At 38.2% G+C, this 144,179-nt stretch overlaps 2 protein-coding genes and 1 pseudogene across 2 annotated transcripts in view; 1 reads left to right on the top strand and 2 right to left on the bottom strand.

Moving 5' to 3' along the window:
- LOC139721733 (protein zer-1 homolog) overlaps positions 1-11,293 on the bottom strand; it is a 23,499-nt gene extending 12,206 nt beyond the window's left edge. The window contains exons 1-7 of the mRNA XM_071633054.1: positions 11,231-11,293; positions 8,827-9,558; positions 7,631-7,780; positions 6,051-6,507; positions 4,455-4,598; positions 2,973-3,031; positions 1,082-1,144 (exon numbers count right to left, since the gene is read on the bottom strand). Of these exons, the coding sequence (XP_071489155.1) occupies positions 1,082-1,144; positions 2,973-3,031; positions 4,455-4,598; positions 6,051-6,507; positions 7,631-7,780; positions 8,827-9,515 (1,562 nt within the window). The 5' untranslated portion in view covers positions 9,516-9,558; positions 11,231-11,293. The remainder of the gene's footprint in view (positions 1-1,081; positions 1,145-2,972; positions 3,032-4,454; positions 4,599-6,050; positions 6,508-7,630; positions 7,781-8,826; positions 9,559-11,230) is intronic.
- Positions 11,294-75,101: 63,808 nt separating this feature from the next.
- Positions 75,102-109,197, top strand: LOC139721732 (long-chain fatty acid transport protein 4-like). Its single transcript, XM_071633053.1, is given in 13 exon segments — positions 75,102-75,400; positions 82,177-82,285; positions 85,029-85,308; positions 87,247-87,402; positions 89,996-90,065; positions 92,572-92,773; positions 95,456-95,605; positions 97,083-97,244; positions 97,246-97,270; positions 98,897-99,034; positions 101,882-102,046; positions 106,601-106,747; positions 108,471-109,197. Coding segments are annotated over 13 exon segments (1,986 nt in total). The 5' UTR covers positions 75,102-75,176; the 3' UTR covers positions 108,629-109,197.
- A 7,529-nt stretch (positions 109,198-116,726) lies between these two features.
- LOC139721712 (sodium- and chloride-dependent neutral and basic amino acid transporter B(0+)-like) lies at positions 116,727-132,824 on the bottom strand (annotated as a pseudogene).
- Positions 132,825-144,179: the final 11,355 nt, after the last annotated feature.

Raw genomic sequence — 144,179 nt, 5'->3', positions numbered from 1 at the left:
AAACTTGAAACTACAGTCATCAATGTATTAACTTCGCTCTATCACTTCTGGTTCTAGAGAAGAAGATTTTTAAAGATTCCTTAATTTTGGGGGGTTTGGGCCCCTTTGGGGGCCCCCCAGGAGGGGCATGGTGCCCATTTGAAGAAATTGAGATCCTATCCCCCTAGGGATGCTACCTGCACAGTTTGGTGAAAATCGGTCATGGGGTTCTCAAGAAGATGAAAATGTAAAAAGTTTACGCACGACGAACGACGCATGATGGACGACACACAACGGACGCCGGACGAAGAGCTATCGCAATAGCTCACTTGAGCCTTCGGCTCAGGTGAGCTAAAAAAGGCCATTCTGTTCTAGAGCTTATAGTATAGTTGTGAAATATATTATAGCCCTAAACTCTAGCAATGACAGAACACATCAAGCAAATCAGTGCAGTTATCGTCACTCAGGAGTTTCCCTACTCAGACATACTCATTTTTACTTTACCCAGATCACCTAACACCGCAACAAATGAGTCCCAATGCAGAGTGTAGTATAGAGCTAACAACATTTTTGTTTTTATTCTACGTATCATATGCTGAATTGCCAAATAAATAAATAAATGAATAATAATAATAACAACAACAAATCGTAATTACAAGGATATTATGCTTTGCTATTGTGGGAGAGACGCCACTGAAAAAGCCTACATACACTTCAATTTGATTACTTATCTCCCTCCAAAACATAACCTGTATCATTTTTCTTTTTTGCAACATCTCACAACAGCATACCACATAAAGCCAACATAACATACCTATTACGTGAGCAGGCGACGATTTCCCATACACACAAACACGTACACACACACACACACACACACACACAAGCACACACACACACATCCAACCGCATATAGTTGTATATAAGATTGAAATGGGGCAATCTGTTGCACACATTTCAAAATTATCAGTATTACAGACTTCATCTGAAACTCAGATAATGTACCAATACTCTTCTACAGGACCTTCATTCCTTTTTCTCAATGTCTGAACAAAAACAAAACAAAGATGACCCATGGCAAATAATCATTAAAAAAACTCACTGTCTTCCTTGCTTGGTAAGCTGCTTCTTATACTGCCCTCTTGTGAGGTGGAACAAAGAGGCACTGGAAGAATCAAAAGAAGAAACATATCATTGTTAATTCAATTAGACATTGATAATGATAATCAGATCTTTAACTCTTTATGTGCCATGTTCGCACGCCCGACTGAGTCGACGGCGTGCCAACTTCGCATATTCCGCTCAAACGTACAAACACGCCCAAACCGATAGTTAAATAGCCAAATGCCACAGTATACAATGAAAGCGTTTCTGGCGATTCCGTTCCTCTCATGTTTAGTTTGCATTTTATGTGGTGATTGATTAGCAAACGGTGTTCCCTACTGGATTTATGTGTAAATTCTAAGTTTCTTTCACTCTTTTGCGGGAAAAAATCATTCCTTCGCAGTACTGTAGCTACTGGTCATTTGAAAGAATCAAACAATCATAGATTTGACATACAATTTACATCAAAGTAAATCTTGGCAGTTTTCCACAATTTTGCTCACTACATGTCCAGCTTGACAGTAATCTATATAAAAGTTACAGTACATAGCTTTGAAAAACAGAATGTTTTCTCAAAGTACGACTACATTGTTGTCTCAGAATAATGTGGCACACAGGGGGTTTCCAGCGTGGCACATAAAGAGTTAACACTGACCACTGAGGCAAAGCATGAGGACTTGGTGAGTGTAACCCTGTGATGAGTGCGGTTTAATGTCATGCCGACGACAGAGATACCAAGGACAGAGGGTGTGTGAGATTTTGTGACAAGTGCTGCCTGAGAGAGTGAAGCAACCTAGCAGGGAAGGGTGCGTCCCACCTCTCCGGGTAAGGAACTTAAGCATTTTAAGGCTGCAAATTGAGCAAACTGGAACATACTACATACTTGTCAGTTTATTCCGATATAAAGGAAAACTATATATCGTCTCTAAATGTGACTCTTCTGATTTAGGGAAATCTATGTTTTTGTGCTTTTTGTGTATTTTTGTGAGGCTCCTGAGGCATGGCCTTGAGGCACTCATATCTAATGTGTTAGACTTGATAGGTTTGCAATAAACTCCATTTTATAATGCAGTTTGAGTTGAAACAACAGCTAAATTACACAATTGCCTAAATATACCCTCATCTGCACTAGAATGTGGCGTTGATTAAAAAACATGGTGTACTTGGTTACACCAAGCGCCATGAGCGCCTGACTTGGCGGATACCGGCGCTATACAAGACTTCATCATCATCATCATCTTTCATGGTTGTGATATGACAGGAGTTTGAATTATAGTTTCGAGTTTAACCATGGTATAAAGTAATTGGCATCCTAAATGTAAGAATAATTTGAAGTCAAAACACTTGTAAGAATACTGGCCAGCATTCAGCCATTCTCTCCAGTATGAAAACTATGTGACATTCCACTGGAGACATGTGCCCACCAAGTGTGCTCATTAAACAGTGATTACTTCACTACAGATTAAAGGATGGCATGAAAGATACCAAAGTCATGCAACAAGAACATTTCCAAGATGCAAGACAACATTGGGTAATACGGAGGAGTGAAGAAATAGACAATCCAAGCATTGGAAGAAAAAAAGAAAAATTCTTATGGTTCATCTATAAGATGGACTTAGGAATCTCAGCAGTAAGTTCTCAAATCAGAATGCTGTAAATTAATTCAAACTAACTTAATTAATTCAAAATAAATTCAACACCTGCTTTTGTTTGAAGATGACTTTCAATTCAGAAATCATCGAGTTTACAGGTGTTAACTGAAAGCAATCCTGTAGACAAAAGAATAGTATAGTGAGAGACCATGTCCAAGGTTCTCCATCCTATATATTTACACTTTTTAATACATACTCCTGATTAAAACTTAAATGAAAGCAAGAGATAATCATTACCTTCCGGATATTTGAATTTGGTTGTCATGGGGATACCTCTTCATCGCTGCGATAATGCCCTGCAGAAAACAAGAAATACTTGTATTGTAACTGATTGACAAATTACCCTTTATTGATATTAATAAACAGCGATTATACAACACATACCAACCACCACTGGCCATCGCACAGAAGCTTGGTAGTCCAGTGGATATGACATCTGTCTAGCAATCAGGAGGTTCTTGGTTCAAGTCCAAACCAAGTACATACACATATGCCCATGAGTTGTTGTTTTTTTTTTCATTGCTACTACTAAAACACTGAATAATGTGTCTTAATTTACATCAATGAAGGAGATTTGTCAATCAGTTGCAATAAGGACAACTTGACTAAAGTACCTGTAGTGAATTTGCAGAAATGTTTGGTTACTGCCACTCAGTGCCAGTGTTAGGCAGATGTGTAGCCAGAAATCTCTCATTCACCCGTCTCTGGTTCTCCTACCCTTAGCGTCACTTCCTCCTAATATTGCTGAGGATTTCATGCGGCCACTGTACATGTAAGGTGGTGAGTCTTCTCGCAGTAGTTTGTTTGCATTGACAGAAAGATGGCACATGGATGAACACTACCCAGCTGTCGTTTTGGTATGATATTTTATGCAAGTCTGAAGTTGAAGTTTGGACTAAGTAGCTAAACATCATAATGGTGCCATGGTGACAATCAATACCTTCCCTATTTCTAGTATTCTCTCCAGAACTACTGTACAATGTATCTTTGCTCTCATTCACAGCAGAGAATCAAAACACGCCATCATTTTTGAAGTTGAAAAATATTGAGGGGCATTACGAATTAATGTTGCATAAGCTCCACGAATCTGAGCTACCACCACAAAGAAAGGGAGCAGAGGAGATTAACAAATAATTTGGACAAAGGCAGTTTAGTGACAAAACATACATCACTTGTATCCCATTGAGGATAGGCTGATTTTGCTACAACAAACATTTCCCATAGACACCTGCCCGAGTATACCAGGGACTCGTCTTCAACGGGTTAATGGTGAGTCTGCTTCACAATGTAATATTGTATTTTATATTTTAACTATGCCCATTGTATTTGATACAAAATATGAGTCCTGTTCAGCCATGAAGTACAACTGTTATGGCGTGTAAAAGATGGAAGAAAAGAGTAATGTAGTCTATGTAGAAGTCATTACATTTACAATGCAATACTCAGAGCAACATAAAAGGTTACATTTATCACTGGTACAATTATAGGCCTAGTAAAGTGTAATCGTATATTCCACAGTAGCAGATGAGAATACATCGTGAAGCACACTAGAAGATGTTTCTACTTCGAACAAAAAGAAAATGTTTCCAGCTTTATTACTTTGAGGAAAGGTCTGAATTATCTCCCTCTACAATATACTCAGCTTCTAAAACGAATCTACTTTTCAGGGTTGCAAAAGGGACACATGAATTTTCAGGAAGGACACTGGTCTGTACTTACGTCCACTGCTCTGACGGGTACTTGACAGTTGATGACCCGCTGGATGTCAAAGTAGGCATTAAGGCCTTTCAGTAGGAAACCCCTCCGCTCTAAGTACAGCTCTATCGTAGTCAGGATCTGGTCCTCGTTGGCAAGACCCGCCACCTAGTCCAAAGAGATCAGATCCAAAATTTGAAACACACTGGAAACACAGCGACACTAGGATTAATTTCCTGCGTATTTTCTTCTAGAATGCTGAGGATTTTTTTTTTCTTGTCATGTTCTTGCACTTCACCACATTGTATTGCCAGAACGACAATGGTTCATCCACCTATATACAGCATGTGGCTTTTCCGACCCCTAACCTGCACTAGAGAAGAATTTGCTATATAACTGTATATTTGTACTTTTTTATTTTGTTTTTCTCTTACATTCCGGTCATTGTTGTACCCGTGCTCCCCTTCTCAATCTTAAACTCGTTTTTAACCGGGACCTACGCTCAACAAGCTCGCTTTTAAGTAGGTTCCTTCATATTTCTTTAGCATTCATTCACAGATTCCAAACTTAACAGATCGACCACTATTATGTTTTACATATTTGCAATATTCTATGTATGTCATGTATTTCATTTAATTTTGTTATATTTGATGTAATTTTTCATCGAGAAATATGAAAATAAATTGAAATTGAAATTGAAATTGAAATGTTTTGATGAGAAAGACCCAGTTGAAAGTATACAAGAGTTGTATCAGCTGATTCTGACTTGAAATAAAGGTTGACGATATCAAGCATCATTTGACTAAAGGCAAAGTAAAGAATTTCTTGGCTGTGTGAATTCATCACTATTTTGAGCACTTGCACTATTAAATTCATTCCACTTTTTAACCCAATTGCCTCCACATGGGCAAAACCTTTTTTTTCCTTTATGTACTCACTTTTTCTTGATAATTTGTGTTACACTTCATTTTGCATATCTTTCAGTAGATTAATAAACAAAATTATCTATGTTTATATTTTTTTTAGGGGGAGGGGGGTATCAGAATTCTCTAAAGTAGAGTGCTGTCACTGTAGGGCCTAATTGTTGTTGTTGGTTTTTTTTTCCCCCAGAATTTGTAAGCTTTCTAAACACTTGAAATCTTTGAATCTTTGTTTCTCTCTGATATCTGCAAGTTCTTGTTAATTTCTTTTCTGGTTTTGTGTAGACACAATGGCCCGAATTCACAAAGGTGGTATAGATTTAAACCATGGTTTATGCAAATTTCTTCTGCATACAATTGACAGAATGCAAAAGACAATAACATCTAGTAACAAGCATGCATGTCAAAGATATGCCTATTTCATGCATATTTTAGACCATGGCCTAAATTTGTACCATGATCTACATATGTTTAAACCAGGTTTAAACCACCTTTGTTAATTTGTGCCAATGTTTTCAACCCAGCAAATCTCACTGGTAATGCAATCAAAATGTGCTAAGCTTTTTGATGTCAAGATGATAAATTCTGCACAGAAACTAATCCTAGGATTTGGTAGTTTAATCTGATCTGTAGAATCTATTGGAAGAAGAAAGACAAAGTTTCATGTAGGCATGAAAGAGAAACAAAGGATCCTCGTCACCTGGACAGCTGGTATGTGCTCCGCCTCGCACTCATCCATCCCAACCAGACCAAGGAAGTTCAGTTTATGCCTCAGTCCCTTGAGACCAGTGATGCTACTGGCAACGCACCCCCTGTCGTCCTCTTCTTCCGTCTCCTCCACCCCTTTTTTCCTTCTCTCTTCCATGCCCTGCTTCCCCTCTACTCCCTCTTGCCCACCAGCACCAGCACCACCCTCCGCCCCATCCCCATTGATGTCCATGGGTCGCTCTGGAGGCACCGATGCACTGTCTGTTTCATCCCCCTCCCTATTATCATCATCGCCCTCCTGTTCCTCCACCCCGTCAGAGTCCTCCGCCACATCCGAGACTAAACTGTCTGAAGATGCATCGCTATGATCGTCATCGCCGCCTTCGACTACATCCTGCTCTTCCATTGCATCCTCTGATTCTCTCTTGATGCCATGTCCAGGATTTTCACTGGTGGAAAAATGAAGTTTGCATTAGATACATATCATTTGTCTCAGGGAAGAAGAGATACATGTATATCCATGGTTGAAAGACCTGGGGGGCATTTCACGAAGGAGCTTGTCGGATGAAATATCTGGGGGGTGTTTCATGAAACTTTTTGTCAGTGATTTACACCGACAACTGTTAAAAGCTACTGAAATCCTTGCATCTGATTGGCTGATAGCAAATTTGTCGGTGAAAACCTCCGACGAACTCGTTGATGAAATGCCCCCCTGACAAATCTCTTTTATCCGACAAGTTTTGAGAAATTCTTTAGTCTGATTGGCCGATTCCTCTGAACTTGTCGGATATAATTGACTTGTCGGACATTTTATCCGACAAGTTCCTTCATGAAATGCCCCCTGGTATAGTGGGGATACCATAGAGTGGGAAGGCCGGCCCAGATTGCATAGTTTGAGAGTCCCTGAGCTGTGTACAGCTTCATCACTGATCTCTGGGTTAGTACACACACAGCCAAAAAATCTTGACTAGGGTAAACCCATATCGATGAGCGTACGCTTTGATGCATGTATCATATTTGCTGACAGCGCTATTTATGATTTTTGAATGTACCAGATGGACAGTGAATGAAGATTGATTCAATTGGACCATCCACTTTTCCCCACAGGCTACCAGGTTCTTTTACAAATTTTGCCTAGTCACGGGAAAAATCATTTATAATTGAAATGCCAGGATTTGCAGATTTCATGACAAAGTTTAAATCTGACCCACATCTAATATTCAAAATCCCTTGCACGGGTGTGTACTCAATCTCCAACTCTGCCTTATTTGTGATGGCTTTCGTATGGTGTCACACTTAAGAGGCACTATTTTTTTCCACACAATAGCAAGTTTTAGATATGCAACTCGAATGCTAACAGCCTCCTAGGTTGGGCAATGGACATTTTTTGCCTAATAGCATCATCTTTAGCACTCATGTTGGAGATCTAGATTTGCTATCATTACATCATAGAGGAAATATCTACTTGTGATATCATTTTTAGAACTACTTATCTGTGTGATTCATGACATAATTTGAAACAGTTTGAACCTTTTCAACATCCCATGTTTTGAGTCACCAACTCCGCCTTACTTTTGATCATTATCACTGGTATGATCTTTAATGTCGTTCCCAGAGAGATCCAGCGACAAGAGACTCGGCAGGCATCTTATCAGACGTCGTAGCATGGGCGTGGTCAGTTTAAGCATGTACCCTTCATTGTTCACTGAAATATCAAGATGCCTGTCAACAAACCAAAGAAGCAAACAAATAAATATAATATCAAAAAAGTTACGATATCAAAAAGATTTTCCTTTGTATTGCCATGGTTTCAAGCCAGTATTAAATAACATCAATATACACGCAAGGCACATACAAATTGTACTGTAGTGACTTACACCAAACTTGCATATTGTGTCATGTACCATGGCACCTAAAAATGTATGCTTTCAACAAAGCAAAAGAAATAATCTCACTTTTACTTGTACAAATTTTATTGTTTCCAAGCATTAATGCCAACCGAAGAAGCTTTCTGCAAACATGGCCCACATAAATTATTCCAATTTGGTTTGCTGTCAGTGAGCTTCCCAATCATATTGCAGTACAATTGTATCTAATCAGCCAAATAACGGAGCACCTATTACTTTGGAGAAATTTTTAAAGGTACTTTAGCTGCACTCATTCCTGTTACGCTCTTTCCATGGACCATAGATTTGATGTTGCAACAAGTTCATCACTGAATTACACATTTCTTCTACATGACACTACATGTATGCCAACAGTCAAACTTATTTCAGAAATATATGAATATCGACAATGAACATATATAGTGTTTGTATTGTACAGTGTATTAATATGAATTAGTTTTGGCAAACCTATGTGTACACATGTCATGCATAAAATCAAGGAGGTATGCATACCTCCTTGATAAAATACAGTAAATAAAATTGTACATGTGTATGCATACTTATGTATACAAACATATGTCATACAGGCACAGTGCACTTGCGCACATACATTGTAGTGAAAGCATCATATACTACTGTATGTAAGCTGTTAGTTTCCGGAGGGTTTAATTTTCGCGAATTTTGCAAATCACTGTTGGACCGCAAATCTAAGAACACATGAAAATGTTGCCATTATGCACTAGGCTAATTCAGTGCTTACATTCAGCCTCAGTGTCAAAATTGCACAAACAACATCTTTTCAAAAATGGCCGTGGCCTCTCCAATCGCAAAAATATCTGTACGCGAAAATAACAGCTTAAATACAGTATATATTCACACTACCTCAGAGCTGGCACAAGACAGAGATAGTCTAAACTGCTTGCAACGAGAACACAGTCATGAAGAACCAGAGACCTCAGTTGATGTTTGACTGGCTCAAGAAACGACAAGTCCCCATTTTTGACAACCTTAGACACATCCAGAGAAGTCAGATTTGGCAGTTGTTTGATGAGGCAGTGCAACTGCACCCCACTCAAGTCGGTGAAACCAATGTTCAGACTGCGAAGGTGCGTCAGTGGGAAGTCGAAGAGGGGTAGGCCATACTTCTCCAAGATGTGCCGGCATCTGTGCAGGTTAAGAACTTGGAGGGAAGTCAGTTTTAGAAGGTGTGGCAAGCACTCTTGGGAGAGCTGGTCACACTCAGAGACGTCCAGCTCAATGAGTTTGTGGTAAGAGAGCTGATGCAGACCATCGTCTGATATCGAACTCCTGCTAAGGTTTACTTTCTTGAGTTGGACTTTCCCCCTCTCACACAGCGCTTGCAGCTTTGAGTTGTCCAGCGTTCCCCTCCTAGCAAGAGTGTTTAAGATTCTGTCGCTGATGATGCTTGGAAGGTATGCGTCTTCCCTCAGCCGAACCACACATCCATCTGTATCCATCACACACACTGTCCGAAGGTCGGTCAGGGTGTATTCAATCATAAGCTCCAGTAGGGTTGGAGGACCAGTGTCTGCTTGGACACCCAGTGCCATACTGGATCCAGACTATGTGTTTCTGTATCCAGTTCTTGTTTGACTAGAAAGACACAACATATTTCAAAACAAAAAGGCTAATAAATATATTATCACATCATACTGGAACCAACTGAATATAGCCAAGGCTAGACTAAACATAAAAATCTAGATTGATGCACATTGTACTCACACTGATCTTGATGTTCACACATACCAGGTAGGAGGTAGGCCTACTGGAACTTCAGCCTACAAATGTAACTTATTAAACAAAAAGAAGTTAAAAATATCTTTGCTATGCTGATAGTGAATTTAAACACTTCATTCAAAGGAGCTGGCAGAAGCACTTTCTTGCTATTCATTCATAATTAGACTGTCCGTGTTATAAAGTTGAGAAATGTGATATATTCACACTTATGGGGGTCCATTTCTTATAAACTCAGTCATTTAAAGGACAAGTTCACCTTCATAGACATCATGTGGGTTGAGTGAATGCAGCAATATTAAAAGAACACATCACTTAAAGTTTGGGGAAAATCGGTCATTCCGTTCAAAAGTTATGAAATTTTAAAGTATCTGCGTAGTCACTGCTGGATGAGAAGACTACTACAGTGTATGATGTCATATCATGCATACCCATATAAAGAAAATAAAAATAGAATTTCACAAAACTTTACTTTTTGAATAAAGTGCATATATTTCTTTGACTTGTTACTGACATACATTGTATGTTAATATTAAGGGTAATATTATTCCCCCTGCCTTCTGAAAGAGAGAAGTCAAGTGTTCTTTTGTTATGCGAGAAAAGTGAAAATATGTTGAATTTTCTTTATTCTTTGTTTGTATATCGTTGTACTCATGTGACATCACAAGCTATAGTAGTCTTCTCATCCAGCCTTGACTGAGCAGAAAATTCAAAAACATCACTTTTGAACGGATTGTCTGATTTTCCTCAAACTCTCAATGATGTGATCTACTAATATTGCTGCATTCACTCAACCCACATGTCTATGAAGGTGAACTTGTCCTTTAAGTTGGATTTTTTTTTCAAACCCTGGTTGCAAACTGTTACTTTTTAGTCTCATTCCTCACTTTCTCATTTTCATGAACTGTTCTGTTCTGTTTCTTCTTCTTCGTGTGTACAGTTGTACTGTCCAACATCTCTTAGTAGGGGCCAACCGGACAGAATATTTGATGTAGATTCTATTGAGTTAAATATCACTTGTTGTGCATGATTGTTATATTGTACAGTATACTAATTAACCGTAGTTACGAGGTTCCATTCGTTACACTGTACTTGATTACTGTCGGGGCCACCCTGAATAGATTAATGACATGAGACCCAAGGTTAGACCCCTAACGTTAGATAATATTAGTATAATAAATGTATCGTCAATGAAGTGGATCCCACTTCTTTTTTTCCCCATGGCCATGATGATCAGATGATCATTTATCAAAATATTCTGTCAAGAGTCATAAAACCAATGGCAATATACCAGTATATTACTGAAGTACACAACAGAAATAGTCAAATTTACAGTGACAGATTGAAATGGGAATGAGACTGCCATACTCTTTATAAATTTACAAACAGAAACAATTAAATTAACATATCAGTGTCAATAATAATCGAAGAGAATTTTAGACTTTAGAGTGTAATAAAAAAGTCTCTAGACTCAACTTCATTGACATTAGAGTCTATAGGCCCTACATACAATGTAGTTAGCCAGGCTTACCTAACGATCACGTCAACAGGCTAGAAATCTAGCTACGTCAGAAGTCAGATCATCAGAATCAGACACTAAAAAGGTACAGCTATGTGAGATGATGCATCTTACGCCACTCCACAATCAGCTGACGAGGCAAAGACACAGTACAAAATACTGTAGAATTTTATGGTATAGGCAGTCTGCAGTCCAATGAGAGTCGGTGCCGTCAGTTCCAACGTTAGGCAGTAGGGAGGAAACACTGCTCTCTAGCTCCTAGGTTGACATCTTAAACTTTTCATTACTGTCGTTTGTTGTAGAGGACGTCTAAACGGCCGTACTGTGTTACTTGAAAGCACACAACACTTCACCACCATTCACATTGAAATCGTCTCGTACCTTCTAATTATATCTCCGAGCTCGCGATGTGTTTTTCTACGTAACAACTACATATCGATGGGTCTACCACCATCGCATCCGGGAATACCCATGCACAAAGTCTGTACAATATATTGACTGTGCACCCAAAGTGGTGGGCGCTTGATGTACGTATACACCATAGCAAACACCGGCTGAGTCACTTGGATATTAGACGACATTTCTGTACATGATTTGCGCCTGTTGCCAATTTGAATACGACAAAACGAAAGCAAGGACTTCCTAGAACATCACTGCATACTGTATTACTAGTATGCGTGCGCCGTGCTTGACGGGCACACGAAATGGCTATCTACGAAGCTAAGATCTCCTTATTTCGGCCAAAATCGCCAATGCGCCCTGATAGCTGATTTAGTCTGGGTGCCAAAGCCACTTTTTGGGCCTAACCTTGTTTTACCGTCCACCCAATGTTTTTTAATGGTTTCACCCTATTTCGAGGGTGCTGAATCCGAATCCGGATGATGCAACTCTTGCATCCTTGAGGGTTTTGAGATATTCAAGATGGCCGCCAAAATGGCCGCCCAAACCGGAAATTCCCATGTATTTCCTTCTAAATGGTGAGAAATTGAAAACAATTCATGGTTTTACCCTATTTCAATGGTGCTGAATCCGAATCTAGATGATGCAACTCTTGCATCCTTGAGGGTTTTGAGATATTCAAGATGGCCGGCAAAATGGCCGCCAAAACCGGAAATTCTCACGTATTTCATTCTCAATGGTGAGAAATTGAAAACACTTGATGGTTTTACCCTAATTCGAGGGTCCTGAATCCAAATCTGGATGATGCAACTCTTGCATCCTTGAGGATTTTGAGATATTCAAGATGGCCGCCAAAGCGACCGCCGAAATAACCGCCTATTAAAACCAGAAATTCCGATGTATTTCCTTCTAAATGGTGAGAAATTGAAAACACTTGATGGTTTTACCCTGTTTGGAGGGTGCTGAATCCGAATCTGAATGATGCAACTCCTGCATCCTTGAGGATATGGAGATATTCAAGATGGCAGCCAAAATGGACGCCATAACCGGAAATTCTCACGTATTTCATTCTCAATGGTTCAAAATTGAGAACAATTGATGGTTCTTTCCTATTCCGATTTCAAAATGGCCGCCAAAACCGGAAATTTCCACGTATTTCACTTTTTAATGTTTTTCAATATTGAGAACAAGTTTATTGATGATTCTCCCCTATTTCAATCACTGTGGTGAATGCGAATCTGGACGAAACCACCTTGCATCATTGAGAGTTTGGAGATATTCAAGTTATAGGCGCCAGTGCTCGCCAGAATGGTGAGAAATTGATAACAATTGATGGTTTTACCCTAGTTCAGGTTTTCGTCAATGGCAAAATCTAAACCCAACCATACTCTGCTGATAAACGAACGCATATTGTACATCCCAGTTTGAACTTGCTGTACAGTGAATCCAGCTTTACCGGATATCTTGGAGTTTGTAAGATACAGCTGTGCCAGGAATGAATCCTGCAAGACTACAGATGCGGTTAAATATTTGAAAGATTACACTGTTTCATCTACATATTATCATGGATATGCCTTGGACACTAACAATCAGAGGACAAGACATACCCATCTCGATCATATTGTGATAGTGATGTAGAGAAGTTTACTGAGATTCCCAATATTACCTGTTTTAATCCATGAACAGTTTTAATCATTTCATCCATGAACACTCACATTGCTTAATTGGTTTATACTGGTGGTCTTGATGACATTGTGAAGACAAGAGTTGGACATTTTTATAGTTCTGCCTCAAAATTTTCTTCAATATGATGTAATATGATATATATATATATATACATATATATATGGGGCGACAAACCTCGTATCTACAAAATGTTACGTCATGTTCAGGAGAGAAAAACAAAAACAAATGTAAAAACAAAAAGCAAACAAACATGGCAGCCAAAGCACTATAACAAATGAGAGAACCTTTCCTTTGACATGCCATGGTAGCTTCATTTTGGGGGTAAGACAGCTGGGGTTTGGACAGGACATCATTAACTGATTATCCGTTTAGCAAAAAAAAAAAAAAAATCATTTTCACTAAAATTTCAGATACAGGGTCTTGTCGCCCAAGCGACGATATCATACACACGAGGGGATGGAAAAATTACAGGTAACGCGCAGTAAAAAAAATAAATAAAGATAAAAAGAAAACAAACAAACAAACAAACGACAACATGTAAGGTAATAGTTGATAGTCCAGTACTTACGAATATCATAATCACGCAGAGAGCTTTTGAAATTACCCTTATATTGATATCTACTATAGTCATGATAGTGGTCATGGATGCAACCATTTCTAGTGACGTAATCAGAATATGCCACAAGTTTCATAAGAGTACGCAGCGAGACTCATAAGAATACAAGACAAATTTCAACACCAAATACCAGCAGGCCATAATTTAAAATTACTCTTATAGCCAAAAAGGATTAACTTCACATCAGCCCTTATTGGCTACCACAGGCATTACTTTATAACAATTGTGCATAAAGAAATTTTCAGTCTTATCTTTGTGTTTGAACGTTTCAGTATGATGTCAATATCATTTTTCTTTCCATTACGTGTTGAAGTTCCGTTGAGACATATCGGAATATGTCAGTATACAATACCATTGTGACAGTCATTTTGGATGCCATTAATAATTGTTGGCTGATTTGACAAATTTGCTCAACCGAGTTGAATTAAAGAATACGGATTATTGCTTTTAATCACTCGCTTCACGTTATAGCACAATATTTCACAATTTATAAGAAAATGTCAAGGAATTTCCGTTTATACAGGACATTTTGTAAATATCTCAAAACCTTCAGCACCCTCGAAATGGGGTGAGACCATCAATTTATTTACAAATCTTCACCATTTAGAAAAAAATATTAACATTGGAATTTCAATTTCTGCCAATTATTTTGGCGGTCATCTTGGACATCTCAAAACCCTAAGGAACTCGCAAATGGCAACAACAAAATGTCGAGGGTGCTGAATAGGGTCTCAAAAATTTCAATATTGACAGTTATTTTGGCGGTCATCTTGGAATTCTAAAAAAAAAAACCCAAACACAAGAGTTGCATCAACCAGGTTCGGATTCAGCTCCCTCAAAATAGGGTAAAACCATCAATTGTTTTCAGTTTTACACCATTTAGAACGAATTAGGGGGCCTACATGGGAATTTTCGTTTTTGACGGCCATTTGGGGGCCATTTTGGCGGCCATCTTTATCATCTCAAAACCATTAAGGATGCAAGATCTGTATCCTGCAGCTTCAAATTCAGCAAACTCAAAATAGGGTAAAACCATCAATTTGTTTTCAATTTTACAACATTTAGAAGGAAAAAGGGGGTCTACATGTGAGTTTCCATTTTTGGCGGTCATTTTGGTGGCCATCTTTATTATCTCAAAACCCATAAGGATACAAGAGTTTAGTCAAGATTCTTATTCGGCACCCTCGAACTAGGGTAAAACCATTAATAGTTTTTCAATTTCTCATCATTTAGAAGGAAATACAGGGGAATTTCCGGTTTTGGCGGCCATTTTGGCGGCCATCTTGAATATCTCAGAACCCTTAACGATGCAAGAGTTGCATCATCCTGATTCGGATTCAGCACCGTCGAAAAAGCTTCGAATTATCAATTGTTTTCAATTTCACACCACTAAGAAGGAAATACATAGGAATTTCCGGTTTGGGCGGCCATCTTGAATATCTCAAAATCCTCCGATGCAAGAGTTGCATCATGCAGATTCGGATTCAGCACCACCGAAATAGGGAAAAACCATCAAAAAACATTGGGTGGACGGTAAAACAAGGTTCAGCCTTTGGCACCCAGACTAATTTTAGACGATAAGACGAACCACGGGACTTACAAAGTCGCCAAGTCATTTAGATGAAAACGAGAAGACGTTAACCCTATAAAGCCCAAGGGGGGGGGGGGCACATTGTGCCCCTACCAGATTTTCATTTGCCATTCCTTCGCCCTTTATCCGATTTCAACCAAATTTGGTGACTTTTCCTAAAATCTTATTGCAAACATTTTGATACATAATTCAGCTATATTTGATGTTGCTGGTTGCCATGGTAACCATAAACTGACAACCATGTCAGTCAGATTTTGCATCTTTTTTCTGTCCCATTTTATTTAACAGCATTACAGTGGATGAAATGGGTGTTTCTTGGCTGAAATTTGTTGAAGGAGCGAAATTTGAAGTAATTATGGTCCTGGACAGTTTTTCTTATCATTTCCTTTGGTTTTATGAGACAAAGGCATAAAACAACAGATATAATAGAGATAATTGAAAAAAAAATTTTTCTAAAGATTGCCCTTCTATTTTATGTTATTTTGATTCCCTCACCCAAGTTATGCCTCTAATATCATTAGTTTATCATATTATCAATTTGCAATCTTGAAATTCCACTATTATGCAAATATGAAGTGTCATAACTATACATGATACCCATCCAAAACATTTCATCTCAGGTCTCATAATGTATTATTATGTTGACATGAATAGCGCCCCCATGTGTTGACCTTGAGAAATATCAACCGTAACAAATAATAAGATTCCACTTGCTTATCATTTGTGACAAATATGAAAATGATTGGTCTATAATAAGACATATATAATGGAGATAAAGAAATTATACAGAAAAATCATGTTTTTAGTATATTTCCTATGTATTTCTTTATATTTTGAAAAATAGCGCCCTCCATTAGTGACCTTGAGAAAATTCAAATGTACGATCATGTAGAGTATGAGTTACTCTACCCATGTGCCAAATATTACGATGATACATCAAATAATAAAAAAGTTATATAGGGGGCACAATGTGCCCCCCTTGGGCCTGCGAGAGGTCAAAATAGCTTGGGCTTAATAGGGTTAAAAGGATGATACAGTATTGGTAGAGATGAGAGTGGGCTTTTAACTTTTTGCGAGATACCGAGAAAACACTTATGATGCACCATTTTAAGAGAAATTCAAAATTATTTGATGAAAATCGGGTTTGGAATGACTGTATTATCCCTTTAAAACTCGAACAAAGAAAAAAAAAACCCTGATAATCAAGGAAGGGAAGAGACAAAGAAGAACTAGTAGAATTAAGGAAGAGAATATAGAAAAAGAAATAGGAATTATAAAGACGAAAGTTAGTTAAGCCAACCTATCAAAATACTGTTTTCATTAATTTGATTAGTGTTGTTCGCAAATTGTTTGTTGTACCGCCCCCCCCCCCCCCCCTCCGCACTGTTCCCCAGTGCGTCCTTCGTAGCTGATTGTGCGTGTGTATAATGTATGCATGCAACATAGTCGGGGGTAAACCAAATTGATATCCCCCTCCCGCGTCTACAAATTCTGTACACGTCAGTGGCACATACAGTGTACTTCAATTTTAGCCTGGTCCATACAGTGCAAGTTAAGATTAAAAAAAGTAAACCGAAATTCCATCTCAAATTATTCCTAACCGAACAAAGGCATTACATTAGCAGGATTGGTTTGGTAATCATGAGGCGTTTTCACATCAGCCCGATAAAAATCCAAGCTCGAGATATTTTTTTAATTTCCCAAGTCAGAAATTAGCGCGCTATTTCGAAACATCGGACTGATGTGAAAACGCCTATTTATATTCGGTTACGCATGACCAATTAGCAAAAAACAAAAACAAAAACAAAAACAAAAACAGAAAGTGTTGAATTTGCTCTTGCCCGAGTTTTTGGCTTCAGTTAAGAAAAAAGTGAACTCCAGACTTAATCCGAAATCCTAACATACGATAATATAGAACTCATATCCTGATATGAAAGCCTCATCACCAACTTTCATTTGGTACATGAATCATTTACATCTAATGGATGACTGCACAACAACGAATTTTCAATTACAAAAGTTTTCTTGTCCAGTTTGCGGTCGAATGGGCTGCATGATGGACCAGGTGCCTTTTGCACAAAACTTTGCATAGGTATCATGCAAGCTCCCCTTATCCAAAACTTGGACAAAAGTAAAATTGAAAGCTATTATGAAATCAAATTACTATATTCTTGAAATTGAAAGCTATTATGAAATCGTGGTATTCTTGTTTGATATCTCTAAGATTTATAATGCCTGTTTCAAGGCCGGCGCAGCCGTGGGGGCCGTGGGGGTTCGGGCCCCCACACTTTTTGTGCACCATACAAAGGAATATAAGGTGTCATCACTTTGGGCCCCCACACTTTTTTCAACCCGGAAACTATACTTGTACGTATAAGTGGCACTAGAATAGAAATACATGTAGATATATTGAAGTATGGCGGCGGTAAGGTTATGAGTTTTCTCTGAAGACGGAAATGGGAGGGGAGAGAGTGAGCTGAGGACCTTTTTTCTTTTTTTTTTTGCTTGTCAGCTGAAGAAACCCGGAAGTGGACAGGGAGAGATGAGGTGAGGACCTTTTTTTTTTGTTTTTGTTTTTGTTTTTGCTTGTTAGCTCATGAAACCCGGAAGTGGGCCCCCACACTTTTGAAAACACTGCGCCGGCCCTGTGTTTTATATTAGTAGGGCCTATTGTCTGGGGCAAATTATTTGTACCTTTCATGCAAATGTACGAAAAATGTATCAAAATCTCCTTTCTCGCTTTAAAAAAGGCGCCTTGGCGTGTTTGTAAAAGTCGCCTTCTCACCTTCTCGTCTTAAGCAAGGCATCTTGGCGAGTTTGTATAAAGTCGCCGTCTTGCCTTCGTGTGTCTTAACCCTATAAAGCCGAAGGTGGGGGGGGGGGGCACATTGTGGCCCCTACCAGATTTTCACTCGCCACTCCTTCGCCCTTAATCCAATTACCTAAAATCTTATTCCAAACATTTTGATATATAATTTAGCTATATTTGATATTGCTGGTTGCCATAGCAACCACAAACTGACAACCATGTCAGTCAGATTTTGCGTATTTTTTCTGTAGAGTCCAATTCCAGTTAACAATAATTATTATAATGTATAATATGGGCGTTTCTTAGCTGAAATTTGCTGAAGGAGCAAAATGTGAAGTAATTATGGCCCTGAAATGTTTTTCCTATTATTTCCTTTGTTTTTCTGTCACAACAGCATAAAACAATAGATATGATAGAGATACTTGAAAATAACAGTATTTTCCAAAGATTGCCGTTCTATTTTGTGTCATTTTGATTCCTTCACCCAAGTTATACCTCTAATATCATTTGTTTATCACATTAGGCCTATCAATCTGCAAAATTAAAATTCCGATATCATGGGAATATCAATGAAATATGATAACTATGCATGTACCTATCCCAAACAATACATCACAGGTCTCATAATGTATTTCTTTATTTTGTTTTGAATAGCGCCCCCATGTGGTGACCTTGAGAAATTTCAACCATAACAAATAATGAACATTGACTTGCACATCATTTGTGGCAAATATGAAAAATATTTGTCTATGATAAGACATAATATACTGGGGATAAAGAAGTTATACAGAAAAATCATGATTTTAGCATATTATTTCCTATGTATTTCTTTATATTTTGGTAAATGGCGCCCTCTATAGGTGAATTTGAAAAAATTCAAGTATGCGGTCACGTAGAGTATGCGTTGCTCTACCCATGTGGCAAATATGACGATGAAACATCAAACAATAACAAAGTTATATATAGGGGGGGCACAATGTGACCCTCCCCCCCCCCCCCCCCTGAGCCTGGGAAGGGTCAAAATAGCTTGGGCTTTATAGGGTTAAACAAGGCGCTCTGGCGAGTTTATACGCATGGGCGTAACCGGGGGGGGGGGGGGGGGGGGGTGCGCTGGGTGCGAACGCACCCCCCTTCAGAACCTTAAAAAAACAACAACAAAAAAGAAAAAAAAGACACGCTTCAGTCTGCGAGCGACCTCAACCCCGGACGCTAAATAATTGTTCTTTTTTTATTGTTCTTATTTTTTTTCATTTTGCACCACGAGGAAAAAAAAACAGAAAAACAAAAACAAAAACAAAAACAAAAACAAAAGCAAAAAACAAAAACAATCGCACCCCGGCTCTGGCAACACTGATGCTATACATACAGTGTTTATTATCTATCGAACGTATACCTAAGGTATATTTCATTCATTGTGCAACGGATTATCAATTCAGAAAATGCAAAAGCTCCGTCGCATGGCAGGGAGATACCCCGCCCACACCCTCCCCCGTTATAGGTCTCCAATCAGTGGCGTAACCGGGGGGGGGGGGGGGGGGGGCCGGGGGGGGGGGCAATCCGCTGGTTTAAAAAAAATATCAAAATGGCAATTTAAGGGTTAGTATACTGCTTTTGAAATTGACATGAAAGGGTGAGCAAGAATTTTTTTTTCTCTAAGATTTCTTTTAACCGTAATTAAAGAGGCATCAATAGTGTGAAACATAAGATTGTTCAAAAAGCCCGGAGCCGACAAAAGATTATGATTCAGCGTGATTTCTGGTTGGCATTCTGAATGATAAGCAGGATGGAGCAGTGTACTCAGAACATCCGAACGGCAAAGAGTCGCTGCAGTGTTGCGCAATGTGATGTAGAATGTACACCTCTGTACCTTATGTACTTCGTTATATCAAAGCTAAATCACCGAGTGTTGCTTTACATACTATGGTCTATAAAATGCCTTGCATTATTAAAGCAATAATAAGACTTGACCTGGGCTATTTCCCAACTTTTCCATGTATAAAACACACTCACACACACACACACACACACACACAAACAATTGACATCCTTCCCCCGCTTGGTCACTTCGAAGCCCCCTCGTTGGTCATACCTCCCCCAATCATGAACATAAACCGACATCCTTGACTCCCAGTGGCGCACCGCCCCCCCCTTTATTTCCAAAGCGAAAAAACATAGCTACAAACGGCAGTTTTTGGACTGTAAAATGTCAAAATTTTCACGCTCGCTCGCTCCGCTCGCATTTAATCGCTATGCCATTCCCCTGATGTTGCTGCCAGTATTAAATTGCCAGCAGTTGCACCCAGTGCGCCCCCTCCTTAATTTCCAAAGCGAAAAGGAATAGCTACAAACGGCAGTTTTTAGACTGTAAAATGTCAAAATTTTGAAGCTCGCTCGCATTTTAATCAATTCAATTCAATTTCAACTTTATTTCATTTTTCGAAAAGAACATAAACATTTCACTTTCTTTGGTAACATAGAATATTTAAGGTTGCATAATCAAAACAAAGTAAACTGAGAAAACATAATTGTGGAACCTTGGGGTAACAAAAACGTTGTTAGGAAATATGATTGACTGAAGTGATACAGACGATATAAACGTTATGCCATTCTCCTGATTTTGCTGCCAGTAATTGCCAGCAGTTGCGCCCGGTGCGCCTCCCTTAATTTCGAAAACGAAAAAATCTAGCTACTAACGGCAGTTTTTTAACTGTGTCAAAATTTTCAAGCTCACTCGTTCCGCTCGCTCGCATTTAATTGTTATGCCATTTCTCCTGGTGTTACTGCCAGTAATTGTCAGCAGTTGCGCCCTGCGCGCCCCCTTAATTTCCGAAGCGAGGAAATAATAGCTACAAACGGAATTTTTGACTGTAAAATGTCAAGATTTTCAAGGTCGCTCGCTCCGCTCGCTCACATGTAATCGTTATCCCATTCTCCTGATGTTGTTGCCAGTAATTGCCAACAGTTGCTCCCGGTGCGCACTGCTTAATTTCCAAAGCGAAAAAATATAGCTAAATACGGTAATTTATTTACTGTAAAATGTCAAAATGTTCAAGCTCGCTCGAATTTAATCGCTTTGCCATTTTCCTGATGTTACTGCCAGTAATTGCCTGCAGTTGCGCCTGGTGCGCCCCCCCCCCCCCTTAATTTTCAAAGCGAAAAGATGTAGCTAAAAACGACATTTTGTTTTTACTGTAAAAAATGCCAAAATTTTCGAGCTCGCTCGCTTCGCTCGCTCGCATTTTATCGTTGTGCCATTCTCCTGACGTTGCTGCCAGTATAATTGCCAGCAGTTGCGCCCGGTAGACCCCCCCCCCCCCCCGCCTTAATTTTCAAAGCGAAAAAATGTAGCTAAAAACGGCATTTTTAAACTGTGAAATGCCAAAATTTTCAAACTCGCTCGCTTCGCTCGCTCGCATTTAATCGTCGTGCCATTCTCCTGACGTTGCTGCCAGTAATTGCCAGCAGTTGCGCCCGGTGCGCCACTCCCATTTAATCTCCGAAGCGAAAAGATACGGCTGAAAACGGCAATTTCGGACTGTAAAATGTCAACATTTTCAAACTCGCCCCCTCCGCTCGCTCGCATTTAATCGTTATGCCATTATCCTCATGTTGCTGCCAGTAATTGCCAGCAGTTGCGCCCGGTGCGCCCCCTTCATTTCCAAAGCGAAAAAAATATAGCTACAAACCGCAGTTTGGGATTGTAAAATATCAAAATGTTCAAGCTCGCTCGCTCCGCTCGCTCGCATTTAATTGTTATGAAATTCTCTTTTTTTTTCTTTTTACAAAAAGTCCCTTTTTACAAAAAGTGCAAATAAAAAACATTTTATAGGAATTTTCATGGATTTATCAAAGGCTTTTGATACCATAGATCATGATATATTAATTTACAAATTAAAAAGATATGGTATTCGTGGTTTAGCACTTTCTTGGATTATTGATTATTTATCCAACAGAAAGCAATATGTACTATTTAAGTCATCTAAATCTCCGAATTCTAATATTGTATGTGGTGTTCCCCAGGGATCAATTCTTGGCCCCCTACTGTTCCTTGTATATATTAATGATATAATAAATACATCAAAAACTCTTAAATTTATACTTTTTGCGGATGATACTAATATTTTTTACTCCCATGAGAACCTTGAAACACTGTTTAATACTCTGAACACGGAAATAGACAAAGTCTCCCGATGGTTTATATGTAATAAATTATCTCTTAATGTCTCTAAAACAAATTTTATACGTTTCAAACCTACTGCTTCACAGAACATTAACAGCAGTTATAATATCAATATTGATGGATTATCTTTAACTGAAGTAAGATTTACTAAATTCTTAGGAATCACAATTGACTCGAGTTTAACTTGGAACGATCACATTCATAATATCCACACGTCTGTTTCAAGAACTGTAGGAATTTTATATCGACTGAAAAACTTCATTTCTCAAAATTCCCTGACTATTCTATACAATGCATTGATCTTACCACATATCACAATACTGCAATATCGCTTGGGGAAACTGTGGCTCAACTAAAATTAATCCAATTTTTACTCTCCAAAAACGTGCTGTACGTTTGATTACCAATTCCCGTTACTTATCCCCATCCAATCCCCTATTTCGTCAACTAAAAACATTGAAAATTGAGGATCTTCACACCTTTCAAACTGCTGTTTTATGTATAAATATACATTTAATTGTCTTCCAAAAATTTTTGATGGCTTCTTCACTCCAAATTTCACCGTTCATTCATATCCAACACGTCAGTCGTCCGATTACCATCTCGAAAACCCCAGAATCATTTTAGCTCAAAAATCATTAAAGCACAATGGACCAGATATTTGGAATTCTTTACCCCCTAATTCAAAACAATGTACGTCGTTGAACATTTTCAAACGAGAACTAAAAAACACCCTCATAATCCAGTATACTTCTGACACATAAATATTCATACCACCTGGTCAACAAACACCCTAAACAATGAGTTCACGGCCATAACTGAAGTAACATTCACCTCATCACACTGATACACAAAATAACACTCAACGTACAAACCAAGATTCATCCCAACACAATGTACACCGCACTGCACCGCACGCCCTTCGCACAATTACTTCCCACTCAGTGAGTGGCAAGATTTTCTTTATGTATCTCTTCGTTGAGCCCATTGCACAATTACCCCCCCACTCAGTGAGTGGCAAGATTTTCTTTATGTATCTCTTTACCTGGGGCCATCATCCTCGTCAAGCTTAGCTTATGATGATGGTCCCCTGCATTTCATTTTTATCATTTCCTATTGCTTCCTTTCATATATGATATTCGTTCTTGAAAAAAAGAAAAGAAAATGTATGTAAGATCCAAACGTTACGAATATTAGCTGTGTAAATGACTATGTAAGTATTTTGTTGATTTGTTGATTTGTATTGATTTTGAAATGCAGAAATAAAAAAACTGAACTGAACTGAACTGAACTCCGTGGGAGGGGTATCCCCCTCCTACACCCTCTCCCGCTCGGTTGCTTCGCTCCCTCGCCGAGGATTTCACACCGTCACATAATGTACCCCCGTAATAGTCCTTCATAGTATTTTTTTTTTTGCTATGCTCTATAAACGCGACTTTTACACTCTTGTTTTTACAAAAAGTTCCTACCGTGGGAGGGGGTATACCCCTCCCACACCCTCCGCACTGAAGGAGCGGAATGGATCATCGCCGAGGATCTCACACCGTCACATAATGTACCCCAGTAAGTCCTTCATAGCGAAAGATTCGTGTATGTATACAATCACATGTATATTATGCACAATATAAAGAGTATGACGATTATTGTGTGAATGTACATGATGACACAGGAGCCAATAAATCAACAAAAAATATCTCACAGTTTACATTTACTGTCAAAACGCACCCCCCTTGAAAAAAAAAGCTGGTGACGCCCTTGATATACGAGTCGCCTTCACGCCTTGTCGTCTTAAACAAAGCGCCTGGGCTACTTTTGTACGTCGTCTGTCGCCTTCTCGTTTTAAATAAGGCGTCTTTAAAATCAGTGAGTTTGTAAATTTCGCCTTGTCGCCTTTTTGGTCGAAACAAGGCGCCTTAGCGAGTAAAACAACTCGCATTGGCGCTGCACATATCATAAAATATAAGAGTTCACGAGACCCACACTTGGCAAAGAAGGCCCACGAGACATACACAGAGCCAGCGAGGGCTTTGGAACGACACAGAGCCTTCTAAGGCTCTGGACCGACAGGGTGAACAGCCCACCTATTTGTATAGGGTGTCCAGGGCCCCGTTGCAAGAAAGTTGCAATCAATTGCAAATAATTGCTAATTTTGAAACAACCATTCTGATTGGCTCAGGGCCTGCCCTATTAAGAAGACATGCATGCAACAATGATTTTGATTGGCCAGTGACAATCAGTTGCAAGTTGCGTTTAAACGCAAAGTTTCTAGCAACGGGGCCCAGATAATGGCATTTATAAGGAAGATAAGATGAGAGTTGGAAAAGGAGAGTTGCTAAGGCATTACCCCGTCAGTTGCCCTCCCTCACCCCCTTAATTGTTCAAAATTTTTAATTGTGTTTGAGTGTGTGAGTGTTTGTGAAAAAATAAACGAAATTCTGTAAAAGTGTGCCTGAGATGTTTCCACATTTATTTCAAAAACACCCTCGTTGCCCTTTCCGCAAAACACACCACTTATACCGGTATCCACCTACGTAGAAAAAAAAAAATGATGTGGACATTCAGATCGACCAACTAGAAAGATACCCAGCCGTGAAATGAAGTTTACAAGAAAATATTTTACAAAAATAAATGGTAAATGTTGCAGTGCACAGCTGCTACTTTACATGATATGGAGGGGGAGTAGCAATCTGCAAAGATGTTGATCAAGCATAAATTCACAGAAAATAATGTAATCGTCTATTGAGGTAGCGTTAAAGATTCGGAAAAAGAAGATGCATCCATGAGAACAGCTATACTATTTCATTAAAGAAAATATGAACCGTTGTGAGGAGAATAATTTTACAAACACACGCCACAAATCGAGGTGAATCGCTGCGATATGAAACGTTTTCAGCCTTTGCTTTGAATGTCAAGTTACAGAGAAAATTACAAATTGAAATCTAAGCAAGCATGTAAAGCAGGCGGATATCTAATAAGGCTTACGCTGTAAGTGAAGCAAGAAAGAAAAGGGCGAAAAAAAAGCATCTTACATCCTGTCCACCGTCTAGCTATTATAGAAAATGGGAAAGCCTAAAAAGTAGTACGATGGTAGATCGTTTTTGTTCACTACTTAATTTTTTCATACATTTTTCTTTTTTGAGGGGGTCCCATGAAGAGGACAATTTATTGAGAAAAAAAAAAATTGGTAACATGTCGCTACCCGAAGCGTGACAGAACTGCCTCCTACAGGCCACACGTGTAGAAATATTGACTTGATGTCGTGATGGTGGGGTGCTCAATTCGTTAATCTCTCCTTCGGTATGAAGCGTGACGAATTTGCACCTGCCAGTATGTAATTTTCCCTTTCGTGGAACACCCTGTACAGGTGTACATATTTTATAATTGATATGTAGATGGCGCCGTTCATTCTGTCGGTCTCGTGGGCCTTCTTTGCCTAGTGTCGGTCTCGTGGGCTTTCTTTGCCTGGCCCTATATTGTCGGTCTGGTGAGCCTCTTTGCGTATACACTGTTGGTCTCGTGAGCCTTCGTAGGATCAGTAAGTATAGGAGGCCTAGTGTCGGTCTCGTGGGTATTCTTGGCGTAGAGTCGGTCTCGCGAGCCTTTTGCGCATGTTTATAGTGTCGAACCGATGGGCTGTATGACTCGTGAGCCGTATATCAAACTCGTGGTTTTATATGATTCATGGACCTACTGTACTTGATGCCGGTCTCGTGGACCGTATGACTCGTGGGTGTCGGTCTCGTTGGATATCCTTGGAAAACCATCAAATTACGGATAACTACCACCCGGATTACCCCCAAGACAGTTTCCCATAGGGCAATTACCCCAAGACAACTATACCCTCCTATAGGGCAGTTACCTAACACCCTCTTCACTGTAGGGCAAATACCCCTAGGCAATTCCCCCTATAGGACAACTACCCCCGATAACTACCCCGGATTACTCCCCCCCCCCCCCCCCCTCCTTACATAACTATAGGGCATATACCCCCTCCCGCTGTTACCCCGGGCTACTACCCCCGGATAGCTAGCCCCGGATAACTAACCCCAGATATAATATACAACCCGAATCACCCCTCGAAAATCATACCTCCCTCCCCAATAATTCACACCCAATGCCTACCCCTGGATAATTACCCCCGTACAACTACTCTCCAGGGCAATCCCCCTGGATACCCCACCCCCCCCCATAACTTACCCCCAGTCTTAGATAACTTGTCAAGTAACCATGGGATATCGCCCATGATTGTGTCTCTATAGGCTACATCTTTTATTCATTCCATAAAATTTATTGAATAAATACTTCATCTGATTTCCACATTACCTGTCACTGCCAGCAGTTGTCTTATAAAGGCGTTATTTTGATGTGATTTTCTGTTTACATTGTTAACACTCATTCAGAATTCGCATCTGCATCATGCCTGGGGCACAACTCGTATAGTTATCACAGAGCATTACCTCGCTTGACAATCACCCCTTGAAATTCGGCCCGAAAAGTGCGACACAAAATGGAGAAGCGCTAATAAATTCAAATTTCCACTTAGATTTAGCAGATGATGTTTACCACAAGATTTTATCACGTAAATTGTTCGAAATGCTCGTGTTCGACCTATTACCGTATAAATGCGAAATTTGAGCCTCGTCGCTCATGGGGTGCGTGGACAAGATGTAAAAGACATTGATTATTCCATTACGAAAATGGTGTCCTGAATTATAATGCGATTTATACACCGCGCTATAAAAGATTAAAGGGAGAGTCTTTTAATTCGGACATTGGGGCTATATGGAAGGTATTTGAGCTCACTAACACGATTCTGGCGTTTTTATCCACCAAAAATTGCTCAGTAACAAGAAATCGCTCAAATGTTCACTGATTTGGGAACGCCCCCCAAAATTGGCAGCTGATTGGCTTATGCGATTTGACGTATCAGAGGGTAGACCCCGCGAAGCCACCGAGTTCGTCTAATGCGTTGGCAATGTAAAATGAGTGAAACTTTATCTATTTTGAAATCAAGATTTATCCAGTTCTGACAATCTTTGTGTCCCAAAAGTGATTTGAATATGTTGTTTAGACATTTTAGTAGAGGCCCAGTGACGCCACTGACATAAGTGAAGAGTCTGTGGACACGGTTTCTAAAGAAATGAGAAGAGGGTTCTATTTGTGAGAAACACTCGCTCACACTAATCCACCAAAAAGTGTTCGAAAAAAACTGCTGAAAACACAAGCTTCTGTCTTTTTTATGATCCCAAACATTAGTGATATAAAAAAAGACTTGCTCTTTCAGAAAATATGAAAAACTCAAGATTAGTTAGGTTGACCCATTTCACCTATTTTCAGTCCTCACACAAAATCACTACATGCGACTGTTTGTTTGTTTTGTGATGCACGTTTATAATCAGTGATACAGTGAACGAGGAGTCTCCTATTTCTTTCTCACCATCTTCCATTATCACTATCATCCTTTTCCTCTGTGTACCCGTGTAGGTGGCCATTGTAAGTTTTGTTGTGTGAAATAGTTTATTTTTGCTATAGTGAGTATAAGTCGATAGTTTGTTAAAAACTGTTTATTTCTTTGTTTGTGCATTCAGGAAGGCCCCAACATTAAGCTCGGTTTACGGGGATCCTCCTGAGACCAGTGGCGTATCTCATAGGGAAACGGCGCCCCTAATTTTTGAAAAGTGTTCAACCCTGAACCCATCCCGAGTAGGGACTTAAAAAAACGGTCCACATGATATGTTTTTTCAGGCACTTAAAAAAGGGGTCTTTGAGGGTGATTTAAATGTAATAGATTTAGATAAATATTAGTAAGTATATTTCCGCGTCATCAGGTTTTGTTCTATTCTTCTTCTTTTCTTTGATAAATTTTGGCGAGCGAGCGCAGCGAGCGAGCCAAAAATTTTTGTATTCAGCTCACAATACATGGAGTTCTTGCCATTTTTTGCTTATTAAATTTTACAATTCTAATCAAGATATAGTGACGGCCTTATAGATAACGATTATACCAACAAACTGAGGACTTGAAAAAATACTCCACATTAGTAGCATGAGTGAGCCGAAATTAGTATACTTCCGCGCCATCATCACGTTTTGTTTTTATCTTTCTTTTTTTTAATAATTTTGGCGAGCGAGTGCAGCGAGCGAGCCGAAAATTTCTGTCTCTCAGTTTACAAAACATGGAATTCTTGTCATTTTTTGCTTATTAAATCTTACAATCTAATCAAGATATATAGTGACGGCCTTATAGATAACGATTTATACCAACAAACTGAGGACTTGAGAAAATAATCTAAATTAGTATGCGCAAGTGATCCAGAATTTGTATATTTCCGCGTCGTCATTACGTTTTGTTCTTATCTTGTTTGATTAATTGGTTTTTTGCGGCCCACCCCCCGTATGTTCGACACCTTTGGCGCCCTCGTTTGATCCAATGGGCGATCGCTTCAGAACGAAAGAAATAAAATTGCAGCCGCTGCTCCGTGTAACATTTTGCCTTCTAACGATGGCATGTGTGAACACAATATACATTGTCATTTTTGTCCGCGTCATCATCACGTTTTCTTCTTATCTTATTTTTATAATTACATATAAATTTTGGCGAGCGAGCGCAGCGAGCGAGCCGAAATTTCAGCCTACAAAACATGAAAATCTTGTGTGAACACAATAAACATTGTCACTTTTTGTTTTTATCTTGTTTGATTTGCTCCCCCCCCCCCCCCCCCCCCCCTTTCCCGGTCCGGGCATCAAGGTTTTTTTGTTTTTTGTTTTTGTTGTTGTTGTTCTTCTTCTTTTTTTTTTTCTTTTCCCTTTTTTTCTTCTTTTTTTTTCTTTTTCTTCTTCGTTTTTTTTTTTTCGTTTTTTTTTTCGTTTTTTGGCGCCCCCAAGGAGTGGCGCCCGGGGCACTTGCCCCCCTTGCCCCCCCCCCCCCCCCCATACGCCACTTCCTGTATGGTACTTTTTTCTCCCTTTTATTATATCTCTGTTCTCTGTCACAATGATTTGCTTACCTTTCATTTGTAACGATCAACCATGCATAATTATGATGAACCATGTGTACATCCGAAAGTGATCATACTTGTATCATGCAGAAACATTAGCCTAAATGAAATGAAATGAAATAAAATGAAATTTTGCAAAATTCGTAATTATTTTCAGGATTTTGTGAATAACGCAGCCTCTGGATATGTAGGGCCTATTGTAACCCAGCAAAACGAATGATAACGAATAACTCAGCATTTATACGTAAGCGGATTTCTCATAAAAACACTTACTCTATACGTACCACTTTTTTTTTTCTTTCTTTCTGGCAGGCGTGACACTTTGTATAGGTATTAAATACGTCTGAATGCGGGTCTAGGAAACTTCAACTTCATCCAAAACCAAATGTGGGTCTAAATAAAATATAAAAACCTACATGAATCAGACATACAAAAATGTATCACAAAAAGGTGTTATCATACATAATACATTTCTTAGTTTTGATCTTTACAGGCATAATGCAGTCAGTAGTACTATTTGCCGACTGAAACAAAACCCCATCAGCATTAGTGCTTCAAAATGGTTCTAAAACATAATGAAATGTGAGTAGGGATAGAAACAACCAATGTAAAAAATTGAACCAGTATAGGCCTATAAATACAGAAAATGTGAACAATGATAGTTGAAATTAAATGTTTTCAGACTAAACCGTCTGCAGTTATGGTTTGATGAGAAAATGATATCTCCTCATATTTAATTTTAGGTTTTATTTCAACAATTTTACAAGGTATGTTTGTGATACAATTGACCTACACACACATGCATCAATGTGATATCTTGAACACTTTTTTTATACCTGCTCCCCAAGGTAAACAGGGTAGGACCTTAATGGTTTAAAAAAAATAATAAAAACCACCAGATACATGGGCAATACCTGAATAGTGTACAATTTCTTTGGAGGTAACTTGAAAATGAAAACATAAATCAGTTTCATGAAATTCAAGATTTATTTTTCAGTTAAACAGGTTTCAGATTTGCTCTATATTCAACCCTCTGTATCACATACAAAACTGTCATCTTGCACAGTGGTCAATTGCATACTTGCCAACTCTACCGCTTTTGGCGGTAGACTACCGCTTTTTAGAGGTTTTGACCGGCTACCGATTTTCTCTTCTGATCTACCGAATTTGTAGCAAACCTACCATAAAATGAAATGGAAGTCATATTTTCCCTTCATTGTGCGTTGATTCCCTAAAATAAGCTAGTAATTAGAATACTAATAATAATTTTAAGGAACTCGTTCCTCAAAAACGCCGTATTCAGCTTTCTAATATGCACACATGTATGCACACTGCAGTGGCGCACTAGTCTCTATCATATCTACGTGCGTGCAAGACTTACTGTACACGTGTACGTGTAACTCGAACCACGCATAATAGTAATGTTTTGGTAGCTCACGTTCTGCAAGAGTGAATGCTAGAAATGGAAACCCTCCCAATAGTAGAGCAGTTAAGCCCTCAAAATCATGACAATTGTGCAAAATTTGACTAAAGCATGAAACTTTCTCCAGTGTTAGTACATACCATAAGATTCATCTTACGATCGGGAGGTAAGTCTGATTTGACCTCTGATGACCTCCAGAGGTCAATGAACTTTAAATATCAGAATATTGATGTTTGGAGGCATTTGTGAATGATAAGCCTAGATCTTGGTTACGCTGCACTAAATAATGCATTTGTACTACAAATCTTCCGTTTCCACAGGGCATTGACAGGTTTCTACCTTTGACCTCTGATGACCTTTAGAGGTCAATGACCTCAAAATACCATAATATTGATCTGTTATGTTATTAGTTAATGATAAACATGGTTAAGATGTGCAAAACATGCATATCTGTTTTACAATGAAATTGTCTTCATATTCCAAAGAGCACAGACAGGGCTCTACCTTTGACCTCTGGTGATCTTTAGAGGATGTACAACACAAACGTCTGTTTTACAACGTAGCCCAGATGGCTACTAGCACATAAAATAAAGAATATAATAGAACAGAATAGAATAGAATATAATAGGATAGAGAGTAAAAGAAAACAGAACACTGCATTCGTTTTCCTAGTCACCCTGTGACGTCAATATGCTCAGTATTTTCTCCTTCTTGGAGTTTATGAAACCGTTTATCTTCCTTCCAGCTATTTTTTGTCGAAACCCCCTCTCCCAAGAAAAGTTTATGGTTATAGGAATTTATAAGTTAGACATTGGCTACTTTCCCCGCTAGTGGTCAGTTCCAATGGCTCTTCATCCCCAAAGTCCAATTACGGGGAATGACATGATGGCGTGTTCTTACCCTCTGATCCCCAAACATAAATGATCTTCTGAGCTGGAAGGTCGCCCTCCTGCCAGAATTTATCCCTCAATAAAGGGCTTTTTACACTTGCAAATTTTTGCTTGGTCCCGCACCGACGGTGGGGCTAAGGGGAGGTGCGGGGGGGGGGGGGGTCTTAGCCCCACCAATAAAGAATTCATTTTTAGTGAACACCACACACTAATATAAGATTGAGCCAATGAAATGCTTTAGGGAAAGGAAGTTTGTTAGCAGATTACTTATAAAAAAAACCAAACAAACATGTTTGAGTCGAGAAATCAGTTAGAGTGGCAAGCTGTAAATGTGATGACAAATCCAGTATCTATGTATCTGTACAATAATATGGTCGCCGGCTCACATTTCTGAAACCTTTTACCATGAACCAGTACTCTGTGGAATATGCATACATGCTTTGATTATAACGTCAAGGCGTGATTTGTAAATGATTAAACTTTTAGGATTAAACCAAAGAAGCCAAACACAAATACTTGTAATCCTACACAAATTTTGATATTCTAAAAGTCTGACCTCACATTGTCCTTAGATGTCAAAGTTGGATATACACAGGGTAATGACCAATGTTCTGTGGAATGAGGAGACACTTCTATTGATTGCACACCAGGTATACAGTTAACCATTGAATATACGTCAAATATCAATATTGTAATATTTTGAGGTCATTGACCTGTCACAGTCCTCGGAGGTCAAAGGCAGAGACATGTAAATAATTTCCCTTGAACTGAGGAATAGGAAAGCGATTCAGTTGTAACACAAAATTTTTAAGACATCGTTATCATTTTTATCATCAACCAATTGCACCAAATATCAAAATTCTGATAATTTGAGGTCATTGACCTCTGGAGGTCATCAGAGGTCAAAGGTATGTACTATTGTATGTACTATTATTGAATGTACTATTCTTGATAATACTTCTAGAATGGATGATTTTGTCGAATCACTTTTTCTCGAAATTTGTATTCCAGGAAATAGAAATATTGTGGTAGGCATATTGTACAGACCACCCAACTCAAGCATCAACGATTTTTTTATTCATCTTTCAGATTTGGCGCAATCCCCGGTTCTTCGAAATAAGGACTGTTTTTTACTCGGTGATTTTAATATTGATTGATTGAAATTAGATAATGATAATATCTCAAATGAGTTTCTCCAAACATTTTTGTCTTCTTCGTTTCTTCCGCTCATTTCAAAACCTACACGTGTTACAGATCACTCTGCTACCCTTATTGATAATTTTTTTTTGCAATGTTCTACCCCTCCCCGATTCTTTTATAATTCTTTCAGATATGACTGATCATTTTCCAATTATGACTTATTTTACTCTTAAAGTCTCACGTAATATCGGTAAATCATCCGTATTTCCTTCATTTAGCCGCAGAGTGTCGAATGAAAAGCTAGCTAGTTTGGACGCGGCCCTTGATCAGCGTTGATAATACTGACTGGTCGAGAGTGTCAGACAGTGATGATATTAATTTGTCGTTTGATAATTTTATGGAAATTTTCAATTATCATTTGGACGAAATAATCCCTAAACAAAAGAACAAATCGGATTACAAAAAGATATCTAGGTTACCCTGGATTTCAAAATCTATTCTCCGTTCTATTAATAGAAAAAATCGATTATATTATAAATACAAAATGGACAGAAATGAGTTATCTAAGAACAAATATACATCTTATAAAAATACTTTAACAATGATTCTACGATTTGAAAAGAAAAAATATTACACTAAGTTATTATTGAGATATAAGTTTGATATGAAAAATACTTGGAAGGTTTTAAAACAGGCTATGAATGTTTCTAGTAAAAATTCAGATATTGAGAGCATAAAGATGAATGATGAAATAATTCATGATTCTGTTTATGTTGCAAATGTTTTTAACTCTTATTTTTCAAAAATAGGTGAAACGTATGCCCAAAATATCCCTGTTACACAGCAGCATTTTACTGAATTCTCAGGTCAGTATAATCCCAACTCTATTTTTTTTACTCCTACTAATAGATATGAGATAATTGATATGGTATCTTCATTAAAGAACAACCGAAGTTCTGGTTATGATGAGATTGATAATGTTATTTTGAAAAGTGTTGTATCCTCGGTTGCTGATCCGCTTGCTCATATATTTAATTTGTCAATGTCTCATGGTGTGTTTCCCGATAAAATGAAATTGGCAAAAGTTATCCCAATATTCAAAAAGGGCGATAAACTTGAAATCAATAATTATCGTCCAATTTCATTATTATCTTCTCTGTCTAAGGTCCTTGAAAAACTAATTCATAAGAGAATGATTAATTTCTTGAAACAGCATAATTTTTTTACTAATTCTCAGTTTGGTTTTCGTGAGAAGCACAGTACTACTCATGCTCTCTTAAGTTTCGTTGAAAAAGTAGCTCATGCAATTGATGACCATTCCCATTTCATTAGTATTTTCTTGGACTTCTCCAAGGCCTTCGATACAATTAATCATGATATCTTACTTTACAAGTTATCACATTATGGAATACGTGGGAAGGCCTTGGAGTGGTTCAAGAGTTATCTATTTAATAGAAGACAGTTTGTTACAATTAAAAGTGATAAGTCATTGACTAGAGAAGTCAAATGTGGGGTTCCTCAGGGAAGTCTGTTAGGGCCATTGCTATTCATTATTTATATCAATGATTTTTGTCAAGTATCTGACACTCTTTCTTTTATTCATTTCGCTGATGATACTAATGTATTTTATTCTCACAGTGATATTGATGTTCTTGTTCGAAAAGTTAACAGTGAATTGAAAAAAGTAACAAATTGGGTTAGAGCTAATAAGCTCTCGTTGAATGTTCATAAAACGAAATATATGTTTTTTAGTAATACCGTTAGCACTTTAAATACAGACATAGTTTTGGACGATACACATTTAGAGAGAGTTTCACATTTCAAATTTCTTGGTATTATTGTAGATGACAAACTTTCTTGGAAATTGCATATTGATTATATTTGTAATATAATCTCTCGTAATATTGGCGTCATTAATAGACTAAAATTGTGTTTCCCACAAAAATCATTACTTATGTTATACTCGTCATTGATATTGCCCTACCTTAATTACGGAGTGTTAGTTTGGGGCAACACCCACCAAAATTTGTTGGATAGAGTGTTCCTTTTACAAAAGAAAGCTCTCCGCATCATTTGTTATTCTCCCATACGTTCTCATACAGATGTATTGTTTGCTTCTAATAAGCTATTAAAAATCAGAGATTTGTTTTTATTTAATTTAGGACAATTTATGTATATGTATAATGATAACTCTCTTCCTGATATTTTTCATTCCATGTTCCTAAAAAAACAGTCATTTCATGAATATCCGACTCGACGTTCTAATGAATATCATTTACCTCTTCTTCGTACCATTTTAGCCAAGAACACATTTGTTTATACCGGCCCAAGTTATTGGAATTCATTGCATTCCGATATTAGAAATGCCCCCTCTATATATTCATTTAAAAGGAAACTGAAATTTGTTCTACTGCAATCGTACAATTCTACTGATTTAAATTAACCAGCTGTTGTAACCCTTTATCTAAGAAAAGAACCACCTATTGATTGCTACGTGTATTCTCTTATTATTAAACAGCGTCCTATTGTAATAAAGCTAGGATATTTCTTCGATAATATCTCTAGTAGGCCTACATTGTTCTTTCTCGCGTCACTCTCTCTCTCTCTCTCCCCCTCTCTCTCTCCCTCGACATACTTCCGACGAGATCGCTGTTTATGCTAAACATTTTTGTTTGTTTTGTTTGTTCCGTTCTGTTCTCGTACTGTTATGTTAGTTTTGTCTCATCTCGTAGTCAACTGTCTGTTGTACTGTTACTCCTTTTCAGTCCCGTTTCATGTTTTTTTTTTTTTTTTTGCGTGTGTACATGTGTCTGTTTTGTTGAGCAGTCTCTATAGTGGGCTTCCAGACCTTCTCTTTACTTCTAATTGATGTTTTTCGTCTGAGGGGCCCACATCCTACAAGACTTGTCTTTTTAGTGGGTCCCTCCATTTTTCGAATTATCCACAATGTTTACTTACTTCAAATCACTTGTGTTTTATGATAATGTGTAATTATTGCAAGGTGCTACAAATATCATTGTATATTCTTTTCATCCTACATAGTTTTACGCACCTGATTTTCTGTTACCAAAAAAAGAAGTGATGTTTATATGTTCTTGTCGATAAATGAAATAAAACATTGAATTGAATTGAAAAGGTAGAAACCTGTCAAGGATCGGTGGAACATTGAGGCCATTCCACTGTAAAAAACAAACAAACAAACAAACATGGTTTTAGTACATCATTGCCGTGTTTATCATTAATCAATGACAAAATATCAATATTCTGATATTTTGAGGTCATTGACCTCTGGAGGTCATCAGAGGACAAAGGTAGAAACCTGTCAGGGTTCTATGAAACATGAAGACAATTCCACGGTAACAAAAAATGAGTTTTTAGTACATCATTAGGACCTACCATTTTAACATTTATCAATGAGGCAAAATATCTATTTTTATCAAATTTTGAGGTCATTGACCTTTGGAGGTCATCAGAGATCAATTCAGACTTACCTCCCGATCTTAAAATGAATCATGTACTAACACTGGTGAAAGTTTCATGCTTTAGTCAAATTTTGCACAATTTTTCGGCTTATCTGCTCTACTACAAATACTGCAGAAAAGAGCAAAATCTGCCACGTACAGGAATCTCACAGCCAGGTCATCTGCTAATTAATTTAGATTTGGTGAGGGCAACATTATGTCTTATTCATCAAACTAGCTCCACAGTAGAAAGTACACTATAAGGGGATAAATTATTTGCCAATATGTTTGATTACTTTTTCACATATGCTTAGCCTACAAAAATTATTTACCAATATGTCTGATTTTATTTTTGTATGCATAGTCTACAAAATAGTTCATAGATTTACGTGGATTATATGTTTTTTAATCTAATTTTATCTAATCTTGAGCCCCCTCCAATGTTTGCCCCCCCCCCCCCCCAATCCAAAACTGCTTCCGGCGCGCCTGTTTTAAACTGTTATCTGATCTTATTCTAATAAGACGTAATATCATGGACTGCTTTTTATGTTCTCCATTACGTTAGTAGATGCCAGGAAAACATCACTTACGGGGTTCAAATAGCTTAAAAAAAAAAATAAATAAAAAAAAATCGGCGCGACGCCACGCGGCTCCACGCGGCCGGCTCACAGACATCGCCTTGTGGACGATGCTCTGCATCGCCATTGGGACATCACAAACCCAGGGACCGCGGAGCCAGGGTCGGCAAAAAAGATAAAAAATAGAGCATGCAAGTATGCTTAAAATCGCAAGCTGGCAACCCTAAAAATGAAAAATCTCCCTACTGTGGGAGGGGGGGGGGGATACCACCCTCCCCCCTTCGCTCGCTTCGCTCGCTCGGGCTTGGTCGCTACGCTCCCTCGCAATACCCAGCTCAGCCCCTCAAACCCCCCCCCCCCCCCCCCCTTGGAAAAAAGCTAGATCCGCCCCTGTTTTACCCTTTACCATGAATTCAGACTATAGCAGTACAGTGCTCAGTAAACATTCATAACTGAATGATACACGCCTTTAAACTAAAACTAGAGATTGTAATTTGTCATCACTGACAAATTAAGGTGATCCGATTTTTTTTATCAATGATTCGAGTCCTGATACTGCAAAGTCTCAGCTACAACATATCAAAATCTGAGAGAAATTCACCGAAGCATAAGTAAGATAGTGCTCGATAAAGAGAGTCATGTCAATTTTCACATCTAAAAAATTCCCTCCCATAGAGATAACACGTCATAGCGAACATAGAAAAAGAAGTACATATGACCTTTGACCCCACTTTGCACAGACAAGATGGCATCTGAGCAAAAAGTGGTTATTTTATGAAATGATCCCTGTAACATGGATTTTACGTGTGCAAAATATGGGAAAGATAGGTCATGTATTCACCAAGATACAGGATGAAACATTTATGACCTTTGACCCTAATTTACATACCCAAGATGGCGTCTGATCAAGTAGTTGTTATTTTATGAAATAATGTTCGTGACATGAACTAAACATGTGCAAAATATGGTGGTGATAGGGTATGTTTTTCTTGAGTTATTGCACATAAAGTTGCAAAAAGAAAGGAATATCTCAATACATCGAAGATAAACTTTAATTTCAACCAAGTTTTTTCACGTGATCCCGACAACGTATGAAAAAACAAAGGGCACACTTACGATAGCCCTACGTCTCAGCTACAACATATTAAAACCTTAGAGAAATTCACTACAGCATAAGTGAGCTAGTGCTCGATAAAGATAGTCATGTCAATTTTCATTTCCATAAAAATTGCACTCCCATAGAGATTACACGTAAACTGGTCAAATTTGACAAGGTTACCTTCAATCCATTTTTTCGAGGTGATGTCGTCATCTAATGAAAATTGTGTATTTAATTTATGAAAGAGCATTTCATAAGCTACAACATATTGAAATTTGGGTGAAAATTGGCAAAGGATAAGTGAGATACGCTCGAGTAAACTTGAAATTTGATGACGTCATTTTGAAAATTTACTTTTTTTACTTTATTAAGAAATTTGATATCTTTTAATCATTTTTTCAGCATCGCCAACCCATGAAATGACATATACAACTCATCAGCTTTCAGAATATGTAAAGGAAATGGGGGGTCACCGTCCATCCTGACGAGTAAAATCGGATTTAAGATTTGCGGTTTTTTGGCATAGTTGCACTGTCTATCGCCATTGACGCGCGCGCGGAATTTCAACTTTGACGGGCCCGTATGACGTCATATTGAGTCGGATTGACTTGAAACTTGGTAGAAATATTCCTTCACATTTCAGACATCTGATCACAGTGAAAAAAATGGGAAATTTCTATTGCATATGAGCTGTGCGTGCGTATATGCGCGCGCGCGTACGCGTCCGTCCGATTTTTTCATTTTTTCAAAAAATGCTCTAAATGGTCTGAAACGTGTGCAAAAAAATTTTGGGCTTGATTGGAGCATACAAATATTTCAACGCGCGCGTACGCGCACGTTTTAAGAGAAAATATAAATTTTGACAATATGAATAGAATTCGCTTGACTTGAAATATATGTGACGTAAATTTCATTTAAAAATTCCATCCCATTAATGAGATATGATTGAGAATGTGTTTTCATATAATGACGTCATAGTGACGTCACGGTCAACTGATCACAATGATTTTACTTGATCTGTCGTCTTTGGGACACGATACATACATGGTATAAGTTTGAACTTGATAGGCATAGCACTTTCTGAGCTAACCTCTGCACAACTTTTGAGGAGAAATAAAGAAAGAAACAAAGAAAGAAGAACTAGAGATTGTAATTTGTCATCACTGACAAATTAAGGTGATCCGATTTTTTTTTAGTCAATGATTCGAGTCCTGATACTGCAAAGTCTCAGCTACAACATATTAAAATCTGAGAGAAATTCACTGCAGCATAAGTAAGATAGTGCTCGATAAAGAGAGTCATGTCAATTTTCACATCTAAAAAATTCCCTCCCATAGAGATAACACGTCATAGCGAACATAGAAAAAGAAGTACATATGACCTTTGACCTCAATTTGCACAGACAAGATGGCATCTGAGCAAAAAGTGGTTATTTTATGAAATGATCCCTGTAACATGGTCTTTACGTGTGCAAAATATGGGAAACATAGGACCTGTATTCACCAAGATAAAGGATGAAACATCTATGACCTTTGACCCTAATTTACATACCCAAGATGGCGTCTGATCAAGTACTTGTTATTTTATGAAATAATGTTCGTGACATGAACTAAAGATGTGCAAAATATGGTGGTGATAGGGTATGTTTTTCTTGATTTATTGCACATAAAGTTGCAAAAAGAAAGAAATATTTCAATACATCGAAGATAAACTTTAATTTCAACCAAGTTTTTTCACGTGATCCCGACAATGTATGAAAAAACAATGGGCACACTTACGATAGCCCTACGTCTCAGCTACAACATATTAAAATCTTAGAGAAATTCACCGAAGCATAAGTGAGCTAGTGCTCGATAAAGATAGTCATGTCAATTTTCATTTCCATAAAAATTGCACTCCCATAGAGATTACACGTAAACTGGTCGAATTTGACAAGGTTACTTTCAATCCATTTTTTCGAGGTAATGTCGTCATCGAATCAAAATTATGTAATTACATAAATGAAAGAGCATTCCATAACCTACAACATATTGAAATTTGGGTGAAAATTGGGAAAGGATAAGTGAGATACGCTCGAGTAAACTTGAAATTTGATGACGTCATTTTGAAAATTTACTTTTTTTTCTTTATTAAGAAATTTGATATCTTTTAATCATTTTGTTAGCTTTGCCAGCCCATGAAATGACATTTACAACTCATCAACTTTCAGAATATGTAAAGAAAATGGGGGGTCACCGTCCATCCTGACGAGTAAAATCCGATTTAAAATTGGCGGTTTTTTAGCATAGTTGCACTGTGTATCCTCATTGACGCACGCGCGGAATTTTGAATTTGACGGGCCCGTATGACGTCATATTGAGTCGGATCGACTTGAAACTTGGTAGAAATATTCCTTGACATTTTGGACATCCGATCCGTGTAAAAAAATTGAAAATTTCTATTTCATATTAGCTGTGCGTGCGAATATGTGCGCGCGCGTACGCGTCCGTCCAATTTTTTCAATTTTTCAAAAAATGCTCCAAATGGTCTGAAACGTGTGCAAAAAAAATTTGAGCTCGATTTGAGCATACAAATATTTCAACGCGCGCGTACGCGCGCGTTTTGAGATAAAAAATGAATTTTCAGAAAATGAGTAGAATGCGCATAACTTGAAATATATGTGACGTAAATTTCATTGAAAAATTCCATTCCATTAATGAGATATGATTGAGAATGTGTTTTCATATAATGACGTCATAGTGACGTCACGGTCGACTGATCACTATGATTTTACTTGCGCTGTCGTCTTTGCGACATGATACATATATGGTATAAGTCTGACATTGAGAGGCAATGCACTTTGTGAGCTAACCTCTGCACAACTTTTGAGGAGAAATAAAGAAGAAGAAGAAAAACAAAGAATCCGTACAGATACAGAAGGTGATCCGAGAGGATACTCGGATCACCTGATAAAGAATCAGTACAGATACAGAAGGTGATCCGAGAGGATACTCGGATCACCTAATAACAACAACAGTACTAATACGTACAGTAGATAGCAAAGAGCTTACATACTACTCGCATGTTACGCACTTTGCTGTTGGTAAAAGGTTCAACCGGCGCGGCTGTTGTCATACAGGACGGACATCGTAGTAAAAGAGAATAGAGTGTACGTATTCGAAGCTACATGGTATCTAGACCTACAGCTACACTATGACCGGAGTAGGTGTCGATGCCCATGTTCGTAAGTAAATTTATGCTTCAAATTTGTGACGTTGTGAAGACTCGGACCTGGATTTGTTTTCGACTTTATTTTCTAAGAGACGATGATATCATACCGCGGCTTAATTTTCGACTGGGCGTAAAAACTCATGCTAGCATGCGAGTCATAATAGTGGATACAATGGAGTCCAATGAAACTTTTTATCTAGCCCGACCTCGCGCTCGCACGGCGTTCCGCCCGTATCGTGCGACAGAGCTGTGATCATCTTATTATGGTCGATCGACGATGCGATGATGGCTAGCTATGAATTATTACCGCCTTCGTTCATTGTTAAAACGTGTACGGTCTATTATTGCTCTCACTGAGCTAGTCTAGACGTTGATGAAAGGCTCATGTTTGGCAAAGGCTTTTAAACCATCTGGTTTCCAGCGACTTTTGTTTTCCCGAAATACGGTGTCCCGGTATTGCGTGACGTGAGTGAACACGGCTTATAGTTCATGTGTTGTAGTTGGGCTTATCCATTCCCCGGACGGCCCCCACGCTGGATGAGGCGATGCTGCTGACAGTGACAGTGAGGATGTGTTTAATTGCGGAATAATTGGTCTCACTATTAAACGTTTTAAACGGTTAGACTGTTTGACTCTGAGACCCTGCATCACAGAACTATCCAACAAAAGTTGACAGACATGGATTTTTAGTTAAAGGCAAATTCTAAAAGAGCAAACTTATACAAGCTTTTGTCATCCTCACAATAAATATACTCTACACAAATAACATTTTTTAACATTTTCAGTATTAGAGTTTACGTTTTGTAGTTGGTAAATTTTCACTGAATTTGAAGTTTTATACCCATGCCTTTGTGACCTTTGAAAAAACCTTACTGTAAACCATTTGTTTTTGTCTCTTTTTCTTTCATTTCTATGTTTATCGATCTGTGTAGTTTGTTTTCCTGCCTGTTCTGTTCTTGCTTTCGTTCTTATCTCAGACTTAATTAAGACATTGATGATTGTATAGTCCTTTCTTGCTTTCTGTTTGTCTGTTTCGCCTAACGTCATGCCAGCATTTTTCATACATGGATTCCTTGATGCATCTTGAGATGCCCTTACATTTGTTTTGAACCTAAAGTTATTCAAAAAACTTACAAGTTATGCTTCTCTTGTAAATTCCCCTATTTCTATCCATAAACAGTTTAAAAATAAGATTATAATTGCTGAACTTTTGCATTTGTTGAAATACAATGATGATAATTGCTATGATTGGTACAATGTAGTGTTGAAGCTTGTGTGATAAGAAATCTTTTAATCTTTACTCATACTCATGGCCTGGGCAATTCCATGGGAATGTGGACATGGCACTAAAATTTCAACTTTATCATATTGCAAAAGAATTACTCATTATGTATTACCCATATATTGAAGTTAAAGAAACTCAAAGAATTATATCAATCGGTCAAATATTTCCCGAGAAACAGCTACAAATGTTGAAGACAATTTTTCAGTCATCCAAATTGCTGAAATGCATGCTTAACTTGATATATTTTTTTTTAATAGAAAAATTCTGCTAGCACTTCAATTAATTTATTTTAAAGAAGCAAATTGGTTCTACTTCAGTCTCCCATGAGGAAATTTTTATGCCACCTTCAAAAAATTCTAATCACCACATGAAAGTTCAGCCCTTGAGCCATGTAACGCGAGTTACCGAAACAAGAAATATTTTTCATTCTGAAGGAAGCAGTGGAGGTAATTTGTTGGGAATCATAATTTTCTAAATTCATCACACCCTGATACTGTACACAGGATGTTGATTTGAATAAACACTGTTATCACATTAAAAAATGTCAATGAAAAGTGTAACGCGAGTTACCATGTAACGCGAGTTACCGGCATGTAACGCGAGTTACCAACTATAAACACAAGTTTCCCCCAACATAAGCAAATTTTAGCACTTAATTGAGCTAGATTGTGGTGAAAACAATCAAATGCAGTGCTATACACACTATGCTGGACTGAAACAAAGGAGGGCACACTAATAAACTGTGATTAGCATCAAGGCCACTGATCACATGCCACATTGAAGAGTCTAGCCTGGCTTTCACTGCATACTGTACATGTATCCAGCAGTGAATGAGACCATTAGATTTATCTTTTGAATTTCCTGCATCAGTATTACAGAATTTTTATTACAGAATGCTATAAAGCACAACAAGTGTTGGTTCTAATCCTTGTTCGGTGGTCTACTGAAGATGACACCTGTCCGGAGATCAGGAGGTTGTGGGTTCGAATCCTGCTCAAGTACAAATGTATGTATGCCCATGATTTTTTATCATGGCTACTAATAAAACACTGATCAATTCAGTGAGCTTATTAACGTTGATGTAGGGCAATTTGTCAATCAGTTGCAATGAAAACATCTCAACGGAAGAATTTCATGAATTTGAATAATTACGCAGTACCCACTGCATGTTATAAGGGTTAGAACCAGCACTTGCTGTCGGGCGAAAGCACGGTGGTCTAGTGGAGAAGACACCTGTCCGGTGATCAGGAGGTCGTAAGTTTGAATACTGGTTGAGTATGTATGCCCATGACTTTTTTATCATGGCTACTACTAAAACACTGATCAATTCAGTGCTTATTTACGTCGATGTAGGGTAATAAGCCAGTTCGTATACACTGTAGCTCATGTACACATTGGTACAAATGACCTTTCTTTTTTCTCAGTTGGTTCGGCACTTCACTTGTTTTCAAAGCAGCATAATGCATAAGCTTGCATGAAATAACAATTTATGGAACTTCTGTTCAAAAAAAGAATGAACTTGCATTTAGATCAGGGGATCAGAATACTCCCATCAGTTTATAATTTAGCAGGCATCCATTTCATTGTTTTGTATTGAATGCAGTAACAGCTTATTTCCGTTTATATTGCAAAATACCATTCTTGCTGTCAGGTGGATGTGCTGGCAAGCATCATTTAGATAAGGATCGCATGAATAATCATCGCATCACAGATGCTTATGTCAGTGAATTTACAAACCAAAATGCCTGTTCGTACAAATGATCTTTTTTTGTTCGTGCACAAAGTGGAATTACGAACTGGTCTTTTCGTCAATCAGTTGCAAAGAAATGTACTAGTTTTCACTCCTCACAAAGATAGGATTTGAATTTTTGAAAGATTGTAAGCTGTTTCATAAACTTGTATATATAGGGTTTGATACTTTTATGTTTTGTTTTAAAAAGACTTTCAACATTTTTCATCTTTACACTCTGAAACTTACAATGTAATAATACACCTATATCATCTAGTATATATTCAAACATATTCAAGGTCTCTATGAGGAGTGAAGCTCTTATTAGTCTTAAACGCACTCTTCTATTGGGTTTATTAGTAAAATATTTGTTTAACATTTATTCGTTTTACTATCTACACAAATAAGCATCTCTCAGATTATTCAACACAAGATTCAGTGCCATCAGAACAATTGTATGTCATCAATTTGTGTCACCCTGTGTTAGTGGACATAATGTAACGCGAGTTACCGTAACGCGAGTTACCGACATAAAGGCTCCCTACATTTTTCCAGGTCATTGTTACTCAACTTTGATATTGTTAATTTATGAGTCCTAACCCACTATCAATTCAAGGTAGGAAAACTTTTATCAAGATTGTCTAGTATGAGGAGACTTTCCAAAAAGAGGTCTTCATAGAATTGACCATGTCCTTTTTGTGTAACGCGAGTTACCGAAATTAAATGATTCAAGAATCCCAACATGTTTGTCCTTTATTTTTCTTTTTGGATTCATTTAGTTGGTGTATGTCTACTTAACCCATGATGAAAAAAGTAACTTGTAGATCCTACCAATTACAAAGATATTGGCACATTATCCCCAAAATGTACCCATTATTTGTAACGCGAGTTACCGTGGAATTGCCCGCCTTGTTTTTGCTTGTCAGCTGAAGAAACCCAGAAGTGGAAGGAGAAAGATGAGCTGAAGATCTTTTTTTTTTTTTTTTTTTGCTTGTCAGCTGAAGAAACCCCCGGAAGTGGAAGGAGAAAGATGAGCTGAAGACGTTCTTTTTTTTTTCTTCATCTTTTTTTTGTGCTTGTTTGCTCATGGAACCCGGAAGTAACCCCCCCCCCCCCCCCCCACTTTTGAAAACGCTCCGCCGGCCGGCCTGTGGCCCAATATATATTACTGTATGACATTGAGTATAAATTAAAATATCACATAAGAACAACCATGATTAGGAATCTGAGATTCCTTTTTATTTGCAGTATCTTTTTGGGGTAATATTTCATGTTTTTGTCATCACCCAAGTGATTTCTGTGTTATCAGAGCATTATTTCACACAGTTCTGAATATATGCATATGCCCATATTCATGCAGAACAGAAATTGACATTAATATGCAGTCCTTTGGTAGTATATTTTTACCTACAGCAGTTTGCAAAATTGTTCTCAGTGATTTCATCATTTTTCTTCTTTTTTCCCCTGCTAATAACACATAACAAAGTCAACAATTTTATGGAATAATTTACTATTAGAGGAACTGAAAAACACAGCTTCCAAAGCACTTTCTGTGTGTTTTAACAACTTGATATGTCTGTATGCTCTGCCAGTACTCCACCCTCCATTCTTTAATAGTGTCCTTTTGTCCTCCTTCCAGTGCTTTGCATTGCATTGTTTATTTTATACCTTATTCATAAATTGCGTTATAGTCTTGTAATATTTTTTACTTTGATGCCTTTTCTCATAGCTAATAAGCTTCAGCTGATCCCCCATGATACAGTAGGCCTACAATGTATGTCTACATTTTGACTTGAAACTCCGATGATAATTCATTGTGAAAAATACAGATGAAATGAGAAGAAACCTGTGCAAGGGTTTATACATGTACATACTTTTTGTCTCATGATAGTTCCATTTGATTTGTGACGCGTATGATTCAAACAAAAATTGTGAAGTCAAATGGCAATTTTGCCAATTGTATACCAGGTACAATGTGCATATTGCTTTGGGATTTTCCCTGAATGATAGAGCAGGTGTATTTAGTTTGCTTCCCATCTCCCAGTTTTGTTCTTGTCTTGCCTTTCCATCTGTGCATCACCCAACCTTAGGCCCTACATACCGTAAAAGTGGATATTTTTCGCATTTATGAGTAATTTTTTGTGCACGGCATTGTCCAACAAATTTCATGTGTTTTTACTCAGGAAGTTAATTACTTGTGTACTAGACAATATGGCATGCAAAAATATATGTGTGCTTTTATTTTTGCGCTAGCTTCTGGTTAGTGCGAACATTTCAACACCGAGAAATTTCCTCTTTTACAGTAGATTAATTTTGCACTCTCATAGATTTCTGGGACTTGAAGAGATTTGGGTATCTCTGGCCCAGTGCTGAACTTGGCCCTCTATTCCAAGACTTTTACCCCTGTGGATACGAGAAGACCTTGGTAGAGAGCAACTCTGCAGTGAAGAATTGCATCTTCGTCCAAGTTGTCAACAACACTGTCGCAGAGACGGGTGAGTCTGCTTTGGAGGATGAGAGAGTGGGAAATGTGTGCTTCTCTCTTTCCTTTTCTTCCGTTTATGACAATCTAGTGAAGACTAACACTGAAGATGAACAATATGGGAAACGAAACAAAATTTCCTTTGGAAAATTTCAAGTAACATTACAATATCTTATACCAAGCATAAAAATTTATATTGAAAGATACCATAATTTTTGAAGAAATACGAAAAGTTATATATTAGTTTACTTTTTGTTAGTTTTTCCAAATTTTCTGCCTAAGTTGGTCTAGCCTACGGATAAATCTCTTAGAAAACAAATACCGAAACGTATAGGTAACTATCTCTTTTGACCATTGCTATAAATATTAAGGATCTTTACATGATTATGAATCAAGTCTGCCACGTTTGTGTTGTCCTATTTGGTGATATTTCTGTGGTACTTTGTGCCAAAATGCATATTTTGACTTCATTTTTATCTGTGACATTTCCTTTCTATGATAAAACTTTTTTTTTTTCACATATTTTTAATAGAATGAAGTATTAACACCTGGGTATGTTCATAGTAAGTAAAAGATGCTAAATGTACATGTAGCTTGTGAATATTAAGCCAGAAAACTGCAGTGCATGGGTTAATTACAAAGTCCACATACATGTACGGTACCTGGTGCTAGTAGTCTACAAATGTTGACTGCTTGCAAATGGTTAGACATAAACATGCACAACGATTGTCAAGATGTTTTACAATGAACGAACGCTAACACTCGTGTGAGGATGCACCTATGCCTATTTCATTGTGTGGTTTAATGCATGGACTCAACTTAAACCATGTTACTTCTTCAAACTATCTTTGTGAATTTTGCCTAGTATAACATTATTTTTTTTATGTGTGTATGTGTGTGTGTGTGTGCTCCATTTGTCTGTCCATGTGTTGGTAGTACATTCCACATCTTGTATTGTGATTGAATAAGTACAATGTATTTGACCTTTATCTGACATTTCATCTACATACAGTTGTAGATGGGCAAGTCCAAGATCAGGTCCCCTCAGAAGGCAAAATTTCATCTTTGCTCAATATTGACATGTTTGGTATCATTTTGAAGCTTATGAGTTGAAGTTTTGATTTCCGTGAAGAAAAAAAATGATATTATGTAAATTTATGCAAATTTCAAGGGCTTAATTTGCATAAATGTGAAACACAGCGTTACGTATGGGACATTTATAAAAATTCATATTAATTCAAAGGAAAGCAAATAATATTTGATTAATATGTGGACATAAGTTCATCACATAGTTTAACTTGGTATGAAAATTTAGGGATTATGCAAATGATTATGCAAATTAGCTTGTGTCCTATCATGAGATGTCCCATACGTACACTTGTAACAAAATGAGGTCATTTTTTTAGGTTTTTTCTGAAATTGCTAAGATTATTTGAATGCCCTTTTGGAAAGTTCTAATTTATTGTTTAGAGAAATTGAATACCAGAGGAAAAAAAAAAAGTAAAAGAAATATTTTTTATTAGGCATTGAAATAATGTTACGTATGGGACAAATGCGTTACGTATGGGACATCCTCATACATATTGCATGTGAATGCATGTAGCTAGCTGGGAAGGTCTCTCAGTACACAAATGGTCAATCATCCTGAAGAAAGCATCCCAACATTGTAGCTACTTTTTGAGTTATAGACACTTGAAACAATACATGAACTTGACTGAACAATTTTCAGAAAGGGGGAGGGGAAAATGGCAAAATACACAATGAAAATTCAGCATTAAAGGGATGGTATAGTTTCTTGTAGAAATGGGGATTCAGTTTTCAACATTTAAAGAGATGATTGGAAACCAATTATATGAATTACTTAAGAGCATAAAATCCTAAGACTAGAGATTTTCAAAGTTTAAATGTATGTGATGGAGATCCAATTTGAAATGGTTGTGATTTTAGAAGAAAAAAAAGTAAAGTGATTTTTTTTTTTTTATTGCAAGTGATACACAAATTGTCCTTATTCAGTTTTCAAGTAGCCACAACAAAATTCATGGGTATACATACTGAGTTGTGACTCGAATCAATGACCTGACTGCTAGACAGACATCATATATCTACTCGATCACTTGGGTTCCACGCAGCATTTATTAAACTTAATATTTCTTGTGTCAAGTTGTTTTTTATTGAAACTAAATGGCAAACTGCCCTTCGTCAATGCAAGTAAACACCTGTAATAAACTATTCAATTTTTCAGTAGTATTACTAGTAACTATCCCGATAAAAATAGGGCATACATACTCAGGTTGGTCATAAAAAATATAGAATATGATAGAATGTGATCATGATGGTAAATATCTGGTGAATATTGTTCCCTTGTCAATCTGGATCAGTATTTGAGTAATTTCAACTGATTCAACCTCAATAATTATTCAAAAATTTGTTTAAATGGGTATTTTGCAAAATTATTTTGCAAACTACCCATAAACATGGTTCTCCACACACTAAACGAATGGGGGACAAAGGGCATGCATACCCAGGTTGGTCATAAAAATATAAAAATATGATTGAATGTGACTATGATGGTGAATATTTGGGGAATATTGTTTCCTTGACAATCTGGATCAGTATTTGAGTAGTTTCAACTGATTTTACTTCAATAAATATGCAAAATACCCATAAACATGGTTCTTCACACACTAAATGAATGGGGGACAAACTGTCCCATACATAACTGTCCCATACGTAACACGTCATGTCTGTCTTTAATTAGAACCTGTAATTAGAGCTTTTCGCCTAATGACATGAAACTTACCTGTGATAATCTTGAGTGTTGTGACTTTCATCACAGTGAGTTACAAGGTGTAGAATGATATATTTTCAGAGAGTTCTGAGGTTGAAAAAAATGTTTAAAAAAACAAAATTTCTCTGGTCCCATACATTGTACGTAACGGCACATATTTTCTCTTCTAGAATATAATTGTCAAGATCATTTTTCTCAATTTTTTACATGATTATGCTTCTTCCAGATATATCAATCACCATGATGAATTTCAATATGATCAAAGGCCATTAACACTATTTTTCAGGTCATAAAAGTCTCTGAATGTCCCATATGTAACGTGCGCGTTATCTTGGACTTGCCCAGATCCAGGCACCTTTTATATGAGTTGGTCCAATGATCAACTGGAATGTGCAAAATTCTATACATGTATTGGTGCACTTGCTGAATGCACCAAGTGATGCAAGAGAGCAAGGCCTGAAGGGGAATGGAACCTAACGTTATAGATGTGACCTTGCACCACAAAACTAACAAAAAGTCTCACCCCTTGATTTTACACGAGGACTCAAAACGGGTGAATGGGTCAACTTAGGATGCGTTTATAAATCAACTCTTTTTCTTGGCAGAAACAGGTTTTCCAAACGGCTTTCAGGGAATTTTTACGAGATGATAAACGCAAAGCTGTTTTGAAATGGGGTTCGGAAAGCCTTTTTGAAAACCGCAAAATTGTGCTTTCTGAAACAGGTTTTCAGAAACCTGCTTCTAGAAGCCCTTTGAAGTGAGATAAACGCAAAGCTGTTTTGAAATGGCTTTGTACTGCGGTTACAAATATGACCCTTTCTCCTCGGGTAAAAATGCGCAATGCAGCTGTGCAGTGACAAGGCCAGTTTTCATGTTTGCGATGAGTTGATAACGCAAAGCCGTTTCTAAAGGGCTTTAGAAAGGGCTTTGGAAAGGGCTTTTGAAAGCCGTTGCAAACAAGGGAAAGATGATAAACGCAGCCTCAGTCAATCTCGAGTTTTTCTTATTTTCTTTTTAATAAAGAGTTATCTTTCTTCTACAGTATTCTTTAGTTTGGGATCATAACACAAATGGGAAAGTGTGTTTTCAGCAATTTTTCCACAACCCCTTTTTGGGGGAGAGTAGAATGATCAGGTATGCATTGGAGGCCCCTTTTCATTTTTTGAAATCCTTTGTACACTCTTAACTTTCAAGTCTAATAAATTTGAAAGGATAATGCAACTGCTTTGAAAGTTGGCATTAATCATGGACAGAATGTGTTAATAGAACATGGTCAATTTCACCTTAATCTGATAATCTCTTCATTGTTGTTGCTCCACTAGTTGACATCCTGTTTTTTGTCCCTTTCATCGCCCAGTTAGCATTGCTTGATGAAAGATTGAGCGCTTGAATAGACCCTGTACTTCAGAGCCTCTTCTCCCAGTTCACACTTTTCCTGAGTGTGTGCTTTCTTTCCAGTGTTTACCTTTGTAGGTAGGTTTTAGGGGAGTCCATTTGAATTGAGTTATACATCATATTAACCCTAAAAGGACCGGGGGGGGGGGGGGGGGGGGGGGGGGCAGAATCCACCCCCCTCGACGTTTCGCGCCATAATTCTGTAACGCGAGAAGGCCTCATCGCGAGGCTTCTTGACTTTCTTTGTTTGAGTCTCGCGCAACTTTTGAGACCAAATTTGCAACGACTGTGCATAGTTTTTCAAAGTCACGCCCGTTTTTGTCATGTCACCCCAAAATGGGCACAAGAAATACATAAGAAATTCAAAAAACAATAAAATACATAAGAATTGAAATGACTTTTGGAAGTTTTTATGACGTACAATTATTGAACATACTAAAACAGATACACACCAAAAAGTAGACTCTGAATGCTTTTGATTAGGCTAAAATATGACCTTGGGCTTAATTTGCATAATTAATTCATTGAAATTAGGAATTGATTGTTTCAAAAAATCTTATGATACAATCTTGTAGATTACGATGTGGTTGTCACTAATGCCAAATTTCGTCGTGATCGCACCACTGATTGCCAAGATCTTTGGGGGGGGAGGGGCGGAATCCGCCCCTCTCCGGTTTTAGCATGGCCAAAGAAAGCCCGGCCTGATTAGGGTTAATACTTAGAGTCTGCTCTTTCAGAATCTGCTCTTGATTAAAATTCCATGTCTGGCGACTTTTTGTTGCTGCTATGATGCAGGGTCACATATTATATTGGTTGAGTAAAGTGCAGCAATATTAGAACACATCGGTAAAGTGTGATGAAAATTGGGAAATCTGTTCAAGAGTTATACATTTTTAAAGATTTCAGTGCCGCTATTGCTGGACGCATCTGGACAACAGACACTGTATAATTTTGCTGTCACACATGGACAGGTGATTAACTCTTAATGTGCCAGACCCAAAACCCCTAACGTGCCAGACGTTTTTACCCAACGCCAGAAAGTTTGCGAACTGGATTGACAATGTAATTTAAAACTGCCATATCTTTGAAACTATTGACTGTTTTGAATTGAGTTCTTCACAACAAATATCAAGAAATGATTGTTCTTCGGTGTCATGTAGTCAGTTTGCTGTAATATCTATCTGAACCTGAAATATTGCAGAAATAATCGATATCATTAAAAAATATTATATTTTTTTGGTGTAGTATGGAAAGAAAGAGTTAGTTGTGATTTTTCTTCAATAGAAGGCTCCCTTGACTCTGTGAGAAAGTTTTAGAGCTACATTTTCTCTTTCAAATGATAACAAATTTGCCTTCTAAAGTTGTATAATTTCAAAGATATTGTCAGTTCAATTTGTCTTTTCAATTTCATTTTCTGCCTCGGTAATTCATTCCCAAATCTGTGTCCTTTAGTCCCAGATCCTGTAATTGAAACTCGAGTAAATCCCGGGTCGAGTCCTGGAAGAGTGTCTTTTGTCCACTTGAGAAGGAAGCACCTACTAATCCTTCTTTTGTCTCTACTACGGCCGGGTGTACTCTATTGAAATCGGCAGGCCTTTGAGGAGTTTGTGCTTGTGCAATTCCTTGGTGTACAATATGTACTTTCCGTCCATTGTACATGTACATAGACAAGAACAAAAGTGTGTTCTTCTTTTGTATATGCTAGAGTGGGGACGATTAGTGAAGTTCACTGTCCAAGACAAAAGGGTGAAAGACTTGACCGATGAACGAAAGCTTGACCCTCTTTGAAGCTTGACCCTCTTTGAGGGACAACATTAAAGGCGCTCCCGCAGGAGAGCGCCCAAGCAGAACAATGCGAGTGGAAACGCATAGACAACACATGCAGATTCAGTAGCATACACACGCGTGGTTTATCAATGAGAAATTTGCTCTATACACATCTCGAAGAGGGTGGGCTCTCTGCGGATTTTCCCGACGTGAAAAAAATACATCTAGCTGAAAAATCATGCATTTACTGAAAATTTTCCAATGTAAGCATACTCATATTTTTAGTGGAAACGATGGATATGCTAATCAGCTACCAGTACATGTAAGTGGCAGTTTCTTGTTGTAACGCATTTTGGTACCACAAGAACTTAAATGACCAATGTTTTTCGCGCTCTTCTTAGTCGCCGATCGGCGACCATGGCACGTCAGGACTAAGGTTGCCGTTCGGCGACCATGGCACGTTAAGAGTTAAGAAAATAAAAAGGGGATTCTACAAAATAAATTTGTTATAAAGATTGCACATTCCCCCCTTGATACTAACATTATTACTAGTATTAAGGGTGACACAGATCCCTCCTTTTTAAATACTTTATTGTATTCTGCATTCCCTGGATCCACATAAAGTGCACTACTGTTGTAGCAAAGATAGTTAATACAAATAAAGAAAATCTTGTTACAACAAAGTAAAAATTCACGTTCGAAAATTATTGTTAGAATACCAACATTTCGATGCAATTAATGAAAGAAAACTGCTGGTCTCTTCAATTTCTTTTATTGGGTGCGCGTCACGAGACCGACACCCACGAGTCATACAGCCCACAAGTCATACAGCCCATGAGTCATACAGCTCACAAGTCATACAGCCCACCAGTTATACGGCCCACGAGTTCCACATCAAGTAAAATAAGCCCAGGAGTTATATGGCTCACGAGACCGACACTACGCACAAAAGGCTCATGAGACCGACACTACACTTAAAAGGTCCACGAGACTGACGCTACGCATACAAGGCTCACGAGACCGACACTAAGCAAAGAAGGCCCACGAGACCGACAGGATGAACAGCGCCACCTATCGACCGATAAATTGTATAGGGTGTCCTGATACCTGTAATACAGTAGCATAGGAAGATATGAGAGATGGAAAAGAAGAGTTGCCATCTCCGCCCACATTGCCCCCCCCCCCCCCCAAAAAAAAAAAAAAAAAATGATCAGGATCTTTAACCAAATTTTAGCAAATGTAAAAGAAGACCCGCTCTTTCAGAAAAGATGAAAAAGTCAAGTTCGGCTATAGGTTGTCCCATTTCACTTATTTTCAGTCCTCACGCAAAATCAGTGTGTGCGACTTTATGTTCGTTTTGAGGTGCACGGTGACATATATGTTTGGATCAAATTAAGAAATGACAAGAAAGTTTGTATGGTAGAATGAAAGTGTTATGTACATAACTCGGGTGTCCATTTCGGGAAATACCACCAATGTTCATTCAAAAAATCTAAATTTTTTAACTGGTTTTATTTCTATTTGGGGCAAGTTTCACCACACATTGAAGCATATTTGCAAAAATGAATTTAAAAACAAGATAAAAGCATAAAGAGGACACCGAGTTATGTACATTACACTTTCTGACCACCAAACATGGCTCGGTGATTGCCATGTTTCATACTCTAGCACTTACAGTAAATATTTTGGAATGTTTGGAGATTACAAAAATGATGTTACTGAAGTTTGTATGTTAGTTTCAATGTTTTAGTTCAAATGTAACATTTTGGGTCCCTTGATCTGAGCCATGCACCTATTGAATTTCACGATGAAATGTACTGTTCGGAAGAGAATAACACAAGCCACAAAATTGAGGTGAGTCCCTGCAACATACAGATATCATAGTTACAGAGAAAATTACAAATAGATCTTACTGCAAAACGTCAAAGCAGGAGGGTAGAATATCTAAAATAGAATAAGTAACTAGTGAATCGGGAAAGAGAAGAGGTAAAATTTATATCTTGTCCATTTTCTAGCTAAAAACTGGTAAAGCCTATTAAAAATAGCACGATGGCATTATCAATGCTCTAAATTAATCCATACATCATTATTGTTCTCTTTTAAATTCATTTGTGTTTTTTGTCTCTTTTTTTTTGGGGGGGGGGGATGAAGAGAAGAGTACTAATTCTTCTATTATTTTTGTTTTTGTTTTTGTTTTTGTTTTTTTTTTGGGGGGGGGAGCGGGGTGCATGAAGAATACAATTCAATTTGTCTACTTGATAACAATGTCGCTCCCTGACACACTTGCCCCCCCCCCCCCCAGAAGTATGTAGAAATACATATATTTGATGACGTTCATACGTGTAATTATGTAGATGGTCACCATCTTTCAATTGATAGCGTTACGAAATTACACCCACCAGTACAATTGTATGTTATTTTTCCGTTCATGGAACACCCTGTACAGGTGATTGACATGTAGATGGCGCTGTTTATCCTGTCGGTCTCGTGGGCTTTCTTTGCTTAGTGTCGGTCTCGTGAGCCTTTTTAGCTTATTGTCGGTCATGTGGGCCTTTTTTGCCTACTGTCGGTCTCGTGGGCTTTCTTTGCTTAGTGCCGGTCTCATGAGCCTTTATTGCTTAGTGTTGGTCTCGTAGGCTATGTTTGCTTAGTATCGGTCTCAAATGAGCCTTTTGTGCGTAGTGTCGAACTCCTGGGCTGTGTGACTCCTGAGCCGTATAACTCATGGGCTGTATGACTTATGGACCTATTATTGATGTCGGTCTCGTGGACCGTATGACTCGTGGGTGTCGGTCTCGTGGGATGCCCCCCTTTTATCATGGGAGTTGTCTGTATACATTTAGATTTCATTCTTTTTTTAAAACTCTATATAAAAGGGCAATTCCACGGTAACTGACGTTACGCATAAGGATTTTCATTAAATTGTTTATGTTGTAGTTTTGTGAATGAAAGCACCCGGGGCTTGTAATTAGCATTGATGAATGAGTTCATGAGAATGAAGAAATAGGTGGAAAGTTTTCCTCTCAAACTGAATTTCTTATCACATAGCAAGTGAAAATGTGTCGGTAACTGACGTTACGGAAAAAGGACATGGAAAATTATGGTGTAGATTTAAATGGAAATATCTCATGTCCCTGACTTCTAAACTTTATGTGTTTAATATGGCAACATACCTAGGTTCTTAGGAACAGGTATGCAAAATAATGTGCACTTTAGATATTTCCTTTTAGCACCATGCCAATGTCAGTGAAGGCATGACGGTAACTGACGTTACGTAACTGACGTTACGCTTACATTTGCCATAGGGTTTACACATGGAAAATCATGATTAGGAATAGTTTTGTGATATTTTATAATTCTCACCTTTCAGAGTGATTTGTTGGATATGGAATCATACCTTGGTTCATCAATTACAAATACCCAAATGAAATTAAACATAAGTCCATTTTCTTTATGTTTTATGAAAACTTAAAGGTAAACATGTCAGTAACTGACGTTACACATACTTTTGCTATGGCGTTTACAAAAAACTAATTTATTTAACAGGTTATTGTACTGCTGCAGTATACCAGTAACAATCCCAGGCATTTACTTAGCAACAAATTAAAACAAAATCTAAAGACAAAAATTGGGTGGGGCCCTTAGAGGGCAAGCCTCCCCCCCCCCCCCCCAATGCCATAGCACAGTTGAGCAAAAATAATGTAAATGCACCAGAGGATATTTTTTGACATTGGTCTTAAGACTGAATGCTTATTCAACAGTTATGATTAGGCGCCTTGGCAGATTACACGCTCCAGGAAAACAGCGGCGCTCCCGCTCAGCGGTCTTCTATTGTTTCGCCGCGTTCTTTTAAATCCTCCCATTCAAAAGCCCGCTGCGCGGCGCTTTTAGCACTTGGCCCGTGCGGCGCTTTTTTTAAGGAGCCGACCATTCACAAAATCTGAGCGTCAGAGTGCGTACGTTTCGTTTTAGCAATATAGCGCCCTCTCCGTTAGAATATGAATAACACCTCGGAACAGAAAACCTGTTTAATAATCTCATGGTGTCCACCTATTCTACGACTTCAGTCCACTCTGACAACCGGGAAACTCAACAACTTTATAAAAGCAAAATATACACAAAACATACGCATTCTATCCAACATTTTCGTGACTTTTAGTTACTGTGTTGTGTCATATACAGGTTTGTACATTCTTCCCCATCATCTTGATCTATGGAGTTGCAAGTTTTTTTGTGTGTTTTGTGTGTGTGTGTGTGTGTGCCTTTTTCTCTTTGGAGTGAGTCATTCCAAAAACAAAAATCTCTCCTCTTCTCCTGCAACCTTGCAGTGAATCTATATAGACTATGAATAGTGAAATAAATGTCGTCTTGATCCACATCGTATTTTTCCCACCGTCATGCTTCTACATCAATAATTCTCAAGACTCCAAGCTACAGTATCATGACGCTGAAATTATTTCAATCAGTATTTCCTTTGAACAACACCAAAGTCAATCATACGCGTTTTAAAACACCCAATGTCAAAAAGCAATTTCAAGTCCATACCAGCTGTCGAACTATCATTCGACTTTGAATATCAACACGGCAGTTTAAACATCCACAGCCACATCACGCACGCATGTATTGATACACACCATAGAACGCGGTTACCTGTCGTTTTCTTTTTATCGCTCTTTTATACTGTTATATGGCAAAGCGGCTGTACTTTGTGTAAAATTATGTACGAAATCATTACAAAAGTATAAAGATATACTACTGGTGTAGAAAATGAACAACAACAACAACATACATGCATGGGACGTGATGGATGAAGCGCAAATTTCACCTTGTAAACATTTACACATGGAAACCAGGTTATACTACCGGTATATAGTATATAGTATATATATATATATATATATATATATATATATATATATATATATATATATTGTTTTGTTTGTTTGTTTGTTTGTTTGTTTTTGCTGCTGCTGCATGCATGGTATCTCCTAAAATTTGAATCCGACTCTTTCGGTCAGCTAGCGAACTGATGTATATTGTGTGACTATTAAAGACTGTTAAATTGGACATGTCAAGTATTAAATAATTTATTAATCTCTTTATTTATTCACTCATTTATTCAATGTACTTATATATTTATTCATTTATTCATTCATTTATCTGCTTATTTATTAAACTATTCATTAACATATTCATTTAGTTAGTTAGTCATTCAAACGTTTATCTAGGAAGAAAGAATATATTAGCAGCTGTTTTCATCGAAGTCCTATGTGAACATATTTTGGGCAGTCAGAGACTACAGCCAAAAGATAGTGATAGAGAAGTCTGCCGCCAAACGATTGGGAAAGCTCGATCCAAGAGTACAAAGGGCTGCTGCAAAATGATCAAAAGGGCTGCGAGATTATGACTGAAAAGGCCGCAGCCAAACCCACCAAAGGGCCACGGGAAGAGCGCCAAGGGGAAGAGAATGTAATGCCAACCAAACGCCTATAGAATTCGGCGTATACAAAGTTGGTGGTACAGGGAATAGATTTCAGACACCCCGACCTGTCCATAGTGAGATCTCCGATCCCATTGTTATGTCCGGAGAAGATGGACATTTCCGCGATGGGCACCGTGAATCGATCATCACCCATTATCTTTCCCAAAGCAAACCTTTGTTGTGATAGCAACGGAGGCTGAAACTGCGTGATTGGTCAGCTCCGTGGTGCATTTCCAGCAACATGCATATTAGTTCACAACCACTATTTATTATAGAAGTAAGCTCAATAAATACCCGAAAAAAGTTTCTTCTCCTCGGAATGACGAATGACAGGCATAAACTCTAGATAGTCCCGAAAATCAAATTTGTTGCAGGTATATTTGATAATCACAGGCCTGCGAAAGGCCGGAAAATATTACGTCGCTGATGTATTAAAATGTAAAACAAAAAAAAAACAAAAAAAAACAAAAAACAAAACAAAACAACAGAACAAACACGCATGCATTGCATGTGAAGAACACATACACCAAAATGGTCGCGGAAAGAATGACGGGAATAGAATACAAACTTTCCAAAACATCTTTCTTCTTGAGGGACAGGTCTGTGGATATGTTGCGTGTGTGTGTTTGTTTGTGTCAGAGCTGACTTGTTTGTCATTTATATTATTAAAAAGTAATTAGTTGAACGTCCATATGCATTGATATTGATATGCATACTGCAATCTCAATGAGATCAAGCTGTTTTTGTTAAATATATACATATATATATATATATATATATATATATATATATATATATAACATACATATATGTACCATGTGTGTGTGTGTGTGTGTGTGTGTGTGTGTGTGTGTGTGTGTGTGTATTTACTGGCGGTTTGTCTCTCATTAGGTATGCATTGTAGCCCTGTGTATAGTTTTGTATGATCTAAGATTCCATGATTATTTTTTTTCTCCTCCATGATCGCTCTATGACTTTTTATAATTAGTATCTCTCGAAATCTTTCCCACTGTCTAAGTTTTTTATTCCCCGTCATGCTTCGATGTGATAAACTCCCAAGTTTCCAAACGACAGGTGTAATGTCGCGGAAATGATTTCAATCAGTGTTTTCTTTAAATCCAGGAAGAAAGAATATTAGCAGCTGTTTTCATTGAAGTTCTGTATGAATTTTGGACAGTCAGAGACTGTAGCAAATAGATAGTGATCGAGAAGGCTAGAGCCAAACGATTGGGAAAGCTCGATCCAAGAGTGGAAAGGGCTGCTGCAAAATGATCAAAAGGGCTGCGAGATTATGACTGAGAAGGCCGCAGCCAAACCCACCAAAAGGCCACGGGAAGAGCGCCATGGGGTATAGAATGTAATCCCAACCAAACGCCTATAGAATTCGGCATAATACAAAGTGGGTGGTACAGGTACAATAGATTTCAGACACCCAACCTGTCCATAGTGAGATCTCCGATCCCATTGTTATGTCCGGAGAAGATGGCTGATCTTGGAATTATGAACACAGTCATTGCATACAACTTGGAAGGAAGGTATTCCTGACATGCTCTCATACAAAGATCCCCTTTCTCTTCATTACCACAAAGTCCAATTGGATGATATTTCCTGTATCGTGTATAAAGATGGGGGTAATAGTTATAGTTTTGTTCCTTAAAATTGGTTTTGGATTGATTCACTACTTTTACACAATTATTGCGGAAGGTTCGATTGTATTTCTTTTTCTGGGGGGAGACATACGGTCGAACTTTGTTGATCTCAGGTAAAATGATATTTTGATGGCTATTCTTGAGGGTAACTGACCATCGTCTGATAGTATCATAACAGTTCAGGGAAAAACCACCCTTATCATACCATGAAGACTTCCTAGACTCTGACAGCAGAGCGCCGAAGGTTGCTCTATTTTGTTTATCTTTTTCGCATGACTCAACGTATTCAATACCACTTCCATATCGAGCTACAGCCTTGTCCATTTATAAGCAAATGCCGAATTGCTCTCTATCAATTGATAGGTTTCATCGGCAGACAACATGGGTGGGGGGGGGGGGGGGAGAACAACAGTTGAGAAGTGTTCATGGTAGATTTTATAATGGCTATAATCAATAATCAATGTACATGTATGAGTCTCATTGGTCCAGTTTTGTCTATTTTGCTGTAATAAGCAAAAATGCAAGTGCTGCACAGTGTGCGTATTTGCTGAATTTGCTTGGATAAGTTCGTCTTCATGTGATTGCGAGCATTTCTCCGCTTCGATTTATTTCTCATGATTATGTGTATTGTATTGTACGGGGATGGTAAAAAAAAAAAAGAACTGTACGCATCCATATCTCCCTATGAGTGAATGAGTGGTGCAGTGCCGACGAGGGTCCTACGCACGCTTTTGGAAATAATTAGAAGCAAGTCGTCCAGTCTCGTGAGATTTTAGCTTTGTATTTAACAACGGCATGGATTTGAAAGTCCACGAAAAAGACAGGCTGTACCAAGTGGTAGCACAGCAGCCTGTAACTCTGAAATTGGCGATGACATGGCGTAATGAGACTTGCATACACCATGCCATACAAGAAGTTGCTCCAGTGGAATGCCAAAAAAAACACACACAAACAAACAAACAAACAAACTACGCATTGCACAGACACTGCAGAGAACTCGCACAAATCAGGGAGGAGTCACCTCTCTGCACCGATGCATAAATGGAGATCATACACATGCACACATATTCAAGCATAGATTTATATGCGATAACCAGGTGCATGTGCTATATTAGAATATCTTACCCTATAATTCTTACCCTTTCTATTACTTTTTCTGTGCTCATTCAGGCTTAATGCAAGAATTAAACGTTTAAAAGGAATGACACCTTAATTCATGTTTCCCACTGATAATCGCATTATCAGTACAAGCCACATGTAATCCACGGACTGATTGTCAGACGACTGAAAGTGCAAGTTTCAATTTGTCTTACAAATGTGAATATTAATAATATTTACATTAGAACCGTTTGTCACTGTCCATCGATTCCTTCGCACTTCACAGTGAGACATATAAGCCGAAGTACTTTATTTCTTTTCGTGTCATTGTTCGTACTTGCCTGTATGCATTGAGACAGCATGTTTTTGCAAACGACTGAAAGAATTATTGAGGTAATACATTACCTGTAATAATACAGTGAAGTCAATGAATGACGCAATGAATGGTTGTGATCTCTCAATGAATACAGTAATTAAGACCACTGGTTCGTTTCCAATTGAGTATGCTAAAAGTTATCTATGTCACATGCGTATATATATATATATATATATATATATATATATATACTTGGTGATTCTATCCTTCTATGAAGAGTGCTCGATATCCTGAAAGGAAGAGCTTTAGACATACTTATACGGATGAACCTGCTGTCAACCGAGTGAACTTGTTCCAATAGTTCTATATATAAATACACGTATATATATATATATATATATATATATATATATATATTGTATATATATATATATATATATATATATATATATATATGTATATATATATATGTGTGTGTGTGTGTGCGTGTGTGTGTGTGTGTAGGTGTAAATGACACAGAGAAAGGTGAATGTTTGAAAGTAAGAACATGTAAACAATTAGTTCGCACCATTGCGCATGAATTTTAATTGACAAAGAAAAGCTAACTATAGTTATGCGAGATTCAACAGGGGTCGAATAAGCTAATGCTATCCACTCTAACCTCGTCCAAACAAACAAGCAAACAGACATATACACTGACGAGAACACACACACAGACAAAATTCTGCCTGTAATTGAAAAAAAAAGAAAAATCTGCCTTGTTCTGTACATTGAAAGACGAACGATAATAAAACATGCATGTAGAGTTAGCACTTGTTAATCATGGTACATAATTGAAGTAGGCCTTCGAGTGGTACATCTGTACTGTATTATGTATTGCATGTAAAACTATTACAATCTTTCAGCTCAATTGTTATTTCTCCTGAAGTGCTGAAGCGCCGTATAATTACATACCGTCATCATTTGTAATAGCCCTAATTCATTTCACGAAATCATGATTTGCACAATGTAGCTATAGTAGGAAAAGATTGTATGTGTTTAGTCGACGTGCGGTGTGACATGCTGTAAAGGCCGTTTTGAATACTTGCTCACGCCATCACGCGTGAACGCCTTCTCTGCTGTTTCTATTGAAAACAGATTGAAAGTAGCATTTTATCAACTTAATACGCTATCCACCACCTTGGATCTAAAATGACAACATGTAATATATTCAGGTCTACCAAAAATCAATTTCAGTCCCCCCCCCTCCCTCCTCTCTCTCTCTCTCTCTCTCTCTCTCTCTTTCTCGTCACTGTAATGATGTAATGACGAGTTCTACCAAAAAGTTGGGTGAGTGGTAATCTCGGTGCTTTCAATACATTGACACGTTTGTACCCAATTGCTTGCCATCCCGTACTGTTCCGTATCGAGACAAAAGGTAGTGATGGATGATCAGGTGCTGTTGCTGATTTGCAAGGCATGAATCAGCTATTGAATAGGCTGCACGCGTCTTTTGCAAAGTTTAATAGCATACTTAGAAATCAGTAGCAGATAATAAACTGAGGCTACGCCTTTCGCAAAGATAGGAGGAAAGGCTTCAAGGAAAAAAATGCCTGTATATGGGACTGTTTCTCTGGGATCAACGACGTGCCCATAATGAATTACACAACTTCGTCAAGAAAGGAAAAATTACAAAAGCTGGGTGTCAATATAATTATGCTTGGTTTTCAGCTGAATTCCAAACAAATGAAAGACGATATGCACAACTTGGGCAGTAACTTCTTATGTGTGAAATATGCGTCATCACTTTTTATTCTTTGAGAACTATGTCACAAAGAAAGTACAATATACCGCGAAGTCAAGACGAAAATGTGAATTTGTAGCAAAATTTATCCAAAGTATTTGCGGCGATAGAAAGGATAAAGAAAATCAAAATGAAATGAAGGAATGTCAGGACAATACAGAAACTTTATCGAAGGCAAGTGAACATGAAACAAATTCTACTTCGAGAGTGTAATGATATATCAAAGAATCACAAGCATTGAACATGTCTTAACGATTATCTTGTCAGTTTTACACACCCCAAATTATCACAAAACCTGACAAGGGCATACGAGGTTGTATTTGCCCTGAATCGGGAAGGGTGTGTATGATAGAAGTGTATTCCACAAGATTCCAACTTTTTTCTTCAAGGTATTCATTCGTTCATTCCTTAATAACTGACATTATATCGACCTCTTTCCAGGAAGAGGCGATTCTACTTCTTGTGTGTGTGTGTGTGTGTGTGTGTGTGTGTGTGTGTATGTGTGTGTGTGTGTGAGTGCGTGTGTTCTTTGTAGTTTTGCTAGCTGAGTAACAATTTTTTAAGTGAAGTTTCCTCAGTCCTCTGCATTTTCGTGTTCGTGACATCTTTCCCCAATTTTAATAGTCAAAACAATGGTCTTCATCAGGATGTTGATTATTAACAACCATCATTTTCTATTAAAAATTGATAACTTTTCAATGAATTGTTCGCTTTTTCTCAAGCTCCATAAACTGGTCTGCTTTTCAACATTCACGTTAGACACACAGGGAAAAGTGCATGACGTTGCTGTCGGTAGAGGTGTAGCTATAGGTTTTTGATATCTACTTTACACTCGCAGTATCATTATCATTACCTGTTTTATCATTAATTTTTTTTAGTGGTTCACCTCTATACGGGCAGCTGTCTTTCCAATCCGCTTTTATAGCAAAGAGAGTTAAGAATGACACATGATGATAACGGTATGTAAAATAACAAGCATGAAACATTATCTAAACATGAAATTGTCATTCCAAATCAATATTTGATCGTGACATTCTTTCATTGCTTTTAGACGAAAAGAATAGCACAATAACATACTTTTTTTCTTCGATTACGCATACAAAATTCATTTTTGTTTTGTTTTTTTCGACAGAACAAAACTTTCTCCTTTAAGAAAATTTAATTCATTGATACGGCGATCATTCATATCTTTCTCGATCTGTGATATCATTAGACTTTGAAAAAAAAAGTTTTAAAGAAATTATCTCCATTTCAACGGTAAATGTCGTTTTGATCCACATTGTATTTACGATAAAACAGATACTACATTTCTCTTTCTGTCTGTCTGTGCATTTCTGTCTGTCTCTCCCTACGTCCCCCTTCCTGTCTTTAAACCTTTTTATCCCCTATAAAACAATCCCGTATTATACGAACTACCCTACGGGGAGGGGGTAGTACTACATCACGTACTCCTCATGTATTAAAACAAAAACACGTCTCGATTTCGTTCAAGAGCACTGGACTTGTAAAATCATCACACGCATCCGTTTGTATTTCGCCACTGACTCCCTTTGTTGCTCGTATTTTTTTTAAATCTCGTTTGATGTATCAGTATGGGATTAATTACTATAAACAATTATATAGAGGATACATAGAAATTAAACCTCCGAATGACAGGTATAAACTCTAGGTAGTCCCGAAGATCAAATTCTTCGCAGGTATATTTGATAATTACAGTCCTACGAAATGCCGGAAGATATGACGTTTCTGATATATTAAAAAGAAAAAAGACAGAAATAAACACGCATGCATTGCATGTGAAGAACACAAACACCAAAATGGTCGCGGAAAAGAATGATGGGAGAAGAATACAAACTTTCCAAAATATCTTTCGTCTGTGGATATGTTGCATGTGTGTGTTTGTTTGTTTGTGTGTGTGTGTGTGTGTGTGTGTGAGTGTTGTGTGTGTGTGTTTGTGTAAGAGTTGACTTGTTTGTCATTTATACTATTAAAAAGTAATTAGTTGAACGTCCATATGTATTGATATTGATATGCATACTGCAATCTCAATGACATCAAGCTGTTTTTGTTAAATATAATATGTATATATATATATATATATACATATATATATATATATTTATATATATATATATATATATATCATGTGTGTGTGTGTGTGTGTGTGTGTATGTGTGTTTACTGGCGGTTTGTCTCTCATTAGGTATGCATTGTAGCCCCGTGTATAGTTTTGTATGATCTACGATTCCGTGATTATTTTTTCTCCTCCATGATCGCTCTATGACTTTTTATAATAAGTATCTCTCGAAATCTTTCCCACTGTCTAAGTTTTTTATTCACCGTCATGCTTCGATGTGATAAACTCCCAGGTTTCCAAACTACATGTGTAAATGTCGCGGAAATGATTTCAATCTGTATTTTCTTCTAAATCCAGGAAGAACGAATAGATTAGCAGCTGTTTTCATCGAAGTCCTGTATGAAGTTTGGGCAGCCAGAGACTGCAGCCAAAAGATAGTGATCGAGAAGGCTAGAGCCAAACGATTGGAGAAGCTCGATCAAAGAGTGGACAGGGCTGCTGCAAAATGATCAAAAGGGCTGCGAGATTATGACTGAAAAGGCCGCAGCCAAACCCACCAAAGGACCGCGGGAAGAGCGCAATGGGGTATAGAATGTAATGCCAACCAAATGCCTATAGAATTCGGCATATGCAAAATAGGTGGTACAGGTACAATAGATTTCAGACACCCTGACCTGTCCATAGTGAGATCTCCGATCCCATTGTTATGTCCGGAGCAGATGGACACTTCCGCCGATGGGCACCGTGAATCGATCATTAGCCATTGTCTTTCTCAAAACAAACCTTTGTTGTGATAGCAACGGAGGCTGAAGCACTGCGTGATTGGTCAGCTCCGTGGTGCATTTCCAAGCAACATGCAGATTAGTTCACAACCTCTATTTAGAAGTATTAAAGCTCAATAAATACCCGAAAAATTTTCTTCTCCTCTGTAGTTTAACATATCATCATGGATAGCAATACTTCAAGCGACAGCGATAGTTTTCATCTGCATCTAAGCGATTCTGAAGCATCATCGGATGACGAGCAGTCGGGACTCGTTTCAAGGTCGGGAACGGCATGACTCTGGATTCTGTGCAGAAGAAGACCTTTCCAGTGAGGCTGACAGTTTTACAGAAGATCGAAGCCGATATCAAGTTGAAGACGAAGAAGATGGTCATCGAGCGACGGTGTCTTCCCTGGCTGCTGAAATCAAAGCACTCCGTCAACAAGTGGACTCACAGCAACGACTCCTCAAAGAACTTCACGCTGTAGTCATCGCAAAGTCCCGAACGGCGCAGAGAAACGTCGTAGAAGAATTGCAGGGCAACAACACGAGCGTGAGGATCGGTGATGATGAGCACGGCATTGTGTGTCAACAGAAAGAGATTCCTGCATGTGCTTGCAAGAGTAAAGTGCGGTCAATCTCTTCTGTTGAAGACAATGAGCTTGGTCTACGAAAGGCGATGAGTTGGCCGGTTTCAGCTTCAAACGGTGATCGCACTGTTGACCCACCGCTTTCTGCCCTCATCGATGACCATGCGTTTCAAGGCTATCAGCAGCCAAGTGGCAAAGTCATATCCAGATATGACGGTCCTCACGAAATCCGCATTTTGCGAGACACGGTGAACGGCAAATGTCGTAAAATTCCGTCGAAAGAGGAGGATTTCAACGGCGTGAATTCGCCCTTCTCTATCGAACCCAAACGGCTCTTTTCAGAGCCATCATATGATCAAGAAAGAATAATAGTCCTATATGTAACAAGTGCAAATAGAATGCACATAGAACGCTCTCACACATGTTATGTATATATAGACGCACCCCCACGCAAAAACATATATTGATTCCATATGTATGTGTATATACATATAGTACATAGTATGTAAACATGCAACACGCAACTAAAAAACAGCACATACTAAAACAAACAGCACATCACATAAAAAAAGATAACAGAGTCTTAATAGTGAGAGAGAGTGTGAGAAGTGGTATACAAGTGTGCACTGTATTCTGCATCTGAGTTCAATGTATATTCATTAAATTCTGATTACGAATACTCATATAACTTTGTTGGTATCAAAGGCTCTTAAGATCCACTTCGATGATCAACATTAATCCCTTTCAGCGATCTCATCTCTAAAAACTGTGGTCATCATGTATATATATCAAGCTGTCTAGCTATGTCTCTACTTTCTATATAACTATAATATATATCAATTTATCAATCGGTCTTACTTTGTTTACTCATTCACGAGACGTTTGTTATTTTCGTTGTTTCATATATAGCAATTACACGGTATGGAAAAAGATAGTAATAAAAAAAAAAAGTAGTGATAGATAGTGGTAGTAGTTGTTATAACAGTATAGGCCAAAGCAGTATGTGTTGCATAATAATGATGATAATAATAATAAAATTATATCAATTTTAGAAAGCGCAAAACCTATAGACATATATTCTTCTGCGCTGCAAAAGCTTCTGATGTGCTTGATAATAAAGAGCAGTTAAATGAAAAGATGTGTTTTGAGTCGTGATTTAAAGACTGCTACTGTTGGGGATTTCCGGACTTCTAATGGTAGATCATTCCAGAGTTTGGGAGCTGCACAGGCAAATGCTCTGTCTCCCAATGTTACTTTTGTTTTACATGTTGGAATCTGTAAAAGGAGAGTGTCCTTAGAACTGCGCAAATCATGAGTATGTCGATGAGATTTAAACACTAATAATTCGGATATGTAACTGGGGGCTTGACCGATAAGTGGCTTATACACAATCAACAAGATTTTAAACAATATTCGTTTACGAATCGGAATCCAGTGTAAATCTTTCAGAAGAGGAGTAATCCTTGAAAACCTAGGTTTGTCACAGATAAGCCTTGCACAGGAGTTTTGGACTCGCTGCAGGCTCCCAACTTGAGAATCAGGGAGTCCATTATAATAACCCATTACAATAATCCATTTTACTAACAATACATGCTTGGACAATCATTTTCATACTGTTCTCATCAAAATATTTCCTGATACGTCTAAGGTTATAAATCATATGGTATGATGATTTACACACATTTGTGACGTGTGCTTCCCTGTTCAGATGCGTGTCAAAACACACTCCAAGATTCCTAACAATGGAAGATGACTTTATGACAGAACTTCTAACCCATATCCCATCAAAAGAAAGTTTGGATATTTGCTTTGATGTGCAAATCAATGACAGTTCAGTCTTACTGTCATTTAGCGTGAGTTTGTTTAGCAGCATCCATTCACGTACATAATTGACACATATTTCCATGTGAGTGACGCTTTGCTGCTGAGCATGTGCGTCAGGTGTGAACGACAAATACATATGTGTGTCATCTGCGTAGCAGCGACAGGATACACCAGGAAACTTAAAGTACAAAGTAGTCGTGAAGAAGAGATGAGAACATGTATTGCAATTTGTAGGTGTAAATGACACAGAGAAAGGTGAATCGCAGCTATGAGGAATATCTTTTACGCGGTTCCTTTCCATTGATTTTCTTTTGAAAGTAAGAATTACATGCATACAATTATAGTTCCCACCAATGCGCATGAATTTTAATTGAGAAAGAATAGCTAACTATAGTTTATGCGAGACTCAACAGGGGTCGAATAAGCTAATGATGTCCACTCTAACCTCGTCCAAACAAACAAACAAACAAACATACACTGACGAGAACACACACAGAGACAAAATCCTGCCTGTAATTGAAAACAAAAGAAAAATCTGCCTTGTTCTGTACACTGAAAGACGATAAGTACTAAAACATGCATGTAGAGGTAGCACTTGTAAATGATGGTACAAATTGAAGTAGGCCTTCGAGTGGTATTATGTATTACATATAAAGGTATTACAATCTTTCATCTTAATTGTTACTTCTCCTGAATTGCTGAAGCACCGTATGATTACATACTGTCTTCATTTGTAATAGCCATAATTCATTTTCACGAAGTCATGATTGACACGACGTACAGCTATTAAAATTAGTATGAAAAGATTGTATTAGAAGCCGTGCAGTGTGACATGCTGTTCCTAAGCCGTTTTGTTCACGCCATCATGCGTGAACCACTTCTCTGCTGTTTTATATTGAAAACAGATTTAAAGTAGCATTTTATCACCTTAATTGTTACGCTAATTTCCACCACCATGGATCTAAATGACGAGATGTGATATATTCAGTTCTACCAAAATCGATTTTTTTTTCTCTCCCTCTCGTCACTGTAATGATGTAATGACGAGGTCTACCAAGAGGTTGCGTGAGTGGTAATCTTGGTGCTTTCAATACATTGACACTTATGTACCCAATCGCTTGCCATGGCGTATTGTTCCGTATCGAGACAAAAGGTATTGATGGAAGATTACGTGTTGTTGCTGATTTGAAAGGCGTTGATCAAGTTTTCGCTACACGAAGGACAGACCGAGGGTACGCGGAAGCAATCAACTGTGAAAGTACCCGTACTCGGACTCCCGTCACCATAGCAGTTTCGCTTTCCTGTACAGGACGAGGCGTGGGGACAAGATCGCTGATTGGCTGGCTGGCTGACTGGCTCACTCATGCCCAGCGTCGGGACCGAACGCTATTTTGGCTGAATCTCGCGCACCAGTGTTCCCCACGGGACGTTTCTCTGATTTGATCATGCGCAGATGCAAATTTGCACATGGTATGCTCAAATCCCGGCCGCGTCGTGCTTGCGAAAACTCCCTGTTGAATAGGCGGATGTATCTTTGCAAAGTTTAATAGCATAGTTTGAAATCAGTAGCAGATAATGAGCTGAAGGGTACGCCATTTTCAAAGCCAGGAGAAAGGGCTTCAAGGAAAAAATTGTCTGTATTGCGGACATGTTTCTCTGAGATCAACGACGTGCCCATAATGAACTACACAACTTCGCCAAACAAGAGAAATTACGAAAGCTGGATGTCAATATAATGGTTGGTTTTCAGTTGAGTTCAAAACAAATGAAAAATAATATGCATTCCATGGGCAGTATCTTCTAATGCGTCATCACTTTTTAACCGTTGAGAAATATGTCACAAAGAAAGTACAATGTACAAGTCAATGTGGATTTGTAGCAAAATTTATCCTAAGTATTTACAGGATAAAAAATGAAATGAAGGAATGTCAGGACAATACAGAAACTTTAACAAATGCAAGTAAACATGAAACAAATTATACTTCGAGAGTGTAACGATATATCAAAGAATCACAAGCAATAAACACGTCTTAACGATTATCTGGTCACTTAAATACTCCCCACATAATCACACAATCTGACAAGTGCAGACGAGGTTGTATTTGGCCTGGGGAAGGGAATTATGATAAAAGTGTAATTCACAAGATTCCAATGATTTTCTTCAAAATATTCATTCGTCCATTCCTTTGTAACTGACCTACGTTGTGTCGACCTCTTTCCAGGAAGAGGCGATTCTATTTCTTGTTTGCTTATGTTTGTTTGTGTGTGTGTGTGTGTTTGTTTGTGCGTGTGTGCGTGTGTGTGTGAGTGCATATGCTCTTTTTCGTTTTGTTAGCAGAGTAACAAATAGTGACGTTCCCTCAATCCTCTGCCTTTTCGTGTTCGTGACATCTTTCCCCTATTGAGTCAAAACAATATTCTTGATCAGCACATTTATCTTTATGTCAACCATTATTTTCTGTTGAAAATGGATAACTTTTGAACGAATTGTTCGCTTTTTCTCAAGCTTTAAAAATGGTCTGCTTTTCTGCAGTCACTGCAGTCATAGGTAACCATGGTGTCTGTAATAGCTGGAGTACAAATTTTGGAGGAACGGCTGGAATGAACTGACGGATTGACATTCCATGGGACCATATAAAAAACAAAAATTTAATGCAATTTAGCAGGTCACCAAATCAACAGCTGCAGAATGGATGAAGTTGGATATTTATGACTGCATTGAAGGCAGCAACATGAATTTACAGAACGTCATTTTCTGTTTAGAGTATAAGAATTAAAGTTATTACTTGTCTGCTTTTCTACCAGTTTGAGGTGGTCACATTTCTATTTCGTTGAGTTATTCAGGACAGTTACAAAGAAAGCTACAAATCTCTCGAGATCTAGGACAACAAATTAGAATTGGCTATTGGGATACGAAAATAATTGCGTTTTTGCCTTTGTTCTGGACGAGCTAGAGAGGGTGTAGAGGAGAGCAATGAATTGCTTCGGCCTTTTGTGGGATGTGTGGCCGGCTTGGAAGGGGGATGAAGTCATCAGTGAGATGACTCTGCGTTTTCACCGGAAGAATGTTAGTGTTGTATTAGTTTAATAATAGTTAAAGACACTCTTGTGTAGAGGGCGTGGTAATCTATTGAAGACTGAAGGAATTGCGATTGTGTCGACTGATAAAGTATCCGGTTAGACTTTTGCACTCTAGATACTTTACAACAAGATACTTTATTACTTTAGATGTGTGTATGTGTGTGTGTGTGTGTGTTTGTGTGTGTGCCCGCGCGCTTGGGTAACTGCAAATTGATAAATCTTTTTGGTTTCATTATTTTGTGTGAGGTTTTCAGGGATATAGCCCCATGTGCCCCAAACACACACACACACACACACACACACACACACACGCACGCATTGTAACAAGTTATAATGAAAAACATGTTATGTTATGTTATGTTATGTTATGTTAATAACAAGTACAGTATGATACTATTTAAAGGCAACCTATTAAAGCTCATCCAGCGTTAATTCTTTCAGTCGTTTGGATGGCGGCAGTATCAATAATAGATTACAAACCGAAGCCCCCCCCCCCCCTCCCCCAAACAAAAAATACAACGTCACCTTCCGCAACGATAAAGGACAGGGAATCGATCCAAATACAATATCAGTGTATGAAACTTTAACTCATTTATTGAACTTACTTCTCTATAGAGGTTGTGAACTAATCTGCATATTGCTGGAAATGCAACACGGAGCTGACCATCAATCACGCAGTTTCAGCCTCCGTTGCTATCACAACAAAAGTTTGTTTTTGGAAAGACAATGAGCAATGATCGACTCACGGTGCCCATCGCGGAAGTGTCCATCTTCTCCGGACATAACAATGGGATCGGAGATCTCACTATGGACAGGTCGGGGTGTCTGAAATCTATTGTACCTGTACCACCTATTTTGTATATGCCGAATTCTATAGGCATTTGGTTGGCATTACATTCTATACCCTATTACGCTCTTCCCGCGGCCCTTTGGTGGGTTTGGCTGCGGCCTTTTCAGTCATAATCTCGCAGCCCTTTTGATCATTTTGCAGCAGCCCTTTGCTCTCTTTAGATCATGCTTTCCCAATCGTTTAGTTGCAGCCTTCTCTATCACTATCTTTTGGCTGCAGCCTCTGACTGCCCGAAATATCATGTTCACATAGGACTTCGATGAAAGCAACTGCTAATATTTTCTTTCTTCCTGGATTAGCGTTTGAATGAATAACTAAATGAATAGATAAATAGATAAATAAATAGATGAACAAATAGATAAACAAACAAATAAATAAATAAGCACATAGATTCATGAATTGACAGATACTTGACATGTACATTTTAACATTCTATAATAGTCACGCTATATACATCTGTTCGTTAGCTGACCGAGAGAGTCGGATTCAAATGTCGGTAGATGCTAAGCATGCAGCATAAAATGTACAAACTGTATACCGGTATTATGACTTCGCTGAGACATGCTGGTTTAAATGTCTAAATGTTTGCAAGGCGAAGTTAGTGCCTGCATCCGTCACGTCCAGTGCAGGTATGTTTGATGTTGTTGTTCATTTTCTACATCCGCAGTATATTTTCATCCTCTTGTAATAATTTCGTACATACATTAAGTACACAAAATACAACCGCTTTGCCATAAAAACGATAAAAAGAAAACGACTGGTAACGCCATTCTATAGTGTGTATCCATACACACGTGCGTGACGAGGATCTGGATGTTTGATATTAAACTGCCGTGTTGATATTCAAAGTCGAATGATAGTTCGACAGCTGGTATGGATTTGAAATTATCTTCTGACATTGGGTGTTTTAACAGCACAAGATTGACGTTTTAATGTTCAAAGGAAATATTGATTGAAATAATTTCCGCGATATGATACTTGTAGTTTGGAGTCTTAAGAGTTTATGATAATAGAATTACGATGGTGAAAAAAAAGGAGTTAGACAGATTGGGAGGATTTCGAGAGATACTGATTATAAAAAGTCATAGCGCGATCATGGAGGAAAAAAATAAATCGTGGAATCTAAGATCATACAAAACTATACACAGGGCAACAATACCGGCATACCTAATGAGAGACAAACCGCGAGTAAATACACACACACACACACACACACACACACACACACACACACACACACACATATATATATATATAATGTTACAAAAACAGCTAGACGTCATCAAGATAGCAGTATGCACATCAACTGCCGAGCCTCCTCAGCATCGCTATGCTGGAGAACAATTATAGAAGGACATTCAACTGATTTGTCTTAAATAGCAAAAAATGACAGACAAGTGAACACAATACACACACAACATATCCACAGGCCTGCATGCATTTGCAATGCACATTCAATTCAATTGTATGCATCCGTTCATCAAAAAAGAAACGTCCGTTTAGACAAGCAAACAAAAATATGCACGCAATTATATCGAAAACAGTATAGCAATGAAAGGTCATGGACACGTGTAAGCAGGGCTTATTTTGATGGGGTCCAGTAACAAAATTATAATTATTTTGACACAAATCAAAATCTGTATTTAATACATTTTAAACAGATTTAATGAACATGGAAAATAGACATTCGTGTAGTTTGGAAACTTTAGTTTCATTAATTGACGTGTTATTGTACACCATGAATGTGCCTAATAGCAAAAAAAAAAAAAAAAAAAAACCAAAAACACAACAACAACAACAACAACAACAACAACAACACTCTTACCCGTGCTGGCCCAAACTCCCTGACTTCTATGCGTCATTACTGTCACTACTGGTTGCATGTGTTGTAATACATAAATCACCGATAACAGCAAAAGGAATAAAAATAAAAATAAAGTGACAAACCAACACACACACATACACACATGTTACGACAAATTGATTAAAATTTCGACTGTCAAACCATCATAAAAAGCCCTGATTGAAATATATTCCATGTTTGTAGAAATAAAGATCGAAAATATACATCGTTATTATTTAGAAGATAAGATACACTATACAAACATTGAAAGCATATTGTTAAATCACATGCATGTTTCATCTTCCTGATATGGGCCATTTGAACCTGCATTCAGTATGCAAATTGCAGAGGTGAGACGAACCTATGAGGTGACAGCGTTTTATCATTTTCTGTTTTGTGCTACCTACAGGGTTCAGAACTCTAAACTTCACTACTAAACACTGTGTGTAGAGTTCTGTGCTCCAGCATACTGTTCAAAGACACTATTAGACGCTGCCACGAGAGGGCGTTGTTCTAAAAAAGTTGTTCGTCACAACAAGGAGTTTGTTATTCATAAAAGGGTTTGCAAAACCCTAGCGGCGTTTTGAAAGGAAAAGCCGGAGAGCGGGCCACTGCGGGAATACGCTTGAGTACCCCGGCGTATTAACGGGCTTTTCAAAGCGCCGCTCAAAGGACCGCTGAACGGCGGCGCCGCTGTTTTCCTGCACAATGTAATCTGCCAAGGCGCCTAAGAGTTCTGTGGGCTGCCTCCCCACTGGACTACGCCCTCTTGTGTTATAATCTCTTTGGTATAGGAATTGTGTAGTACGTACAGTACTGCACAGTGTACGTGACACGCAAAGGAAGGTCACCTTCGGCCTACGATATTTACATACGTACTACCAATAGCGCGCCGTGGCAGTGTGTACACATGTGACCTCTCCTACCAGTCCTGTACAACACCCGCTAAACGTAAAAGGGCAACTGCTCGTTTGTTTGGTGCGGCGTAACGGTTTATCCTTTTGTTATGCACTGGGCTCGTTTTGAGCGTAGAGATAAAATAGTTTTGTTAGATAGTAAGTAATCAGTGAAGGGGGCGGATGCTGTTCAAAGCGGCACGCGTTTTACGGTCGATCATAGGGCTTTTGCCGAGCGCAAAGATGGTGCTGAAAGTCGCTTCGTTCATAGGGCTGGCTGCGATCCTCCGCGCCTACGCCGCCCTGAGCTGGTGGGCTATCGCTGTTGGACTGTTCGCTGTATATCTGGTGACGGGCGGCTGGAAGTTTGTTCGAGTTGTCATCGTGACCCTGCCAAGAGATCTGAAGTGAGTTTGATATTTAGGAAAGATGAAGAAGAATTCTGGTCCAGGTGATCTGGATCAGTATTTGATTATCTCTGCCGAGCTTGGTGTTGGAGTTAGCCATAGTTCAACAAGTCGGGGCACAGGCCACAGCCACTGCACAGTACAGGCAGGCAGGCCGCACTCGCAGCGCAGTGCCCAGTGCCCCCAACAAGTCAACTAAACCAGTTAACAAAAGTGTGGGTGTGCTACCGATCTTGACCATGCATGACACCATGTGGGTACTGTGTTTTACCTCCTAACAGTTAGACCTATGTTTAAGATATTAATTATACTAACAATGTTGGGTATTTATAGTATGGAGATTAATGGGTCCAGCTGGTTACGCCCTTCAGTTCACATTAAACCAAAATAGGTCAGTTCTACTCTGAAGCTCAAAAACCTCGATGAACCTTAATAATATGTGAGGATTTTTGTAGCGTTGATGACGAAAGCAGGTAGGGCCTATAACTATAAAGGGCCTAACGTTACAGGTAAAGTTTATGGTATTACCGGACAGCATGGTAATTCCGTACACGTACATTTTTGCGTACTGATGTGATGACATTCAGCATTCAGTAGATAGTAGGGCCTATGCGCGAGACTTTAAATAGTAGATTAGATTAGCCTTGACCCATTACCTCAGATTTATACATGTAGTTGAGTGACCTGCACCTCGTCATAGTTAATATTTATGCATGTTTGAATCACATTTCATCACTGAAATTCTATGAAATCCCATTCACATACAGGAGAAATGCTGAAGATTCTTGATAGAACCACAAGTTCACCGATCGATACTGGAAATTTGCAGCTATTGTCCTCAAGTTTAGTGAACGATGCGGAAAGTTGTTCGCTGTTAAAGGAAGGGACCCGCAACGCAAGGGCGCAACTCGTCACCCGCGCTCCCGTAGACAAAGCACGTACATGTAAAATTCAATCATCAATTTTTCATAAGGTTTTATCGCGTGAACTGTTTGAAATGTTCAAGATAGACATTTTAAACGTTTTTACTGTAAAATGCAAAATTTGAGCCTAATTTGCCAATTTGCCAATTTTTCTTTGTCGTCCGCTCGGTGAGAATGTTTACAGTGATTTGTGGGATGAATTGTGATTCTGGTGCAAGGACAAGGTGCGAAAGACATTGATTATTTCATTGGGCAAGTCCAAGATAAGGTCCCCTCAGAAGGCAATATTTCATCTTTGCTCAATATTGACATGTTTGGTATCATTTTGAAGCTTATGAGTTGAAGTTTTGATTTCCATGGAGGAAAAAATGATATTATGTAAGTTTATGGAAATTTCAAGGGCTTCATTTGCATAAATGTGAAACACAGCGTTACGTATGGGACATTTATAAAAATTCATATTAATTCAAAGGAAAGCAAATGATATTTGATTAATATGTGGACATAAGAAGTTCATCAAGTAGTTTAACTTGGTACAAAAATCTAGGGATTATGCAAATGATTATGCAAATTAGCTCGTGTCCTATCATGAGATGTCCCATACGTAACAAATTGAGGTCATTTTTTAAGGTTTTTTCTGAAACTGCTAAAGGTTATTTTAATGCCCTTTTGGAAAGTTCTAATTTATTGTTTAGAGAAATTAAATACCATAGAAAAAAGAAAAAACAGTAAAAGAAATATATTCTATATAATAGGCATTGAAATAATGTTACGTATGGGACAAATGCGTTACGTATGGGACATCCTCATATATATTGCATGTGAATGCATGTAGCTAGCTGGGAAGGTCTCTCAGTACACAAATGGTCAATCATCCTGAAGAAAGCATCCCAACATTGTAGCTACTTTTTGAGTTATAGACACTTGAATCAATGCCTGTACTTGACTGAACAATTTTCAGAAAGGGGGAGGGGAAAATGGCAAAATACACAATGAAAAATCAGCTTTAAAGGGATGGTATAGTTTTTTTAGAAATGGGGATTCAGTTTTCAACATTTAATGAGATGATTGGAAACCAATTAAATGAATTACTAAAGAGAGCATACAATCCTAAGACTAGAGGAATTCAAAGTTTATGTGATGGAGATCCAATTTGAAATGGTTGTGATATCCACAAAAAGATATAAAAAGTAAAATGATTCCTTTTTTTTGCAAGTGATACACAAATTGTCCTTATTCAGTTTCAATAGTAGCCACGACAAAATTCATGGGTATACATACTGAGGTGTGACTCGAATCAATGACCTGACTGCTAGACAGACATCATACATTGTATCTACTCGATCACTGGGGTTCCACGCAGCAGGTATTGCTTATTTATTAAAATTAATATTTCTTGTGTCAAGTTTTTTTTTATTGAAACTAAATGGCAAACTGCCCTTCATCAATGGAAGTAAACACTTTAAACTATTCATTTTTTCAGTAGTAACTATCCTGATGAAAATAGGGCATACATACTCAGGTTGGTCATAAAAAATATAGAATATGATTAAATATGATTATGATGGTAAATATATGGGGAATATTGTTCCCTTGTCAATCTGGAACAACATTTGAGTAATTTCAACTGATTCTACCTCAATAATTATGCAAAAATTTGTTTATGGGTATTTTGCAAAATTATTTGGCAAAATACCCATATAAACTTGGTCAGAGACTCCAACCCAAAGTACCTTCTGATCTGGAGATTCTTCCGCCTGAAACCCCTAGCAAATGGGAGACTCAGAGTTGATGTGTGCGAAGCGCGAAATTCCCAGGGTTCTAGATGCTCTCTGGTGCTATCTAAGACTTATTTTTTCAACATACGATAGAAATATGTAAGAAATCCTTTCCAACGGGAGACAAAGAGCCAGGGCGGGAGAAATTAAATCTCAAACTGGAGAACGGGAGATTTTGCAAAAATGGGTTTTCGGCGGGAGATCTCCCGTCGAAAACGGGAGAGTTGGAGTCTCTGCTTGGTTCTCCACACACTAAACAAATGGGGGACAAAGGGCATACATACTCGGGTTGGTCATAAAAATATAAAGATATGATTGAATACGATTATGATGGTGAATATTTGGGGAATATTGTTTCCTTGACAATCTGGATCAGTATTTGAGTAGTTTCAACTGATTTTACTTCAATAATTATGCAAAATACCCATACACATGGTTCTTCACACACTAAATGAATGGGGGACAAACTGTCCCATATGTAACTGTCCCATACGTAACACGTCATGTCTGTCTTTAATTAGAACCTGTAATTAGCGCTTTTTGCCTAATGACATGAAACTTACCTGTGATAATCTTGAGTGTTGTGACTTTCATCACAGTGAGTTACAAGTTGTAGAATGAAATACTTTCAGAGAGTTTTGAGGTTGAAAAAAAATGTTCAAAAAAACAAAAGTTTTCTGGTCCCATACGTAACGGCACATATTTTCTCTTCTAGAATATAATTTTCTCAATTTTTTACATGATTATACTTCTCCTAGATATCAATCACCATGATGAAGTTCAATATGATCAAAGGCCATTAACACTATTTTTCAGGTCATAAAAGTCTCTGAATGTCCCATACGTAACGCGCGCATTATCTTGGACTTGCCCCATTGCGAAAATCGTGTCCGGAATTATAATGCGATTTTACACCGCGCAAAAAGACAAATTTTTGGAGAGAGGTATATTTGAAGTCTATTTTCCAAAAAAACGGAGTGAATAGTTTTCATATTTTGCCAAATTTGTAACTTTCAGGACTTTGTGAATAACTTGTACATTTTTTCGCCGAAATTTCGTCCTCTTAGTACGGAATTCAGAGCCACAAAAAAACAAGCGTCCGGTGATACGATCAACTCTCCTACATGTATGGGTAGGTTTTCCGTTTAACCGCTAGTAGGGGTCTAATACCAGGCATAATTTATTCTTGGATTAGCCTTCAGGAATGATAGTGTCTGTACTTATAGGTGTGTGACTGTAGAGCTATCTAACAATAACATAGTGAATATTCATAAGTTGTCACCGGTTGGCATGGTATGTATGTTGAAAGGGTGCAGGTACGATCAGAATCAAGTGGAAAGGATCCCTCCCAAAGTGTACATGTACTTGTGTACCCAGCCACCGAATGACCACCACACAATTACAAATTAACTAATATGTGGTAATTTAGTTTTTTGAATTGTAATTCAAAACCACTCTGGCTCTGTTCCTCAACGCACATAAAGTGACGAAATTGAAGTTAATTCTATTATGTTGAGACCGGAATACTACGTCTACAGGACCAGTCCTCTACTTCCGTATCAGATGTGATGTGATGTAATGTGATGAGGTCACTAATAGAATGTGTGTGGGATTTTCTGTGTTTTTGCGTGCGAAAAGTCAACCAGGTACAGTGCAAAAGCGTGGGTTGCTACAAATTGTGTACACATGTTTCCAGCGGTCAAATTTTGGACGGCACTGTGGTCGAATTATGGGCAGCTTGCTTTAAATGGGAAATGTGTGTTATGGGAAAATTAGTTCGAAGAAGTCCGATTCACAGTAGTCAGTGGTCCGATCACAGTTCTTTTCGTGATTTAGCTGAGGGGGATGACAGCTTTAAATAACAAACTTCTTTTGTGATGTCATAATAAGAAGCACATAATAATTATGCACTCACCCTGGTATTACTACAGACTGCGTTATGCGCAGAGAAGCCCACGAAGGCAACGTTACTTAGCAACACCTACTGTACCGGTACGTGCTTTGCTCTTAATAACAGCTCAACCTCTGCAATCTTTGTATCAATGCTAACAGTGATCGGCAGTATCATCAACAGCGCCCTCTACACTACCGGGACTATGCGCCCTTAAGTACAATGTACTTAGCTGAAAATAAATGTTGCAAGACAAAAACACAAGCATTCTGTAGCAATCAAGCTATGCTTTAGAATGTTTTACAGTGTGCAAGAACAATTTCTGTCTCTAAAGGGCTCCTCAACTTGACGAACGAGTATCATGTGCTCATTACTTCTCTGTTCTACATGTAGAAAAGGATGTTATTATCAATATTTGTTATAATATCAGCCATCTGTAGTCAGCTTCTGATGGGCATATTATATAATAGATGATGACTAGCGGGGGAGGGAACATACCGAATGTTTCACCCGAAGGGTTTGAAATGCTATTGAGGGAGGTTATAAATCCCGAGACGAAGTCGAGGGACTTATGGCCTTCCAAAATAGCATTTCAAACCCTGAGGGTGGAACGTTTGGTACATGTTCCCGACAACAAAAGTCATCATCTGTTATATTATATTGGTTAATAGTCAAATCTGCTTTTTCACATTGTATGGAAAAGGCAAATTTATCCTATCAATTGCGTGAAAAATATGATCGTTCAATCGTTTGCTATTGTTCTTCATTTGTTACGTGAAAATGTTTTCCGATGGGAGAACATTACAAAAATGTTCTGCCCATGGGCGAACATAACCAATGTGCCTCCATCACATGACTGTGTTTAGCCAATCACTAACCGATATTTGACTAAACCCATTTGATATAATATGTGTTTGTTTAACCCTTGAAATGCTTGTTGGATTTCTAAGATGTGCTACAAGTACTGTATAGGGGATTACACCCTTTTTTGCCAAATTCATTTTGCAATTATGGTACAGCATCAGTACACGTAATGGCATAATAATTGCAAATACTACACTCCCATAAAAGATTAGTGAATTCATAAAGAAAAAATGATTGTTCAACACAAATATGGCAACCCAACCGCAGCAGAGATAAGTAGTCATGAGCGGAACACCTTGAGAGTTCAGTGTTTCCTCCTCTGTGCCAGGAGATATGAAACTTACTCTTCACTTCCTGTAAGGATTTCAGGTACTGGTACAACTACGAATAGGATCAAAATAACATCTCAAGTTCATCACTTTACAATGGCAGTGATATTGCACACAGCTGTTGGTCAAGGGCCAAGGAACAATTATTTTCGAATGTTTGTGTTTGTGTTGTTGTTGTCGTTTTTTTTTTCATGTTGCCATTTTTTTTTTTTTTGGGGGGGGGCAATGCTCTTACTAGGGTCAAGGGATGATGCTCCCTCACCCTCCTTGTGGAAGAGATTCTCTTGGCACAACTTCCAGAAAATCATGGGTTTTTCCCTTTTTGGGAGGAGGGGAAAGGAGGGGAACGAGGGACAGCCCCGTAGCAGCCCCCCCCCCCCCCAAAAAAAAAAAAAAAAAAATCAGTGTAAGAGGAGTTGGGGTAGATTGAATAGGATGGTGATTGATTCGAAAGTCATCTGCCTGAGGTAATGTACATTGAGGGTCTTGGAAAAGCAGTTCTGGTCATGTGACCGTGATTCTGCTGATGTTAAAATCCTAAGGTGACTTCCTTTCAATGTTACCTCCTACCAGCTAGGATACTCACTAATAAAAACAGTTGTAAATTTCAATCTCTTACATAAGTACATACAATGTATAGATACGTACATGTGAGTAACTTTTAGAGGAGACTGATGCAGGGATGATTTGAACCACTGGAAAAAAAGAAACACATACTATATGAAGGGGCTCAGTAAATGAAGGAACTTTATGGCAGTTGAAAGATTAGTTTTTATTTCACTTTCTATGCGGCCCATCTGAAGTGGACACAGTGTTGATATTCTTTGTCACTTTGCCCTTTAACCCACTGAAGACTAGTAATGAGTATATTAGGGCAGCAGACATCTATGGGAAATGCGTGTTGTAGCAAAATCAGCCTGTCCTCAACGAGTTAATGCTTCCATGGCATCTGAAGAGTAAACTTTGCTCTACGTTTTCTTTTCTTTTTCAGGGGGTTGAAGGTGTTGATAGCTCTGAAGCTGTACATTGGCGGCAGGCTGAGGAAGAACCAACTCATTCATGACATCTTCCGGGAGACAGTTAAGCGCCATCCTAATAAGGTATTCGAAGAGATAGGGGAAAGGTTGATTTGATTTAATTTGATTTTAGCAAACTGTACAGATGGTATTAAGGTTGAATTTCTCTTAAGTTTGTCTGTCCCTTTTGCAACTCTCAAAATTAGACTCCTTCTGATATATTAAGGTAATTTAGACCTTTCCTCAGAATTATAAAACTAGAAACTCCTTTATGATGGGGGAGGAGTAAATACCATGGATTTCTGGTGAATTTATTTGGACACACACACACACGTACACACTCACACACGCACAAATCCAAACTGTTATTCTCTGAAAAAAAAAGAGGGTAGGCGTATTCTTGAGTAGAGACATTGGGTTAGTTTTTTTTTCCAGTTTTTTTTCTTTTGTAAAAACAAACAACCAAGTAGGTGTGTTACCATAATGTTTCTTACAAAATGTACATGATGTTGGCAGACATTATTCTTCAACCATGCAAAATTTCATGGTGTTTGTAAAGGGGATATGATGACCCTCAAACTTCACATTTTTAATACAAGTGTACCAGTTGATGCTGTGTCACATAAATGGAAAACTTGCAAAAACAAGCAGACTTTAACTATTAACTCACAGTCTCAGAAACCACATTTCTGTGGCCAGTTTGATGGTGTCTTGTATACTTCTAAAAAATTCACTGATTATTATTTTATTTTTATGAGATAAATTTAAGACCTGCCTTTTATTATGGTCCCATCTGAAATAATGTTACCTAATTGCTAATTTTGGTAGCAGATTTTAATACCCAATCCTAGAGCTGTAAATCTCTGAATTTATCACTTATCAGTATATTGGCAAAACACTTCAAAATTTTACATTTATAATGTCTATGTCCCAAATTGGCATTAATTTTTCCCTGATTTTTTATTTTTATTTAAATTTTTTGTTTTTTTATTTTTATTTTTATTTTTATTTTTTATTTTATTTTATTTTTTTTTTTTTTGGGGGGGGGGATTGATGGATGCAACTTGTTTCATGTAGTGTTTCTCCAATATAGAATTCACAATAGAATTCAGGGTTGCCAAATTGATGAGGGAAAGATGATTATTTCTGTATAGCAAAATCATCATAGGACTTGATTGGTTAGATAGTAACTCATCTTTCGCAAGATCTCCAAATTTTTTCCAGAAGTTCAGCATGGAGTAAGTGAATGGTAATGGTGATGAGATACAAAATGTAGGTGCATGTCACTTTTTCATCAATCTAAACTCCACAGTTGGAATTTTGGTAGAAATTTGTTCTCTGTTTGTCTTGATTTGTCTGTAAGTATCTACTTCTAATTAATGAAGACTCACCATGTGTCAAAGAACAGTATTGCTTTCACACAATCATTTGATATATCAGTAACTGTTGCATAATGTATCGATACCATATTAAAATCTAATGCTGTGGAGTATATTGTCACTTGCATGTATTTGATTGGAACTGTGGATATGACATCTGATCTGTGCTTTCTTCACTGTAATAATGCCAACTATGATAACATTGTGGACACAATGTTTATAAATTACAGTGCAACTTCAATTGTGCTGATATGAAATTCTTCTGGATTTTAATCTTGTGTTTTGAATTGATTCAGATAGTCAGGGATGTGTGTACAGCTGTATGACACAGTGATGTCACTCAATACATTGTTTCTGAAGCACTTAGAAAAAAAAAACCCCAACCCATCATGTGCATTGTTTTGAAAACTGTACATTGCAGTTGTTGGTAAAAAAACAAAACTGCAGTTCAGTTCTCCAGCCTATGATATTCAATGGAGTGATGTATAGTACATGTAGTGTATGGCCCCATTTAAAAAAAGAAACAGAAAAAAGAAGATGTTTAGAATAACATCTTTTGCTAAAATAACAACTTCTCATAGCAACAGCCAATCAGGAGGCAGGATTTTTGTCATTGCCATGACACCTGCCATTCCAGCAAGAGTTGCTCTCATGATTGTTTGGCCTCTAACTTTGTACACTGTATCACAAGTCAAATTCATGATTATTCATTTCCTTTCTTGTACCAAACTATTCAGTTTGTCTATTCATATTCAGTTCCTGTCTATTCCATTTCATGATCATACATTATGTGCTTAAAGTTCTGTGTTGATGGATTACTACGTAGTAGTTGTCAAGTACAAAATGTACATGTGTTTTTTAAAGACTTGAGCAAGCTTCTTTCAAAATAGATTTCTAGAGCAACCTGTTCAGAGATCTCTTCTTGAAGAAATTCATAAAAATGTGAGTAGGAGTTTGCATGTGCTATCACTGATTGACAAATTGGAGCACATACATTTTCAGGAGGGTTGTTCACAAAGGTGCTCTCAAATTCAAGTTTGATGTATGTCATCACTGCCCATATTGAATAAAAAAAAAAAAAAAAATCCCCTGTCATACAGTACAAATGGTGCTAGTTGTCAGGCAAATGGGCATAAACAGCCAGCCATAGACGTACAAAGTGTAGTTTGGTCTGAGGCTTGGCTGACATACAGTGTTTTATAGCAACAGATAACGAATTATACATGTACACTGGATTCCAGGTTTTGAAAAGTTTGAGTCGGAACAGTAGACCACAACAGTACAGCTGTATGAGTAATACAGAGATGCCAACTGTTACCTTTTTTTACAGCAATTATTTTTTTGCAAACTTTCTCCCCAGAAACTTTTCATCCACGTTTTTTTTTTTCTTGAGCAAATCATGCATACATTTAACCGAGTACTTCATTAAATTTATCACATGTATGTAGGTGGCACTGCAGCTGGATGATCAAAGATGGTCCTTCCTCCAAACTGAACAGTACAGCAATGCTGTGGGCAACCTCTTCTTTGAGAAGGGCTTCCAGAAGGGAGACACCGTCGCCCTCATCATGGACAATCGTCCCGAGTTCTTCGGACTGTGGCTGGGCTTGTCGAAGATCGGCGTCATCTCGGCGTTCATCAACTACAACCTGAGGAAGGACGGCCTCGCCCACTGCATCAACGTGGCAAATTGCAAAGCTGTGATTTACGCCTCAGAACTCGCAGAAGGTGAGGTTACAGAGAGAGTGTGGTGTGAAGGAGCGGGAGGAATTGTTAACTTTCTCATTACCTCGGGTTGAATGTGCCATTGGGACTGTACACCAAATGTTTGCAAATGGTCAGAGTAATATGGTTGGGTGTCATCAGAGGATTTTTCATTTTCTGTTTTCCCCCTTTTGTTTTTGAAATGGACTGCCTTTAATTCTTAGAAAAGAAGAAGTTATCCTTGGACTTTCTTTGATTTTGTTTGACAGTGCCTCAGTTGGTGTTTTGTCATGGATGATTTTGGATGATATAATCTCAAGTCGGTGCAAAAGTCTGGCAGCAAAGTTATCCTTGAATGAGTCATGTAGATATCTGTACAAAAACAAACAAACAAACAAAATACATTTGTGCAAGACCTCGAATGGCTCTTTGCAAAATAAATACTGTTCATTGTTGCTTTGTGTCAAATCATCATCACATAAGGAGACAGTACAAATGTTCAGCTGTACATTGTAATTCAAGTGTAGTCCTTCTAAACACCAAGAGGTGAAAGGACCACTTAGCCTGCCCTGGCACTGCATATTTCTACTCTTTTAGTCATTCTCTCATATGAGCAAGCCTACCTTCAATTATCTTAAAGACTCAGAGTGCAAGGTTGAGGCCAATTTTTCGTGAAGTGTTCATTGATTTATAATCCAATGGTACATTACATGTATCTCAGTTTCATGAGCCAAAGTATTTAAAGCTTGATCCCCACGATGTGAATATACTTTTCATGTGCAATAGAACAAACAGTGTAGAGTACACACCACAAGTACATGCACACTGGGTAGGACAAGTGCATTCTTCTCGATTTTTTTTTGTGTGCATCCATTGTTGCTTCCATAATTGCTGATAATCTTCTGATTTTGCTATTTTGCTGTATGCATACATTTGACATGGTATGTCTCTTCTTCCTGTGGGTTTTTGCTTTATCAAGTACATAAGATCATATCCATTTAAAGGGCTGGTACAGTATTGGTGGAGATGAGAAGTGGGCTTTTAACTTTTTGCGAGATAGCGGTACCAAGAAAACACTTATGATACAGAGCATACCATTTTAAGAGGAATTCAAAGTTTATTTAATGAAAATCGGGTTTGGAATGACTGAAACATCCAAAAACAAAGTACCGGTAAAACAAAGCAAGCGTAATAAAGTGTGGGTCTCACACTTTATTAGAATTGCTCTTTTTTGGGTATCTCAACCATTTCAAAACCAATTTTCATCAAATAAACGTCGAATTCCTCATAGAATTAAATGCTCTTTCATACACTGTATTTCATAAGAGGTTTCTCATTATCTCACCAAAAAATGTTAGAAACCTGAAATAACCAAAACAATGTGATCCCTTTAAGTGGAATATGGCATGTACATGAACTATGACTATTATAAAAAGATTGTGTTTTGTTTGCCAGTAATCAAAATATTCCTGTAAGAGTATGAAGACTTTGATTGAACTCCATCAATTAATATCAATTTAACCTGTTGAGGACAGGCTGATTTTGCTATAACACGCATTTCCCCTTGACACCCAGTGCCCGAGTATACTCGGGACTCGTCCGTAAGAAACGGGTTATGAAAATGTTATTTTCAAAAACAAAGACATGATAATAAGATGTAAGACATCTATGATAATTTTGGGACCTAAACTTTTACTTCATTCAAACAAAAATTTTGATATAACTGTGTGTGATAAACGGGAGTGCATAGTAAGATAGGCCTTTTGTAATGATGAAATGCAACGTACATAAGTGTAAGTAATGTATTTCCTCTGTCTTAAAAAAAAAATAGTTTATGTTTGTTTGGGTCTTTTTTTCCATGTGGAATTAATTGTACTCCAAAATCCTTCGGGAACAACTGACAAACCATTCTAACTATATGTTTTCACCCTTCTTGTGGCTGCATCACTTTTTATGTTGTAGCCATCAGAGATGCTCTGCCCTCGCTGCAAACCAAAGAGTGCTACAGCACTGGTCCTGTGCCCCAGAATCCAGGCTTCAGTTCAACGGACATTGACTCTCAGGTGGCCAACACCTCCTCACTTCAGCCACCGGTCATTCCCAGTCGGGATCTGAGAGGTGAGAGCCAGGGACTCGCGGTACTAAAAAGGGGGATGGAGGGATTGCTTAAATCTCGTAGATTTTGTAATACTGTATATACACTTGCAGATCACCAGTCCAAATCTATTGCAAAATGAGATTTATCGTTTGGCTGTATTCTTGTTGCAGCACATTCTTCAAGCAGTAGATACATGTACAACTCCTTGAGTTACTGTAGTAGTGCACACAGTGGTTCGGTCTGCACTTAATAACATTTTAATGAAAGACAGTACCTTTCTTGCATTTCTGCGTGTGCGTGTGTGCTTGATATTGCTCAATGTGAAGGACAAATTCACTTTAAATGTACATGTGTGGATTGAGTGACTGCAGCAATAGTAGAACACATCCGTCAAAGTTTGAGGAAAATTAGACAATCCGTTCAAAAATTATGAATTTTTAAAGTTGCAATGCCACCATCACTGGATTAGGAGACTACTACAATTTGTGATGTCACATACAATCCATTTTTTCCCCCTTGACTTGTTACTGATGTATGTAAAGGGTAATATTATCCCCCTGCCTTCCGAAAGAGGCAAGTCAAGTGCTCTTTTGTTATGCTAAAAAAGTGAGAATATGTTGAATTTGGTTGAATCAGGTTTGTCTGTGTAGTAGGTACAGTAGCATCTTTGTTAGAAGTTGCACGTTGAAGGATTTTTTGTGGCTGTATACATGCACTGTACAGTGATTAGCAGAGCATCTGAATATGATTCTTGCATGCAGGAAATGCAATGCCATGATATTCACATTGAAAATATATAGAGCAGGTTTCCTTCCTGGAAGTAGGAGATAAAAAAAAAAGAAAAAAAAAGGGAACTATGGCTCTGAGCTGCAGTCACATGCCCTTTCCCCAGATGTCTCATTTTCCTGAGAGACCAAAAAATGTTTGTATTTGATTATGATATAGGCATGTTTTATGAACAAATTTAGTGTGCATCTTGACAATGGCAGATGCTTGCTAGTCAGGACAAACATTTGTTGTTGCTTCCTGGGCTTACTGAAAAATAAGAGTACATTACAATGTATGTAAAAGAAAATAAAAATAATTAGAAAATGATTGGCTATTGTTTTATTTGAATACTACCAAATTCTTATCACACATAATAAATGACTGAAGATGGAGATATTCTGATTCAAGTTTTAATTATATTGACTAGTTATCTATGTAGCGGGCACCATCTGGTCATCAATTAAAGTACATTGTATTTGCCTAACACTAATCTTCTGAAAATCCATAAATGCACAGCTGATATAGAAATGCCTTGATGTGAATATATGACCCGCTACTACAAAAGGATCCAAAAGTTGCAGGAGGTTGATTTTTCTGAAAATGGTATGACATTATTCCCTTATTCTCCAGCCTTAATTTCATATATGAATACAACTCATAAAAGTACTCAATTTGCGGATATATCCCTGATTTTGTGAGAGCATATCGAATGGTCTAGGAAATCAGCATTTTGAGAAAAGCGCCTTCAAAGTTTTCCTGCTGACGCAATCCTGATCAAGGGGAGGTAAGACAGTATTGTGAAGAGGTAAGACCTCTTCACAATAGAAGGTATGCTTCTATAAAGCAACCGCCATGATATTCATTCAAGCTTAGCACCAACGGTCTACACATGACCAATCAGAAACCAGGATGCCATGCACTGACCAATAATCAAAATATTCCTGTAGGAGTATGAAGACTTTGATTGAACTCCATCAATTAATATCAATTTAACCTGTTAAGGACAGGCTGATTTTGCTATAACACACATTTCCCCTCGACACCCAGTGCCCGATGCTCGGGCGGAGTCTATTTGCGGCGCAGTGGCATTAAGATCCTTTTGTCGTGGCGGGTCACTATACAGTGTACATTGTATAAACATGTATTTTTTTTTTTTTTAGGGGGGGGGGGAGGTAAAGCACATAACTAGATGAACTAACAGAGATGGTGAAATTAACATTACAGTGGAAACTCAAGGTTTACTGTCAAATTGTCCACACAAGGATCAATAGCCCCATTATATTCTGCAGTGGTAGACATGGTACATCTGATTTCCAGAGGGATCCTGAAAGGAAAGAGATTCCAATCTGGAAGCAGTATAGAATCCAGAACACTTGGAAAAAAAAAGGCATTCTATCAATACTGTGACTTCCTCATGACTACTTGGCTTCTTCACTTACAGTAGCTGCAAGTGAAACAAAAGTTGCATGAATTGCTGCATCTTCACCCTGAACCCAAATTTAAGGAGAAATTCCTCTTACAGCAGGTTGGATCATCAATCATGATCAAACAATAATCCCAACTCCACTCTAGGCCTGTATCCTGCATGTAGCCTATACAAAAGCCACAGCACTGGATAATGCCTGGAAAACTTGTCAGATTTGAAGTGGTCTCCCCCTCCTCGAATCCCCACCCCCAAACTTCTATTTTTGGGGAGGGGAGTTGTTAAGGTTTGTTTTTATTATACACCCTATATTAGGTTTGTTAGATTTATTATACACCCTATATTAACAGAAATAGACATTTATTGCTCATTTTCTTTCCATGCAGTATTCATTTCTCTTCCCCCCTTTCCTCCATGTATAGACACCATCTTCTACATCTACACATCAGGAACCACAGGGCTACCCAAGGCTGCTATCATCACACACTCAAGGTTTGTTTGCATCGTTATCTTTCACATGTGTGCTTTATACATGACCATATGTTTTGGTTTGCCAACCATATGGTGACTGAGGGTTAAAGGTCATCCAGTTATTTGTAATTTGAGTGAGACACTTCAGTTTGGCATAATGCTTGCAAGTGAATATATGTGCAAAGATCATCATACTGCAAAGCAAGTTCATTATTTATTTATCTTTTTTTTCAGCCTCAGATTAATGTTGTACAGCATGCAGTTTTAGATTTGCATCATGTTGTAACTATAAGAAAAGCTTGGCAAACAATGATGTAAAGGGGCTCAGTGCCAGCATAATGTTCATTGACAACCGTAAAGTGAGCAGGCATCAGGCCAGAGTCTACCGTATCTTCCTGCATCACAACACTCGTGAAAAGTCACATTAGATCAAATGTTCTTGCAGGTCCTGCAAATCTGTATTTTAGATGACATTGTACTCGACTGATGTGGGGATTTGGGTGTTTTCTGATTGGGTTGTCCTATTTTGTGATAGTTTGAAGTTATGAGCTTCAAGTCAATTATGAATTGTATTGTAGCAGTCTTCACAAACCCATTTTTTCCACATCTTAATTTATTTGTTTGTTTGTTTTTTGTTGTTCTCACTTATGTGAGTTAAAGTTCAAATCTTTGCAGAAGCTCAAACAGTATGAAATATAAATGAGATCATCAAGTATCCCTTGACATTCGTAGCCATGTTAATGATTTGAAAATCCTTTTTTTCTTCCATGAAAAGTTAAGGGGAGACTCAGTTTTAATTGAATAGACTTTAAGCCATTGCACCGACTTTAAGCCATTGCACCTTCTCTAATGAAAATTACCATTCTTACATGTTTTGTTTTCAGTCATTTATATTGCATTTCAGAAACATCCAGGTCAGAGACTCCAACCCAAAGATACCTTCTGATCTGGAGATTCTCCCACCTGAAACCCCTAGCAAACGGGAGACTCAAAGTTGATGTGTGCGAAGCGCGAAATTCCCAGGGTTCTAGATGCTCTCTGGTGCTATCTAAGACTTATTTTTTCAACATACGATAGAGATATGTAAGAAATCCTTCCCAACGGGAGACAAAGAGCCAGGGCGGGAGAAATTAAATTCTCAAACGGGAGAACGGGAGATTTTGCAAAAATGGGTTTTCGGCGGGAGATCTCCCGTCGAAAACGGGAGAGTTGGAGTCTCTGCCAGGTGCGATGAATGAATAGTATGCTCTGTTAGAGACATGCACATACTGTACTTTGCATAAATATACATTTGTGTTTGTACATTGTATGTGTGTGTTTGTGTTTAGGGAATATTGCATGTTATTTCTGAAACTCCTCTATTGACCGATTCGGGTTTGTTGAGGGCAGCAGACTTTTTGTGGCACTGGGCGCAGCCATGAGGTGTCTTAGCCGACCCCCCCCCCCCCCCCCCCCCCCCCCCCCCCCCCCCCCCGCCCCTCCTCTCCCCCACCCCCCGGGCAACATGTGCACTTGTAATAAAGGTTCGCGCACTAAGCAAGCATTCGCGCACTCAGTACAACATGCCCATTGGCTAAAACAACCATGCATCAGTTTTTCATTCCGAGCGCGGAAGGGGGTGGGGGAGAGGGGAGGGGGGGTCGGCTAAGACACTGCGTAATGGCGCTGCCCATGCCAAAAACACACATAGCGTGTCACAGAATCGGTCAATACTCTAACAGTAACTTTATACTATAACATAAACAAAAACAAAACGCAAATACCAGTTTAGGCATGATGTGAATTGCGGGAATGCAGCTGTACCAAAATTTTCAATATTCATAACTTTTGAACGAATACTGTAAAAGTGGACATTTTTGCAGTGTTGAAGTTTATTAATACAATTTCATATGCAAAGTCAATATTTCTCCCTGTGAGTTCATTAAAATCCCCCTCTCCTTACCAATGCTACAAATATTGCATAATTTTCTTGATTACGGAAGTCCATACTGCACCTCATTGTTCTTTTTTTCCCCAATGTTCTGAATGACACAATGTGGTGCAAAAGTTGTGTGTGTGTGTGTGTGTGTGTGTGTGTGTGTGCAGTTTTATCATGATTGTTCAGCTTGTGACAGTGATGCTTCCATGGTATTGCAGTTTGCTGTCAATGATATAATAGAGAATCCCTTGATCATTGAAATTTAGTGTTACTGCAGTTTAGTCTGACAAGCTAAACTGCAGACAATACCATGGTTGTTGTGCACTCATGAGGTCTTTGCAGATACACTGTACAGTGTAGCTGTTCATGGCTATAAACGCTATTGTAACGTCCCTTGACCATAGGAAGACATTATTGCATTTACTCTGCAGTTCATTGTTCATGGTATCAATACTTATTTTGGCAATGTTCTGCTGTACAGAATGCTGTCCATGCTCAAATATATTTCACTGTCTTTTGACCTTAGACCTTTGACATGCTCTGCTGCATGAACATATTATTATTATCATTATGGATTTTCCCACGTGAATGTCAATGTCTTCGTTACAGGTTGCTATTCATGGCCAAGAGTATTGCTGTATCCTTCGACATTCGTAGTGACGAGGTAATCTACTGTGCGCTTCCCCTCTACCACTCGGCAGCGGGGTGCCTAGGTGCCGGCCAGATCATCATCAATGGCGCCACCATGGCCCTGCGCAAGAAATTCTCTGCCTCCAACTTTTGGCACGACTGCATCAAGTACAAAGCGACAGTGAGTGATAGCTCTCCCTCCCATTTTGACTGCTCTTTTAACCCTTTCAGTGCCAGGGACCTGGGGACAGTATGTGCAGTAGCTGCTTCAGCTAGGCTTCAGCTAGAAAAATGTCTACACGGTTGTATTGTTACCATTTGATAAGAAGAGTAGCAAAGAGTGATAGTTACCTTGTAGATGAAAGGACTAAGAGAGCTAGATAAAAGGCTGAGGTCAAAGGTCACCAAAACTCAGCTAGAATCTATTTTCCATACCATTAATTCCAGTAGGGAAGCACAGTATCAATGAGGGGAAAAAGGTTTGCGGTAGCACTGCACAATCTCCGTCATTTACTTCACCATGCAAACCCTCAAGAAAAACATAACCCAGTGTCAGTGGTTGTATGTGGTGAAATTGATTTATGATATCTATTTGTTTGTTTTTAGAGAGAGAGAGAGATTGAGTTCAAACCCTGGTCGGTAGTTAAGGCTGATCAACAGCAACAAAATATGAGAAGGGCATAAAACAGTGAAATTGCTCTCGTAATTAACCCGTGGAGGACTAGTCGCGAGTAAACTCGGGCAGGTGTTTATGGGAAATGTGTGTTGTTGCAATGTCAGCCCGTCTTAATGGGTGAAAATGTACTTCGTACTCGGGTTCGTGTACTGTGCAGAAGCACAATGGAAGCATACAGTTTATAATATGTCTCCATTCTTATGTCATTTTTACCATAATTCCTTATAAGAATGCTACCGCAGGAGTTTTGTTTTGAAGTCCAGGATCTAAGTTTGCTGTTGTTGTTTTTTAACATCACATTGATTATCTGACGATGCGGTAAGCGGAGTGAATTGCCTTTCAGAATGGGGCTTTCAAATATCATTAAATTGTTATTTTCAGAGAGAGAGAGAGAGAGAGCAGGAAGTAGAATACCAGCTAGCATTAGCAAACTGAAAGTGATGGCAATATTCATTTAACAATCAAGTGGCTTTTGTGGTCAGTTTTTGCCGTGGGAAGCTTTCGTTTTGTTGTCTTCAGTTTCATCTCTGAATGAAGCCTTCTCTCCAAAGATGTGTGTACTCATAAAGTAAAAGTCAGGCAGGTAGTCTGGTATGTAGCTGAATGGAGATTAATAACAATGGTATTCATGTGCAGGGGCAACATGATTCATACTGTATTCATGTTAACACTTTTACAGTATTCATAATGAATAAGAACATGAATGATGTGAGAGGTTAGAGAGACACATGGAATGGCAGCTTCTTTGAAGGAAAGGCATGATGTTATTAATGCTTTTAATGATTTTTATGCCTCCGCCACGAAGTGGTGCCGGAGGCATTATGTTTTCGGGTTGTCCGTCCGTCCGTACGTCCGTCCGCATTGTTTACGTGATAACTTGAGTAATATTGACTGGAATTTTACCAAACTTGGTCCAAGTATAAGGTATGATGGGGCAATTACTTGATTTAGATTGTGGGTGAAATCGGCCAAAGGTCAAAGGTCAAGGTCAAATCATGAAATTGTATCTGTTTACGCGATAACTCAAGACTGGGTCAAGCAAATTTCACCAAACTTTGTCCAAGGATGATGTATGGTGGGACAATTACTTGATTAATTTTTGAGTGAAATTGGACAGAGGTCAAAGGTCAAAGATCAAGGTCAAAACCTAAAATTTATCTTTTTATGTGATAACTCAAAACTGGATGAAGCAGCTTTCACCAAACTTGGTCCAAGGATGATGTATGATATGGCAATTAGTTGGGTAGATTTTAGTGACATTGGCAAGAGGTTAAAGGTCAAAAGGTCAAGGTCAAATGCTAAAAATGTTGCTATTTCCCTATATCCATGCATTGCCCAAAGGTATTTTCTTGAAACTTAGTGCAGACATGTACTACTGCATAAAGATTTTCCTGAGAGAGTTTCATGTCATAAGGTCAAAGGTCAGAAGGTCAAAGCTTTAAATAGGTGAAAATGTTACAATTTCACTTTTCTCACAAATGGTTCAATGTATCTTCATGGAACTTGGTACATACGCATGTACTGACTGGCAGGGATTATCTAGGGAATTTAGGGGTCATGGGTCAATAGTCAGGGGTCAAAGGTCAAGGCCAACTCATCAAAATTTTACTATTTCCCTCATATACTAGTATATGCAATGCTTGCATTATTATTTTTAAAACTTAATACACATATATTACCTAATGGAGATTCTCTTGGAAATTTCCTGCCAGAAGGTCAAAGGTCAAAGGTTAAGGGTCAAGGTCAGGTTTAAATGCCAAAAAAAATCTATTTTGTACTGTAATTGCACTCTTTCTTTATACATTGTACGTACGTTGAAAATTACTTAATGCATAAACTTATGAAAGGGTCAGTCAGAAGTCAAGTAAAAATCCTTAATTCCCAAAATACATGTACACATACCTGCACTCTTTAATAGACAATTATAGCAAACGCAGCTCAAGGAAAGTGAAGATTCAAGATATTTCTGACAAACCTGTCATTTCAGTATTTTGCCAGCTATGTAAAACTGTTATCTCACATTGTGAAGATGTTATACTATACACCTGTTGGGAGAATCATGCATTATGGCGGAGGCATCAGTCGCCATAGCGACATTTCTAGTTGTACTATGAAGTTCAGTTTTGACAGAAGTTTGCTTTGTCTTTCTGCTAAATTAAAGTGAGTGTTTTTTTTTTCCCCTTTAAGATGATCCAGTACATAGGTGAAATCTGCAGATACCTGTATGCCCAGCCACACCGTCCAGAGGAAACCCAGCACACGGTCAGACTGGCCATGGGCAATGGACTCCGGCCACAGCTTTGGAATGACTTCAAAAACAGGTTCAACATCACAAAGGTGATACTATAAAAAATGCTACTCACTTACATATATACCATCAAGAAGTGTCTGGTGCTGTAAAATTCAAGCATGACTCTTTAGAATAATGATGAGCAGAAACTTCCTGGAGCTATTGTGAGGATGATTCCTGTGCCACCCTGTTCAGGATGTGTATCAGGATAGACATATAGAAACTCTATCAACTGTCCCACGTGGAAGCTATGAACATGTTGTATGAGGAGCGATGTTATTCCCATTCTTAATTGGCAATGATTTTTTGGACATTATGCAGTTTTTGGTGAACAAAGGTCACGAATTAATGTGCCAGTTTACAGCAAACAAGACACAGGTATTAAAGGGTAAACATGCCCAGTGAACCTGTTATGCAGGTTAAGGAATCCATGATCTAGATTTCGCTTTTGGCTGAGATATAGAACAAATATAGTTTCTGTTTAAAGTCATGGGGATTTAGTAAAGGTGGTTGTGGCTTGGTGTATAAGACTGGACTGTCTATCACAATGTCCCTGGCTCAGTTACCCTAGCTGCAGCAATTGTGCCATTAGGTAGAGACATTTCATCCTCATTGCTCACTGCAAAACCAGAAGTGTTTGCCTGCATTTTAAAGGGAATACAAACCCACAGAACAATGTGAATTGAGTGAAAGCAGTAACATTAGAGGAACACAACAGTGAAAGTTTGAGGAAAATCAGGCAATCGATGCAAAAGTTATAAAGTTTTAAAGTTTTGGTGTTTGAACTGCTGGCTAAGGAGACTACTAGAGGTTATGACGTATGAGTGGACTACAATATAAAGAAAATATAAAGGGAATTCAATAAGAATTCATTTTTCATGAAAATTACACATTCCATCAACTTAATACTGGCATATGTTAGGGGTAGCACTTATTCCCCCTTTCATCTGAAAGCGGTTAGTCAAGTACTCTTTCATTTGCTAGAAAAATGAATTTTTGTGGAATTCCTTTTATATTTTCTGTATATTGTAGTCCACTCATATGTCATAACCTCTAGTAGTCTCCTCATCGAGCGGTTCCAACACCAAAACTTTAAAAATTAATAACTTTTGCATTGATCGTCCGATTTTCCTCAAACTTTTACTTTCATTGACAGTCATGAAAAACTTATATTTTTCATGAAAAGGTCATGGAAAGTCATGGAATTGCAAAAATTTAGAAGTTTATCTGTTGGGTTTTTTTTTTGTGTGTGTGTGTGTGTGAGATGTGATGTATTTCTGTTGCGTTGCTTTGATTTGGGATCAATTTGTCAGTCTGATGTGTAAAAAGAAAAAAGAATGTATAAAAGTCATGGAAAGGTCATGGAATTCTGTCTAGAAAGGTCATAGAAAGTCATGGAATTCAATTCAAGAGAAAGAGTATGAGCCCTGTGCAAGGAGAGCCTTATATCCAACCTTTCATTGTGTAATGCTATAAATTAGATTTGGCCAAGTTTGATCTTCACTGTGCCTCCTTCCACACCAGATTGGGGAGTTCTACGGAGCAACGGAAGGCAATGGCAACATAGCCAACATGTCTGGCCAGCCCGGTGCTGTAGGCTTCAACTCCATGATTGCCCCCTGGGCGTACCCTGTGTTCCTCATCAAGGTGGACCCACAGACGGGCGACATCGTACGGGGGTCCCGACGGCCTCTGTAGAAGAGCTCAGCCAGGTAATAATATGTTGGTGGTGACAGTAATAATGATGATAATAATAATAACAATGACGCTAACAGTGATAATAATCATGGTAATAACAATGATGATGGTAATGATAACAATAATGACAGTAATGATGATAATAATAACTACTTTCATAATTTTTTTTCACAATTTATATCTTTTCAAAAGTCCACAATTGACCATTGAGCTCAAGGGTTTAAATGGGTGTCCTATGACTGATTGCTGATATTAATAGATTCAAGTCTGCTTTGAACACACATTTTTTTTTTCTTTTTTACAGTGTAAGTGAACATGAAGCTCAGTACCATCACTGTAACTGGAATTGTATGTTTTTGTATAATCTTTCAATTTTTTGAGCACATAGGGACATATACACTGTGTGTTATGTGTTATATAAGCACTGTTTATTATTATTATTATGACACCAATGCTATTTAAAGCATATGTTTTGTTACATAATCAAAGTGGTATAACTGTCCATTTTCTGCAATATTCCTCATAATGAATGTTTATGACACAAAAGAAAGAGTAACAAAGTAGAAGAAACAAAAGTTTACCATTTGCTACTGAGATATGACAAATACATAGAAAGCACTATAGCTTTGATATGAATGAATGCCAAATATGGGATGTTTAACTATATTTTAAACCACTTAATGTATGGTTGCATTACAAATGAAACGCAATCACTTCTGATGGATATTTTGTCTTGCAATGTTGTCATTAATTATGACTATGATCTGATGTGATGTAGGGTACTCCAAGGACGTTCACGTATATGGACAGTTGTGATGCGCTACCAAAGATGTTAGGATTTGGTGCCATTGTAATTGCGTGATTGTGACTGTTGGTTGTGATTGTGTGTTGTGATGTGGTATAAAGGCATATATTCTGAGATTAGGTGTGTTGGGTAATGGCTTTTATGATTCTAGTGGTGTGGTTTGTAGTATCAATACATCATGTATGTAGCAAAGGGAAGCAGCAGTTTAAAGGCATTGCTTCACAATGCCACTTTAAAGATCTCAGCTGCATGGTCATCTGTGCTTCCCGTGTGTCTGATATTGTATAAAATTAAAGCTATTTTAGTATAATAGCAATGCTGTAAACCGGCACTGGTCCAACGGTCCAGGACCAGTAAAAATCACTTTTGGACCAGTAACTTTTTCATGAATAAACCAGTAAAAGATGGAAAAACTGGGTACCTACTGGTCAGACAAACAGGTCAGACCAGTAGAAATAATGGTTTAGTATGCAGCCCTGTATTTAGCAATATTAGCAAGTGACAGTGTCGAGTGATCATTATGTGCTTCGAAACGGATGAAACTCTTGAAGCGACTGGATTTATAATACCACTTGTCCTCCCCCCTCCCATTTGCGTGTGGAAGCACCTTGTACCATGGCGATATTTGATCATAGATATCTGTATAGTAACAGCATGATATGCAAAGTGTTCGTATATACCCAAGCATTTTCTATCTGTTTGAATATCATTATGCAGCCCTGTCACCTTAGCTTGATGTCATTGTTTCACGACAGTTTTATTAGGGCTGTTTTTCATTCATCATTTCAAATAGATTTGGTAATGGTATTTCCCTATTTTATTCGCTCCCTCTCAGGTGAACCTGGTCAACTCGTTGGCAAGATTCGAAAAGGGGACCCAGCGAGGGATTTTCATGGTTACGCAGACAAGCAGGCAAACAGCAAGAAAGTTGTCTACGACGTCCTGAAGAAAGGAGACATGGCATTCCTTTCTGGTATGTATGCACTCTTTTTGGAGGCTGAAAGGGGGCCATTTCTTTGGTTTTGAAGAAATTTCGCATGAAATTGTAAAGATAACTTTTAACAGAGCTTTCGAAGGAAGCGCAAAATTAGAGACTCTGTATCGCTCTTTGGCCCGAATTCTTGAAGGTGAGCAATTGAAACCATGGTTTAAACCATGGATAATTTGTATGGAGCACCAAATTACGAATCAGTTATGAAATCAGTCACAAAATCAGTCATTTCGTTAACAAAGCAATCATTTCATTGACAAATATTGTCATAAGAAAAATAAAAACCATAAAAAATGGTAATTACCCTCAAAGGTCTATGATAGAAAAAGAGTTACAATTTTGTGAATGACATTCAAGCGAATGGGAAGACAGGGATAAAGATTTAATCAATCTGGAAGCTACTGAGAGTGCCATTAAACATACCCCCCCCCCCTTCTTTCAGGCCTTATAAATCATGGAAAGTAGAAATCTTTGTGGACTGTCCCGCAATGTGTAACAACAGAAACACACAGTACATTTCGAGGGTTTTAGTACTGTGTCTTACAAATTAAAGATGGCAAGCTCTTTTCTGCAGCCAAATTGAAACAATTGTTTCTATTCTTGTGTGGCAGTTGTTTACTGTTAATCTTTAAAGAATGTCTAAAGTTAAAACTGTGGTCAGAATTAGCAGGAGTTGAATGGTTGGTTTCATACTTATCATCCTTGGTACTAGTGTACTCAAATTGTGATATTAGTAGGCAGCTACAGCATGGCATTGCATGGGTATTTAGTTATCTTATGCAAATAAAACTATCAGAACTGGCGTGGTTACGATGTGTGTGGTTCTCCATGCTCAACCACTACCAAGTAACACTCCTTGACTTTAGACCCTTTAATTCTTAATTGCCTGTGATCAAGAGAGATGTTAGTTTGTAGTAGGTCAAAGGTTTGTGCACTACGTGTATGTTTACACAGGGTAGTGTTTATTTTTGTGAGATATCTGATTATTTTATACAAAGTGCATAATCACCCAGCTTGAGTGCCTGCCAAACAACTAATATTAGATACTGCAGGAATCCAAAGGTGAATGGATAGAAATGACTTGATTATCATCTTCTGTTTTCCTTGTTACGAAGTTTTTAGCTCACCTGAGCCAAAGGCTCAAGTGAGCTATTGCGATCGCCCTTCGTCCTGGCGTCCGTCGTGCGTCGTGCGTCGTGCGTCGTGCGTCGTCCGTCGTCCGTCGTCCGTCGTCCGTCGTGCGTCTGTGCGTAAACTTTTTACATTTTCATCTTCTTCTTGAAAAACCCCAAGACCGATTTTCATCAAACTTGGCAGGTAGCATCCCTAGGGGGTTAGGAACTCAATTTGTTAAAATGGGCACCATGCCCCACCCAGGGGGCCCCCAGGGGGGCCCAAACCCGCCCAAAATTAAGGAATCTGTAAAAATCTTCTTCTCTAGAACCAGAAGTGATAGAGCTAAGTTAATACTATGAGTTAGTACATTGATGACTGTAGTTTCAAGTTTGTTCATGGCAGAATCAGGGGTGCCCCCCTTGGGACCCAGGGAGGGGGGTGGGGAAGGTTCTAATGGGGCCTAAATTGTACATTTTCATCGTCTTCTTGAGAACCCCATGACCCATTTTCACCAAACTTGGCAGGTAGCATCCCTAGGGGGTTAGGAAATCAATTTGTGAAAATGGGCACCATGCCCCACCCAGGGGGCCCCCAGGGGGCCCAAACCCCCCAAAATTAAGGAATATCCGCAAAAATCTTCTTCTCTAGAACCAGAAGTGATAGAGCTAAGTTAATACTATGAGTTAGTACATTGATGACTGTAGTTTCAAGTTTGTTCATCTGGCAGAATCAGGGGTGCCCCCCTTGGGACCCAGGGGAGGGAGGGGGTGAGGAAGGGGTCCTAATGGGGCCTAAATTGTACATTTTTATCTTCTTCTTGAGAACCCCATGACCTATTTTCACCAAACTTGGCATGTAGCATCCCTAGGGGGTTAGGATCTCAATTTGTTAAAATGGGCACCATGCCCCACCCAGGGGGCCCCCAGGGGTCCCAAATCCCCCAAATGAAGGAATCTTTATAAATCTTCTCTAGAATCAGAAGTTATATATAGAGCTGAGATAATACTATGAGTGAGTACATTAATGACTGTAGTTTTCAAGTTTGTTCATAGGAGATCCAGGGGTGCCCCTCTTGGGTAGGGGGGGGGGGGGGGGTGGTGGTTGGAAGGGTCCAAATGGGGGCCTGAATTGTACATTTTCATCTTCTTCCTGAAAACCTCATGATGGATTTTTGTCAAACTTGGCAGGTAGCATCCCTAGGGGGTCAGGATCTCAATTTATCAAAATGGGCACCATGCCCCACCCAGAGGGCCCCAGGGGGCCCCCAATCCCCCCAAATTAAGGAATCTTAAAAAAATTGGGCCCTTATTGTACATTTTCATCTTCTACTTGAGAATGCCTGGTCAAATTTTGGTAGAGCTGTGAATAATTTAGATTAGTGACTGCGTGAAAGGTGAAACTTGCGATACTCAGGTGAGCGCTAGACCCGCGGGTCTCTTGTTCCTTCCCCCCTTTTTTCCCATACCTGGCACCAAAATGGTGTATGCTCCTTTTATGTTGTTACTTATTAGAATCCTATTGCTCTAAAACAAACTTGTCTTTGTGTGTGTTGTTCTGTTTTGTTTTTGTTTTTCCCTGCACACATTGTTGGAGTGTATGTAGCACATGTCAAGTTTAGAATACAGAGCTCACTATCTACACTGTATATTATGGTTCCTGACAGTGTAGTCCCACATGCATGATTTGTTGTTGTTGTTTCTTCTGTGCGTACAGGGGATGTACTGGTAATGGATGACTGTGGCTACTACTACTTCATGGACCGTTCTGGCGACACCTTCCGCTGGAAGGGAGAGAACGTCTCCACCACAGAGGTTGAGGCGATCATCAGCAATCTGATTGGACTGCATGATACTGTGGTCTATGGTGTGGAAGTACCTGGTAAGAACAACCTCGCGCTGAACGACCTCACAAATTTTCAAATCCGCTTTCGAGTGGCACACTGACACAATACTTTTATAAAGGAAACCGAAACCTAAATATGAATGTGGATTGAATGAAAGCAGCTGTATTGGTAGAATACATCAGTTTTGCAATCCTGTTCGCTGGCAGTTTAAAGTGTGTGTGTACCCTAAAATTCAAATTTCTAACATATATTGTAGTTCAATGTATTTGGTACTAAATGTTCCTAAGAATCTGGGAGTAAGAGGTTGCTCTCACACAAAGATATCGAATTATGGAGCACACCCATAGGGTGTGAAGGACAAGTTCACCCATTAAAATATACAGTGTATGTATGGTTTAAGTCAATGCAGCAATACAATGTATTAGTAGAACACATCAGTGAATGTTGGGTGAATTTAAAATCATACTGTATGACGGCCGTAATCTGGCAGAACTCCCTAAAAGTCGATTTTGGTCGATTTTCAGGTTTTGAGTGTTTTGTGTGTTTTTTCTCATGCTCTTTCAGGTGGGCCAAAAATAAGTTGTGATTCGGTACAGAAAGTTATTTTTAGAAAGTAATTTTGGCAAAATTCCTGAGGAGAGAGAGCGATTAATCTGGCAGAACTGCGTAAGTCGAGATACGAAATGAATTTTCCGATGTTAATCAGGCAGAACTGCGTAAGTCCACTTACGACAACGCTTGGACCAAGGTGTTCCTGCATCCCACACGGACATGGTATATCTTAACACGCGCGTGCGCGACCTTGGTAGTGACGAACGCGCTGCACGTTCAAGCTAGCAGTGCCTAGCTAGCTAGCTAGACACATTGTACGGCGCGGCTACGTGCATTGTACACGACGACAGTCACGCTAAAGCAATAACCCTCGTTACTCTTGGGGGAAATTGCCACTTTCTTTCCCTTCATAGACTGGCAGGCTTCAAAACAGGTCAATATGTGGTATGCCTTACTATTAAGTTTTGCCACAATCTAGTGTTTTTTAAGCCTAGAGCATTTCTAGGTCTAACAAACGTTATAGTTTGCATCTTGTCTGACATCACGCTCCAGTCAACTTTAGGCCTACTTAGTACTGCTGCAGCACTTGTCCATTGTTAGTGTACGTGAAATCAATGTACTGTGCGGTAGCGTAGGTCACGCGAACAACAATATCTGTAATCCATTGACCATAGCTTCTTATTTTGTTATACCCCCGCCAAACGAAGTTTGAAGGGGGTATATAGGAATCAGCGGACGGTCGGTCGGGCGGTCGGTCCGTTGCAAATCTTGCGTCGCGAACTGCTTCCTCAGTTTTCAACCGATTCCCATAAAACTTGGCACAGATGTGTGCCTTGGGTTGTAGATGTGCAAGACGTATTTTTTGACAGTACCCAAAAGTACGTTGCCATGGTAACGGCATATTATGGGCAAAAATGGGTACAAATCTTGCGTCGCGAACTCCTCCCACAGTTTTTGATCAATTTTTATGAAATTAGGTACAGATGTTCATCTGAGTATGTTAATGTGCAAGACACATATTTCCGCAGTGGCAAAAAGTGTGTTGCCATGGTAACAGCATGTTATTGGTAAAATATAGGGCAAAATGCTTCATGGCAAAACTGCTTCATCAGTGTTCTTCCAATTCTCATGGAATTCATATTGAATGTTTGTCTTAGGATATAGGTCAGCATGACACATTTCTTGACAGTGACAAAAAGTATGTTGCCATGGTAACAGCTCACATATTATGAGCCAAAATGATGGAAAATTTTGTGTTGCAAACTACTTCCTCAGTTTTTGCCCAATTTCCATGAAACTTGGTACAGATGTGTGCCTTTGGTTGTAGATGTGCAAGACGCATTTTTTGACAGTACCCGAAAGTACGTTGCCATGGTAACGGCATATTAATGGCAGAAGATCAAGGAAAGATCTTGCGGATTTAACTACCTCCTCAGTTTTTTGACCAAAGCTTATGAAATGTGGCACACACCTTGATCTTGGTGGGAAGATGTGGAAGACATATTTTTCGGACGTGTCGGAAGCTGCGTTGCCATGGTAACGGCATATAAATGGCAGAAGATCAAGGAAAGATCTTGCGGATTGAAATACTTCCTCTGTATTCGACTGAAGCTCATGAAATGTGGCACACACATTGGTCTTGGTGGGAAGATGTGCAAGACATATTTTTTGGACGTGTCGGAAGCTGCGTTGCCATGGTAACGGCATATTAATGGCGGAAGATCAAGGAAAGATCTTGTGGATTGAACTACTTCCTCAGTTTTTGACAAAAGCTTATGAAATGTGGCACACACAATAGTCTTGGTGGGAAGATGTGCAAGACATATTTTTCGGACGTGTCGGAAGCTGCGTTGCCATGGTAACGGCATTTAAATGGCAGAAGATCAAGGAAAGATAATTCCTTGGGTAAGACTGTCGTCACTGGGCGGGGGTATTAATCACCTTAAGTGATATTTCTAGCTTTTCATTGTAATAAGCGGTTAGCGGGCTTGGATCTATGGGATTGATCTCGAGAAGTTGAATGAATATCTAGGATACCGTCCATAACGATGGCATTTTCGATCCAATCCTACAGACGTCAGAAATTGACCAATACTAACACTTTTACACTGGTTACAGTTTACTTTTTAATACCGGTACCGTACCGGTACTCCCAGTAGAGTTGTGCAGTAGGGGCCTATTTTATAATAGACTACTGGGGCCTACCGTTACTTAACTTAGGCTGAATCGCCGGTTATTCTGTCTTTACTCAGTTTTCTATTTTTCTAGATTTGATTCAGCTAGACATTCTTGAAGTCTGTAATATGAAGAATCTAGAATCTACAGGTTAAAAGCTAAATTATAACCATTTAGCCCTAGAAATGAATCTGAAACTTAGATTTAGATCTGTGATCTACATTGACTATTACTAGGCATTATAGGCTATTAGACTTTATAGACTTACCATTAGTCATTAGATAGGCAGTTTAGGCTTTACATTGTTCTTAGATCTACTATAACATTAGTACTAGGCCTAGATCCCAATAGACAGTCTAGCTGTAGATTTAGCCCCTACCTGGATATAGAGTCTAGATCTAGAGTCTAGACTAGAAAATCTAGAAACCAATTTTCATTGATCTACTAGTCTGTTATAATGACGCCCCAAAATAGACGTCTGGATGTTACATAGACCTAGACAATCGAGTAGAAAGAGTTCGAGAGTTCTCGTACGTTTTAGGCCTGCGTAGATAGTAACGATTAGAACACTACTACCCTAACATTAGTACTGTAGTGACAATTAGGCCTACAGTAGGAGTCGACACAAACGAAACCTAGGCTAGGGTCTATTTTTTTTTCTAATAAAGCTGTAAATAAACTTTTAGTCAGGCCTAGCTCCTAGTATTCTTTAGTTTAAATAGAGTTTAGGCCTTCAGCCAAAAGGGTCTAGGCATACTCTTACTTCGGGCATAGAGTAGGATAATGATGAGATCAGTAGGCCTATCGTATGCAGATTCCTACGTACCGCTCTATTAGTCTCTAGATGTCTAGTGTATCGTTAGGCCTGAATAGACTACGGTCTAGACGGTCTACAGTGTAGTACCTGTAGTCTTGATGAACAATATACAGTGTAGCTTAACATCTAGAACCTAGTCTTAATCCAAATGATATGCTTCATGAGATCGACAATAACCCAAGCAGCAGCCAGGCTTTTGATGTAGCAGTACTTCTTGTGCCGCTAAATAATACTGAAACATGAACACAGACTGACAACATTTGGGGAAAGTAAGTTATTTTCCACATACAAATGAATGGATAAAATGAAATTAAATGTGAATCAATAATGATGACTTTATACAATACAAACATTTTTAAAAAATTGTACTCGATCTAAAATATTCATTGTTTTGACACTGCATCCGCTGAATAGTAAGGGGGTGGATGGTAAAATCTGATAGACAACCCACAGAAAATAGACCGAGATACGTAGTTCTGGTTGATAAGCACGTGGTTGACGACGAAAAGAGATACGTAGTTCTGCCTGATGAAACACGTGCTTATCAGGCAGAACTGCGTATCTCCTAGAGATACGCAGTTCTGCCTGAAAAACCCCCCGCATGGCCAAAAACTTACGCAGTTCTGGCTGATCAACCCGGGCACGTGACCAGAGATACGCAGTTCTGCCAGATTACGATCGCAAAAATTTGGCGACAATTAATCTGGCAGAACTGCGTAAGTTTTTTAAATTGGTAATTTTTACTACTTAAAAAGGTCAAATTGTCATTTTTTTGCTGGAAATAAATTCTTTAGACCAATTATGACCAAGAAAAGAGGAAAAATGCAACTCCTCGTATCTCAGTTTAGAAAGGTGTAACATTGAATCTTTAAACCCGATTTCTGGCGTAATGTGTGAAAGGAGATACGCAGTTCTGCCAGATTACGGCCGATGAGGCATTGTTATTGTCATAATGTTATTCTCGTTTATATTGTTCTCATTTAAAAGTAGCTAATAGTGTATCATTTTAATTCTTATTTTCCGTCATTTATTTTTTTCTCTCCAGGGGCGGAAGGGCGTGCAGGCATGGCAGCGATCGTAGACCCCAACAACTCACTCAATGTTTCGGCCCTATATCCCAAACTGAAGGCCAACCTTCCCAGTTACTCCGTGCCGCTTTTCCTGCGCATGCTTTCAAAGATGGACACAACAGGTATGGGAGTAACTCAAACGGATGATGTAGCTTTGGTTGAGATGGTGATTCAGATTTGAAATTTTGTGAGATAATTAGAAACCACTTTTTTCGAAACATTAAAGAGCATACAATTTTTAGTAAAATTCAAAATTTATTAATGTGATAAAAATTGATTTTGAAATGGTAGAAATATACAAAAACAAAGTAAAGCAAAGTGGTCCTAATAAAAGAGATTACATATTCTTCCTAATCTGTACTGAGTCACCATTGTGTTTCTTTTGGACTGAGGCAAATTGCTACACCTGAGTGGGCTGGCTAACTTTACACAAAGATCAAGTTGGTATGAATTACTGAATGCTGGTGAAAAAAAGCTTGACAAATTAACCCTAACTAGGCCAGGCTATTTAGGTAGATCATAGAGCCGGGGGGTGGGGTGGGGGGCCTCCCAGGCCCCCCCCCCCCTCCAGATCTCGGCCGTCGACCGCGCAATCGCGACGAAAATTGGCACACACATTGCCTATGTTGTAATCTAAAATACCATAAAGTTAAATTTAAAAAAAAATAATCATTTATGCTCAATTATGCTAATTTATGCATAATGATGCATGAAATCAGACAATTTGGTATAAATCACTAAATAAAGCTCAAAATGGGCACATTTTTTGTGTAAATATTCTTTTTAGTGTCCTGCGCAAATATAAGAGAAAAAATTTGTACCATCAGAAACAATTTCTTAAGTATTTTATTGTTTTTTGAAATTCTTATTTATTTCCTTGTTTTTTCGACTTTATGTTTTTCATTGTTTTTTCAATGAAACTTGTGTGTGACATTGTTCCGAACAAGAAAATATGTTATTAATTGATTTTAATCAATAAAACCCCAAAATAATCATGCTTTTATGAAATTTACCTGTAAGCACAGTTTGCATTGAAATTGTACAAGAATTCATGTTTTTGAGCAATTTTTGTACTGCCATGCACATACATATTTATGCGCAACTTCGGAACTGGGCGCCCGGGCATCGCAAATTTGGTGTCAAAAGATGCGTGAGACTCGAAAGAAAAAAGTCGTGAAATGTCGCGGCGATAGCTTTTCGCGTTAGCAATACATCGCGCGAAACGTCGGGGGGGGGGGGGGCCTTGGAGGCCCCCCTCCCCCGGCCTAGTTAGGGTTAAAGCTACATTGTATGTGCCTGGGCACCCAAAGAGTCAACATTAACTCATTTCCCACAAATTTCTGAAATCACCAGATAATTGGTTACAGAATCATTAAAAAAAAATGTTTGTATGTTTATTGTATATCATTTTGACTGATGTTATAAGTATGTATTATTAGCTTATATATCAGTATAGAAATGGTCAGTCTCATTAGTGCTATAGGATGTTTAGTAGTAGATGTGTCATATTAGTCATAACTTATTTCAAGAGAAAATGCAGCAAAACGAGCTGGTGCAGGATCATCGGTGACTCTTTTTTTTTTTCAGGCATGCTTGTTTATCTTCACACATCTGATGGAGTTTAGAGTCTTTTAACTAGAAAATCATTCATATTGGAAGAATATGGAGAGAGTAGGAACTGTAAACTCATTTTGAATACTTACTCTTGGGAAAGAGAGAAGAAAAATATAGTCTTCCCAATTTTTGTATTTGTTAGTGCAAGTAAAGTTATGATTATGATTTGTTCATTCATTCTTGTGTATTTTTATTATTCTCATTATTTTGTGTGTTCTGTTTGCCTTTCAGGAACCTTCAAAATCAAAAAGGTGCAGATCAGGAATGAGGGCTTCAACGTACGTCAGGTCAAAGACAAGCTCTTCTATCTCAATGCGCGGGCAGGGAAATATGAAGAGATCACTCCTGCTGTGTATGCTGACATTCAGTCTGGCAAAATCAAGTTATGATGCTTGTTCATCGTCTGCCCATCTCCTTTTTGTTGTGTAATTTCAATCTATTTGGCGACCGTAGGTAATTCAGTGAGATATATGCAATAAGAGAGAAATTGTGTTTCTACCTTATCATCTTTATTGAAATAGTCTATTTTTTTATGAGTGCAAAAACTGTGATTCCCATGTTTATTGTGTATTCTGTCGACAATCACGAGGCGTCGGGGACTGTTATACGTGAAATTACAGCTGTGAGGATGAGGGATAGAGAGAGAGCTTGTTAGCTGCATGCGGATTATCAGGGAAGATTTGGGGATAAAAGAAGAGATGATTTTATTTGGTATTTGAATCATAGAAAGCTTTGTAAGTCAAAGTCAGATAGTTCTGCAGGGCAGTCCTATTTTGACCCCCCCAAAAAAAAGAAAAAAGAAAAAAAAATCAGGAATCAGAAAGTGATGACATTTGTTATGGCATCCTTCACGTGTGTATTGATGAAGTTGTCAGTATTAAAGTTCCAGTATCCCTATTATGCTTTGATTGATCACCCGTTTGTGATCCTACATTGTTGTGTGCACCGAAAGAACAAATCAAGGAAGGTGTTCTTTAAAGGACAAGTCCACCTTCATATACATGTGGTTTGAGTAAATGCAACAACATTAGTAGAACACATCAGTGAAAGTTTGGGGAAAATCGGACAATCCGTTCAAAAGTTATGAATTTTTGAAGGATCTGCGCAGTCACTGCTGGATGAGAAGACTACTACAGTGTATGACGTCACATGCGTACAACGATATATAGAAAATGATAAGAGAATTTCACGAAACTTAACCATTTGAACAAAGTGCACATTTCTTTGACTTGTTACTGACGTATGTTAAGGGTAATATTATGCCCCCTGCCTTCTGAAAGAGAGAAGTTGAGTATTCTTTTGTTATGTGAGAAAAGTGAAAATATGTTGAATTTTCTTTCTTTATATCGTTGTACTCATGTGACATCACAAGCTATAGTAGTCTTCTCATCAAGCCGTGACTGAGCAGAAACTTTAAAAATTCATAACTTTTTAACAGATTGTCCGATTTTGCTCAATCTCTCACTGATGTGTTCTACTAATATTGTCGCATTCACTCAATCCACATGTCTATTAAGGTGAACTTGTCCTTTAAAGAACAATGGGAATGCTAATGGGGTCCATGGACCTCACATGTGCTGGTGTTTTTCTTCTAGGCACATTTTCCTTAAATTGTATGCGTTATGTCTTTTTTCTGAGCACACGATGATAATCAGATATGACAATTGTTATCAAGTCTTCTCATAATTTTGTTTGCATACAAGTGAGTGTAATAAGACTTGTATGGCCGATGCAGAACACACCCTTTCTGTTTCTCATTGTCTTTCAAGAAGCAAGCTGTCTATCCCTGCAGCCAAAACACTGTAAATGTGAAATAATTTGCAGTATGGAAATACTGAAAGTTTCCACTTTTCAACAGTACATAGACTATCTGTTTAACTGTCAGAGTATGTGATGGACACGTGCTGGTGAAATGTGATGATTTTTAGAATTGTTCTTGTAAATGAAAAATCAGATTGAATACCCTATTACGTATCCACGCAGAAGATATTCACTAATTTTAGCGATGCCATAAGTTCCATATGGGTTCATCAAAGTTAAAGTTTGTCGGATACAGCAAAATTGGCACAAATTTTTATCTCAAGTAGCACAATATCCATATCGACAGCTTCAAATCATTCTTGCAGTACTTCTCCCTGAGATATTCTACAGTTTTGTTCTGTGGCTGGGTAATGTGTTGTGTTGTTTTGTTTGTTTGTTTGTTTGTTTGTTTGTGTTTTTTTTTTGGGGGGGGGGGGGCGGTGAGGGAGGGGGGCCTGCAGGGGTCAAGAGCTAATGATCCCCCCTCTTTCCCCCGGCCCCTGTTGATATGGGCTAATACGTGTGTAACGACAGACTTCATGCTCCAAACTTTGTGTTGAGCTAGGAACATGGATTTCTTTATTTTGAAGATTTCATCGCAGATCCATATTGAAATAATTATGCATATAAAGATCATACTGTTTGCAAATATGTATTTTGCTGCATTTGAATCTGATCATCCTCGTACAACCCTTAACTAGTTGATTCTGATTTCAGGATTGTTAATTATGTGCCTTACATGTAGTTGCTGTATTCTTATCAATCGTTCCCTTCCCATCTGTCGCCGGACAATCTGTTCACGTGAGCATCAAATCTGCTTTGATATACCATACCAGGTTATTCAGTGCAACAAGCATGCACTATCTCAGCTGTACATGTTGACAATCCCAAGTGGTCTACAATAGATCATCCCTTGCACATTAATTTCCTTTTCTTTGTTTGTGTGTCTATTTGTTTATTTGTTTTTGTTACTGGTCGCATAGTTGAGACAATTGCAGGACAATCTCTTTATTGCAAGGTGATGGAGTTTGATTGTTTAGAAAAAAGAGTACATGTACACAGGCAGACATTTGAATTTATTCTTTACAAAGAGAGTAGCTTAAAAGCATAAAGATAACTTTTGTTCTATGAGTCAGAGATTAGATTAGTGTAGAAACAAAACAAAACAAAGACAAAGTCAGTAAGATTTATCAATTACCAAGACCTTTTCAATCGTTGATTGTTCCTTTGAACCAACTGTGTGTAGCATAGGCAAACTATAAAGGTAATTACTGCATCTTGTTGCTACCTGGGTAAGAACGGGGAAGATTCTTCAAGCACTGATGGTGCAACATTGCATATAACGTGTAGAAACACCAAATATAGTTTTGTATACATGTGAATGTGTGTGTATGTGTGCGTGTGTTTGTGTGCAAGAAAGACTTTCAGCAATTTACAATGATTGGACTGATGTGCCTTTGAAATTCTTACTCTGAGCTCCTTTGTATAGTAGGAATAAATATCACATTTCTCATTAGCTACACATTCTAAGCATCAAAACAAGATGAATGTGTGTGTGTGTGTGTGTTTTAGATATTGATTTGATGTACTTTGTATAACTGTAGTAGAAAAAAAGAATTATGGCGATTTCTGTAACCTAGCAACTCTGGTTCATTGTAAAAAAAATATGAATAACTTTAAGTGTTGGAGATTTTGTTTGTCAGTATTTGTGTACTCTATTTTACATGAGTGTTATTTTTGTTTTTACCTTGTAAAGTTGGTAGCATAGCATGACTGTGATTCTTTGTATGAAAAGACATGTTTAAAATGATGGCGCTTGTCACCACTTGTCTTGCGATACATACTGCAGGTGCAATGGAAGCCTTAACAAAAGGGGCTGTCCTTGTGAACACCTCGTATCTTGCACTATACAAATGTATATCTATATAACTATAGATAAACTAGTGACTCCTACATGACGACCTAAGCCTTTAGATTCAAAGGCTTTGGCCTGAAGTCAACAAGTGTTATAACTATGGACACAAGTCTATTTGAATCTTGTGAAGAGGAAAGGAAGTACAGTGGAATCTTGTTATAATGAGGTCAGCCGTACAAAACCATTTTACAATGGGGTGAATTTTTAGGTCCTTGTATTTGTACCCTGATTTAGTAAGAAACGGGATATGACACAGTAATTGTCAGTTAGAAGAGGTTTCACTAGTCAACATTAAGTCAAGTATAAGGGTAATACAAGAGCAAGCAAAATGGTCGGTGTCCTCCAGTCTCCTACCAATGAGAGTGAGGCTAAACTTGATCTGTGAGTCGAATAAATCCCACTAGAACCCATGTGAATTGTCTTCCAAGACGTTAACATGTTTTATATATGTACCCTCCTGCAGCATTTTTCGTGAAGTATGGTCAGGGAGGTGTTAGAGAAGGAAAAGTATTAAGAATCTCTCCTTTGTGCCCATGCTCAAGTTACAATACGCTTTATTGCAGGTTCTGATATATATTGCTTTGACAAAAGAGAGCATTTATGTTTAATTATGCTTCATTCCTCACTAATAGCAAACCTAGGGATCAGTAGTTCGCTGTCCCTATCAATATTTTTGGCAGCAAGTATTTTGTGTGCACAGGACACACAAAGAAACACACACTAACCAATTTCTTAATCCTAGAGATTCAACATTTTGGTGCCAAACTTGGTTAACAGAATCATGCTCAAATGTTCATAAGATGGTTAAATGTTAACTTTTTGTGACATTTAGAGTGTCTTGTTTTCCCGCCTGTCCTGAGGCATTAGTAACAAGAAGATTTGAAGAAAAACGGGAAAGATTTGTTCTGCATTACATTGCTACCAAGTTCCATTCAGGTTTGTTCCCTATTTCTCTGAAAGACCCTGTACAGTTTAAAATTGTTGAAATCAAGAACCTCTAAGGTTGGTCTCCATATCCAAACTGTATGGAAGAGTGGATTGGAGCATGAAAAAACATACAAGCCATCTAAAGCATTCAATGGTCATGCTATTGAACCTACGCATAAATTTTCTTAAAATTTCGAAGAGATTCCTCTCCTCTAACACCTCCCTGGGTGATACAATTGCTATAAAAACAGAAAACGTGTAACAATAAATTGCTCTTTACTCACCAGTCCGTACATTCCATTCTTAGTCACCTTGTACTGTATATTGAATTCATTGCATGCACGATGTATAAGTGCAACTTTGCATTCATCCAGGTATTCAAGTTCGAAAGAATGCAACTTTTATACCACCTAGATATAAGCAGTGATTAGAAATGAAATATTGATCTTTGTGTAGGCATGCCAAGTTAATGCAACATGTTGAAAAGCGTGCTCGTTATACCACTTTTTACATGAAAACAGGACTAGAGTACACGTACCTGTATTCTTTATCACTTTGATAACTTACAAGTTTTAGTGAGATGCATTAAAAACTGTTTTACTTATGCTGTAAACATTTTAAAATCAGATTGCAGTAATAATTGATTCACATTGCTATAATCTTGTGACTAGTGAATGTATTACACTATAATAGTCTTAGTGGTAAACTTTCATTATCACTTGCAAGACACAATTCCTGTGTGCTTTAGATATAAAGTTTGCATGAAGGTAGGTTTTGAGGTTTTATATACAAAATATGAACATGCTTTACAATCATATATTATCTCATTTGATACATTGGAGTGTTAGATCTCTTCTATGTAATTATTTATGCATGCCTATCTAGTGCGAATGATTTGCATGTTTGGTACAATTTGATCTTTCAGAAGAACGTTTATGCTGAGATCTCTTTGATTGTGATAGTTGAGATCTCTTTGATTGTGATACAGGGTTTTATCTTTCTTTCTTTTTTGTGTCATACATTGTAGTTTTCCAAAGAATTCAATGTTGAGAGTTAATGTGCAGCAGCACACATATGATTTTATTAGTGACATCTAGGTCCCAACTTCAATCAACTTGATCCTTTGTGCCAATACATAGTTACCAGTGTGTTTGCTTTGCTGGACAAATTATTTTCATTTTTTTTTGTGTGTCACATCGTTCTGTTGAGAGACATTTCCTGTAATGTCCATGCAATACTGAAGATGATCACGTCATTACACTGCGTTCATACTTGTGTGAATATAAAAATGATTTTATAACTCATATTTGCAGGGATAGATTAAATGAGTGAAACAGATCAGCAAGTTTTAAGCGAGAAGCTTCTATAAGAAGTGTCGTGGTTCGAGTTTGTACGTGCATGTGTGTGTGTGTGTGTGTGTGTGTGTGTGTGTGTGTGTGTGTGGTTATGGGTGTGTGGTTGTTTGAACATACACTGTGATTGTCTCTTTTTACTGTGAATCTCCCTCCTCAAACCAGATCTGAGGTATTGTCTCATTTTGTATTTCCATCAACACATCAACAACACGTATATGCATACATTTAATACAAAATATGAATTTGTCAGTGTATATCTAATATTGAGTAATTTGACTTTTTGAAATATACAGATCAAGACATATGAAAAACAAAACATGCAGATAATTAAAACAAGTATACACCTTATTTGGAATAGAAACCAAGAGTACAATACATGTAAAGCGTTGGAAAAGAGTGATCTAAATTATATTAGTAGGAAGCAAAGCCTGTAAATCGTAGATAATCGGGGGAAAAAAACCTACACTGTATAAACAGTAAACATATCTAATTAATGATAAAGGGAAACATACCATAAACGGTTCTCGTAAGGTGTAAGGAAATATAAACATATATAGAATAACACAATGCTATGGTAAGGACATTGCTCATTACAATACGTGTATACCTCGTCAATGCGGTGACAAAACAACACACATGCAGTACACACAAGTTGTCACGCAATATCGAGCAAAACAAATATGAAAAGAAATAAAAGCAATAAGAAAGGATCTCATATTGTAACAGGAACAAGAGCACAATAACATTACAACAACCAGAAACGAGGAGAAAGGAGGAGAAGAGAAGAGAGGTCAGTGAACACACGACTCCATCGCCGGGACAAGTGAAAGTAAAAAAAGTTATTACATTATGATATACATGTAATTATCTAATATATATATATATATATATATATATATATATATATATATATATATATATATATATATATAAGTGACGTCAATGGACTAAACCAGTGGCCCGTTGCATAAAACTTACCACTGAATTTCAATGGTAACTACCGTCAAAATTAGGCGTCACAGCCAATCAGCATCAAGGATTATAAAATTTACCGCTAAAATGAAGAATTACCGCTAGAAAGGAGCGGTAAGTCCAGCGGTAAGGGTTTTATGCAACAGGGCCCAGAACATGGCGGACATGCAAGGACAGTTAATCATAACATTGGCAGCAAAACTTGCACAAGAGACCGAGTGGCTCTGATGTTGGGTAGCAGCAACCCCTTCAATTGAGCTTTCGGGCTAATTGCCCTTCATAATCTACAATTACAAGTATAACGCATAAGAACATTCAAACAAAATAAACCACGGTGTAAAATCAAACTGAACTCAACTGAATTTTGTTTAGCTAATTTAAAACCTGGGTCCATCATTAACAAACGTATTTTGAGTACTGTGCAGTTCTCACTAGGGGAAATGGAATTCATTGGATCGTCGTGTGGGATAGCTGCATGCGTATGTGACTATTTCGATGATATAATTCACAGAATATCTTATTTAAGTAAATTACACAAAATAGTAAAACGGAGGGAAACCTAAAGTATCGTAGCTTGTAAAGATTACCGATAAATGACGTAATCGCCACGCATGGAGCGATGGGATTATTGTAACAACCGACGTACATTCCACATACAGTACGCACATTCTGTCATCAATAATACTGGAAAGTGCAGTAAATAGAAATAACGTTTGTCTGTACTTTCACAGGGGCCCATAGTTCATGTTTTTTGTGTCATTCAAGAAAGTTATGTTCAATAGTATCCTGTGCACCCGCTACCGCCTGTATGGACAAGCAGCACCCATAGATTTTGATGAGGGCTATGAAGTACGAGATCCATATCTTTTGTATTAAAAAAACAAACAAACATGTTTTTGTACGATCACCTGGTGCCATATCTGCACAATAGCAACGCATCATTATACTTGACCCAAGTACGACAAAGTCTTGTTAAACTATTTCCTACTCTTTAAAATCTACACTCATAAGTCGTAGGGCCTATTTGATAAAATCATAATTATTCCCACTCATTAAGTTAAGACATATTATATAACGACAAAGAGATCCTTGTCATTTGACTGGATGTTTGACATTGAGCATATTATAGTCCATTTCATTATGACGTCATCATCCGTGCAATTGTGGCTCCATTTACCGTGGAATTTTGATTCCATACCAGTGGCGGAATGGGGGGGGGGGGGGGGGGGGGGGGGGTGGGGTGGGGGGGGGGGTGCAACCGGCCCACGCCCCCTGTTATGGCACAAATTGTCGCCCTTCATAAATTGGCGACAAATTGTGCTGCTTGTGCAGTTCCCAATTTTTGACCTGGATGGCGAAACGTATATCTGCAAATTGTCGTCGGCCATGCACTATGAATTGTGTGGTTGCTCCGGTGTTATGACGACAAATTGAAAAATGCAGGCAAATTCCAAAGCGTAGTGTATTGGAAAGACAACACAACTTTTTTTTTTTTTCGGGTACCTTTCACACCAAAACCTAACGTTCATCATTCACTCGTTCAGCCGCATTTAGCGGTTGGAGCTCGGTCCCTGGTGGATCCTTAGAGTATGGCAGCGGCGCTTTCTCGGGATGGAAGCTGCCTCCCATAGTGGTTCCATTTTGAACGTGCGCCCAGTAGGCTTCCATACGATCCTCGAGGTGAGTGGGTCCCCAGTCGTCCACCGGGCGGGTGAGGACGTGGAGGCGCTGGCGCATGATAGAAATCGACACGGCGGATTGCATTTACGAAACTTTAAAAGCACTGCACTAACATTGCACATAAATTGGTGTCGTAGGTGCTACAAAGGCAGTGGTGGGCTTTACAAAAATATAGTCAACAATTTATTTTGTTGAATTATATTGCTAATTATTGCTATTTTGCTAAAGATACCTTTTTCATTAAAAAAAAATTAAACGGCCCGCGTCTCCGAGAAAACACGTTCCGATATTCTCTCTGAAAGTCAGGTACATACCTAAAACTTGGCTTTGCAGAAAAAGTATCATTTTTTTTTTTAATTATGTCGAATTCTCCTAGAAGTATGCACAAAAACTTCCAAAAATATTGTAAGGAGTCATAACAGAAGAATAAAACAAACTATCTTACTTCACTCATAGTGTTCAAGAGTTGTAGCGATAAAGTAGGCCTAAAGGTGGCAACTTTATTGAGGGAATATTAAAGGGACATTTCAGACGATTTTCATAATTTCACATCATGTAGTACATAAATCGACAACTCCATGTATAGATTTGTGGAATTTATTGTGGTTCTTGAGCAAAGAAACATTAGTTTGAAAAAAAACTTCAACAAATTACACTGAACAAGGATGTGATGACATAGGAGGTTCACATATGTCAGAAATGTAGCAGTGTAAATCCATTACAATACTGCTTGCTTGCGAGTTCACCTGTGTATAATCTATGCATGCCTTCTTCTTTTTGTTCTGCTTCCTTGAGCCCCAACTCCTGCATTCTTATGGTGACTCTGCCATGTCATCATCCTTGTTCATTGCAATTTGTTCTAAATTTTGAAAATATTCTTATTCTTCATCCCAATTATCACAAATTCTGAAACTCTGTCCTCAGTATAACTAATTCATAGTTGTTCAAATGTAAAAATTAGAAAATCATCCGGAGGTCCCCTTTAATTACTGAGCTTCGATTTAATGATATCGTGCTTCTACCCAACCATTGAGGCAATGAAGCATAGATTCCCCTGGTTTGCGTATGATACTTTTGTGAAATATGTAATCTTTCAGCGTTATAGGGACTTTGGATAGCGTTTATAACGCTATGGACTCCAAGCAAATTTTATAACTAAAGCCCTGTTTTCACAGACCTTATACCGCGCAAATGTGTAAATCAGAGATGTATCATGTGAAAATGTTAAGAACTGTACCATCCTGGAAAGCTGCTTTTATCACTTTTCCGCTTAATTTCTACAAATGAAACTAATATGGAATAATCTTCAAGTTAGTATAATTCTTTATTGATAGATAGATCAGATTAGTGCCCGGGTATGCCCAGTCGAGTAATTTTCATCTTTATTTCAGCATTTTTGGCGCAATTTCTATTCGTACATCCTCGTGTCTGTACCACCTACCTTGTATAAGGGATTGCGAAAAGTAATTACCATCACAAAGACATATCTTCCTATAGAAAGTGGCTATAGTGATTATGCAATGAGACACGAGTCAATTGTTTTCCTATCTGCGTGTCAGATCCTGTTTGGCACATGCTTCAAATATTTTTGAGCGGCGACATCGAATATCTAGCAAAGGAAATAAGACAGTTGTGACTCCATTCTCTTGAACATCCTTGGTTCTAGATTGTGCACATCCAAAAGCGTGGTTACATTCACTGATTTTAATTCCATAGAAATCAGTGGTTACAATTCATGCACATGATCGGTTGTCAAGTAGTCTCTGTCTGCAATGTTGCACATGCGTGTTGAGTGTATCAAAGCATGTGGTAACAATGGCGCAGTTACAATGTCAGGGTAAAATCGGGTTGGCAGAGGTTACCGCTATACAAGGTCCGAGCAACATTTTGCGGAGACCGTTTTTAACGGGTGGAGTACTAAAAATGCACACACAAAATAATAAAACAACAACAACAACAGCAAATATACCCTGACATTATTAATCGAAACTATATACCCTGAACTTTTGAAGCTATCAAAAAGATAACTTTCTCAATCTAATATCCCATCTAACGAAACTTCAGTGCTTCGATTTGTTCGACCTCAGCATCCCTAATAATCATGATTACAGATAAACTTTGAAGTTGAGTTATCTCTATAGTTTCTAAGTGTCAGCAGTCCCTGTCATGTTGCCATTGCTAATGAATGTATACCCACCTGCCGAAATGTTCCCCGCGTCCGCACTAAGTCGTAAATCCAAACGGCTGGGATGAAGATCATAGTTCCCACAAGGAAGAGCCAGCCAATCACGTGACACCAAGCAGGAAACGGTCCGTTGTACTCCGGCTTCGACCAGTTCGTGATGTTGTAAATGAGGATGATCTGCATAGGTATGATCGCATGGATTAACAGGGAAGGATTCATGGTACAGCTGTAGCAACCATTCTCATTACACTGTGTGTTCTAATGCGAACTGTGACTACTACCACGATCTCAATCATCTTGGCTTTAAATGACAAAGTCGGAATAAAACCGGAAATTTGAAGAGGTGTACACTCACGTCTTAAGGAAATAAAAGAAGAAGAAGAAGAAGAAAAAGAAGAAGAAGAAAAGAACCTTCAACAAGGGGTCACCGCGATGAGAAACATTTTTTTTTTGTCCTTTTGATTCTTTGTTATTTTGCATCTCAAAAGCAATATTTGGCAGGTATCTTCCGTTGCACAATAGGTCACAACGAACTCGCAATGAACTTTTGGAAAAGATTAACGAGAGAAAAAAAAAACATAAGAGAAGCTTTCATTTCATCAAGAACGAGAAACTTTTTTTTTTTTTGGTAACTTTACCAGTAGAATGGCAGGGGTGAAGAAAAGCCACGAGAGCTGCCAGTACATGAAGGACCAATGATCCACGAGCTTGCTGCCGAGCATGGCCCGTATGTCGTTCTTGAGGCGTCGTATGCCGTAGACCCAGCCGAAGGAAAGCGGGAGGGCCAGTCCACTGATGATGGAAATCCAGCCCGAGGCGTAGCTGTCGATCAGTGCTACCCAGTAGGGACCGGCCTTGGGTCGATAGTATATAGCACGGTCAGTTTAAATGCAATGAGAATGCTATTTCATAGAGAACAATGCACTGCAAGATTGTACTTCAGTATAATATGATTATATAGACGAAACAGGACAGCTCATCAAAATGAAATGATAACTATTGATTATTGTTGAAAGTGACATTTGAACAAATACTTAATGTATAAATGGGTTATACTGGTTACAAAGTTTCTATTTATTGTATGTAATTGGATTGAGAAATAGGAATGTTTTACAAATTTAAGAAACACAAACAAGTGGTATTCTTTTAACGGAGTCAAATATTATTGATAAAGAGGTTTTCAGAATATTGCTTTGTATGCTCAAGTACGACAATACATCGTAGTTTCCACAGATCTTTATTTGGCACGCGCTATCAATAATGCCACTTAATAAGTAAATTCATCAAAATCGTATGGAATGTTCCTGTAATAACTGTGTTGGTCCTGAGCCCAATTTACCTGAATGTATAATGCAATATACTGGTCAGCTTTCGAAGAGGATGTAACGTTTGCTTACATTTGTTATGTAGCTAAAGCTGGTCATAAAGCAGACGCCACAGCAAACCGCTACAACAATCACGCGCCATTTCCTTAGTTTGGGAAAGCGGTCCAGAAACACTGTGATCATGGCTTCCAAGCAGACAAACTGCAGTAAATAGCGAAGGAGTAGAAAGAAATACAAAAACAAAATGCATATCAAGAGAAATCTGAGAAGAGGAGACAAAGCAGTTTTTTTAAAGCTGTTTTTAAAATTTGTTTCAGAGTTGTATTTTGTTCATGATAATTTTATGGAAATATCAGTCATTCAATAACATTTGAATTGTTTATTTCTGAAATAAATAATTCAAAGCTACTCTTGAACGACAAGCAGTTCCATCTCAATTTTTCTTTTTGTGTAAAAAATGTTGGGTTGAGAGTAGCCTCTGCAGACAGGATTATAATTATCACCTGCTTGATCAATATTCATTATGATTTTTTTCTTTAGTTCTTTCTCTATTCTTACCTAGAAAAAATGAAAAAAAAAAGTTTTGTCACACTCTCCTACGGCATTACGTTTACTTCTTGAGTAATGAAACGTCTGACTGCAGATAAATTGTCACACTTTTTGAACAGCCCGTAAGGACCGTAGTCCTTAAAGAGGCAACAATATCTTTTTGTAAATTCTGAATAATTCATACGATATATAGTCCTAATAATCGCGATATGGCAAATGCTTACTCTCTTGTCGTTTGTTTTTTTAAGGAAATTACCCTACCTGACGTATCCAAAGCAAGAAGGAACAACATGAAAAAGAAAAGCGCCGACCACCACAGGGGCACCGGGGAACTTCCGCCAGCGCAGCGGGGCAAACCACAAACACAAGTCCGAATCCTGACACAGAAAAAATGAGAAAACATATTAATGGTTTATTAAATCACAAAAAGTTGTTGCTATTTTGTCACGCACAATGCGTAATATAGATTTTCCCGGTCAATTTCTACTTTTTTCGTTCAAATTCATTAATGTGCATACAAATTCACACATGCGCACGCACTCGAAAATATTCGGGCGTTCAAATTCAGAATCCGAGCGATCAATTTCAGTTATGAGCATTCTATTTCGTTTTCGTGAAATCAAATTCACGATTGGGCATTCAATTTCAAAAAGCGAGCACCTACTTTCCTACTCGTGCGTTCAAATTCATGCGATAGTCAATCGTGCAATCAATTTAACGAGGAAAATGAGTAGTAGACTTTTTAAGAAAGGAAAAAAGGGCCAACACCAACCAATGAAGTCTTTGCAATTATGATTGTTTACAGGTTCTACATTGTTCATTGTTCTTTGTATTCTTTGTTTTTCATCTCAATGAATTTCAAATATTGTAATGTCCAATCAGCAGTACATCCAAACAACACCACGACAATTTAATCATATTTCTTGATGATACTGCATGCTGATAGCGTCCCAACACCAACCACATAATGACAATTCATCGATTTAGAGACAAACTGACACACAATGATCTCACACAGTCCCGCAAAAGTAAACCAACAAGACAGTAAATACACAACAAACAAGACGTATAAAATGTTCATTGTATCAGTTTCAGCAATAAAAATAGTCGAAATTGTTGTTTTTTTTCCTCGAAGGAGTCAACCAACCCTCCGTGTAATGCTCGTCTGAACGCCTATACAGTGCCTAATTTTTGTTTGTTTGTTTTATTTTCCATTAAAGAAGATGGACTGGATTAACCATATTCAGCTGCAATAGCTGGTCTTCCCATAATGTAGGGGTCCAGTTGGATGGTGAGCCTTAAACACCCTGCTCTTTGCGATGAAAAAAATGAAGTGGAGATTTTTTACGTGCAATGAGTTGTGACTCACATTGGACCTCCATTTTTTGTCCAATCCGAGGGACATGTGCCTGTATATCTAGTCCATGGGCCAAGACCCGAAAAATGGGTTGTTGGTATCACCTGAGGTGGCACAACCTTTTGGGTGTCAGTTTGTTTGTCGGGCATAGATATGCTTATCGAGCTATGATAGCATTTCAAAATGAGTAGCTTAGTCATAATAAATGATTTTTTAACCAATTTGGTCTCGTTTTTATATCCCTATACTTCTGAATCGAAACTAACAGCTATACAAAGAAGAGCACTGTCTTCCGTGTATATATATATGTCCACAGGTGTTCTGTTGTAAACGCGGTGCGCTTAGTCTTTATTCAAGGCAGCGAAGGGAATATCCAAAGGGTTATGATGTCCACAGCTGTCACGCGGTGCGCTTAGTCTTTATCTAGACCAATGTACCGTTATCATATCTAAAGTTCCTCATAAAAGGGATTATCTATACTGTTTTTATACTACCCTATCAACAAATACATCAGTTTTAAACGAAAATCACTCTGTTCATTTATAATATTATTCATTATAATGTACCGTAGTGTACCGGTACATTGTTTTTGCATTATCTTATATTGTTGGATGGAAATAAAGCGACATTGGTGTGGTATTAGCGTTTTCACCGTAGCGTTTTCGCCGGAAAATGATAAATAATTGAAAAATACGGTAAAATTCACGAGGAATTGCTTTTTTGTTGTTGTTGTTTTTAGATAAAAGGATATACACTGTATCATACGCTTTGGATATTCCCTTCGCCGTCTAGAATGAAGACTAAGCGCTGTGGACATCATAACCTTTGGATATTCCCTTCGCTGCCTTGAATAAAGACTAAGCACACCGCGTTTACAACAGAACACCTGTGAACATACCATAGAGCTGCATTTTACAGCTCTATTAAACATACAGAAGACAGTGCTCTTCTTTGTATAGCGGTTAGTTTCGATTCAGAAGTATAGGGATATAACAACGAGACCAAATTGGTTAAAAATTCATTTAATATGACTAAGCTACTCATTTGGAAATGCTATCATAGCTTGATAAGCATATCTATGCCCGACAAACAAAATGACACCAAAAAGGTTTTGCCACCTCAGATGGTACCAATATCTGGCCTGGCCCATGGACTAATCCCTTTTCGCTAAGCGCGAGTTCAAAATTTCCAATGAACAGGTGGACCTCTACTGCAAAATGAATATTCATCATAAATCTCAATATATTCAAAACCAAATGAAAAACACAACAGGCATACACGACCCCAAACTAACTAAATTCAGGACTTCTTTTGAATTGAATGAAGTTATTTGGAACATGGTTGCCTATTCACGAATATGAATAACCGACGAGATTCCGTCGCCAGCTTGACATGAATTTAAATGCTTATTGATGAAATACGTGCTCCTCTCTCAAATTTGAATGCTCCGATAGTGAATTTGAATGCTTCGATATCGAATTTGAATGTTCTGAGAGTGAATTTGAATGCTCCGTCAGTGAATTTGAATGCTCGGATAGTGAATTCGAATGACCGGCGGAATAGGAACTCGAATGACAAAAGTATGAAATTGACCGGGAAAACCTATAACACGACCAGCTCAACAAATAACCACAGAAACATTAATTTGCATGCATATGTTATCACTGTATATTCTGTAGCCTATATATATATATATATATATATATATATATATATACACACACACGCACATACACACACACACTATATGTAAAAAATATAAATATACATATAATATATATATATTTATAATATATATATATATATATATACATATATGAGATATGAGAAAGGAAGGAGATATCGGTGCGTAGCTTTGACATCATTATTCCTCTTACTGTTCCTCCTTTTTGGGAAAAGCGCAAGAGTTGAAAAATTGGTCTCCGCCGGGAATCGAACCCGGGTCTTTGGCATGGAACGCCATGTATACTTATATATATATATATATATATATATATATATATATATATATATATGTCTTCCCGGTCAATTTCATAACTTTTGTCATTCAAGTTCCTATTCCGAGAATTCGATTTCACGCATTCCACGCTCGCAGCACTGAATCAGCAATCCGGTCATTCGAATTCACTATCCGAGCATTCAAATTTAAGAGAGGAGCATGCATTTCATCAATGAGCATTCAAATTCATGTCAAGCTGGCGACGGAATCTCGTCGGTCATTCAAATTCTTGAATAGGCAACCATGTTCCAAATAACTGCATTCAATTTAAAAGAAGTCCTGAATTTAGTTAGTTTGGGGACGTGTATGCATGTGTTTCTCATTTGGCTTTGAATATATTGGGATTTATGATGATTATTTATTTTGCGGTAGAGGTCCACCTGTTCATTGACAACTTTGAACTCGCGCTTAGCAAATAGGAATATACAGGCACAGTCCCTCGGATTGGACATAAAATGGAGGTGCCATGTGTGAGAGAGTCACAACTGTGTGTCAGTTTGTCTTTAAATTGATGAATTGTCATTATGTGGTTGGGGTTGGGGCGTTGCCAGCATGCAGTATCATCAAGAAATATCATTACTAGTCGTTGTGTTGTTTGGATGCACTGCTGGCGGATTGGACATTACAATTTGAGATTTATTGAGATGAAAAACAAAGAATACAAGAACAGAGAACAATGTAGAACCTGTAAACAATCATAACATTATTATGCAAGCCTTCATTGGTTGTGTTGGCCCTTTTTCCTTTCTTAAAAGTCTACTCCATTTTCGTCGTTAAATTGATTGCAAGAAGTAGGAACTTGATCGACTAAAGATGAATTTGAACGATCCGAACAAGCTCATTGGGACTATCTCGTGACTATCGCTGGAATTTGAATGCACGAGTAGGAAAGTCGGTGCTCGCATTTTGAAATTGAATGCCCAATCGTGAATTTGATTTCACGAAAACGAAAGAGAACGCCCATAAATGAAATTGATCGCTCGGATTCTGAATTCGAATGTCCGAATATTTTCGCGTGCGTGGGCTACGTGAATTTGAGTGCACATTAATGAATTTGAGTGACAAAAGTATGAAATTGACCGGGAAAACCTATATAGGCCTATATATGGGCCCTTATCTGTTTCCATTAACATGATTATTTAGAAACTAGAATGCAATAAGTAGGTTAATTGAATCACTAGATGTTATTTTTTGGAGGGGGATACTTGATACATGTGTATTGATTTTCTTTTTTATGAAACAGTCTGTCGCTCTTTAATAGTCATACATCACTATCCCTGCTTCGACGGTCCCTACATTATACCTCCTCTGACGACGTCTTGGATTGGGGTCCCACTTTGTTTTGACATGTACCCTAGAATGGCAAAGACTGCAAAGCCACCGTAGAAGCTGGTGAGACTGTTGCCGATTGCAACGATCATTGCATCGCTGGAAGAATGGATGGATGAAGGAACAAGATGGGAGAGATGGAAGAGGAAAGAGATTGAGGAAGAAAAGGGTGAAGGTGAAAGAAATTAGTATTATAAGGAGAAAGAACATAAAAGAAGGACATAACATGTAGGAGCGACAGGTACGTATATTAATGGGTTTTGCAGGCATGCCTCACCTCATCTCAAATGCATTGTATTATACACACAAACTCATGCTGTATGATAACGGCTAGGGGCATGAAAGAGCAAGAACAGATTAATGTCAGAGAAAATGATTGCCTTTGTATCCTACAGTTACATGCCAGTTAACTTCATGTGATAATCGCTATCTATGCTATTCACCTTTAGTAACTTAATCTAATTAGTCATGTATTCATAAATTGGGCAAAGGTAGTTTTGATGATATTATACAGTATAAAATTTCGTATTTCGTTGAATTTTGTGCGGAGATGAAGTCGATTTATCATTGTGTCATATCATTGAATGCCATGTGAACAATACGTTGCCCACACATTCGGACACAACTGTACATACACGCCATCAAATGGTATGCATACATTCAGTGAGACTTGAAGGTTAGATCGCAGATCACTGAATAACAGGTAATCAACCTAAAATTTGTCATAAGATATTGTTCAAACCAGCATTCATACTAACTTGATAAAAGTGTTGTGGAAATTGTTGAAGGAACCCAAAGTGAGAAAGCTACCACCGCCAGCCCCGGACGAAAAGAAAACCTGTTGCGCAGCATCTTTCCACGGCTGTAGAAAGATGGAAGAGGAGTGAGATGAATTAATGTTGTTGATTGCATGAAAAAACATGCATGAAAAACAATAAAACCTTGCGGCCAAAGCGAAGGCAACGGGAGAAACGTACGCTGATTTTACACTGGATCTTCTGTCTGCTAAAAGTATCGAATAAGAATCAATGCTAAGTCTTTCTTGAGTATATAATGTGTCCCTGAAAAAGGCCTATCCACTTCCGATGTTTGGGCAAACATGATCGTGCCGTTTCCAATAGAAAACTATTGCCGTTTTTCATTAAGATAACACTGCTCTGTTTTATACATGTATAATGGAAATGATGCGCAGGAGATTGAAATAGTGTTGAACAATGAATAACATAATATAAACAGGTGGTTTGGACAAAAATATCTGATATTGGATGTTAATAAAACTCAGATCATGCTTATTGGAACATCAAGAAAACTTTTGTGCTCAGATCGGTTGAAAATTGAAATTGCCTGTAATGAATTTGATGGAGTAACTGAAGACAAGTATTTAGAGGTTTGGATGGACGAATTCATAGATGGCACAAACAAGCTGAAGAATACTGTACAAACATTGCTACACGACTAGCAATGCTGAGATGCCTATGGAAGTACATCAAACCGAAAACAGTGCTAAAACTCACTAATTACATTGCCATATTTGATCACTGTTTTTGTGCATAGTGGAATGGTTCACAAAGCCTTAAGGATGTGCTCATCAAACAGTACAAGAAAGTGTTTAGCGTGGTAGAGAGTGGACCACACTGTGTCGACCAGCAGTGCTTTGAAGGCCACGTTTGATGACGCTTAAAGACGTTTGATGACGCTTAAAAAGGGAATGACTATACTAGTAACTGATCTGTGGGAATTGGAAGTGGGAATGGCGGGGGATGATTGTTCCAATTCTTGTGGGATTCATTCAAGAGTACATTGCATATCTATTGTTCTGTGAAAATTATCTGCTTCAGAACGGTCTCATTCAAGTAATGTGCAGTTTAATGCCCCGTCACTGTACAGGCATGCTAGCCTGGAAACATTAAACTGCACACTACTTGAATATGAGACCATTCTAAAGCAAATAATTCTCACATAACAATAGATATATGATGTACTCTTAAATGAATCTCACAAGGATGGGAACAATCGTCCCCCAGCGTTCCCACGGATTCCCACTGATCAGTTACTAGCCATCCCCTTTAAAGAGAGGTGGTGTTTGAACACTGTCTTGTAAAGCAGTTTAGAGACACTCAATGACAGCATAGCCGTCAATGCAAATGAACTCATTCCATCTCTTGCAGGGGAAAAAAAAATCGTTCTCATACTTATATGCTTATAATTATATCATAATATTGTGAATTTAGTTAATTGTTTTTCAGTTTTTGAGTATTTGATTTGAAATTTGGGATATGTGATGTCTATGATATCATAGTTGTGTAGATTTTTTTAATGTCAAATATGTTGCCATGGCAACATCATTTGCTATTAACAATCACAGCCGATTTATTTATTTTACTCTGGTTTTAAGCATTTGACTTGAGATACGATATATGACGTTTTTGTGATTGACAGTGGGCAGTATATATCTATTTGATATTGAGTATTATATTACTAAGATAATAATGTTATTGGTAAGAATATGTAAGATGGTTGCTGGTTGAGTTGATTTTTTCCCGTTTTGGGTGGGGGTATAAATCACGTTCAGTGAAAGTTTTAGTTTTTGATGAAATTTATGGTTGTTTGGTTATAATAGATACAAGGCCCACCATACCGTATCGTTTGTTTGATTAGTATAATTGTCAGTGTACAGTTATTGTATGATTGTTTGTATTGGACTCAGTGGAAGAATTGTACTTATACACGCACAGTATGTTGTATTTATGTTTTGTCATCTGTTATGTTTGTATGTTCAGGGCCCCCAGGAAGAACAGTACCTGCCTACTGGACAGGTGGGGCCACCGTAATGAAAGAAGACTGAATAAATAAATATATAAATAAATAGATAGATAGATAGACAGATAGATAGATTAAAGAATAAATGAATAAGGAAAAAAAAAACAATGTGTATGTGTGTGTCTGTGCGCGTGTTTGCGCGCGCCCAATGTGAAAGCTGTATGTTTTGCTGAAATGGATCAACAGGTTTACACAATATACCATGTGGAACGCGTGTCGCTACTAAATTTTTCGCTCATCTTTAATGGGAATTTTTCTCTTTTGTGTGTGTGTGTGTGGGGGGGGGGGAGGGTTACCAATGGGGTTGCGATCTTTGTCCAATCAGGCTTAAGGTAGAACATGATGCCATCGTAATATCCATCCAGAGTTACGGCTCGAATCAGGAGCGCGGTCAGCATCACGTAAGGAAAAAGGGCCGTGAAATATACCATCTGTAATCAAGTAACATAAACCATTCTAAGGATAAATCATCCTATTGTCAGTCAATCCGCTGTGGAGTGAATACACTGAGCGGATTGGACAAGACTCACAAGACATTCCAAGTCAGAACAAGGCATATGGGCATTTGCACAGAGGCCGAGCTTGAATGTATCAATCCCACCGTCGTCGCGACGTTAAGCACTACATAAGATTGTTGGAAAGGTTTAATGTATTTTTTTTTTTACATTTTATATACAGAATACTTAAACATACAAATTTCAATGCATATCTGTATCACAAGTCAGATGAATGAATAACTGCGCTGAGTTGTTTTCATTGCAGCTGATTTGCAATATTATAAAGGAGCTCGAATTTTCAGAACAGCAAAGAACATGTATTTGTCTACTTGATTGCATGCTTGATGCGCTTGCAATCAATTTTTCGTAGTCTCCACGAAAAAAAAAAGAAATAGCGCCTATTTCGACGATATGTCAAATTTGCGGGGCCGAGCCCTTGAGCTGAGAATATAGCAAACAGGGCGACGGCTCGGCCCGCATTACCGCGTCTCCAACAAGCTTGGGTCACTGTTTGAGCTTTGGTGTAAGCGAGGTGGAGGATGCATATCGAGGATGTCAGGGCACTGTGTTAAGAGTTACCATGCAGGTGATAAATTCAGATAATCTGAAAAATGACCACAAGCTGTAACTCTTCACTTTGTTTGCATTTTCATTCACGGGTTTACAAGGATTCTAATACAGCATGTTGTTTGTTTAATGTTTGCCTATTAGATGTTGTTCTCAAAAGTTGTTTCCTGCAAACCGATTAATATAAACATTAAATATTCAAGTTCTTTGCGCTCTATCAGGAAGAACGTATAAACAAATAAACATACATATCATGTTGCAGTAGGCAATTCCACTCTGCTCGATTCATCCTTTTAAAAGTACGGGGGCTTGTGAAAGTTCAATAAAAGTCGTTCAATTACGAGAATGTGTTAACCTACATCATTAGCTCACTTTGCCAGAAGTCTTTATACCCTTGGCGATGATGACGAACACGGTAACCCACACTAAGAGGTTGCTAAGGGCAACCTGCCAGACCACACCCCCAACTTCAGATATGCTGGAAGACTGCTTCAAAAATTGGTTCCTGGTATGAGACAAGCAAAGGAAAAAAGAGTAAAACATAAACACCATCTGCATACATCCTGGCACATTAAATATTTTGCATTTAAAATCACCAAAGGATCTTCAGATTCTTGACTTCTACTGGATTTTACACAGGATCAACCCGAATGATTATCTCAAGTTACACGAATCATGTGCTGGGTTATCTCTGACACTCCAGCAAAACATTTTGTATACGCCGATTCGTGTACGTACAATTGTTTTGTTTGTTTGTTTGTTTGGGTCCTTTGTGTATGAGTTTAGGGTCAAAATAATTCATTCCATACGGGAACCTGGTGGCCTGTATATTAAGTCTATGGGGATTTTAGAATCTATGGAACGGGATAAAATGAAAGATAGTACATCCAAGTCCCCGGCCACGCATTTCACGTGTTTTCACGCTTTTCTTCCTTCAGCTTTCTTTTTGTGTGTGTGTGTGGGGGGGGGGGGGGGGGGGGGGGGGAGGGGGGCGGGGTGCTCCCGTCACAAGCTTTCTGCTTCAAGAGAATGTGGCCACAGTGGCCATGTATACTGTATATGCCATGTATATCATCATATTGTGATAAACATAAGCCTGTAAGTCTGCCTGAAAGGAGTCTACTACCTGAAATACCATTAACACTCACGTCCAGTATTCCTCACTCGGTAGTCGCCTCTCCATCCTGAGAGGGTCAGTATAGTTGCCGAGATCCACAAAGGTCTCATTATGCACAATGACGTTGTATTCTCCGAGCTCTTCTTCCGTGAGCTTCGTCAGGTTTGCGCAGCTGCCATTGGCAATAATGATGCCTCCATCTCCCAGACAAGCCCCCAAATTTTCGCTGCAGTAGGGTGTGTTCCACGGGTGGTCACATCCCACCCACGGCAGGTTGCGTGTGAAGGAGGCGAAGCAGTAGTAGATAGAATAAGCGATGATGACGTTGTAGTATCCAAGGAGTACCGAGTAAGACAAGAACTGGCAGTAAGACAGACCTGTATGTGTGTATTTGTATTCGAACAATGTGATTTTTCTCATCAGAGAGAGTGAGGATAACAAGGCATTTCGTTGCAAGAAGAAGGAATTAGGCATGAATCATCCCTTCTCTTGCTTGACACTTTGATTGACAAAGTGAGGAATGACAAAAACTGTAAAAGTCTAATTACAATGATCACGAAGACATTTGTAGTTTTTTTTTCATGAATCCGAGCACATATCTTAGGTCTTAGCAAAACTCTTCAAAGGGACTAGTCCAAGATTTCTAGCGATGATATTTAATTAGTAATTGACCTGTCATTAGAGAGTTCTAAACTTGCAGCACAATGGCTATACAATAAATACAACTCTGCATTATAAAAGCACCAAAAATTCGCCAGATATTATGGATTCTTAGCAGATTATGAGAAACTTGACTCTAGGCTTTAATTTGACGTAAACTATATACAAATGATTTTCAGTAACATACCTAAATAATGGGAAGAAAATATGCATTCTGGGAAGATGTTACTTTACAAAAAAAAAAAAGATGCTCTGAAGTTTATTGTCTATATAGATCCAAACACTTAATGTCACAGTGCTATGCTCTGCGAAATGAATGGGAAAATGAGATGTAAGACTTTGTAGGCAACATGGGCTGATTAATTCAGTTTTGTACACTCGTTATCAATATGCACATTGAATTCATGACTGATACGAACTTTAAATGCAGTTTCACAATCCTTGCAAAAGTTATCCGAGATGAAAGTGAAGTGTAATGTTTTTCTTTCTTTCTTTTTAATGAAAAGGGCATTATAGCCATATGTTATACGCCACTATTCTACCAAAATGCGTTCTAGGAAAGGGCAAAAAAACACACAATTTTCCATTCATTTTCTAAAATCAAAATCTATATTCGGTTATGATTGGTTCCTTCGGGAAATGATGATATGTTGATATAAAAAAGACACTTACTGTATTGAACCATTTCACCTAATCTGAGTCATCACGTGATATGAGAGCGTGCGACTTTTTGTTGATTTTGTGATGCATGGTAAAGAAGAAGTGATAAAATAATGTGATTCTCAGGTTTACCTCTCATGATGGGTAAAGCTCTCCAGACCGTGACCATGTTGCTGCTGCTGTACTGACCGAGGGCAAACTCCAGGACAATGAGGGGGATGCAAGCAAACATCAGGAGGGTGAAGTAGGGAATAAGGAAGGCTCCTTTGTGGAAACAAAATCAACATATCGGATAAGGTGTTGAAATGATCGCCACCCATGTCTTTCATTATTCCTGCCCACGAAACTTAACTATTAAACAATTTAACACCTAAATAAAGAAGCATGGATTCAATCTATCGCATCGACTTATTGTGGAGTTGTAATAACTGGGCAATAACTAATCGTAAGGGAAAAGAGATTGTTGTTACTGTTAATGATCAATTAATTTTCAATCTTCAGAGCTTCTTGCCTTCTTTACTATTTCCCAATGTCTCTTTCCTCTTCCACTCTCTTCCTTATAGGATCTTGTCACCCAAAACAACAATTACTGTCCTGTCGAGGGTTACATAGACATGGTGCTACAGGAAACCTCTCTTCATCATTTACATTTACATCTCCATGGGAAGACAAGTTTCATACTGCACATCGAGTATAATTTCATTGATTGCATACCTCCGCCGTTCTTGTAACATAGGAACGGGAACCTCCAAATGTTGGATAGTCCCACGGCATATCCAAGGCAAGAAACGGCAAAGTCGAAGCGCCCTCTCCACGTCTGCCGCTCCACCACCTCCTCCAGGGCATCCTCCCTTCGCTGGACATGACACATTATACGATAATAATGAAATGAATCGTAGCAGTCGAATGAAATCAAGAATTAAGGCTCTATAGGGTTATACTGAAGCCAGCTAATTTTCATTAACTAAATTTATTTGATAATGGTTGGCATTGCAGGGGGTTCGAGGGTAGCCTAAGACACTGAAGGGACTTCAAGGGTGTAACACCTGAGACAGGAGTCATAAACGTTTATATGAAAGCTGATCTTGCTGGAATGGCAACTTCCCACAGCAACAGTCAATCCGGAAGCTGCATTCTTGTCGTTACCCTGAAAATTGCCATTCCAGCAGAAGTTCTTTTCATAAAAGCTTTCTTTTCTTTTTTAAATAGAAATATAATGGTGCCCAGGCGTCGTGCAGGAAGGACATTTTTCATTTCCCCCCTAAATTCAGTATTCGATTACCAGCCTGCTGTCGGATGATAAAACTGGGCATGCATCCTATGGCTTGTTTGTTTGATTGTTTTTGTAAAACGCATGGTAAATGCCAGGACCTTTTTGGAATAATATTGTAGTCTTCACTGCGTGGGAGGAAAACAATACACGAACGTAGTTTGTTAGGTCGCATGTACGAATCCCATCTGTCGCAGCTACCGAAAATGAAAATCAACTCAGCACAAATGCCTCTCAAGTTTCCGAAATCCAAACACATAAAACTTCAAACAGCTCATGTACCACTTTTACCTACAGTCACATTGCTGACAACAGAAATCCTTTAGGCTTGAATCTGTCATATGTTTACAAGACAAGTCAAGCAGTAGGTCCTATATTGTATACTGACGTTTCAGATCCTCTAGCCAGATACCCATACGTCGACGAAGGCCATCCCCAAAAAATCATATTTCCTCTGTTTATATTCAACACATATGCAGCGACATACCATGTCTTGAATATGACCATGAGAGGAAAATGGCTTGTCTGGGTTGGTCTTTGTGGGAGTGACCCAACCGGTAGCCAGGTTGAAAGGTTATGGACCATAAAAGGTTAGAAGAACCCCTAAACACAAACTTGCAGTCGGGCAGGTTGACCTGTTTATTGACCGTTTTCCTAAACAGATCCCACCCATTTTAGTGAGACAGTCAACCTTCCTTCACGGTGACGCTCAAACTTGGAACAAGTGAAACTTGTCATTGTTACCTTTAAAGATCATGTGCTCACTCATTCATGACATTTTCCTATATGGAAACACAATTAGCTATCAATGAAAAGACGAAGTCTTCCCCTTTCTTCACAACGAATATCCAGCTCTCCATAGTTGACATTATTAAGAAACAGTTGACCTCTAACGTTGGATTACCTTTTTTTTTTTGATACGGCAAACAGGTGCAAAGCGATTATAGTATTTGATATTGATAAGACATGATAAAAAATACTAATTATTCTAGTCCCAGGGTTTGTATTATGCAGGATTTTGTTTTCTACCCGACAAGGCTATAAATCTCTACAGACATTGTATGAAGACCGATAACATCCCACCCTCATAGCAATTGATATCATTGATATGGAATTATTCTGCATTATTTTTACCTTCTCATACTTTATGTAATAAAGATTCTATATTCAGATTATCAGCTATACGTAACTGGCAGGCGTTATAGAAGTAGTGGAATACCTTCGCAATTTGTACAAATTTAAGCGTAGATTTTATAGCATGACTATTGTGTGCTTAACATTCCACCGTCTTTGATGTTCCATGCTCTAAACAGCTCTTCAGAGGAAATGTTGAAATGTTGTATAGAACTTACTAGCAAGTAGCAATACTGTATTAAAAAGACATTCAAGACTAGACCCTTCAAGTTTTGTTTTGTTTTGCTTTTTTAAAATCACACTGTTAGTATAAGGTCCAAAAAATGAAAGCGAGAATATCAGTACTTCATGAAAGTTAACATAAAGCCGTCTAAACTCTTTAGTACAATTTTTTATTCGCCGGGTCTAGCACTTTTTAGTCAGGTTGCTTAGTGAAATTACCGTTACACGGCGGATAAAAGCACCAAATTTTGAAAGATGATCCCTCAGGACCTACTCATTGATATTACAGTAGGAGCCCTCAGATTTTGTTAATCTTACTCAGTACTTTAAATGCTGAATTTCATAGTTCAGGATTATTCGTATGCATGAGACTGTTGCAAATTTTTGCGAGGAGGCAAGATTTGCGAGAGCAAAATGCGCGCTATTGTACACAATGCATCGAACGTCAGTGGAAATTCGCTGAAATTTCATGCCGCCGAAAAAAAAAAGTCGTCGGCTCCAACTCGCGAAAGCTTCATGCCGGGAAAGTAACAATGTGATACATATAAGAAACAAAAAAGAGATTCAGATTTGGAGTAAAATTTCTCATGTTTTAATGGGAAGGATAACATGAACTCCATCTTCAATTCCATAATCAAAAAAGTATTTGGTACATGGATATGATTGAATTAATTAACGATTTATGAATAGGAAAAGCTGTATTAGGCGCCAATCCAGCGAGATTTACTCTTCCCAATTCAGAGTTACATATACATGTATAATAACAAAGGGGCTTGACAACGTTGTCTAATGAGAAGGGGGGGGGGGGGGGTTGGGAGATCACTGACCCTTGAACACCCACCCCGCCCTCCCTCTATTCAACGGCCCGCAGTCCCCCCCCCCCGCACACGCGCGCGCGCGAGCACACACACACACACACACACACACACACACACACACAAGAAAACGTTCTGCAGCCAAATACGTAACTCTGAACTGAGAATAGCCTACTAGTACGTCTTCTTACAAGTACGTCACACAGTGGCATCTCAACAACATTTTCCATAAACCGATAATAAATTCAATGATCTGGACCCTGTTTTATCAAAAGATAGACTCGATTTTAAATTTCCTTACCACACAGGCTGCCATAGACTTATAATAGAAATCAACTTTATAATCAATTTTAACTCTTTATAAAACAGGGCCCTGGACGGTTTCGAATACATTCAGGATGAACAAAATTAAAATTGGGTTCATGTTATCCTTTCCATTAAAAAAATTAGAAAATATACATCAAATCAGGGGGGCGTTTCATGAAGGAACTTGTCGGATAAAATGTCCGACAAGTCAATTATATCCGACAAGTTCAGAGAAATCAGCCAATCAGACTAAAGAATTTCTCAAAACTTGTCGGATATAATTGACTTGTCATATATTTTATCCGACAAGTTCCTTCATGAAATGCCCCCCCCCCCCCGAACTCCCCCTTTTTTCACTTAACTTCTTCAGGTACATAAATACAGTGCAACTTTCCCGGTATGAAGCTGTTGCGAATGGGAGCTGACGGCGTTTAAAATTCCGCAAATTGCCTCTGTCATTCAATGAATCGCTTAGAATCGCGCGCGTTTTGCTTTCGCGATTCTTGTCTTCTCGCGATTTTTTTTTTTTCTCGCGAAAAAATGTTATGCATCGAAAAATTCATAGAAAATAAATCCAGCATTTATACCATAGAAATGAAAAAAAAAAATCAGAGGGCTCCTACTCTAATATCAATGAACATACGTGCATAAGAGAACATTTGGTCTGGTCCTTGACAATACAAAAAAAATGATATGCTTCACCAGGGAAATTGATAAGATGATCAATTTTATCAAGAAAACGCTAGTACCTGATGATGTATGCTGCCATCCGTTTGCACGACCTATACCTATAACACTTTACTTGTTCTTTGTAAAACCCTAGCTCAAAGGACGTCATGACACTCTTTTTTAAAAATGAGCGAGGAGTGCAGCGTTTTGAAAATGTTGTACGCACCCCTTTTCTTGCTGTATCTAGCACATCTAATTGTTGGATTAAGCTGGATTAAATGGTGAATACAACGTTTCAAAAACGCTGTCACTCCTCGCCCGTTTTAAATGTTGATTTACCCTTTTCTTTTCAAGAGTACGGAAACCCATTTGCACTGTATACGGGTCGCTGAACAATCAAGGTGTGCAATAAATCGGTACAAAGATTTCCTCATATCCTCCCCCTACACACACACTAGCACTCCCACACAGGTCTACTGTACCCTATTGCCCTTATAACCTAAGCAAGGATGCACGCACACACGCACATTTGACAAATATTATGTTGGGGTATTATCATCCGTGCGTAATAGGGAAGTACAGAGTTGTGTGGCAAAATTAGCGGGGGAAATAAGGAAGTATCTCCCCAAAAAGGGATCATAATAGTTTAAGATGAGATGAGACTTCAGGTTTAAGACTCTTTTACGAGATAATGAGAAACCTTTCATGAAATATGAAAGAGCATACTATTCTAGGAAGAATTGTAAGGTTTATTTCATTAAGATTTGCTTTTGAAATGGTTGAAATATTAAAATAAAGCAATGCTAAAACAAGGACTGTACATTCTGAACCCATTTTGACTTTGTTTTTAGACATCTCAGCCAATTAAAAAACGAGTTTAATCAAATAAATTTGGAATTCCTTCTACAAGTGTATGTTCTTCACAATTTCATGATTGATTTTTAATAATTCCTGGAAAGGGTGAAAGCTGAATGCCAATCTCAACCAAAGATATACTATCTCTTTCAAATCAGGACAACGCCCTGTTGACGAGAAACTACTTTTAGTGACGATGATAGAAAAGGACTGTTTGTCCGGTGGCTTTTAACCTCCTACCGTGGATGTGACAGTGAAAAGTAGAATCTTGGATGTCAGTTCCACAACGTAGGCCCTAAATAACACAATCAGTTCACTTACGGAGTCTTCAATAACGTTCTCGCATGTCTTTTGCGAAGTCATGGTGTTTGCTTCAGCGGCACAGCACCTCCAAGTTCCAAGAAAAAGATGAAGGCCTATATGATACGCGATAATCTGCGATTAGTAGGATTTCAGGATGAAGAGAAGAGTGATCGGAAGTTATTGTACACTTGACAACTTGTGGCATGTGTGAAAATGCACCTGTTCAAAGTGTGACTTGTTCACACACCCTCAAACTGTCTGGATATCATCAGTGGGAGCGCAGATCCAAGTCCAGCTCGTCGCAGAAAAAAAAAAGAATAGAAAAAAAGACCCATAACGATCAGATACGGGTGACTGAGTAACAAAACAGATATTCGGATTAAGATTTCGAGCTTTGATTGCTCCAATGGCAGACGCTGCACTCCTTAACAGGAGTAACGTTTATTGAAACTAATTCATTAATTATATCCCTGAATCCTGCTTTATGAAGACTTATTATTGATCATACAGTTGATTTCTTATATAAGTCTATGGCTGCCTGTGTGGTGAGGGAATTTACGATCGATTTTATCTTTGATAAAACAGGGTCTGGACTTGATTGTTTGGTAAACATAGGTAGCTTCCAAATGTTTGTACCGATCATGAATCACTTCCATTCACGTTCGAAATTTCTTGTGGGCCATCTTCATATGCAATGTCAAGAGTAACATTTGATTTATCTCAGTTGAAAGTAGTACTTCTTCCGATCAATGTCCTCTGTACTCTGCTGGTATCGATATACTTTTGCATGAAGCTTTTATGTTGCATCATATCAGTTTTCAAATGCTCTAACTCTAAATCTCTGCATTTTAGATGTAAAAATGTTAATAGCTGGTTATTGACAATTTTTCTTTTCTCTCTCGAGACCAACGTCCTTCAAACTCTTCTTTTCAATTGATCACGTTTAACACCACTATAGGCCTATTTACTCTTTGTCGCCGTTGCAAAGTATGCGTTGCTTCTGTCACTTTATAATCATTCTTACATACAATCTACTTATAACAAATTTAATGTAAAGCAATATAAATTGCTTAGTTGGATGCAAAGAAAATATAATGTAATGGAATTGTATTGAATTGAATTGAAATGAAATGAATTGAACTGAATTGAATAAGATTGAGCATTGGCGGCATATGTCATCGAACCTTGCATTTTAATCCAAACTGGATGACTACTTTTCAGACCGTTTAGTTTTTAAACGATTTTAGATAGAGAAAGAGAGGAGGGGAGGGAGAGAGAGAAAAGAAGAAGAGAAAGAGAAGGAGAGAGAGAGAGAGATAGATTGAGAAAAGAGAAAGAGAAAAAAGCTGCCCGCCAAGATTACATTTGAATACCAGCATCATTGGTTGAAAACTAATTATTACGGGTCCTATCAAGAACATTGATCCAAAGGTAGTAAATCAGTGGGGTACAACGCTATCCGGTTCGGTACCTGTCTGTATTTACAGCATGATACGGGCCGGTATATTACAACCACCGCGAGCTTATAGTGTTCCTCTTCACATTCCCCCCTTCAGGGTAATTCTGTCTGTACTTGTCTGTACGCCATTCAAGTGATTCCCACTGATCTTTCACTGCTCTCCACAACTGAAAAGAATAAAAGGTTTCTGAAAGAACACATTATGCTTAAGATCTTTCTCTCGGTTACGCTTGAAAGCATCCCGTGTTTATGACATGTCACTGAAAATTTGAAATAAAAGCTTTGGTACGAGGTGGAAACCGCAAAAAAAAAAAAAAAAAATCTCTAGATCGGGTTCGGCCAAGGCCTTTGACATAATACTTCAATACCCTGGGGACGAAACGTTTCATCTCTTTCAGTCTTTGTAGATGGTAAAGCATTGTATTTGAGCGACACTAGGTGGCTCGCGTCTGTCTGAAAAAAAAAATATCTCATGTTCAATCTGAATAGGATATGCACAATCGAATGAAATCTGCAACTATAGAGGAGCACTCCGAGAGATCAGACATCTGCCAGGCAGACATGATTAAAATACATATTATGGCCATTTCATCGGCAGCACATAGCCATCAACACAAACATAGATGTATAATGATATCTACACGATGCATTTGGTGAAAATGTGATCTCCATTTTTTAGTTATCGTGAGATTGATATTATGTAATGTTGTCTTTGGTCCATATGACCTGCTTGCGACCTAATTTTTCTTGCTTTATCATGACACAGTCTGCAAAGTTTATGGAAAATCCGATTATCAGGTCTTGAGTTAATGGGAGATTCAGCTTATTTTTAAGTCCCTATCATAGCGCTCGCGAGCTTTGATCTTTGACCTCATGACCCCCAAATATACTAGTTTCTTTCTCACTGAAGGCACCATGCAAGTTGGTCAAAAATCCTTAACTAAATCCTAAAGAGAGGCATACAAACAAACATACGGAACAGAAAACATAATTATATTATAACATCCACAAGCCGTAAGTTGCATTTCAGAGTTCAAAGTTTCATTGAGGTCAAAAGGTTATGTACATTTCACGAGTTTTTGTGCAGTGCAGTGACATAATATTCAAGATCACTTCTGCAAATCAAATGTAGCAATACTGTCAGAATCGTTACTGAACCATCCTTTCGTGAAGCATAGAAAAACAACAACCTCGAATGATGCAGCAAAACTGGGATGTAAATGGTGGTCACAAATGCAATATCATCGAAATGAACGGGAACGGTGTGTACAGCAAATGCAATAAGTACAACGAAATAGACGATATGATTACGTCCTTTTTCTCACTCCCTTCTTACACCCTCTTATTCCTCCTGTTCTTGAATATCCCTTGTCGGGGTATTTGGATGGCGCAACGCCATGTAAAACATTATACCATGTGCAGGGTGTCTCGCATTTTGCAATTAAACTCTGAGGTGACGTCATGTGGCAAAACAAGGTATCGTAAAGCGATATTTACAGCAAAGAGCAAGAAGAGAGAATAGGGCAGTAAAGGAGAAACAATTTTCCAATAACATGGAGCCTACACACCAATCAAAAAAAATAAAAAATAAAAACCTCCAGCCAAACCAATCAAGGTTAAGAAATATCTTCTTTTTTTGTGGTTTGGTACTCTTTGCGTGTTGTTTTTTTAATTAATTCATGTAGGTTTTTAATTTTAATAGTAAAGAAAAACACCATTCCTTTCATTTGAGCTCCCTATTGTTGATGACTGTAATTGAAATGATAGTATATCTATTTAAGGGTACGTATAGTTGACAATTACTACATGACTTCCATGTGAAATTTTATACGGCAACTGTCATCTTCGGAGAAAATGTTATCGTTATGACGGTTAACAAAGTGGTTATCATTTGCGCTATAGATTAACATAATCATAGTAGTCACTGTCATACTGTAGTTGAAAGCATTTGCATCTATTTTGGCAATTGGTGTCATATTCTTCTTTATAATCACCATTAAAGTCATCGTCAGATACTTTGTTGAAAGCGGTCTGCATAGTTCAGCAAGTGGAAGTATAGGCCTATACAATCGCGTTGACAAAATGTGTTGTTTGGGTTGATTTTTTTTTTTGTGGGGAGGGGTCTTTGAAATCATGATAGTTGTATACTTTCACCCTTTCTATCTATGTAACTGCTGGGAGGGGGGGGGGGGTATAAAGCCATAATTTTGTAAATACTCTTTGATGCGTCATGTTTTAAACGCCTTTGATTATATTCCAAGGGCATTCTTATTCTCCGATTTCACATCACGATTGCTACTCGGCCTTTAGTCATTGGGCAGGTTTTCGCATTGCCAGGAACAGCCTCGACTTAAACTGGTATATCTATAAAGTCACTATAGTCTGTCTGATGGTCAAAGAGGACACGAAATCGAAACAAAATGCTTGAATAAGTTTAACGTGTTATTTTTGCCCGATGTCAGTGTTTGGTTACAAAAAGGACCACCTGTACTCCAGGGAGAATACCGGATCGGGAAGATGTTTTATTCTGTTTGTTGTGTGTTTGTTTCAGGACGCGACACGGCCACAGCAGGGACATTCGCATCGGGCTATACCTACAAAACGCATGACACACTTCCTTCTGTTAAAGCAAAAGAAAAGGTCAAGGACTGAATTGGAAATACTATAGCCAATTGGGAAATTCAGACCTCTTTAAGCGTGAGTGTGCCACTGATTTCCGTCCCTTTGACATTCACCCTTCCACAGGCAAGACCGGGCTCCTTATCAAGCAATATGAAAACTATAAAGACATACAGTATGACTTTGATGATAAACGTGCAATTATATATAGATTCGAAAATAGCTGGCTTATATCTTAAAATTTGTATCTTGAAAACAAATATACCAGGAGCTTGAGACAATACAAAAGAAAGAAGTACACCATTTTTCTTATTGTTCTGCTTGTATCTACGTAACGTCTGCATTTATGTGTGTGGGAATTGTGAAGAATAGTACAGTGACTATACTTGTGCGGATGTGCCTACATTTCACAGTACGGTCAAGAGGTCACTAGGTCTCTGCAGTAGACTGACAAAACTATGCATATCATTATGGACATGCTTGTTTGGTCCAAACTATATCGATACATAGTAACTGAAGTCCAAGAAAGCCGTTCAAGTCTTCAGCAGGTGCTAAACGGACGTCACCTTTTAATACATAGTGTCATCTTAGAATCACGCAGTCCCACTTTCACACCTTTTCGTGTCAAGGAGAGCAGCAGGGTCAAAGATTTCGTTGGTGGCATTTTGATTTGTAGTTGTGCGTCCATCACTTTCTGTATATAATCAAGCTCCTTTTTGTGTTTGAATTGCTATAATCTCAACTGCACTTCAATACTGATAAAGCCTGAACTCTGCACGGAGAATGTTTTCCAGGTATGCATCAACTGCGGATGACAAGGAGCGACCTCGTATCTTTAGATTCCACCGGTACCAAGGAGTGTCCTACCCAAACGTTTTACTGGATGCCAGCATCGATGCCCTGAAGACGTTTGAAGTTCGGCCAGATGACGTATGGATTGCATCATTCCCTAAATCAGGTCACTGATATATATTATTATTTGCTTCATGGGGGAGATAATTACTTCTTTTTCTTTTTTCTTTTTTTTTTTTTGCAAAGCGGTAGTAACCAAGTTTAGCGATCGCATTAGCGACAAAGTTATTTATTTCCTTTTGCCCAGGGTGGCCTCCTAGTTATGTCTACTTACTCTTTTAGAGGGCCCCGCCGTAACACTGGCCAGGCCATGGAGAGCTTGCTTCCAAAAGGCTCTAAATCCATTGAAAAATGATGGATTTAGTACCTTTTGGAAGCAAGCTCTTCTTATTATATATATATATATATATATATATATATATATATATATATATATATATATATATACACGTGGGTCAAGAGGAACATAACGGAAGAAATATCTTGTGCACGGATTCGTACACTGGAAAGGTACTAACTTTTCATACAAATCCAGAATCTTATCCATTATGCCAGGGTTGAGACAATGAAAACATAAAAGCTTTATAAGGAATTACTTGAAGATAGGAACTAAATATCACATTAGCATATTATACAGTACATAAATTGATTATGACTTTCTATCTATATGATACGTGGTTACAGTTCGTTATTCCGAAGGTTCTTTAGTCCGAAGGTTTATTAATCCGAAAGTGAAGTAAGGTTCGTTATTCCGAAGGTTCGTTACGGACCCTATTTCATTTCGGATCAACGAACCTTCGGAATAACGAACTCTATTTCATTTTCGAAGTAACGAACCTTCGGAATATCCCACCCTAGAAATATCATTTTCGGATAAACGAGCATTCGGAAAAGCGAACCATATTTCATTTTCAGATTAACGAACCTTCAGAATAACGAACCTTCGGAATAACGCCACAAATGTTCGGATAAACGAACCCTTTTTCATTTTCGGATTAACGAACCTCTAGGTATAGGGAATTGTGTTTTTCAGATTAACGAACCTTCGGATTAACGAACCTTCGGAATAACGAACTTTCGGAATAACGAAGAGCACCCATGATACGTATATGGTATTATTATACGTTGTAATATACAATCATAAACTCAATGATACATCTATACCTACTTTATTTTGCTGTTCCATGTTTCCTTTTGACTTATTTTCCCCCTTTTTTCTTACGTATTGCCAGTCGGCCTTCACCCTTCATAATAGTATGATCACAATATGACATAATGAAACTTACATCATTAATGTAATTTTGAGTTGTTGGCATGCAGAGAAGAAATCGCTTTGTGCAATGATCTACCAGGCTTCATTAAGTAACGCAATTTTTGCGTAAAGCGTGTCAAACATGATTTCCGAAATTTACAGTCGTGAAGAGGTATAAATACAAAAAGGAAAAAAATCATATTCTATAATCGCTTTGCAGTCAGACTTGTAGTGACAATCATTTTCGCAGACAAAGTTTAGGGCTATATTAGAGAGTTAGTATATTTGGGGAGTATCATTCTCACTAGGTTAAGCTTTTGTTAAGTTACAATTTAGTGAGATTTTCGCCATACTTGGAAGGGGTCCTATACTCCCATTTAGAAAAAGAAAAATATAGAAAAAAAATAGAAATAATGTTCCAGATGCACAATTCAATCCAGTGAATAGAGGGAGATACCTTTGTATCATTA

The sequence above is a fragment of the Diadema antillarum genome, unplaced genomic scaffold, assembly GCF_040938485.1.
Source record: "Diadema antillarum isolate AM-2024a unplaced genomic scaffold, OU_Dant_1.0 scf00000148, whole genome shotgun sequence".
In the NCBI taxonomy this organism is placed as follows: Eukaryota; Metazoa; Echinodermata; class Echinoidea; order Diadematoida; family Diadematidae; genus Diadema; species Diadema antillarum.
Note: the sequence above shows the minus strand (reverse complement) of the source record. Positions and strands in the feature narration are given on the sequence as shown.